Source organism: Melospiza melodia, chromosome 19 (assembly GCF_035770615.1).
Source record: "Melospiza melodia melodia isolate bMelMel2 chromosome 19, bMelMel2.pri, whole genome shotgun sequence".
Lineage (NCBI taxonomy): Eukaryota > Metazoa > Chordata > Aves > Passeriformes > Passerellidae > Melospiza > Melospiza melodia.
In genome coordinates this window covers 6,951,409-7,091,268 of record NC_086212.1, presented here as the reverse complement: position 1 = coordinate 7,091,268, position 139,860 = coordinate 6,951,409, and the positions used below count along the sequence as shown (strand labels likewise).

The following is a 139,860-nucleotide window of genomic DNA, read 5'->3' as shown; positions in this document are numbered from 1 at the left end:
ACTGTGCATTGCAGAGCTGGGGATCTGGCACCCATCTGGCAAACAGCCTCAGGAAGAGTGGGAACATGGTGTGGGTGCAGCTGGGCCACAGGAAGGGACAGCACAGGAAGGGGGAGAGCCATGGAAACCTGTCTGATAACAGAGCAGTAACCACTGATGGCCCAGCTCTGGCAGCAGAGCTGATTCCCTTGAACAAATGTCTGAGCCCCTGAGACCTGTGAGGAGGCAAAAACCTCTTGTAGCACTGTGCCTACCAAAGATTGAGGCTTTTTAGAACTGTGGCACCTTTTAATTGAATCACAGAATCACTCAAGAGACCCATAAAATCATTGAGCCCAGTTTAACCCAGCACTGCCCACACCATCACTAATCCATGTTCCAAGACAAACCATGGAATGATGTTCACAGGGGTGCCAGGATGAGGGAAGAGATGAGAATTTTGACTCCATGTTTCAGAAAGCTGATTTATTATTTTATTTTATATATATTATATTAAAAGAAAATGATATATTAAAACTATACTAAAAGAATAGAAGAAAAGATTTCATCAGAAGGCTAGCAAAGCAAAGAATGGAATAAAAATAAAATCTTGTGACTGCTCACAGCCTCGACACAGGTGGATGTCATTGGTCATCAAGTAAAAACAATTTCACATGCTGGGTAAACAATTCTCCAAATCACATTCCAAAGCAGCAAAATCACATTCCAAAGCAGCTTCTCAGCTTCTCAGGAGAAAAGATCCTAACAAAAGGATTTTTCATAAAATATGTCTGTGACAACACCACATCTACATGTATTTCAAATCCCCTCAGAGCTGGTCACTCAACAAAGCTTTTGTGTTGTTATTTTGAACACAGCCCTCATCTAGACTGGACAGGCAAAGCAAGCAAGAGCAGTAATTGCCTGGACCTGGGAGTTTTTGTTAAGACAGGCAGTGTCAGAAGAATTTAAATGCAGATCCCAGCATCCTGCCGACACAAAAAGAAATCCAGGCTTTGCAAAGTCAAAGAGAAGCAGTTTTGTCCTCCTGGGAGCTACAAAATAGGTTGGGATGCCAAAAATAACCTGTTACTAGTTATAGATGCTCCAGCTCTTTTACCAAGACATGAAAACTTGAGCTGGGTTTAATACAAGACACTTGTTTAGTGTCACTGTGACCTTCTGCAGATTTGCCACCCCAGCTTTAACCAAACTAAAGACTAATCCATCCTGTCACTTCATCACTTTATTCTTGCAAAAAGCTTCCTCAGTGAGATTCAATCCTTTCTGTAATGGCTCCGTTTCCTCTCTGAATTTATTTGCATGAAAACCTGGTTCCTGAGTCAGGAATATAGAGAGGGATTCAGGCTGCAGTTCTCAGGAGCACACAAATGAAGTGGGGGCTCCTACAGGTGGTTTTGGGACTTGGGGTTGCTGCTCCCTTCAGTTTGGGGTCAGAGACCCAGCTGGCTTTGGATGTTTAACAGTTTCACACCTGCACTGACAGAGCAGCAGACCATGCCAGATTCCAGAGAGAAAACACTTGGCCCTTGTCAGAACTCAGCACATCCCTCTGCGTGTCCAGAGTTGTCAAGGACCGCACCGGGGGGCTCGGAGACCCTGGCACAGAGCCCAGAGCACCTGGGGATTTGATTGTGACCCCTGGGGCAAGTTACCAGCTTTGTATGAGGACCTGAAAGTCACAGGTTTGAATGGTGTAATAACAAAATGATCACAGGGTGAAAATGTAGATTTTAGGATTTTTGGTATGGGGGTTATGGAGACAAGATGGAGGAATCTGGGCATGTCCAGCCTTTCTCCTTCTTCTTGGTCTCCATTCTCTACAGTGATGTTGGCACTTTGGGATTGGTTTAGAGTAGAAGTGCACTGTCTAACACAGGTGATGGGTATTGGGAATTAAGTGTAAATATGTTATATGTAGTTTGTAGTATAAAAGGACAACATCACCTCAGGGGCAGTCAGAGTGCCTGTGGCTGCCCTGCTGAGCAGATCTCGGCTGGGCAGGAAGAAAATTTTATAGATAAGAACTAATAAATGACCTCAAGACCAAAAACTGAAGAGTCCAGACTCGTTCTTCAGCTGCGTGGGCCGAAGCAGAGACATCCTGCACATCTTGGGGCAGCAAATATCAACAGCAACCCGGGAGGCCCTTCTGAGAGAGTTATGGCCCAAGGATGTTTCTAAGAGAATTAATCTCAAATGCAAATCATGCTGGCAAATTCCTGCTCTAGAGACCATTCTGTGGCGCAGGGAAAGCAGGAAATCCTCTGAGCTGGGCCACAGAGGTGCCCTTAGTGCTGGCACTGAGGTGCTGGAGTGACACAGGCTGTGCCCACACAGCGCCCTTCTCCTCCCCACCCTTCTCCTCCCAGCTATTCCATATTTCAGGCACTCCTTTCCAGTCTCTGTGTGTTCTGGAGAAATCATGACCTGGACAAGAGGCAGAATTGTGTCTGCAAATGGAGATGGCTCAGAGGAAAGATCAGCAGCCTGGGAATGCTCACATCTCCTGCTCCTCTGCCCTGGCTGCTGCAATGCCCAGGCAGAGGGGAGAGGAGAGGCAGCAAAGGGGGTCACTGGAACAGAGATAAACAAAGGATAATCTTTCAGGCAACAATTCATCACTTAAAGCTGAAGCAGAGAAACAATTTTGCAGCTAGCACAGCATTAAACAGATGGGCTGAACCACTTCAGCAGCAAGCAGGTTTCTCAGGGCTCTGAAAACCCACCCAGCCACGGCCACAGGGTGATTATTCTGAGTGACCCAGGTGTTTCCAAGACAAGAAGGCCAAATCCCTTCCTGCAGCCACTGCTTTTATTGATTTATTTATCTGCACAGTGTGCCAGGGGGTTCTCTGGAGGATGCCTGCAATGGTACAGCCCCTGCCTGAGGAACAGATGCTCCTGGAGAATCATTTCCATTTGCAAGACCTCACATCAAGAGAGCAAACATGAGCCATCCGTGCTGCCTTTGCCCCAGCCTCCCCCTCCATCCCAGCTCTGCCCTGCTCTTGCCATGGCCACAGATACTGTAATTTTTTCAGTGCCAAAGCATGCAGAAACAGGTTTGGTCTCCATCTGGTTTGCCTGGTTTGTTCAGGTAGAGCCCTGGTTTTGTTCAGGTCGTGTGGGAGGTGGCACAGAACCAGGCAAGGAGAGTGGGAAGGCCCTGGGTTACTGTTACACTCTGGCACTTGGCACATTCAGGAATTTTCTGATGCCACAGAAGGGGCTGTGGAGCACTTGGGTGGGCAAAACCCTGGGTGAGGTTTGGAGGAGTGGGAGGGCTGTGGGAAGTGCAAGGCAGGCCCTGTTCTGGCTCGGTGCTGTGTGAGATCCCAGCTCCCCTTCCCTCTCCCTTTGCAGGTGCAGGCTGAGCCCAGCCTGTCCCAGCCCTTGGGGATCAGGGCTCAGGGACAAGGAGGTGGCACTGGGCATTGCCCTGCCTGTGCCAGGATGTCACCCTCTCAAACATCCATGGCCACAGAGCCATGGGGCATCCAGGGAGCATCTCCCCTTCCCTCCTCCACCTGGGAGCTCCTCAGGCAGCAGGTACACATCAGTGCTGGGGCAGCCTGCTTGTCTGCTCCAAAACCGAGCCCAGGAGGAGGAGGAGGAGGAGGAGGAGGAGGAGGAGGGCTCAGAGCTACCCAGAGGAGCTGATGCTGCTGTTGCCGTTGGCAATGGTGCCCTCGGCTCCCTCGGCACCTCGCTGTGCTGCTCTGACGTCAGGGGCCTCTGACAACTTTGCTGTCAGTCAAAAGCCTTTCCACAAACACACACTGACAGTTTGCAGTGCAACCACCAAGCCTGGCTGGCTCCTTTCCTTTCTGTTCTTTTTTTAAGCACACGGATTGACATTTTAAAGTGCTGGTCCATTGGTAGCCTCTTGAGCAAATGAACCTTTCTGTGGTCCTTCGAGCTGTGTCCTCTGCTCTGCCTGCTCCCCACCCACTGCCACAGCCCTCAGACCAGCCCTGTCTCTGGGAGCCTCCCTGCAGCAAGCAAGAGCCTCAAGCCTTGGATTTACCAACACCATGAAGGTCTCAGGGTGATGGTGACTGGAACAAAACCCTGTATCTCCTGGGCTGGTCATGTTTAGCAGGTGGTTGAGACCCTGCAAAGGCTCATTTTCCCCCTTCTCCTTCCATTTATCTTTTCTTTTCTCCTTTTCCTCCTTGCAAAAAGAGCCAGGGCTGGCCCTGCTTTGGAGATCCTGGGTCCTCCAGCCTGAGGCTCTGAGGGAAGGCAGAGATCACTGGGGTTCAGGTGCTTGTGCAGGGAGGCAGCCAGCCAGTCCCTTTTTGTGCTTTATCCTGAGCTGTGCTGGATCCCAGGAAGTGTAATATTTGCTCAAACATCTCACTAAATCCCCCCTGTGCTACAGGAGGTCACCTTCCCTAATCTGTGATGTCCAATTGCGTAACTGAGGTACTGAACAAATAGCTTAAATTTAATCTGTGTTTGCTTCCACCTCAGGCGTGACAAACCAATTCCTGGGCAAGCACAGGGCTGGGAACACACACTGGTCATGGAAACCTTGAAAAAAGCAGAAAAAATTAGGGAAATAAACCAAGGAAGGTTTCTCTGCCTGCTGCAGCACCTTTGCCTGTCAAACATCACTCCAAGGCTGGTATTTCAATACTTTCAGCAGAAATCAAGACTTGCTGTGTCCAGGTGAGGTCCTGGGACAAAGGCAGGAGACATTGCTGTGGATCTCAGCAGGAGGATGCAGTTTTGAGGAGTCAGTGTTGTGAGGCACCAGCTCTCATCTTCCCTGAAACCCTCCCACCCCATCCAGCACCAAGGGGAGGGTGGCAGATTAAAGGCAGCAGAAAAAAAGCAGAGAACAAGGGGCAGCAGGACTGCAGCAGGGCTTGGAAGATGTTCTGTTAACAATGTGGGTGATGGGAGGCAGGGAGGGATTTGGTTCTCTTGTTTTTCTCCACTCTCATTTTTCTTTGGATCATTAATGACCTTTCATTCAACAGCAGAGATATTAATAGGATCCTTCCCTTCCAAATGTCCCCATCTCCCCTCTCTGCTCCCCCTCTCTTCACACTTTCTGGCACTCTAACAGTTTCCTTCTCATTAATTAAAACAAATAACAAGCTTATACATCTCATCAGGGTAATTCAGACACTAAACACATCAGCCATCTCTTGCCCCAGGCGCTGTGGATGGAGCAAAACCAGCTCCTTCTCTCCCTGCTGTGGTTTCTTCTCCCTCTTGGAACAAGGACGTGCTTTAAATGTCCATCCTCAGCCAGACCCCACAGTGGGCAGGAAATGTTGTGTCTCTAAGCACCCACTGGGTCCTGCCTGCTCTGCTGCCCTGCCCTGAGCTGCTCTGGCAGGTGCCAGCCCCATGTCACAAGCTGTCACTCCTCTCTGCATGGCACAGATGTCCCAGGTGCCCTGAACCCTGGTAAGCACTGCCTCACTGCCTGCAGCAGCTCAGGGCTGGGGCTGCCCCAGCTCTGCCGCCACTCACTGCCTCTGGATCCACTTCCCAGGCTGGGGGATGGACAAACAGCCCTTGGCACACTGGGGTTTGGATCTGGCCCTCAAATGCAGCCTCCTGCTGAGCCTCTCCACGCAGGGATACAGCCCAGCCCTTCCCACGGCAAACACAGCACAGGGCTGCTGCTGCTGATCTCAGGCACCAAATTCATGTTTTCTGCTCCCTTAGCTGAAAGTCTTTGAGTGGGATCCTATCAGACAGTGGGAGGGGGCCAACACAGAAATGGCTGGGGGCTCACATCACTCCTGGGGATGGGAAATAATTTTGCCCATGGATCCCAGGCAGCTGGGGCATGTGTGTGGCAGGAAGATGCCCCCATGGCTCTGAGCCTGGCACTGCCAGGAGGCAACAGGCATGGTTTCCAAGGGAAAGGCAGCAGAAATTGAGTTAAAAGGAGCACATGCTCTTTTTATCCAGGGCTGAAAAACAGCACCAAATCTCTGTCCCTGGAGGTAGCCAGGGAGAGGAGACTGTTGCTCACTCCACAGAGCATCTTCTGTACAAGAAAAGCCTTCGCTTCAAATCTCCTAATTTACCCTGAGTTTTTCTGTTTAATAGTATTCATAGTGGGAGCCATCTGGACTTGGTAGTTTATTAGCTTAGAATAATTCAGCTGCTTTGTTAATCTCATCCCATTTCAGAGGGTTCACTCCAGTTTGCTCGTGGTGCACCCCGGGACAGGGCAGTGCTGCTGCCCTCGCTCTCCCTTCACCCACCATGCTGCCAGTGAGGAGCAGCCACCTCAGTGCAGGTCCAAACATGGCCTCACTTTAAAGGTTTCTTTAACATCTCTGACTCTCTCAGCAGGCAGCTGGAGGCTTCTAAATCCACTGGGCTTTCCTACTGGTAACTGTGGGCTGCAGGGAGTCCCTGCAGCTCCTCACAAAGCTTCCCCAGCCCCTGGAGGGGCAGAACTTGGCAGTCCCCAAGGGCCCAGAGTTCCAGTGCCACATCCTACCTTGGGGGCCCTCCCCAGCCCCCCAGGAGCCCAGCAAGACAGGCTGCTCCTCAGCCACAGGAGCCACTTGCTGCCCCAAATGCTGGCCTTGTTACAAAGCCATAAGTGAGCTCCTATCGTGCTAAATGATCAAACTGCTCTCTATTGGGAGAAACCAATTTGCCAGCAAATTTTCTTCCGCTCTGCCTGTAGCACTGTACCACTAAGTGGTCATCAAACTGGAGCTGGGCTTCCTGAGCATGTACAGAGGGACAGCTCCCATGGACATCATGTTCCTCTCCTCTCCTCTCCTCTCCTCTCCTCTCCTCTCCTCTCCTCTCCTCTCCTCTCCTCTCCTCTCCTCTCCTCTCCTCTCCTCTCCTCTCCTCTCCTCTCCTCTCCTCTCCTCTCCTCTCCTCTCCTCTCCTCTCCTCTCCTCTCCTCTCCTCTCCTCTCCTCTCCTCTCCTCTCCTCTCCTCTCCTCTCCTCTCCTCTCCTCTCCTCTCCCCCTTCTCTCCACTCTGCCAGGGAAATAGCAGGAACCACGTGAATGAGATCATCTGCTCCAAAATTACTCACAGTGAATTAATCACCCAGAGCAGCAGCACCGCAGTGGGAGTGAGCCAGGGTCACTGGCAAGGAGCTGGCTTGGGGAGGAGGGAGCAGCCCTGCACCAGGATGGTGCTGCTTGGGCAAAGGGGCTGCAAGGAAGGGCCCTTGTCTTCCTTTCCTGCCAGCTGCCTCCACAGAGCCAGTGCTTCACACCACCAGGGTTAGGGTCAGGCTGATAGAAGAGTGCAGCCAGCAGAAAACATCAAATTACTTCCCTCTGTCATAAATGAGAAGTGCTCATCCTGCTGAGAGAACCAGGTATGAAGCCAGCCCTGAACCTGGTGAATATTTCCCTGCCCTTTGCCTCTCTGCTGCCCAGCACAAAAGCAGGGATGGGCAGGGAGGATGGTGCTGCAGGCCAGGGATTGCAAACAGCATTTGCACAGCTGTTGGACAGAAAGGGGCCTTTGCCTGGATCAGCCTGTGATGGCAGGTGACACAGCCATGGTGACAAGGACAATTTCATGGCAGTGTGTTACCACACTACTCCTCAAATAACAATTAATAATAATAACAATCCATGTACCCAGGATGCTTTCAGAGGTGCAGCTCCCTGGTACCCACCTCAGCCTCCCTGGTGCACAATGCTGCCCCACTTTGCCTCATCCTTTTCAAATGAAAAGTGCAAAGGTGAAAAGGTCCTTGGGACCTGGCACAAGCTGGAATTGGCCAGACTCAGAAAATTAAGGACACCATGAGAATCCCCACAGGAATAAAGCAACTGAGCTGGGCTGGAAGGAGCAAAGGAGCAAACAGAGCTGGGAAGAGGAGCCATTATGGAGCAGTGGGTGAGACAGCAGCATGGCAGCAGGAGGGGACAGGGAGCAGAGCAGGAGGGGATAGGGAGCAGAGCAGAAGGGGACAGGGAGCAGAGCAGAAGGGGACAGAAGCATTCCTCCTCCTGCCATGTCAGCTGTGACAGTGCCTGGCCTGTCAGGGACTCACAGCCTGCACAGGAGCCCTGCCTGTGGGGAGCTGGCACAGATCCACTGCAGAGACACAGCAGAGAAGGGTTTCTGTGCCGGGGATCAGACCTGCAAACACCTCAGTGTGTGTTTGGTGTTTTGCTCCCCATCTCAGACTGCTCCTTCCTTCTCCCAGCCTCTGTGTTTCATTTAATAACATGTGGTCTATACCCATGTTCACCTGGCATGGACCCGCAGTCCCTGTAGACAAAATGATGTTCACACACTCAGGCCTGGCAACAGGAGTGAGTTATTTCCCACAGAGGGCCTTAAAGCACTTTGCATTTGTCACCCCACTTGCAGAGATGCAGAGAGAGGAGTGTGTTTGTTCAGTATCACTGGCAAGAAGAGCACTGGCTGCTGGGTGATGGCACCAAGGATGAGCTGCAGGGAGCTGCTGCACAGGGACCTCCAGGCCAGCACTGCCTGCATCAAACCACAGACACTCATTTTTTTCTTTCCCAGGTATTTTTGCAGGCAGGGATGTTTTGATAACATGACATTACCCTCCATACAGCTGGAGAGGGATGCCACCCTGCAGCTGGGGACAGCCAGCTCCATTCAGCTCTGAGCTCAGCTCCCAGTCCCCGAGTTGGCTGCCAGCTGAATGAAACCCCATTGAATCAGAGGCATCAATGAGGAAAAGCATTTGTCCCAGCTCCTGCCCTCTCTGCTACAGCAATGATGCTCACTCAAAACCAAACATTTGTCTTGCACAGATACATCCACTGCACACCAGGACATGATGTCTGTGTGCTTGGATTAATTTGTCAGGTGGAAGATGGAAATTTGTAGATACAATCACAGGTGTGAGCCCCTGAGCCCCCAGCCTCCCACCACCATAAAACCACATCTGCAACCACAGCTCTCTCCACAGAGAGCAAGCAGGCACAACTTTTCACAAGGATATTTTTTGGGAAAGTCAGCGAGAAGCCTCAGAGAAGAGAAAACAATTCTTATCTGTATTCTCTGCTCCTGTTGTTTTTGCACCTGTGGAACGTGTTAGGAAGATTGTTTACCTGAAGTGATTTGTGAATTGGATTCTGCGGAGGATTGTTTTGTTTCCTTGGCCAGTTGGTCCAAGCTGTGTCCTGGATGTCTGGAGACAGTCATAGGTTTTTATTTAGTATCTTTTGTATAGTATCTCTTTAATATAGTATAGTTACAATATAGTATTAATATAATATAATATAATATAATGTAATGTAATGTAATGTAATGTAATGTAATGTAATATAATATAATATAATATAATATAATATAATATAATATAATATAATATAATATAATATAATATAATATAATATAATATAGCTTAAATAAAGCAATTATTCAGTATTCAATTAATGGAGTCAGATGCCCATCATCCCCAGACACTGGGGTCAGCCTGTATTTGATACATATCCTGTGTCCAGTAGGGTTGTGGCCATCCAGGTGTTGGAACCCAGGAAATTCCTCTGGCTGCCCTGGAGGGCTCCAGCCCCTGCCCAGGGGTCTCAAAGACCTTGGCACAGAGACCAAGACCCCTGTGCCTTTGATCTTGACCCATGGGAAAAATTACCAACCTTATGTGAGGATTTACAAGCCATGAAAATTTAAGTAGATTGGTAGTGAATTTATCACAGGGTGAAAAATAGATTTTGGGGTTTTTAGAATGGGGGCTCAGGGTCCCAAGATTAAGGAATTTGGGCATTCTTGTCCGTTTTCCTTCTTCTTCCTAGCCTCCATCTTCTGGGTGATGTTGGTATTTTTAGATTTGTTTAGGGTAGAAGCTCATTGTCTAACATAGGTGATAGGTGTTGGGAAGTTATGGTAAATAATGTACACGTAGTTTTTATTATAAAAAGATGACACCAGTATGCCTCAACCTGACCTGACAGACAGATCTCAGCAGGTCAGAGAAAGAATATTATGGATAAGAAATAATAAACAACCTTAAGAATGAGAACAGAAGAATTCTGACTCCTTCTTCGACAGCTGGGCTGGGAAAAAGAGACTCGAACATATCTCAGAGTCACTGTGACCAGCAGAGATCCTGAGATCCAGGCACTGACAGAGCCCTGTCTGTGCATCCACCCCACCCAGCATCCCCCCAGAGGAGCTGGGCTGTGTTGCCTGGAGCTCTAAGACAATCAGGAGGTTGCTTCCCCAAGTGAATGTTTCTGTGGGGTGTCACTGGGATCCATTCAAAACAAGGATGCTCAGACATGCACTTCCCAGCAGGAGTGTGCATGCAGAACAGCAAGGGGTGTGTGTATGTGCTCAAGGCTTCTCTGGGGTTTTAAGGAACACTAGGGAAATTAGATATTTTTTTTAGATCTCTTTTTGCTTTCTGGAAAATTGCATGTCTTAATGAAATGCTTGTGGGGGCTCTAAGTCGTCAGCAGCCCAGATAAAGTCCAAATCCATTTTGTTCATGTTTTGCCTGTTTCAGAGAATCCAAACTATTTCAGGGGGATTTATGCCCATCATAAAATCAAGCTCCTGTCCCAAAACAGCTGTAAGAAGGTAGAGCTGAAAATATAAAGGTTTAATAAAAACTTGTGGAGTAATTTGACTCTTAATCCCAAACACAATCTCTCCCCTCAAATAACTGCAGTCCCTGCAAGATTAAATTCTCCCTACGTATTGTTTTTAAGTCTGATACCTTCTATTGAGCTTAGCTGGGTTTTAAGTTCTTAAATCATGGCTCTGTAATTGCACATCTTATTCAGTTTGTCATGCAAAGAGTTCCCAAGGAAGATTTCGTAAAGATTTCTCTATCTGGCAGCAGGGTGTGACACATGTCTGAATTTTGAAGCTGCACTGTGCAGGGAATGCAAGAGGTCAATACTTTTGAAAAGCAAGAGCAGGCTGGGGCTTGTGTTCTCATTTTACCTCTGAGCAGCAGGTTCCAGGAAAATCAGGACAACTGCACACTCTTGTTGAACTGGGTGCTTCACAAGTGATGGGGAGTGTGCTCCTGAGGCAGAATGGGCTTGGGGAAAGGCGGGACTAGTCACCCCCTGTGTCCTGAGCTTCCCTTTCTTCCAGTAATTAGCAAAATCCCAATTCACAATGGATAACTGAATAGAAGTTTTAAGCGTGGGCTACAAGGAGAAACAGGCAGTGATAAAAAGAGGCCTGAAAAACTCAGGAGAACTGGTGCAGCACCAGACCCTCCCAGATGACCTCCAGCAAGTCCTTCGATCCTTGCATCCCCCTGAAAACACTGCTCAGGAGATGTCCCTCTCCTCTGCTCTCATCAGCCTGGACTGCAGCCCTGGGGTGGTGTATGATGGTCCATGGAGGCAAGGACACAGAGCTTGTAGCATGGGGTGCCCACATCTCCTTTCTTTTTCTGGTTTCCTCAGGCCAGGAGTGCAGAGTTCTCCCTTCTCCCTTCACAGGACTTAGAAAATATCCCTCAGCTTTATTGCAGTGTGCCTGGACAAAGACAAGACCCTGCAAAGGACTGGCTGTGTTGGCTCTGTCCATGCACAAGTCACCAAAATAGCTGCTTCATGAGCTCCCCTGGGGCTCACTGGAGAAATGCTCTGGAAATGGTGCCACTGCAACAAGCAGGTCCTGTCTGCATCTCACACACTCAGCAAAACGTCACAACCTGGTTATATTTAAGTGCTCAGCTTGAAAATCATTGTTGTAACCTCCCCTGTGATCTGCCTGGGCAGTGTCATAATTAATGGTGCCCTTGCTCAGAGTACAAGTGGAACATGTGATGGCTCAGTGAGCTATAAATCACGACAGAGTTTCCATCTGGTCCAGCATCTATTTATACCTCACCAGCCCCAATTAACTTTGAAACTTGGGGCTGGTGATTAAGGAGAAAAATGGTTCTTGAAAAGTGTGATGGGATATGTGGAGATGTGGATGGGAAGGAAGAGAGGGAACTGTGGGCTGGTCTCTGCAAGCACCACAGGCCTGGGACAGGGGTTTGCCACAATCAACTGAAGTCTCTGACTCCCTGCTCTGCCCCAAAGGGTTTTGTGATGCATTGCTCCAACCCATCTGCATTCCTCACCAGATTCTGGGATTGCTTTTGCTGAAATGCTTTGTGCCATTCCAGCCGTGTCCAGGTGTGGATGCACCTTGGGCCTGGCACAGGGTGTGACATGCCCAGTGCACAGAGTCCTGTGGAGCTGCTGAGGGCTCTGTGTGAGGGGCTCTGGCTGGGACACAGCAGTGAGGGATGGTACAAGGGGTACCTGGGCCAGAGCATCCCCTGGGCACATCCCCAGCTCTGCAGGGCAATGGAGGGGCTGGGAAGGGTGCACACATCTCTCTCTCCATCCTTGCTGGGTCAAAGCTCCAGCAATGGGCACAGTGCAGAGATGCTGCCTTCCTAAAGAGAGTAAAAATCTGTGCCTGGTTCTCTGGTACCCATCTCCCCCATCCATCACTCCCTCACGTGTTTCATCTTTTGCTCTTGCAGCACTATGGCTCCCGGAATCCTGGCCAGCTCCCAGCTCAGGTAATTACACACTGTCTTCCAGTATTTGAACAGGATATTTGTTCTCCTTGGTTTCCTGTCCTACACACCTGTGCAGGGCTGCAGGCAGCCTGTCACCCTGAGCGAGTGCATTTCCCTGGCACAGGCACTCATCCCAGTGTGTCCAGCTCCAGCACTACATGGGCATTTTGTAAACATGGGATTGTGTGGATGCCCTCCCCAGGGAGTCCAGGTGGGCTCTAGCTCCTCCTGGGCTGGACACAGCGACCTGACCGGGTGTGGAGCTGTGGAACTTCCATATTTCCACCTCAGTAGTACAACACTCTGCCAGGACCTGAAAACTCCCAGACACCCAGCTCCCTCTTTGGAAGGTTGTGGCTCATTCCTTGTCACCTCTTCTTGTTTGATATAAAGTTTCTGTTTACATCAATCCTTTACAGACACAATCTCCAGCATGTGCATCTAATACCTGACAGGAGGGTCAGAGAAATGGAGTTCATGTACATCTGCCCTACTTGAAAATCCCACCAGGTGATTGTGAGCAGAGCAGCAGCATGGAGCCCTTTGCCAGCACTCCAGGAGCTCTGCTGAGCCAGGGATCCACCACCTGCCTCTGGGCTTGTTCCTACCACACTCCCAGGTGCAGGTGGATCACTGTGTTGGAGCTTCCTCTGTGGCAATAGGAACAAGCTCTAGGGGGAAAAAAAGTCCTACTTTCTAGCAAATCAGGTCTATTCTTGTGCTTTATTGGACTCCTTGTAACGGAATCTTGAAGAAAGTTGGCAACAATTTACCTTTTTTTTCAGAGTTTCTGGAGCGGGGAAGTCTCGTTAACTAAAGACTGCAGGGAGAAAAGAAAGTTCTTAGAGGAAAAAGTGGAGCACAGTTCTGTTTCCTGAGGGAGGAGGGAAAATGCCCTAGATGGTGGAGCTCAATCCTACTCTCCAAGAAAGAGCTGACTGTCCAAAACAGCTGACTGTCCACTGCACAGCCTGCTGAACTCACCCGCCTTTGGGCAGGAAGGAATTGATTTTCCTGGCCAGGCTGGACTTGACATTCCACCCTTTTGATGAAGAGTCCTGGGGCTCAGTCCCTCCAGCTCTGTGAGGTGCCCATGAAGCAGTGCAGCAGTTATCAGCCCCATCCCTCACTGTGCAGTAGGTTATCAGCCCCATCCCTCACTGTGCAGCAGGTTATCAGCCCCATCCCTCACTGTGCAGCAGTTATCAGCCCCATCCCTCACTGTGCAGCAGGTTATCAGCCCCATCCCTCACTGTGCAGCAGGTTATCAGCCCCATCCCTCACTGTGCAGCAGGTTATCAGCCCCATCCCTCAGCTCTGTGAGGTGCCCATGAAGCAGAGCAGCAGGTTATCAGCTTCATCCCTCAGCTCTGTGAGGTGGCCATGAAGCAGAGCAGCAGGTTATCAGCCCCATCCCTCAGCTCTGTGAGGTGCCCATGAAGCAGAGCAGCAGGTCCATGTTGACTGAGCAGATCTGGAGCCTGTCCTTATCACCAGTTATCAGCCCCATGAAGCTGCACCAGAGCCCCAGTCTGCAGAAGGACAGGCAAGGGGCAATCCCAAGCTTCCAGCTCTTTCTGTCCAGCCTCTGCTGACTGTGCCACAGATCTGGGCTTTGCTGGAGTCCTCACAGCACTGTCAGGCTGCAGCTGATCACCACAAACCCCTGGAGAACAGGAGCTGCATTGAAAGCCACATTTTCCTTCTTGGGAAGGAACTCACTACTAAGCAGTTCAGAAGATTGGCATTCTTTTGCTTTGCAAAGTTTCTGGATTTGAGCTGGGTGGCAGACAGGTGCCAAGCAGCCTGGGAACCAAGAAAAATGCCTGGCACAGGTTTTCCATGTGCAGCAGTGATTACACAGAGCAGCTTCTCTCTGCCGCCGGTCTCAGCTTCCCAAGTGAGGGGAGAGCTCCAAGATGATGATTAGGCTGGGCCTGCTATTTTCTCACTCTGTTCCCATGAGGCTTCCTCACTCTGGTGCTCACAAAGTCTACTGGCTCATAGCTTTCCTGTACTCAGGACTGCTTGGAGATATTATAATCCCAAGGGCTGAGCCCTGGGGCAGGAAGAGCAGATGGCTGTCTCCAACAGCAAGAAAATTAAGAGAGGAAAGGGAGAGGGTAGAGAACAGTAAAATCTATGACACCCTCATCAATAATCATCAACAAAGTTTTCAATTAAAATGGCAAATTCTTCTAGTTCAGGGGGAGTTCTACCATCAAGAAAGCAAAGGACATGTGGGAGACAGGCCCTATAGAAAGCAAACACCAGTTCCAGCCTACCTTGTGCACCCTTGGCAGGGACCAGAGGGAATGCTGGGCTGTGCATTCCACAGCCATGGTGTGGATGGAAGGCAGACCCATCCCTGCAGCATCTCATGGGGAAATCAGGAGTGCCTGAGCTGCAGAAGAGGAATGAGGCTGGCAGAGGAATCAGCAGTTTGATGCACCCTGCGCTGGGTGGGGAGTTGAGCTCCAAATCTACTCAAACCAACCAAGGTGCAATGGGCTGCACGTGCACGTGTTCCACCACCCCAACACAGCCCAGAGTCAACCTATCACTGTGAGCTCTCTCCTCTCTCTCTCTTTAGGGAAGTTTCTTCAGACTTTCGTGAGGAAGCCACTGATGAGGAAGTAATTTTGCCCCGTGGACATGGTGGTTGTGTGAACTGGGCAGACTGGTGGCCAGGGCACCGTGCAGTGCCCCCACCTCAGTTCAGAGCTCGTGTGGGGTGGCATTTGGTACCAGCCTCCTTCTCCCAGAGCTAATTGCAGCCTTGCTTTGCGAGCAGGCACACGTTGAGGCTGTGCCTGGGGACGGCTGGTGGCAGATGGTGTGTGTGTGGTGGAGAGGCAGTGCCACGTCACAGGCTCTCTGAGACATTTGGCCGGGCTTCCTGACAGCCGTGTCCCACCACCCAGGAGTTCAGCTTCCTGGCAAAGCCACTCCTGCACTTCTGAGGAGTGCTCCTGTCCTTGTCACCGGGCTGAGCTGACACCAAACGCTTTGCCTTTGCTTCCTTGCAGGTGAGAGGCTCCCTGGCTGCCTCCTGCCCAGGGCCAGAGAGATTTGCCACCCAGCCAAGCAGGGAGAGATGGTCCCTGCCAGCCTGAAACACCCCCACCTGTTGCATCACATCCTAAACTGCACTCTGTGTTCCCTCTGGTGAGGAATATCTTATTCCCATGCTTTTGGATAAAACCCAGCACAAACAAACCATAACTGAGGGTAGATATGACAAATAATGATGATCACGGGAATAGTGGCATCACTGCTGCTCCACTGTTTCTTCTGATTTCTTTCTTTATTTAGATATATGTGAAGAGAAGAGCACAGAGGCTTGGCCAGAGAAAGAGAAGTGGGCAGATAAAGAGGCACTGAAGGGAAGGGATGTGTTATGAAGGACCACAACATCAGTCCTCTGACAACCAGAGCATAAGAGCCTCTGTGCTTTGTTTTGCTGCCTGCTGGTCACAAGCTCTGTGCAGCTGCACTGTGGACTTGTCATTGCTGAGATTTTGAGGTGCAGTTCCCACAACATTGTCCTGATCCCTCACAGTTATTGCCTGGGTTAATGCCATTAACCACAGGGCCAGACATGCCACAGAAGGTCCCTAGGCACTGTGACAGGATTGTCACATCATGCATACATCGAGGCTTGGCTGCCATCCTGCCCACCATGGGGCTTCCCCAGGCCCAAAGTGCAAAATGACAGCTTTGTCAGATGAATGTGATGTGATAATGCTGCAACAGGTCTTGATTGTGGCTCCTATGGTCACAGGCAGGCTTCAGAAGAGCAGGGCTGCAGCCTCTCCTGCCTTTAGATGGCATTAACCATCAGCTCTGTCACCAGCACTGCTGCAACCTGGGAAAGCGTTTCATCCCTCCTGCCCGCAGCTTTGGCTGCAGAAATGAACTCTCTGAGCACTCCCATTGGACTGAAGCAGAGGATCACCTGAGACCTGGGCTGGTGTGCAGCACAGGATCAGAACAGCCAGAGCAGTAGATGGCAGGGTTTGATGGAGTCCGGGACGTGGTTGCCTGACAGGAGTGTATATTTGCCTCTATTCTTACTCAAAGGTCATTGAATTAAGATTTCATGAGACCCCACACTGCTATAAATGTTGCTGAGCTCATTTCCCACACTGGGCAGTGATTTATCTCACAGCCTTGATAAAATGACTAAGCTAAAAATGTCACCCAGTGTCACGGAGGTGTAAGGTAGAAGGAACAGGAGACTGACACATTGGATTTTCCTAGCAAGGGAAGCATTAATAAATGGTTTCTTTCTGATGTTCTCATTAGTTCTCTCTCATTCATCCTCAGGACCTGCCAAGAACAAATGGCACCACCATTCTGCACCAGAATGGAGAGCAGATGCCCCCATGCAACCTTTCTGCATCCAAACCCCCATTTCTATCTCACCCTGCTTAGTAGTTGATGTATCAAGGGAAAGCAAGCAAGATACCACAATACCTCAAGAACCTTTTACTGTCACATCCAGCCTTGTCTCCTGAAATTTTTTACACTCTGGAAGGAATGGTTTAGAGGAGGCAAGTGCAGCACCACAGTTCTCTGACACAGTCCTTTCTCCCTCCTCATCCAGCAGTGCAGGGGGTCACTTATAAAAAAAATATGTCCTGGATTCATTTCCCTTCCTTTCTGCCTGTGAAGAGGTTATGGACTCTTCTACTTTCTTAGAATCTAATCAAGAATATATTTTTTTCCTTGACTCTTTACTCTGAGGAATGAATGCCAAAGAATTAGTCCTGTCATGATTAGTCCTGACCATGAATCACATTAAATTGCTTCTGTTCCTTTATTGGACATGCTGGCTGGATCCTGGCATGTGTGATTAAATTACTGCTCTGACAGAGAAGAAATAACAATTGTGTGGCAAGTGAGTGCCATAGGAAAGAGGCAGATTTGGGAGCATTGCAGGATCACAGTCTCTGTTTTCCCTGATAAACAGGAAAAAATCACTTGTAGGAGATGACTTCAAGCAGGAGGCAGAGCAGTGGGCTTTGAGGACTTTTCCCCAGGGTTTCTGAGCACCCCAAAATCCCAGCTATGTGTGAGGGTGTGTTCAGAGCAGTGCCAGGATATGCTGTGCATATCAGGCAAAGTTATTTTGCTTGGGATGGATCAGGTGGATCATGCAGCAGAGCAACAGCGAGAAGAGAAATAGGGGAGCTCTAACACAACACTCCAGTGCTGCAGAAGGCTCCATACAAGCAGAGATATGGCTGATCATCACAAAGATTGCTCAGAGAGAAGAATTAGCCAAGAACTGGAGGTGGAGGGAGGTTAAACATAGGCTGAAGGAGGCCCTGTGGGTATCAGGATGTCAGAAAAGTGAATGTTTCTAAACCACTTCTGTGTGAAAGGAACACAAGCCATGCTTGAGCCATTTTCTGGACTTTTTCTCTGAGTGAGCTGTTCACAACTTTCTCCTGGGTCAAATGCCAAATCACAACACTTCTGAATATTATAGCAAAGCAATAAAATTAAGGAGAAACAGTGGGCACAAAACAGTGCACGTGTGTATAGAAACTTGCATCATTGCAGCTTGCTGAGCAGAGATGCTAAACCACAAATGAGGAACAGCAAAAGAAAAGCAACTTGACATTGCACCTTCATGTGCATGTGCAGATCCACAGTTACACCAGCTTGACAAGACCAGAAATATTTGCCTTCTGCTCTTCCATATTGCAGTTCTGAGGAGTTCATTAACACTGAAGTGTCAGTTTTCCCACCCCTCTTTGCTTTCCTGATGTGGCAGCAGTGTTGCTGTACCCTTGTTTAAAAGAAACAATAAATGAAGCAAGACCAGCTTTGGGATGTGGAAACTCTTCCTCACATCTATGTGTTCAGATCCCTTATTTCTTTGCACCATCAGAGGTACAACACAAGCCCTAAAGAAGGACATATGTGTGCTGATTCCAGACAAATCAGCGAGTCTGTTAAATTATACCTTGTCTCCTGCACTGCCAAGTTTGCCCTCCCTCTGTCTGCAGCTGATGGGTGCAGTTTGAGTGCAGCTCTGGGACATCTAGTGGCTGGTAGCACTTGTAGTTAAGGGCTTACAGCAGTTTTGTGGTGCTTCCTTCAAGAAATCTGTCAGAAAACCGATTTAAAACAAAAAGACACCCTCTGCCTCTATTCCTGGGACTACAAAGACTTCATCCCTTGATATATTCATGTTTGTAAAGTGTTTAGGTGTGCATTTGTGATGATTCCTTTGTGTCTCTGTCTCACCCAGCCTGGGAAGACATCTTCAGCTATCCTGATTTCATTGTTTCTTTACCAGAGTTTTTTCTGTATGAAAGGCTTTCCATGTTCCAAGCAGCTGGCATCAGCATAGATAATTGGAAAATGTTTTGGCAATCCAAGAGTGGATGTGTTAACACACTCCCATGTACTGCCCTGGCCTTTGGCTGATCTGTGAGCATTTGATAAATGAATCAGGCCTGAAATAAAGATGGCTTGCAAAAACCAGACAGATCTTTAATATTAATAGGGAAGTGTCAATTGGGATTTTCAAGAAAGCCTCTGTCTGCTATGGGCCCCAATCCTTATTCCTTCAGGACTGAACTTAGGCTGGAACCCAAAGGACTCAAAGAAGCAGCAAGAGCCTGGTGTGTTTTATGAGCCTGTATAGTCTACAAGGAGCTGCAGTATCCTAACCAGAGCTCTAGTCACAGCTGATGGCTTTCTGGGGATTTGAGAAAAAAATTCAGCTCTGTCTTCTCTTCAGTCTTCAATGCAGCTTGTACCTTTCCATCCCTGATGATAACTATTAGCCCTGGACAAAGCAGAGAGTGTATCTCAGCCCAGGAGATTGCCAGGCTACCAGGAAAAGGGATACAGTGCTGAAAAGAGCTTTGTAACTGTGCAATCTTTTCTGATTCATGTTTGTGTCTGCACTGCCCTGAAAAGGTGACTTGAGGCACAGCTGAAAGTGCAGCAAATGGCCCAGGGCAGACCCCCTGCTCTTTCCCTTGCCAAATCCTTTATCAGCCATTTGGGAATCTCCTGCAGTGAATCCAGGTCTGCAAGATCAAATTAATTTTGTTATAAACTCCTGGGTGTCACGTACCCCAGAGTACATTCTGTCATGGGTTAGATACTGAGTCAGCTGTACAAATGTTAAGAGCAGGATCAATTTTCCATGATTCTCTTCCAGGAATCCTGTTCAGGAAACTCAGGTGGCCCAGCATCAGTCTTCAGACTGTTTTCTTGCTCTGTTCCTGGAAAGCAGGAGAACAATGCTCATGATGTCAAAGGGTTCATTAAAAGGTGGATGTCAAAAGTGACTCATTTGGAGAGTTTCTCCTGGAGTCAAGGACTGTTTGAACAGTTCCTTAAAAACACAAATGAACCTGCAAAATGCTGACTTGCTCAGGAACCCAAATTCTGGCCATCTCAACTGCCCCCCACTGCTCACATTGAGGTCAGCAGGAAGGAACTTTTTGTTTACGCTGTTGTTGACTTCTGCCTGGGATAAAAATATGTTCTGTGCTTGGAAATCATTGTGATTTCCAAAGGCTTGTCGCTGGGTAAGTCTCAAAGCTAAAGTGAATCTTGGTTTTGGATTCTCTTTTTTGTTTTGCCAGATCAGACTGTCTTACAGTTCAGCAGGGAAATGACATTTTGTTTTGTAAATACTCACAGAGAACTTGAGGTTTCCCTTAAAGGCTTTAAGCTTTGTGGAAAAGTAGATCAAATCTAGTAACATATTGAATCTGGTTAGTGAAATTTCAGGAAGAGCAGTGTGATGAAATGTCCTTACTTCGCCCTTGGGAGAAATGGTACCTTCATTATAACCAAACAGCTTTTTCATATGGAAATAGCAGGTGGCAGGAGTAGAAACAGACTTTCATTTTCAGAGAAACAGACGGAACAATTCCAGTAAAAGTGGAATAGCAGAGCTAGGTTGAAATGGTTGGCAGCTTTATTCTGCAAAAATATTCTACTTTTGCCATGAGAAGACGTGTCACTCCTTCCCCTCTCTGTTTTTCAGCCCCCTCAGTACAGCTCAAATACAAGTGTCTGCTGTAAGGACCAGAGTTTATATATAATTTAGGAAGAAATCTAGTTCAGTTTGTTTGGGAAAACTCTCCAAATCTATCCCAGAGCTGCACACAAACTTCCGGGGAGAAAAAGCAATTAAGAGCACTGAATGCACAAAATAATCCGTGGAGCCAGTGTCAGACAAAACTGAACTCACAGCTCTCAGGGCTATGATTTATTAATCCTTTTATCAGGCCTATGCCATTCTCTGAGTTATTTTCCAGCTCTGGCTGCTGGCAAGCATTTCCTTGGAAGCTGTGGACTGTTAAACTATTAACAGTCTAGTGGTAGGTGCTTATTAAGAAAAAGACACCTTGAACCACAAGCCAGAATAAAGAACAGATATCCAGCTGGAGTTGTGCTACTTCAGAACTCTCACCCTGACTCGTCTGAGAAAAATCAACTTTTTGAGAGTCAATTGCACAGGGAGGGGGATGAACAGTCATCTCCTCCTCTGCAATTGATTCATTGCACTCTGGAATCTGAGATTTGGGGCAGAAATGGAAAGAAGGAAATTGCTGTCCTATTTAGGAGCAGATAAAACTCCACCCTGTGCTGTAAATTCTTTTTTAAAAGTCAGGGTTTTCACAGGATGAAGGTTAAATATTTAATGCATTTATACTAATTATAAAGAAACACTTTGGAGCTCCAGGCAGCTTGTATAGTTCTTTAAACTTCAGATTTTTAGCCCTTTGGATAGTTCCTGTTTAAAAGGAGAAAAGCAAACACCAAAAACCCAGGCTGGACTTTGAAGTATGGCCTGAAACAGATCCATATTGCTGGGAGAGAAGCTGCCTTTCCCCAGAGACACCCAGAGAAAACGTCATGCCAGGCTCCCCTATGCATTATACCAAAGAAGGAGCTCCACCACTCTGTGTATTAAGTAGATTTTTCTCCCAATTTTCCATAAGGGGCCTGGACTTGTCCAAGCTGATCTCACCAAATCCCAAAGGGACCCATCCCTCTGCCAAGCGGAGATTTCTCATCTGGCTGCATCTTCCCATAAAGAATTCCAGCTGACCTGCACATGCTGAGGAGTGAAGCATCCAAACCTTAGCAGACCTACCTGTCATTACCACAGGGAGGGTTATTCCTCCCATAGCTGCTTTTCTAGCAGAAATCCCACTTCAAAGGCACCTGGAAGATAGCTGGCTGTGAGGAAGCTGGAGCTCTGTGGGACCCAGGCAGCCAAGGCTTGGAAGAGACAGTGCCTTGGAAGTTCTACACAGCAGACTGGTATTAAATACCAAGAGAGAAAAGAATGAGAAATCAGGAAATGGAATAATATTGGTATTTCCTAAAGATCAGAGTTTCCTATGAAAATGAACACATGCCATGCAATTTCAAAATATCAAGACATTTGCCTTTCTTTAGAGCTTGTCAGAAACAGCTAATAAATAAAGTTCAGGGTTTGGGAAGTCACCTCTTCAAACCTCTCTTCATATGCTGCTTTGGAACTGGATTTCCTTAGGGTCACTGAGTTGGCAGCTTTGAAGAGTTTACTATGTGTTCCTTGGCTTGAATTTTTCTTAGGCATTACCTGGCATCAGAAGTACACACTGACTCTCCAGGTCCCAGCAGCTACAAAATTTACAGCAATATATTCCATTCCATTTCTCCTTGTTTTTATACACTGCCACTTTTTATGAGCAGAACATAAATTACCTGAGTTTAATTCATGACCCAGAGTTCAGTGCATTTCCCCAGAAATAGCATTCTCTGTTTGGGGCACTGCTGCCAAAATTGCATTCCTGGAGCTGAATTCCTATCCCATCCAAGACATTTGTTCCAACCAAATTTCCCATCATACTGTTTTATACTATTTAGGTCATTTATATTTTCATGCTCCCACAGTTACTTCTTGTAAGTTGCTTTGCAATTATGCTCTTAACTGAGTTCTCTAAAGTCACCTTCAGACCTTTAAACACCTTCAAATTAAAACAGCCATTTGACTTTTGTCCAAATCACATTTAATAGAGAAGCTGCACTAAATCACTTGCATTCCTTGGACAGAAGGAAGGACTGAAAGATGCCCAAACAAAGCATTATTTAGTCTAGCATTTAGTTGGCAGGGACCATGAGGAAAACCTGATGCTCTTTGCTTTAAAGGTTGCGTTAATTAAACTTATTAATAGTTCTATCCTATGCAAGATGCTTATGCCTGTGCCCAGTTTAGTTGTAATTTTAGTTCTAACTAACCTAATTCTAGTTTTAACTTCATCACAGTAGTCTGTAATGTCACAAGCACCTTATGCACAGAGAAAATACAAGACTTTTTGCAGAAGTTTTTCCCTTGGAGCTTTTTAAAATTTCCTATTGCAGAAATATTAATTTTAAAATACTGTTTTGCTCTTTCACGTTCCTTGTTGCTTCCTTACAAGTCTCCTTTCTTAGGGCCATCATGTGCAATTCAAAGTACACCACAACCCCCACTGGCAAATTATGGAATTCTCGATATTCTGATGAGACTTCTGGTGGACATCCCAGCTGTCAGCTCCAGCAGGTCAATTGTGTCAGCTGCCATAAATCACTACACCAGTTCCATGTGGGATCCATCACCTAATCCCCTATTTAGAGATCTGGGAGATCCAGCTTAGAATAATTGAAACATCCAGGCTGTACACTCTTATACACAGAACAGAAGATTGGGAAGATGAGTACCAGAACAGTCAAGAAATAAAATATACTCAGTCGGTGGCGATTGCATTTTGTGAATGTCTTTCCTACGGCGTGAAAATGAAACACCCTCGTTTTTCACTCAGGCTGCAGGGGGAGATCGGCTGCAGGGACAGCGATCGTGCAGTGCCATCAACCGTTTGCTTCTGGTACCTACAGCAGCTGAGACCTACTACTTTCAACGCAAATGACCAAAAACAAAAAAATCACAAAAATTGAGCGACGGGTCAGCATGGCATTTCTGAACAAAGCCTTATGCACTTATTTTAGTACAAATCTCAGGTTCATCTTTCCTGTACCAGCAGCCGCACACCTGAGGGCAGGTACGGGCTGCAAGAGCAGAGACTGGAGCAGCCCGAGCTCTTGTGCCATCTGCTGGGAACAGAGATCAGAATGTTCTTCTGACACTGCTGCTCGCACGGGGAGTGGAGCCAGCCCTCCCTGTTTGGCATCTTTGTCAAAGAGCTCGTTCCACTTCTTTTACCTGCTCTTGATGGTAAGCACTAACTCAATGCAAGAGAAGTGGTTTGGAGATGGAAGTTCTCGCTCTCTGGTGGATCAGTTGCAAAAGACAGGAACAGTGTCCCTGCAGCCCCAGCTGCCCGCAGAGCCTCCTTTGAAAGGTGAAGCCTGGGGTGTTTCCAGGGAAGGGCTCAGGTCTCACAGTCCTTGTAAAGAACCGCTCCTGCAGCAAAGGGACCCCACCTCGGCCATGAGCTGTCTCCTCTTTCAGGGCAAATCCCGTGATTTCCTCCCGTCTGGATTTACTCTCTGTGAGGCTGTAGCTCAGGGCAGCTGCAGCCCCACGGCAGTGACAGGGTTAACACTGACCAGCTGCTAAAGCCAAATTCCATTTATATCTCACCCTTCTCTACCTGAAATGTGGCTCTTTGGGAAAAACACACAGCAGGTTTTTTCTGCTGGAGAGCCAGGCAGGCTGGTCTCTCTGTTGTGTTGTTTACCCAAGGATCCAGCCTGCCCCTGAGGAAAAGGCTGCTCCTGCACAGAGTTTGGTGTCTCCTGTCTCAGCTCCTTTGAGCTGATGTGCACTTCCTCCTCTAAAGGTGACACATTGAACCACGTGCTGCTGGTGCAAGCTTTTCCAGAGTTGAAGTTTGGTGTTGGTTCCAACCTTCACCATCCCTGGAGGAACTGCAGGGTGATGCGGTATTCATATTTTTTGAACATGATTTTTTTGTTAGGATTTTTTTTTTTTTCTGGGAAGCTGAAAAGCAGCTAGAGGTTTTAGAGAAAAGAAAAATAATTTTTATTTCATTTGCTTTTCTTGTGTTGATTTATTTATTTATTATTGTGTTTGTTTTCTTGTGTTGTAGAATGTGTTTGGAGATTGTTTACTTACAGGTGATTGCTTAATTGGATTTTGGTGTGAGTTGTTCTAACTCATTGACTAATTAGCACTAAGCTGTGTGGGACTCTGAAAAGAGTCAAGAGCTTTTATCATTACTTTTTTAGTATTTAGTAAGGTGGTTTTGTATTTTTTAGTACAGTATTTTTAATATAATATGGTATAATATCACGACTTTTCATTATTATTTTTTAGTATTAAGTAAGGGGTTTTTTTGTATTTTTTAGTATAGTATAGTATTTTTAATACAGTATAGTATAATATCACAAATTTTCATTTCTTTTTAGTATTTAGCAAGTTTTTTTTGTATTTTTAGTATAGTATAGTATTTTTAATATAATACAGTACAATATCGCAAGTTTTCATTATTATTGTTTTATATTTAGTAAGTTTTTTTGTATTTTTTAGTATAGTATATTTTTAATATAACATAGTATATTATATTAAAAATAATATATATCATTATTATTTTTCTAGTGTTTAGTAAGGCTTTTTTTGTATATTTAGTATAGTATAGTATTTTTAATATAATATAGTGTAATATCACGAGTTGTCATTATTATTTTTTAATATTTAGTAAGTTTTAAAATGTATTTTAGTATAGTATTTTAAATATAATATTATATTGTATTAAATAATATTATATTGTTTAATATAGTATTTTTATTACTATAGTATAATAAAGTAATAAATTAATTTTTTAAGAACATAGAGTCAGATGCATCATTCTCTTCCTCATCAGCAGACCCTATTTACAATAGGGTGCCCTGCTTATCTCTTGCACCAGAGCAGGCACAGGGCTGGGAAGGGCCCAGGGCAGGAAGAGCTCGGGGAGAAATGATCTTTTATCATTAACACAGTTATGTCTCAGTGGCCTCTGGCCCAGCAGGAACCCAGCAGCAGGAGCTCAGTGAAAGCAGAGGGTGATGCTTCACCTCTGTGACTACACAGCATGGAACTGTCCCACCTGGATACCGTGGTGGACGTTCCAAAAGCACCAGTTGAGAAGGACTGCGAGCACCTCAGAGGTGATGAGGAGACTTCTGTGTGGACAACTTGGAGGAGCTGTGTGAGAGAAGCTCAGTGCACCTCACTGCAAGTAAGAGGCATGAGCTGTGATAAGACAGGCAGGAAGGGGAGAAGGGTGAGGGAGGCACAGTGAGAGTCTAAATGAACAGGTGTCGACAGCACCCCTCTGCAAACTGAGTATGGCACACAGATATGCAGGCAAGGAGTGCAAGGAGTGTCAAAACCAAGTGATTCTGCCATGAATCAGCACCCCCAAGGCCTCAGCAAGAACACTGGGAATGGCCCAAATAGAAACTGAGAAGATAAGGACTATGGGGAAGATCAGGGGGAAAAACAAGTTTTGCCTAGAAAAGAAAAAAGAGAGTGATGACAGCAACTAATGGAGCTGAATCAGTGTTTGCAGCTTAAGATAACTTGTGGGTGCCAAGTAATTTTCCTTCTGACTTTCCAAAGTAATTAACCTTTGGACTGAGACTAAGCAGGAAATTAATGAAGTCCCTTCCATCACCAAAAAGGAATCTCACAGTGACTTTGATGGGCCCAGGACTGTATCTGAAAGTAGAAGAGAAAATTGGACTCTGGGATGCTGTAATTGAACTGAGCCCAAATAATAACACTGACGAGTGCTGCTGCCATAAATTTGAGATCTGGGTGCAGAGCAATGGAGTTGTGTGTCCTGTCACTTCTTATCCAAAAGGATTATAAGGATTACAAAACTGAACTCTTTTACTTGGATTCCTTGTTGGAGACAAAGCTAGACTTCTCCTCATGCCCCAAAAATGTTCTCTTTTGCCATTTCCCTGGAAAATGTAGTTTATTAGTTGCATAAAACTTATCTAGCCAGTAAGGATCTTGATTTTTCAGTGAAAACATGCAACTGAAGGGAAGACATTTTTCAGGGAAAATATGCAACTGAAGTTGCAGGGAAGAGCTGCAACTAAACCAGCATTTAAAGGTGATTTTGCAATTCAAAGCATTTGTGAAATTTTATTTTGAGGGTGCACAGAATAACTGCAGTGCCTGTTTTCTGAGGATATGTCCCTTTGGAATGGTGTGCTCGGGGAGGTGGCAGGGTCGCTGTCCCTGCTGGTGTTTCAGGCCGGGTGCAGCACTCCGTGCCACCCTCTAACTGGCATGGAGGAGGTCAGTCACAGGTCGGACTCGATGATTTTAGAGGTCTTTTCCAACCTAATCAATCCTGTGATTCTGTGACTACCGCGAGCTCCAGCCAAAGAAAAGGCAAGAGGTCCAGCAGCGCGAAAAAGCAAGAAAACCACAAATTGTTTCTGTTGTTGGCGGAGAAACTGCCGCCCTTCCAGGCCGCAGCACCCCCTGCCCGGACTGCCACCCCAGCACTTCCTGCGGCACCGGAGAGCTCCGCGGAGACAAAGAGCGGCGGGTGCGGGGGTGTGAGCGCCCCACGGGCCGTGTCTGGGGTTCTCCCCGCTCGGGGTGCGCTCACACGGCGGGCAGGCCCCGCGGAGCCCCGGGGCCGGGCCGGGCCGCGCCGGGCGGGACGAGCCCCGCTGCCATGGTGACCGTCCCGCCGGGGCGGCGCGCGGGGCGGTGGCGCCCCCTGGCGCCGGAAGGGGCGTGTCGCGCGGCGGAAGCGGGGCCGAGCGCCGCAGGGTGTGTGCGCGTGTCCGTGCGAGCGGCCGCCGCTGCCGTCGCCTCCGCCCGTGGGATCCGCGCGCGCCGCCAGGTGAGGGCCCGCGGCCGCCATCGCGGCGGGCATCGCCATCGCGGGGCATCCCCATCGCGACCCGCGGGGCCGGCCCGCCCCGGCCTGCCCCCGCCCTGCCCGCTCCGCTCCGCTCCACCCCGCGCGGGGAGCCGCAGGCCGCGGCGGGCGCGCCGTGCGGGGGTCCCCGCGGGAGGGTCCCCGGTGCTGCCTCCCCGCTCCTCCGTCCCCCGGGCCGGGTAACGGTGCGACCCTCGGCCGGCGGGCCCCGGCGGGCGGCGCCGCCCCTCGGGAGCTGCCGGCGCTGCCCCGCCCCGCCCCGGTGAGTCACTCGGTGCCCGGGGCGCGGCCGCGCTCACCTGGGCCCGCCCGGCAGGAAGGGCTGCGCGCCCGGGGCCCGAGCGGCGCTGCCCGGAGCGAGCCCGCACCGCCGCACGGCTGGGCCGGCCCCGGGCCCGCCTCGGGCTGCCCAACGCCCGGAGCTCCGTGCCCAGCCCCGAGAGCGCAGCTGCCGCGGCCGTGCCCGTGAGCCGGCCCACGTCGGTGGTGATGGCCGTGTATGAGCGCTCTAGACGGGAACAAAATGCGTTTAATATGTTCCGATTTTGATCATTCGTGCCCATTTGGGAATAGGGATGCGTTTAGGGAGGGCTCCACAGGGAAAGAAGGTTGGTTCAAGCCAGTCCCAGCCTGCAGAAAGGTTGGGCAGTAGCTCAGACCTAATGGCTGTGGGTTTTGTTTGAGGTAGGTATAACCAGGGATGTTGAAATATCAGTGGCACACAACCACTGTAGTGGCATAAAGATCACCATATAAATTGATTGCTTTCAGATAGGTTCCTTATTAATAGTTAAAATACATTTTCAGTGATAAAATAACACATCATGCAGCACCATAAAAGCTAAATTCACATGGAAAAATATCAGAGACTCTGGCAATGTTTGTAATGTTTTACCTCTTCAGTGGCTGTAGGAATATTTGTGTTTTCACATGTTCACTAACGCAGGATACCTCAGTCAGAAATTGTAATACTTTTATATTAAAAAAATGAGCTTACTTTTGTTTTAAAGCAATAATGAGATATAATCTGGTCTAGAAAAGAAAACAAGAACACAAGTGCCTTTTTCTCCCTTCATATTAAAGGACTGCAAAAATATCCCCTGTATCATATTTTGTTTATTAAATGGGTACCAATAAAGTGATAGACTCGTTGCACAGATGGGCCTGGTGCAGTTTTCTCAACCTCATTATGTCAGTACCGCATGTTCTGATCTCTGCTATTTTGATGTTGAGTCGTTTTATTTTTTCCTGAGCAGGCCTGTGCCAGTATGCAGCTTTTTGTGATGCATGTGAATAAACTCGGATGAGGAGGAGCTCAGTAAATAATTATTTGTTTAATGAGGTAAAAGCTCCTGCTCTGATCCGTGTGGTATCCTAATACCAGGCATTACACTAGTGTGTCTGTTACATGGCCACATTTCTTGCCCCACCCTGTAATATAAATACTGTCAGTTTATCATTAACAAAATTGATTTACCTGTGATATGGATACATTAGTTTGGCATGAACTTTATGCCTGGGGGAAGATTTTTTGGGGTTACTCACAATTTCCACCTGGATTCTAGCCAAAAACAATTCTTCTGGTTGGAACAAAAAGGTGTTGCCATGTGGGGATGTTGTGCTGTGGAAGTGCCAGCATGTCTCCATGCAGCTGTTCTGAGCTAAGGGCCATAGGCAGGAGCAGAGCTCTGCTTTTCAGCCTGGCATTAGGAAGAAAAGGCTGCTGTCACTAAATTTGAGATGTCCATACAATATCAGTGTCCCCACATGCTGTTGGTAGTGGTCATAGGCATTTTGTAATTCTCTGTGGAGACTGAAAACCATTGAGTGTCATTTTATTCAATTTTACGAAGCAACAAGTAATGATGGCAGCAGATGGCCAGAGCAGGGTGAGGCATGGCTTTATAGAATGTTAATTTTATCTCAACATTTGCATAGAGATTTGAGCCGAAGGCCAGGGTAGATGCAGAGGAGGCTGAAGTTATGTGCTGCACAAGGTCAGCAAGAATATCACAGCTGTGAAGTCATGTTCCTTTTTCCCTCATTATGTTTGCAGGATATTTTACTGAACTTGTTATACCCAGGCTTCTGCCAGGAAGATTTTGCTGTTCAGATCTTACCAGAGCCATTCATTTTCCAATCAGTTATTTAACAACCCGTGGTAGCCTTTGAGGGAACCATCCAGAGAAACACAACCAATAAAATCAAATGCCTCATACTGTAGGAAAGCAAGGAAGGTGCTTGCATTCATCTGTAAGAGTTTCACTCCATTTCCTGTAAAAAATAAATGTTGTGAGCATTGTCCAGTTGACAGGGAATGCCATCCCCATCATGCAGCTACTTGTGTCAGCATGTGTGTACCTGAATGGTGGAGAAGGATTTTCTGTTTATTTTAGAATTAATGTCCCCAGAGCTCTTACTCTCTGTAGTTATAGAACTGTAATTTGAGATAACCACTCACCTCACGTGAATGTTTATTTTCAGAATGAATTGCCTGTCCAGAAATCAAATAAGGTGTGTTCACATATTGTTGGAATACTGAACTGCAAATTCTGTACCAGTCTGCTGCTTCTTCTGTTAGAATTTGAGTGGACTTATGACTGGGAGGTATGATTGCCTCCCATTCCACCAAACCTCGCTTTGTATTCCTTCCTCACAGTGAAATTTGCAGGTCTGGCAACCTGCAGCTCTGCTCACCTCATTAGGGACCAGCATGTCAAACCAATAACTACACTGCTTTCTCACCAGTTCTTTTCTACAAAGTGGAAGTGTTGGTCTGATAGATTCTCATGCTTGCTGTAGAGAGAAAAACAGTGCACAAAAATCAATGAATTAATTAGCATCAGAAGAACAGGTCATCAAGAGCAGCAGACTTCAGACCAATGTAAGCTTATTAGCATTGTCCTGTCAGTTCAATATGTTATATAAGCCAGATTATTTTCAGTGTCAGTTTTTATTTGATTTTTACAGACTTTAAGTACAGTTAGTTCTGATTCATTTTGGCTTTGTCCTAAAGAGCCCATAGGAATGGGAACCAATAAAGGCTACAGAGCAGATGGAATAAGTGCTAAGGAGCAAGCTGTAGTTCTCAAAATCCTGCAGTCTTCTGAAGAGCAGTAGCTGCATGTTTTAGCCCTCAGCTGTTGATGGGATGTGAACCTCCAGTTCTGTGTGTCCATCCACTCTTGAAAGATCCATGGGTGTCCTGACTCCAGGCTGGCCACACCATCCCCTTGTCACTGCATCTTCCACTCACTGAAAGATGCAGCTACAAACTAGTGAGTTTTGCAGGTCCTGACCTTCACCTTTGGTGCTTTGTGATATGTTTCAGTCTTTTCCACACGGGTGTAAAGCTTTTCTGGAGTGTGAGTAAGCACTTACAGTGCCTGCATACATGCTCTTCTGCATTTGTAAGAGACATTGAAAGAGCTCTAGGCTGTATGGGAGATAGATGGAAAAAACAGTAAAAAAATTACATTTTGAGTGTGGGACTTCAGGTGATTGAAATTTCTGACTGCTGGGCAGTGGTTGGCATTCCTTACTGTGAACAATGTCCAGCCACTTCTATTTTGAGGGCTGCTCAGTTGTGTTGTGCAGATTCTTAAGCAGACAGTGTCTTAAGAATTTGAACTGTGTTAATGCATCTAATATGAGAATCTTCTGCTTAGAACAGGCAACTTTCAGGACTCCTCCATGGCTGTGATCTGCACGTCTCTGCTCCTTTTTCCATCTTCCCTCTTCTCCCTTTGCCACCATGGCATGGCTTTATCAGTGCTAGAATAGACCATTCCTGTCAGCCTCCTGTTCATCACCTCTGTGTGTTTTGCTCCTAGCTGCAGGTAACCTTTGGTAGATGGCTTCTGTGTGTGGCCTAGGTGTATTTTTAGCTCTAGGCTTTGCTTGTTTCAGACCGTGGCACACTGGTCCATTGTTAGAGTGTGGCTTTCATCTCCTCTCTGGGAGGGACCAGTTATAACTGATAGTTGCTTCTTTGCCTTTTCAAACATCACTCCTTTCCTTGTATCTTTTTTCCTTCTGGCAAACACTTCCCTCTTTTGGAGCTCAAGCCAGCATAGCTCTGCAAAGCTCTCTCCAAGCTTCTAACAAGGTAAGCAATGGAGAATCAAATGAGGATTTTAAGTGTTCCTTTATGCAGCATCCTGGGAAGGAAGGAATGGTAGGCTTACTGTCACTGGCAGATGTTTTGGTGTGGGCAATGATTTTCTTACTGCATTTGAGTTCTGTTAAATCCATGTTACTGAATAATACTTGTGTTTCATAGCAAGCCTGCTAACAGTACAGATATTAACACAAATTAACTAAACTCAAGCCTCTGTACACTGAATTCTTGTGTCAAAACTAAGCCAGTGAAGTACTCAGGAGTTCCATCTTTAATGATGAGTTTGAGTTTCATATATGCATAAATGACTTTCATGTGCATAAATTAGTTACTTTGCTGAGGAAAGTTGCTTGATGAGAAGCAACATTCTAATCTTTGTGCTGGTATTTTACTTGTATAATTGATATGTTAAACTGGTTTCTGGATCTCTTTTATCCATTAGGTCTTTGTGTTTTCCTTCATGTGTAATTCCCTGTGTGATTTCCTTATGTGTCCTTACATGAACCGATTGACTCCTGTGAACTGTCTTGCATCTAAATATAAATATGTCAGTGAGCTTGATAAAACAAAGTCTGCACCCTTTCAAAACTAAACTATATTGTTTGTAAACGGAATTCTGCGCAGATGACTTGTCTACAGATTAGACCACTATTGGCAAAGTGCAGATCAAAGATAAAACTTAAGTGACTTTTCAATGACAAAATGTAAATTCATTTGGAGCTACTTGCCTCTGCATTTCAACAAGCAGTCTGCTTCCACATAACAATCACATTCCATGAGAAGAAGAGGAAAAGATAAGATGTTTGCAGTAGAAATACTTCTAGAAGCTGTGCAGACAATGAAGAAACTAAAAGTGCTCTGAAGTGGTTTAGTTTCAGTGTCCTGTTGTTTAAAGTTGTCTCTTGCAATGTAAAAAGCATTCTTCAGGTGTACTTTGCTCATGTTGGGATTTTAGTGAGTGACTGGAGAAATAACACTCACAAATTACTTCCTGCCTTGAGCACACAGTCTGCAAATAGTGCTGAGTTAAGGGAATGGTTTACAAGGTTTGAAGGACTCGACAGGGAAAAGTGGGATGGGTTGTCTCAAGGGGAAACGGTCTGATGATTTCCTTGGGCTTGTTCTGCATTGGTGCTGTGATAGCCTTTCAAGTAGGAAGAAACAAAGCAGTCACAAATCCCACTTAACCTTTTCCATCATCAGGAGCTGGCTGTTTGATAAGCCTGTGCAAACCAATGGTAAAATCCCCAGGGTAAAAGCTTACTGGGAAAGAGAGAACCAAATGAATCATGCCTTGCCACAAGTTGTCACATTGCTGCCCACAGTCACCCTGTCATGAAAACAAATTTGAGGGCTTTGATCTGCGGTCTGTGTGGCACCTTTAAATAGGTCCCAGAATCCACTGGTTTAAACATAGCACTTGAAATGCAGCTGAACCACAGCCCATCTTTACTTACCAGTAAAAGATCCCTTTCCAGGAGGCTGGTTGTAATATTCCTTGTCCTTACTTTGAGTGCCTTATGAGGATGGATGTATTAGAATCTACAAAGGATCAAACACAAGCAGGAGTGAGTGTGACTTGCAGATACAGAGCGGGTACATTTGGTTGCTTGGGTTTACTTCAGGAACTCTTAATGTGAAATAACAATTTTTTGACTTGATATCCTGGGTGATTTGGTTTTTTTGCCAAAGTGGAATATCTTCAGCTGGAGGTACAGAATGTGCTCAAAATAATTTTGTAGTTGGGACTCATCCTCAGCAGTGTGAGCAGTGTGTGAATTTGGGAAGGTATCACAATTGGAATTTGGGTCTGTGTCTCATTGTCCTGTTTGAGGATTTGGTACAGGGGACTGGTTTTCCTCTATAATAGTGTGGTGGTGATCCTTGGAATAAAATACACGCTGAGTAGTGTGTGCAAGATGTTCTCCATCAGAAGCCTGTCAGACTGGAATCATCAAAGATGAGAGCCAGCAAAAAGGCTGCAGCAATCTCTTTTAGCATGTTGGTTCTTTCTAATAGGGCTGTAGGTGCTTCTGTAATGAACAGAAGTCTGTGAAATACAAATGTAAACTTACTGTTCTTGTTTGGTTTTTATTTTGTTTTAGAAGTGCTTTTTAGGCTGTAAGCCTCAGCCTGACAACTTACCTAGACAGTGTGAGCCCTGATTAGGATTTAGGAGTGGGAGAGAGTAATTATGCTCGGTACTGATGAGAGTAACAGTTCTGGATGTGTCCAAAAGTGAACCTGCTCACCTAGAGAGTTTTTACAGATTAATTTGAGTTGTCTGTAAGCTTGTGAAGTATTGAGGTCCATTTTGATAAATGCAAAGAAGCTGCTTTATTTTCTCCTGTGAGCCTGGCCCTGGGCGGTTTATTCATTCTCCCTGGCATAAGCTCTTCAGTGACCCTGTGGCCATGTGAAGTGCATTCACAGCTTTGGTTGCTAAACTGCATTATCAAAAATGATAAACAAACTGGTTCCATATAAGCATTTTGTTTTGTAGCGGTGACCATTGTGTGGGCCACATCCCATTCGGATTTTATGAATATCAATGTTATTTAAAAGGTCTTGAAAACCTGAGACTGCAGCCACCCTAGCTGGGTAGAGTCGTCCATTGTGTGAATGTTGATGCATATGCAAAATAACCCACTTTATTTTCTGGCAGAACATTATAAATGCACTTTCCATAGTTGCCAACACTACAGCTTTCCTGAGTATGGTTTATGTAAACCCACAGAAACATCTCTAACTTGCCAAAAATCTTCAGTGTCAGAAGGAGCTGTCCAGTGCTTCAGTGCTCCTAAGTAGTTGCTCTTGTACTGCAGTGGAGGGAAACAAACAACAACAGCAACAATAAACAAACAAACCTGAAAAAGCCCCAGAAACCTGGTGGTTTCTTGGTTAATATCTCCCCAGCTGAGTAAGCTGTGGCTGGTAGAAAGAGGAGAGATTCACATAGGGCTGTGCTTAATACCAAAATGACTTTTGCTGCATTTTGAAGAATGATGCTTTCATATCTTCAGGGTTGTCATTAGTCATTTACACATGGAAACGATACACATTTGGCAAAAGGTCAAATACATTTTTTAAAAGAAACCGTTTGTATTACTATATTACAGTTGATAGATTTCCCTTTTATTAACGACTGTAAGATCTGCTTCAGCACGAACTTCCCCAGTGCAGACCATGGAGACATTTTTCTCTCTTTTTATTCCTCGCTCATTGCAGGACAGCCATGGATAAAAGCGAGTTGGTACAGAAAGCCAAGCTGGCTGAGCAGGCCGAGCGTTACGATGACATGGCTGCTGCTATGAAGGCTGTCACTGAGCAGGGACATGAGCTGTCCAATGAAGAAAGGAATCTCCTCTCCGTGGCCTACAAGAACGTGGTCGGTGCCCGCCGCTCGTCCTGGCGTGTGATTTCCAGCATCGAACAGAAAACAGAGAGAAACGAGAAGAAACAGCAGATGGGAAAAGAATATCGTGAGAAAATTGAGGCTGAATTGCAGGATATCTGCAATGATGTTCTGGTAATAATCCAACAGCAAAAATAACAGTAGTTAGTACTGCAGCATTCTTCAGAGAGGCTTAAGGAATTTTAGTAGTGCTGTAGACACTGCAGCACCTTAGCAGGGGAATAATTTTGCATAGCTACATACTTGGGTCCAATTCTAGCTCCTAGGATGGAGCTAAGTCATTTAGCTTGCTTCTTAGGGAATTTGTTATGAAAGAGTATATTTTTTTTAGCAGCAAAAAGCAAACCAGGCCATGTTGAAGACCCCTGGCTCTGGCTGGAGGGGGTTCACCATGAAAACAAATTTAGATCTGGGGTGCTGACATGAGTCCTGCTAAAAAGCCTGCTGTTTTAAGTTCCTTAATTAATGAATGCTGATGTCCTGAGTCTTGTTTAGTACCTTTTTTTTCATGGAGAAGGTGTGTAGTTCTTCTTCAGGACTGATTTTGCTCTTTCTTTCACTCAGACAGGAGGGATTCCTTTTATTGCTGTTCCATTTGCTTAAGATCAGTCAGGAGCAGATGCTGTCAGTGCAGTCAGATCTTTTCTTCTCTTTCTGAGTGTACATGTGCTCCCTGTGCCACTGTCAAACTTTTCAGCTGAAGCTGGAGATAGAATCAGTTTATTGTGGACAATTTCACAGCTCTGCATAGAATTCAAATGTGTGGCAGCAAAAGTGACCAGATGTGCTAATTTCCAAATTTCCAGCTGCTGCTTTTCATTAGTTTGGTCATGGATGTGGGTTTGCATCAGCAGGCTTAAGCCCTGATAGCCTTCAGATCCTGCAGGAGAGAATTGTGGGTAGGATCAACATAGCACATTTTCAGCTCTCCATAGATTAGGCTACAAGGAGTTTATCTTTTATTTCCCAGACTTTAGACAGCAGTAGGCAAAGAGATTAACACAGGAGTCTGCGTAAGCCATGACAGAAGTCATTGTTACTGTTTGAACAGTTCATGCTCACCATTGTAACAAAGGCTCTGTTTCAGACATTATTTTTATGACTCAGGAAACACTACTTTTTTTTAATCTTTCTCAGGAACTCCTGGATAAATACCTTATTGTCAATGCTACACAGCCAGAAAGCAAGGTCTTCTATTTGAAAATGAAAGGTGATTACTACAGATACCTCTCAGAGGTGGCATCTGGGGACAATAAGCAAAGTAAGTAGAAATGAAATCTCTCTCTCTCTCTGTGGACCAAGCAGAATCAATTATAAAACCCACTTGTATTCTTTTCCCCAACATCCTGTATTTATTTGTTTTTACTGCTGCACTGTAGTTATGAAGATAGGTGCAGTGTGAGTCACTTCTGGAGAAAGATTTCACTGAAATTAATTGGCAGATGTTCATCAATACAGTCAAACTCTGCTTGTAGCCCCTGACCACAGTAGCAAGTTTTCAAGCATATGTGGCCGTGTAAAATCATTTTCCTGCAGAATGTAGGTTACTTTCTCATAGAAAATGCTGAGTTTGTTTGATCTCATGTTTAAACTATGAATTCAGCTCAAGTCTGCACTGTTTGCAAGCTTTCCCCATACAAATATGGGATATTGGGCTTCTGGGTTCTGAAGTCATAAATTCTGAAATGGGAAAGCAGTGCTGAACTGTCTGAATTCCTGTGAGTGTCTGATGTAGTCCATGAATTGCAAACTTAGCTTGATGTCAGTATGGAGCTTATTGTTACTCATTAGCCAGGAAGGGAATGTTGGCTTTGCTCTGAAACCCCAACCTGAAATACAAAGTTCACGACCTAACTGCAGCATTTAGTTACCTCTTCTTCCCCATATGGTTTTGTCTGGATTTATTATTGGTACCTATGACTTTTTCAGCTGGGCTGAAAATGAATGTTTTAAACCAGAACGCTTAAGTAGAGTTTGTGTCCATTCAGATTGGTGGGAATTTTAAGTTTCTACTAAAAAAACTATTTCAGCATTAATTGTTCAGCAAGTGGAAGGCTTTTGCATGTAAAAACATTGAAAGAAGTGTCTGTGCATAGGAAATTGCATGAATTTCTGGTGGCATGGTAGTCTAGGCTAAGAATATAATTGCTTCCCCAGTGAAGTAGAGAGATGTATTGTGTATTTATGTGGTTGTAATTGCTTCTTTGCAGCAACGGTAGCAAACTCCCAGCAAGCCTATCAGGAGGCATTTGAAATTAGCAAGAAAGAGATGCAACCAACACACCCCATTCGACTCGGTTTGGCTCTAAATTTCTCTGTCTTCTACTATGAGATCCTAAATTCTCCTGAAAAAGCCTGTAATCTGGCAAAGACGGTAAGCAGACTCTTCATATCACCAATTTTTGTGGAGGCTGAGGAGGTAATTACATGGTTACAGTAGCACTTTGTAGATGATTATGCTTTCTCATATCAAATTCCTTAAAAATGCTGTCATAAAATGGTTGTCATTGTAGTATATTTTCAGGTAAGTTGGTTTGCTAGACTAACTTAGCTTTGGATAAGGTTAATTTGCTACTGCAGCTGTTCCAGTGACAGGGAAGACAAATTGCCTCTGTTTAATGTCCACCTAATTCTCTTAAAATGTGTTTGTGTCAAAATTGAAAACACTTGAATTAATTTAGCAATTCTAAAGTGAAATATTTATTTAAATTGAAGCACTTAGCCGGTACATGAAGTGTTGTCTGTGTGCCAGTCTTTGTAGCCCTAAATGTCCTTGTTATCCATATGCATGTGTGCCTCTCTCTCCAGAGACCAAAAAGAGCTTTTGTTATGGGTTGTGGCAAACAAATAGCCAGTCATTTTTTCCTTAGCCTTCTTCCTAAAATGGGATTAGTCTTCTAAATAGAGCTTTTTGTGTCTGTGAAAATTGTCTGGTAATAACTTGAATAACATGGCATTAGGTGAATATTTGTGTTCTTAATATGCACTTCAGTAAGACTTTGTAGCAAGAAGTGATGCTGTGCTGTAAAATGCTGCTCCTGTTCTTGCCTTTTTTAGTTAAAATGCTTACATCTGTTTGAAACCTGAATGAAGAAATAGCAGTTACGGCTCTCAGACTCACAGTATTGATTTTCATGTGCAACAGATGGATGGGAAGAATGGCTTTGTTAATCTCTAGTGGAACATACCTGATTTCTTCTGCTGTTTTGAAAAGAAATTGGAAACCTTCCTCCCCACTGTCGAAAAGTCTTGTGTTCCATTTTCTTGTCTACTGACTCGTGTGCAATATGTATAAATATGTACTCATTCAAGTAATGGTACCTTTGTCTTTCACTGCTTATTTAGACCAGGGAGACCTTCCTTTTTAATGAAAATCCCTTTTTTGTAAATGTTGTCTTAAACCTGACTTCAAGCTATGTGAACCATTTTTCAGCATGACACATAGAGTGCTCTTGCCTCTTCAGTATTTGGTATTGGCATTTAGTAACATTTTTCTGGGCTTTTATCTGGACACCCCTGAAGACTTCTGTTTTCCCTGGGCTGTTTAGGATCTGGTGCTCACTTTGTTTTACATTTCTTCTTGTGGTGGGAAAGAAAAATACTGGAAGCTTTTTTATAGAATGTGGATAGTAATGTGGCAGATTTTAAGCTCTGTATAAGCAGAAGTGACTTCAGGAAGCTGAGTGTGAAAGGGCTGTGTTTATGTTTTTAGGCATTTGATGAAGCGATAGCAGAGCTGGACACGCTGAATGAAGAGTCCTACAAAGACAGCACCCTGATCATGCAGCTGCTTAGGGACAACCTCACTGTGAGTACCATGGGGCAAACCACTGCACTCTAGGCTGCTGCACTCTGAAGTGGGACTCAGCATCTGAAAGCTGATGCGGTTCTGTGCCGTTAAAAGCTTTTTCTGAGGCGTTAACTGCATGTGTTAACTGCGATGCTTTTTGTAACCAGACCAGTGAGGCTTGCTTGTTCAAACTACGAATCACTTGTTAACTGCTGTAACAAACTCAGATTCCTTTTGTAACACAGAGTAGAGTTTGTTCTCAACAGTTTTATGTGAAACTTCTGGCTTGTGCTAGCTTCCTGCTTATCTTTTATTCATGTTCTAGTTTATTATTCTTCAGCTTTACTATTAAGTTCAGTTCTGCATTGCTCTTAGCTGAGAAAATTGCACAGCTACTACTAATTACGCTGTATTCCCCTTCCTGACAATTGTAATTAACCGTGCTTCCAGCATAAACTCGTGTTTGTATTTCCTTACAGCTATGGACGTCGGAAAACCAGGGAGATGAAGGGGATGCTGGGGAGGGAGAGAACTAATGGCTGTCACGCTTCACTATATGTTCAATGTCACCCTGTATCCTACACATAATCCCTTTGTGCGACAAGCAAAAAGAATAGTACATTGACTTTCACAACCTCAACGTAGCAAAAACTGTCTGTGGGGTAAAACCGGTTGGTTGGTGTTTTGTGTACCTAGAGCGGAGGTCGGGTATTCCAATGGCATTCCGAACTTTCCTATTCTGAACATTTACAGTTCCGATTACCGTGTTTATATTTTTAACTGAACACTGTGATGATAATAATAATAAAGGGTTTTGTGATTGCAATTGACTTTACAAAACTCTTCTTGGTAGAAAAGTAGACATCAATTATGTAACTCTGGCGAGCTTAATTTGGCACCAAAATAGTTGAAGTACAATTCTGTTGTAAAGTTGTACAGAAAGTTATAGAGATTCTATTGCGACACTGGGGCATGGAAGGAAAACAATCCAATGTATGGCATTCCAGTTAGGGACACTGCTATGAGGTAGTTGAACAGGCACACTCTGTAGACATTTGTAACCGAGTCTGAGGCACCACTTTCAGTCAAAAGCTCACTTTGTCAATCCTGTCTTTCTGGGGATGGGGTTTGTTTTGGGGAGGAGGGAAACAGGGGAGTTAGCAGCTTGATTTCCAAACTCTTTACACTGGCAGATAACTGGGGTTTGACTTCTCAAAGTGCTTTCATGCTCATACCACATGCATGACTAAGCCCCTTCCCACAGCAATAACTTTTACCTAGTTACAACTTAGATATTCTTCAGTAGTAAATATTCTTGGTTCGCTGCCATGGACTTGCAATAGGAGAAGATTCAATTTTTTGAATGGCCTTATTAGTTTGAATGATACCATGAAGTGATCTGCCACTTTTGCATTACTTTACTCTTAGGTAAATCAAAATCCCCATGGTATTCCCATTCTCAATTTATCCTGAAAACTTTTAAAATAATCCACTGAGCCATCTTTTAGTTCACTTTATTATCCCACTGGACTCTGTTCATCCTTGACCCTTTCACCTGTTTAAACTCCATTAAAGCAGTTTTGGACTCCCATATGCATCATCCTCCCGTATACATCTTTGGTTCCTGGTATGTCAGAATGGTGGATGAGGCCTGCACCTCACCAAGGACAGGTTTCTTCCTTGGGTGTTCAAGAGCTGCCAGTGCTGCTGTGTTCTTCAGCTCTTGTCTGCCATTCTTTGGTAGTACCAGGAAACTGGCTCAAGTACTGGCTCAAATATTCAGGATTTCCCATCTCGTACTGGAATGCAGACCCACACATCTGTAATGCTTGTAATATTTGAGCTCCAAATGTCCTCACCTTGTCATGTTTCAAACATGTCCCATTAAACAAAACCTAGTAAGAGTTGCGTGAACAATGCAGTGGAAAAGATTAGGAATAGTCACCTATCAGTCCCGTGGTATCATCCCCTGCCTTCACATTCCACTTAGGTATAGGATCCATCTGTTTGTCCATCTGTCTGCTGAAGAGAATTTCATGCACTGATTTTAAAACTCCCCTCTACTAGCTGAACAAATTGTGCAGTTAATACTTGGCGCTTGATAAATGCAGTAGTGAATGTGGAACCGAGCCTGTCTGTATATCTGGTAGCTCTTTTCGCTTTGTTTTTACTGACCAGTATTCTGCCTAAAGTTTGCTTCTGTGACGGTTATATTGCCTAGCACACGCGTGGTTGTGAGAATAGTATAGCAAAAAGAAATACCTGGTTATTGATGTACTAGATTTGTGTATGTCTTTTAAACAGTTCTAGTTTCACCTTACACAAAATAATCAGGAAAGTGTAAAAGAATTCAAAAGTGAATAATAAAAAAAAATTTTATCATTTGGTTGTCTGTTGTCTTTGCTATAGTAGTGCCGAAACCTGTGGTAGTAAAATCACCACTTATACTCAGTTTTCATTTTGTGGATGGCGTGAGTTGATTCATGGTTTACAAATACTGAGTTACTCATTCCTTTAACGAGAGACTTTCCCACACACCCTCCCAGATTTGGAGGAGAAAACACTGTTTCTCTTCTTTTTCATCAAGGGCATACTTGGAATACATTGCCATTGCAGGGCTTAAATGCAACTCTGAATAACCATTTAACTTGCCCCGAGTCATTGCATATTGTAGGGTCAAACACACTGTAAGTGACAAAAGCCTGTTGGTTACATTCAGAGATTTTTCTTGGGATTCTTTTAAATACCCTCTCTGTACAGAGGGCTGGCCTCACCTCTGCACACCCAGCTCTGCTTGTCTCACACTGGGCTGTGCTAAAGGAGCACCAAGAGTGGAAAATAGCAGAGGTGCACTGGACATAAGAGCACGTGAAGGGATGGATGGCAGTAGCCAGGCAGCAGATGCCAGGCAGTCTGAAAGCTTCAAGGAAGCTTGGTCCTGCTCCCAGAGTGTGACAGTTCCTGCTCAGAAGTGTGCACAGTGGAAAATGTCACTTGGCCGTTCTGGATTGACCAATAAAGGAATTAGGACAGAATCTAACCAGCTGTTGCTTGACTGCTGTTCTGCCCTGTGCCATGGCTGTACATGGTGGTCGCTCCATGTCTGTAATTGTTGGTACTTTGTCATTTTCTCCAGCCTTTATGGACATATCTAAATGTATGCACATACCACATATAAAACACAAATGATTTTATAGTGTGCACCAGCTCCCAGTCTGATTCATGCTGATGGCATTGTCAGCTCTGAGAAGAAAAATCCCTGCATCTGCTAGCTGCTCCTGTTCAGAGACCACCTCCTGTCTTAGTCTTTTCACATAACATCTCTCCTCCTGGCTGTCTCTTTTGGGGAAATCATGAGCTGAGGAGGCTGGTCTGCAGCACTGATGAGTTGAGGGGGTGTTTCCATTTTTTATTTAATTCTGTCTTTCTGGGAAAGGACACTGCAGGTGGCCCAGCCACAGTTAAGAGTCCAGGTGTGCTCAACATGTTTGACTCATCCAACTGTTGCTACTTCAGCTTCTCATTCTTGGTGCTGATGCTGATCTGACCTTCAGGTGAGGCCTCGTGATGTGGGAAACCACTAGAAGGTTTTTGAAGGTGGTGGTTCTGATTGCCTCACGGCTGACCCTTCCGAGGGTGCAGGATGGGTGGAGCCGGATGCCATGGGAGCTGCTTTGGAATTGCACTGCCTGCGGCTGGAGGTTCCTGTGTGCTTTCATCTGGCGTTTCAGCAGCACAATCGCAGAACAGCTGGGGTGTGATCTCAGTGGGTGAAAGGGAGCTTACAGAACTCCTGGGCCATACAGACAAGAGGTGATGGTGGCAGAGGCCATATTCCCTGGCTCTTTGTTGGGTCCTGCTGTGGAATTCAGAAATGCATGAGCTCCCGGTGATGAGGGGTTTGTAACCCAGCTGTGTACGGCTCCTGCCTGAACTCCTTCACCTCAGAGAATTATATGTCAGAAGGTGAATGCAATTTCCTAAAAGCGCGTGGGTGGGACGCGCTGTCAGCGTTCCAGGGTGACACGCAGCTCAATTCCCCTTTGGGAAGGCAGGCGATGCGCAGGAGCTGCGACTCGCAAAGATGAGGAGCTGCATTGCACCTGCCGAACCCCGGAGCCGTCAGCCCCGCGGGAGCCGCCCCTGCCCTGCCCTGCCCTGCCCGCGGGGTGTCCGCTCCGCACCTGGCCGGGGTGGGGCGGTGGGCGGGGGTCCCGTCCCGCCCCCGGGGCCGCCGCGGAAGAAGCGCCCGGTGCCGGCAGCCGCGGTGGAGCGGTGCTGCCTCGGCGGGCGCTCGGTGTGAGTGCGGGGCTGGTACCGGCAGCGGAGCGGTGCTGCCTCGGCGGGCGCTCGCTGTGAGTGCGGGGCTGGTACCGGCGGGTGCTCGCTGTGAGTGCGGGGCTGGTACCGGCAACGGAGCCGTGCTGCCTCGGCGGGCGCTCGCTGTGAGTGCGGGGCTGGTACCGCTGATCGCTCGCTGTGAGTGCGGGGCTGGTACCGCTGATCGCTCGCTGTGAGTGCGGGGCTGGTACCGGCGGGCGCTCGCTGTGAGTGCGGGGCTGGTACCGGCAACGGAGCCGTGCTGCCTTGGCGGGCGCTCGCTGTGAGTGCGGGGCTGGTACCGCTGATCGCTCGCTGTGAGTGCGGGGCTGGTACCGGCGGGCGCTCGCTGTGAGTGCGGGGCTGGTACCGCTGATCGCTCGCTGTGAGTGCGGGGCCGGCTCCCAGCGCCCAGCTCCGCCGCCGGGGCCGTTTCTCCGGGGCGGGGAGCTCGGGCAGGGTGAGCCCCGCTCCTCCCGGCGCTGTGCGCTGCCCGGGGCTCCCGGCGGGGCTGTGCCGCCTCCGCCCGGCCGCTCCCCGCATCGCCGCTCCGGCCGCCTCCTCCCCGTTTGAGCTCCCTTCCCTCCGTGCCCCGCTGGTTCCAGAGGGGCGCTGGGGCTGCTCTGTTACCCTGGGTTTGGTTTTGGGGGGGGTCTCAGGGCGGTGCGAGGAGCGGGGCTGTGTCACGGAGCCGGTGCGCGGCTCCACCGTGGGGATCTGCCTTTGGCTGGGGGATTGCTCGATGCACCTCTCCTATATATGCGTATTAATTTTGGGTATCTATAGGTGTCTAAACAAGTGTCTCAGGAGTTTTGAGCTTTAAGGTAAGAGCCCCAAGGGTGGATGTATACGCTTTTGGGGCAAGACTTCCATTTTTGTGTTCCTAGCCTGGGGGTCTCAAGAACTGACTGTTGTCTTCACACAGAACTTTATACTCAACTGAAACCAGGCAGAGACTGAGCATCAATTTGCCTGCTATGGAAACAGTAGTCAACAGGCTGAGAAACTAGGAAGGGATGGCTAAAACCCTGTGTCTGCCTTGTTAGAGATGGAGGTGTCTGCAGGGAGCAGTGGGCTGCATTTCTGCTCCCTGGCCATCAATACAAACCCCCAGTCCTCGGGTCTGCCCCAGCTGGAGGGAGCCATTAAGGAGTTAAAATGAAAGTCTCTAGTGGAGAAGGGCTGTTTATCTTCTGAGAAATTAAACTCCATTTTGTTCCTCTTGGGGTTTGAGTGTTTTAAGGAGCAAATCTCTGTGTGTGTAGTGTGTCCCTCTGCTTCCTTCCGGGGTGTGCAAGGGCAGTGAGGTGCACACCACTCCAGCTCAATTTTTGCACCAAAATTGTTATGTCCTGGAAAGACATTTGATATTGCAGCTTCCTTGGGGCATTCCTGATCCTAGTGCTGCTGGTGGGAAGGGAAGGGCATTGCTTTGACTTATGTTGCTGCAATCGGGCCAGCCCCAGTGTGGGTCTGTGATTGCACAGGCAATCTGAAACCTGTGCCCTGCAGCCTCGGGTCTGTCTCCTCCTGCAGCTGAGCTCTGTGGGTGACCATGAATGCCAGTGGCCCTGGCTATCCCTTAGCCTCTCTCTACGTGGGAGACCTGCACCCAGATGTGACTGAAGCCATGCTGTATGAGAAGTTCTCCCCTGCTGGGCCCATCATGTCCATCCGGGTGTGCCGGGACGTGGCCACGCGCCGCTCGCTGGGCTACGCCTACATCAACTTCCAGCAGCCTGTGGATGGTAGGTTCTTCATGCAGCTCTGAGGAGCTGCCTCACAGCAGGGACTTGGGTGGGCCTTGGGAGAGGGGGGAGCTGCTGTCTGAGTGGCTGCATTGCTCTTGGGGCTTGGTTCTAACTAACCCCAGCCTTCTCTCTGATGGTGACCCATCCTGCTTCCATCTCTTCTCAGTATCTGGGAAAGGATGCAACTGTTGGGCTGTAGTGAGGGGTTGAAGGTTACTTGCAGGAGTGGCCTCCCTCCTTCTACTCCATCAGAGAAGGGCACCAAAACCCCTTCTGCCCCTCCCCTGGGGTGCCCAGCTGCCCACTGGCTCACAGTGTAAAGTGAGGCCGCTCCCCTGGCAGGCATTGCCATGACACAGTGCTGTAATTGGAAGGTGTTCCACGCTGAAGTGAGGCTGTAATGATGGGAAGGTGTTGATTCAGTTGCCCTAGAGACCAAAATCCTTACTGGGTAAATTAGCTGGGCATCTGCCAGACTGGAGCTTGTTGTGAAATGGCTGATCCTTGGTAGTCAGGCGTGCCTTTGGAGAGAAAAGAAGTAATTAGTCAAGGAGTGGTGTGGCTGGAGGGGTGGGGAGCAGAGCTGCCTGTCCCATTTATGTTAACAAGCCCCTGTCCCCGTTCCTGTGCCCGGCTCAGCTGCTGCAGAGTGTGAGGCAGATCTGTGTGTGTTACTCCCCTCTCCTCCCCCTCCTTTGCCAGCTGAGCGAGCCCTGGACACCATGAACTTCGAGGTGATCAAAGGCCGGCCCATCCGCATCATGTGGTCCCAACGAGACCCCGGGCTCAGGAAATCAGGGGTTGGAAACATCTTCATCAAGAACCTGGATGACTCCATTGATAACAAAGCCCTGTATGACACATTCTCTACCTTTGGAAACATCCTGTCATGCAAGGTAGGTGTGCCCTGCAGGAGAGGACTTGCTGCAGAGCTGCCCCAGCCCTGGAAGCATGCTCCAGCCAGCTGGAATTCCCTTTCTCATTTCACTTCCCACAACATCTCTATTAAATTCCCAGCTGCTTTGAAGCCGAAAGGCTTTGCTATGTTCCCCCTCAGAATGGGGGCTTTTCCCCCAGTCCCTGCACAGGGATGTTATGTGCCATTCTGCTCCAGCTCAGTGCACCAGTGGGTCTTGGGGAGCCACAAGTTCCTGGATACCATATAAAGCAGCATGGATGTGGTCCTGGGATTGCCCACCTCCCTGACCTGCTGCCAACATCCCAAAAGAGCTCAGCTGCAGTGGGAGCAGGATGTCAGGGAGGGAAAATGCCCCTAGAAAATGGAGCTGGGTTTTCCTATGATGTACTCATGTACAAACATGGAGAAACACAGTGTCTGTCTCTTTCCTTTGCCCCTCTGCTGTGTTTGCAGGTGGTTTGTGATGAAAATGGATCCCGTGGCTATGGCTTTGTCCACTTTGAGACGCATGAGGCAGCAACTCGGGCCATTGAGACCATGAATGGGATGTTGCTCAATGACAGGAAGGTGTAAGTGGACCAAGGCAAGGGAGGAGCAGAGCCAAGTGCAGAGCCCAGACTCCTTTCTCTGGCACTATCAGGCATCCCCTTCCTGCTGCTCTGTGTTCTTCCCTTTTCCATCCCTGCTGGGCATGGCAGCTCTCTGGGACAGTAAGTCACTTGTGGTGTGTGCTGGGGGAAGTGTGATAGTGGTTTGGAGCTGCTCCCAGATGGTGGGGAAGGAGTCCAGCCCCAGGCTGGGTTTTATTGCTGAGGAGATGTAATGAGTGCCCACAAAGTGGAGCTGGTCCCTGATCTTGGCTGTTGCCATCAGATAATCTGGACAGGAAGAGGTTTTGTCGTTCCTCTCTCTTTTTGCATTGCATCACCTCACTCTACATCCCACAGAGGCAAGGGCTGCCCAGCGTGTTGGAGATCACTTTGGAGGAACAGAGCTGGCACTTGGTGGTGCCCTTTGGGGTCTTTTGTGGTGGTGGCATCCTTTGAAGCCTTTTGATGTCTCCTGGGGTGACAAATCCCTACTTTTGGCAGTGGCAATGGGGAGTTTGGGTACATGCACACCAGAGTGGGACATGCTGACGGAGCTGTATGTGAAACTCATGGTGAGTCTGTGGTTGAGCAAAGCATGGCCTGAGGTGATTGGATCTCTCTTGTGCTCTGCTGTGACAGATGTGCCTGAGTCCATCTTCCCTCTGCAGGGGACGTGCAGGGTTTGAGGCCCTTCCTTCCTTCCCACAGGTTTGTTGGACATTTCAAATCCCGCAAAGAGCGCGAGGCAGAGGTTGGGGCCAGGGCAATAGAATTCACCAATGTCTACATCAAAAACTTTGGGGATGACATGGATGATGACAGACTGAGGGAAATATTCTCCAAGTTTGGTGAGTGCAGTTGTTGAAATAGCCTCATGTCTGATAAACTGGAGTTGGGGCAGCCTAAAAGGAAGTGCGGGGAGTGCTTGGCTGGAATAGCAGCCCCTTTTCTTGTGAGATGTGACTTGTTTAAACATCCCCCACACAAAAAAACTGCAGTCACTTCACTTGTCAGGATGTTACATGTGCTTCCCTGTTGTGACAGAGGACAACTTGTACTTGGTACTGTCTTGAAAAAAGTATGTTTTTTTTTTCTTGGATGGTTTTTTTTAAGTTGTCTTGTTATTGCATACTGTGAGGTTACAGGAACCCTGGGAATAAGAATTGTGGAGTCTGAATTAAAAAAAAAATCAGTTTTTCAGCTTAGTCCACTGCTAGAGGATGCCTCTTGTGATGGGTTTTGGTGTTGTGCCAATCCACAGGCCATACTTGGTCAGTGTCATCCCAAGTAACTTGTGGTTATCCTTCAAATGAACCCAATCCGTGCTCATATGTAAAGGAGATGAGATTTTCTAGCCAAAGGAACTCCCTGCATTGGCTGAGGGGCCCAGGGCAATGAGAGCAGCAGCCTGGGTTGGAGGTATAACCCTCACCAAACCACACAGCCTGCTGTCCCTGCCTCACGGGGATCCAGCTGTCTGTCCTGCTGGGCTCCTCCAGCTGCCCTGGCTGCCCAGTGTCCTCGCTGGGCTGGTCTCCCATGGGGGTTCCCAGCACAGTTCTGCACACTGGGAGCACCCCCTCACTGGGCACCACTCAGACTGTGCTTTCCTTCCCTGCTGCAGGAAAGACCTTGAGTGTCAAGGTCATGATGGACAGCAGCGGCCGCTCAAAGGGCTTTGGGTTCGTCAACTTTGAGAAGCACGAGGAAGCCCAGAAGGCAAGAGGCTCCTCACTGCCCTTCTCTCTCCTGGGACTGTCACCTGGTGATGTCCTCACCTCACCAGCTTTGTGCCTGTCTGGGAGCTGGCACTGGGTACCTGGATGGGCAGGATCTGGCAGGGGGATCAGCTCTGTGCTCGTGCTGGGGCTGCCCTGGGGTGGTGGGTGAGAGCAGAGCTGTGGCCAGGGGCTCCCCACTGTCTGAGACCCTTCCCTCCCCGGCAGGCCGTGGCTGACATGAACGGGCAGGAGCTCAACGGGCGCGTGCTGTACGTGGGCCGCGCCCAGAAGCGGCTGGAGCGCCAGAGCGAGCTCAAGAGGAAATTCGAGCAGATGAAGCAAGAGAGGGTGAACAGGTACCAGGTAAGGGAGAGCAGGGGGCTCCATCCTGCAGGCCTGCAGCAGGGGCACTCTCAGCTTGGGACTGCACAGAGCTCTCCAGAGCACATCAGCATGGTGGGCACCTCCTGCAATGAGGGGTCAGTCACTGCCTGGGAATGGCCTGGGAAGCAACATCAGGAAAGAGGAGAGATTTAAACCCAGGATGATGTTGAGAGGTGAACATATGGGTCTGCCAATTTCCAGAAATATTAGTCTGGAAATGAGACAGCTTCGTGAGGTTCAGCAGGTTCCCAGTGATGGTGTGGGTGCCCTCTTCACTTGGGGTGTTTGTATTTTGAGTAGAGTTTATCCACAATTCTGGCCCCTCTCCATGTCTCTGTGAGATGTCCCACCCTTCAGCTGAGCTGCTGCTGAAATGAGCATCCAGTGTGACAAACTGCTGTAAATTTTGGTATGCCGAGCTGCTTTATTTTCACCTCTGTGCAGGGGGTCAACCTGTATGTGAAGAACTTGGATGATGGGATAGATGACGAGAGGCTGAGGAAGGAGTTCTCCCCCTATGGCACCATCACCAGTGCCAAGGTGAGGGACTGGAGCTCCTGGGGTCAGTAAACCAGTGCACTCAGCCCCTGGGGATGGGTGGGGGTTATTATCCTGTTGAATTTTGCTTCCCTGCTAATGGCTTGGATCTCAAGCCAGATGTAAGGGGCATACTGCTTCACTTCACACTGTCCTGAGGGGCAAATATTTGGTAGCTTTGTTGAATTACCCCAGCCCTGGTGAGGTGCCAGGTATGGGACCTTACAGCTGCAACATTCTGAATATTGCCCAACTGCTCTGTGACACTGGTACAATGAAAATGACCCACAGGCCACCTCTCTCAGGACAGGGGGTGACATGCTGATGTCTGGCGTTTTGGAACACCATGGACGTGTCACTCTTTTCACTGGCACTGGTGTCAGGATTCTCTGGAAGGCAACATGTAAGGGATGGTCTGACTTTAAAGTCAGCTACCTTTAACCTGCCAGGGACAGATGCTGCCTGGCCCTTGTCAGAGCACAGACTCCCACTGATCCCCATCCCTTGCTGGCTGCAGCATTCAGTACCAGAGCGTTTCTGGCCCATGAGCCCTGTGAGGCTGAGGCACAGATTACCCCCAGATGATCACAGGCTCCCGATCCCAGGCTGGTCCAGACTCTGCCACCTTCATTTCCCAAACCTACTGCTTGAGCAAATCCTGCCCTTCCCCAGAGAAACCTGTTTGTGGGAGAGGTGCAGTCCCATCCATCCTACCCTGGGTGTGGGGGCTGAAATGGGGTGCCTGTGGCTGGATCTCACACACACACACACACACAAACACCCCACGCTGTTCTGTGGATGCTGCAGCGATCTGTGGACTGAGCTGTCTCGTTCTGCTCCTGTTTTAGGTGATGACAGAGGGCGGCCGCAGCAAAGGCTTTGGGTTTGTATGTTTTTCGTCCCCAGAGGAGGCCACCAAGGCGGTGACGGAGATGAACGGGCGCATTGTCAGCACCAAGCCTCTCTACGTGGCGCTGGCGCAGCGGAAGGAGGAGCGCAAAGCCATCCTCACCAACCAGTACATGCAGAGGCTGGCCACCATGAGGGCCCTGCCTGGCCCTCTCCTGGGCTCTTTCCAGACCCCCCAGGGGTACTTCCTGCCCCCCATGCCTCAGGTGAGTCATGCTCCCCAGTGCCAGCTTTGCACGGGGACCCAAATGTGTCCTGGAGGGGACTGAGGAGCAGAGCTTGGCTTGTGCTGATCTGGGCACACTGTGACAGTGTTCACAGGGGTCTGAGGAAGAGGGAACAGATGAGGATCTGACTCCATGTTTCAGAAGGCTTGATTTATTATTTTATTATATATATTATATTAAAACAATACTAAGATAATAGAAGAAAAGGTTTCATCAGAAGGCTGGCTAAGAATAGAAGAAAGAATGATAACAAAAGCTTGTGGCTCAGACAGAGAGTCTGAGCTAGCTCACTGTGATTGGCCATGAATTAGAAACAACCACATGAGACCAATCACAGATGCACCTGTTGCATTCCACAGCAGCAGATAACCATTGCTTACATTTTGTTCCTGAGGTGTCTCAGCTTCTCAGGAGGAAAAATCCTAAGGAAAGGATTTTCCATAAAAGATGTCTGTGACAGGCACACCCTGTGGAGCCAGTGGGATCTGCCTGGGTGGGGGTGCTGGTGCTGCAGAAATGGGCTGGGGATTTCACAGTTACTGCTAGGGAAGGAAAGCAGGAGGAGTTTGGTGGGAGGGAAGCATGGAGAGCAAGGGAGAAGGGTTACAGAGGGGCAGAAGCTTCTGAGGAGGCATAAAACAGAGCTGCTGGAGGGCATGCTGACAGCAGGGCTGGAGGTCGGTCTTTAAAGTGCTCTGGCAGCCTGCAGAGCATGGTTTTGGCTTGTCTGTCTGTGTGCAGCAGCCACCAAGAGGCTCTGGGTTAGTTCTGGCTCAGCTCAGCTCCCCAGTCACGTTGGATGTGTTCTTCTTCTCCAGCCACAAACCAGAGCTGCCTTCTATGGCCCCAGCCCTGTTGTCCCAGTCCGCCCTGCCACTCGCTGGAGTGCACAGCCCTCCCGGCCTCCCTGTGAGTCTGCCTGCCTCTCCCTGGGGGCTCTTGGCACCAGCTGGGCTCAGACAGGGACTGAGGGGCTTTAAAAGCAGCAGGGAGTGTGTAACCATGAGGGTTTATCTTGGGAAAGCGTGCAGGATTCGGTGCAGGGTCACGGTGATGGGCACCGGGAGGTGAGATGTTGGTAGGGACACCAGAGGTGAGGTGCTCCTGAGCTGTCCCCAGCCACAGCCACTCTCCCCATGTCTCCTTCCATGCCTCTGCTACCCAGCAGCTTCACTGTGTGTTTCTCTGTCTCTGCAGCAGTGTACCCTGAAGCCACCCCCATCCTGAGGGCTGCGGTGCCGCCCCGGCGCCTGCTGTCCAACATCAGCACCACCAGACAGGCCTCCACCCAGGTGCCCCGAGTGCCCCCCCAGGCCCAGAGAGTGGGTGAGTGGGGGAAGGACCCCTGTGGTATCACCAGGGTGGCAGGGGTGCTTACTGTGAGCTCAGGTCCCCAATAGGATGGATTGGTTTGTGGGGTTGCTCGTGGTGGGATGGAGTTGGAGCAGTGTCTGTAGGAGCTAAGTATGTAACTTTTGGGGAAGGTTGGGATCTTTGAGGTAATGGGGCAGGTTTCTGATGTGCGGATTGGTCTTGTTGGTGGCTATACCTTGAATACGATCCTTAAAGCAGATGGTGATGCAGCCACAGCCCCTGGGCTTAGTGCCTGGACAAAAGCAGAGGGTGGGAAAGGATCTTTGGGGTGCAGGAAGGGATCTCACAGGCTGAACTGCTGTCAGTGCCAAGCCTGATGTTAGAGGGGTTTGGAGCTGAGAACCAGGCCTTGCTGGCACCCCCAGTGCCTGGCTGTGCTGAGGCTGGCCCTGGGTCTTGGAGTGTCCCCTCCACACACACCATCTGGGGCAGTGACTGCCTACAGCCTTCCCATCTTCATGGGATTTTAGACACTGAGTGTCTAATTGCTGAAGTGAGCACTGGGACTAGGAGGGCTGTCTGTGTCTTGTCCCTTCTCCTTTTGTCATTGTCCTCTCATTTCTCTGCCTTCACCTCCCTTCAAGATGGGCAGGCAGACAAGGGTCTCACAGCCCACCCTGCCCAGTGCTGTCCCCCTTCTCTGGCTGCTGATGGGTTTCTGCTGGAGGGCTGACGAGCTGTGGGTGCCTTTGCCAGCTCTCCTGCCCCCTGCACAACACCAGAGCACCCCACCCCAAGGGCAGCAGTGCCTGCCTGTCCTGGGGAAGCTGCCTTTCACCTGGGGGCTGCTTTGAGCCCACGTAGGACTTTTCAGGCCCTCCAAACAAGCACACTGTCCTTGTGGCTTCAGCCTCCTTGGCACAGGCACGCACTTAAGGACCCCTCCTCACAAATGTTCTTGTCCCCACTGCAGCCAACATCGGGACACAGACAGTGAGCACCCGGGTGCCCTCCTCGTCTGCCCTGCCACGGGGAGCCCAGCAGTACAAGTACTCCTCCTCTGCCAGGAACATGCAGCCCATGGGGCGCATGCCACCCATGGTGGCCCCACAGGTAAGTGTCACCAAAATGTGACATTACTGCTCTGGGATAATGTGACTGCTGAGCCCAGGGATCTCCATGCTCTGTGAGTGGGGCTGTGGATCCAGCAGCCACACAGCTCCAATGCTTGATTCCAGCTTTTCTGCAAGCTGCTGTTTGAATGCAAACTGACAATGCATCTTGGAAGGCTGCAATGCCCGTTGTGGCTGGTATTGAGCACCATTCCTGCAATTCAAGTAACTCACATCCCTTCCAGCCTTTGATTGCTGTTCTTCCCTGTTTTTCCCCCCAGCTGGGAGAACCTGCTGTGCATGTCCAGGGGCAGGAGCCACTGACAGCATCCTTGCTTGCAGCAGCCCCCCCTCAGGAGCAGAAGCAAATGATAGGTGGGTGCCAGGCTGTTCTGCTGGAGCATGTCCAGCTGCAGGGCCCTGGGGGCACATGGGCTTGCATGCACCAGGGCAGAATTAACTGCTGGGAGAAGCTGTAAGGCTGTGTGGGATTGCTCTGATATTATGCTGCTTAAAGAAAAATAATAATAAATTCAGTCTGTGTTGGAAGTGGATGGGAACAATAAAGCCACTCCCTGTCTACGTGAGCTGCCTGACAGTGAGAAGTGTCTGGTGAAGCTTTGCAGAGAGGCAGAGCTCCATCCAGCCTGCCTGTGCTGCCAGGCCATGCCAGGGCATTTCCAGTTACCCTGAGCTCTGAGCCATCCTGCACTGATGAACGGCCTGGTGGCCATGGGTTTAAGATCAGCTGTGCCACACAGGCCTTGGGTTTCAGGTGTTGTGTGGTGCCCACAGGCAGTGCCCTGGTGTGGGACAGCATCACTTGGCCTGGCCAAAGCACAGCAGGTCACAGACTGTGGTGTTCTCAGGGGTCTTAGGATGAGAGAAGAGATGAGAATCTGTCTCCATGTTTCAGAAGGCAGATTTATTATTTTATTATATATATTATATTAAAACTATACTAAAAGAATAGAAAGGATTTCATCAGAAGGCTGGCCAAGAATAGAAAAGGAGTGATTACAAAAGCTTGTGACTGACCAGACTGGACTGTGATTTGCCATTAATTAGAAACAACCACATGAGACCAATCACAGATGCCCCTGTTGCATTCCACAGCAGCAGATAACCATTGTTTACATTTTGTTCCTGAGGCCTCTCAGCTTCTCAGGAGGAAAAATCCTAAAGAAAAGATTTTGTCAGAAAATATCACGACTACAACAGACCAGCTCTTTGTTCCCAGGAGGAAACTGCTCCTGCAGAAACTGTGCAGGGGTGGGCAGGAGTGCCCAGCTCCACTGCCCCGTGCCCACTGTAGGTGCCTGCTGCTGACTTCACCCAGCAGCTTCCCGTGGCTGAGACATGGTGGAGCAGCTCTGCCTGTGAGCAGTGGTTTTCCCACCACCATCACCACCCTTGTGTCCCAGTTAGGCTGAGGAGGGCTTGCAGTGGGTTAAAATGCTGGGGACCTGCATGTTTCTCATGCCCTGGCTGCTGTTTGGAGCAGGCGAGCGCCTCTACCCTCTGATCCATGTGATGCACCCCTCTCTGGCTGGCAAGATCACTGGGATGCTGCTGGAGATTGACAACTCCGAGCTGCTGCTGCTCCTGGAGTCCCCAGACTCCCTGCACTCCAAGGTAGGCCAGACCCCGTGCCCAGACAAATCCCTCTCCAAAGGGCTGGTTTCCTGCTGCTGCAAGGGAGGGGAGCACAGCCCAGCACATTGATCCCTGTGGGAGGAGCAAGCAGCTGCTGGTTTTGTTTCCAAGTGAAAAAGGAGCCCCAGGTTGATGTCACCACACCCAGTGCCTGGATGTCTGCCTGCCCTCAGCAAAAGGACAAGCTGGAAGCAGCTCCCTGAAACACAGACCAAGCTTGAGGGTGGTTTGGAGGTGGCTAGGAAGCAAGAGGGGAGAAGCAGGGTGGTATCTCTACATGGAAGCAGCTCTTTCCTCAGAATAGAAACCAGGCAAACTGCTGCCTCTCTGCAGTATTTCTTGAGTGTCCCTCTTAATTCTGGTCAATATTTAGGTTTGGTTCCCATCAAAGTAGTTGGAGCAAGTTGACTGCATCTTTTTGTTGCTCCTTGGAGACAGGAGCTGCTTTCACTCCTCCACTGCTGTATTTTCGAGGCGCCTGGGCTCTGCTGGGTGGTGTCAGGTGTAGCTTTACCTGTGAAATCTGACTTGCGTCTAGCAAGTTCTGACTTGATAATAAAGGAGAGATGCCTCAGAATTTCCTTTGGTAAGAGACAGAAAAGTTCTTTGTGCTGATCAGTCTCCTGCAGAAGGAGCGGGATTTTGTAGTTATTTGAGTGCTTTTCCTTTTGAGAGCGGGTCTGTGGGGACCTGCAGTGTTGAGCTCCGGATGCAGTTTTGCACTGGAGCAGCTCCACTCCTCCCCCTTGTGCTCTGTTGGCAGATCGAGGAAGCCGTGACGGTTCTCCAGGCACACCAGAGCACTGAGACAGCCCACAAGGGCCCTGCTGGGGCCTTCCTGCCCTGATCCAGGTGGGTGCTGGGCCCTGCTGTGCTCAGAGCCTCTGGTTTATCACTCTGGGATTGGGGATTGGGCTTCTCATCCAGCCCAAGCAAGGTTTAATGAGCAGTGTCAGTGTGTTTGACTGTAATATTCCATTTCTTAAATTGCGTCCTCTATTTTCTGGATTTAGCTGTACCACAGAGACCTGTGCTGGTTGTTTCTATGTTGATGGGGACAATGACTCTGCTACCAGAAAGGAATATAAGGAAGGTCCTTGCTTTTCTGTAGGTCTAGTGGAGGCTAGTACAATCTTTCCTGGGGGTTCCCAGTGTTGTGTTTTTTTTTTTTTTTTTCTTTTTTTTGTAGATACCCTATAAAACATTCTTTGTGTACTTCATCAGGGAACAGGCCCTGCTGCTGAGGCTGGGATAGACACGCTAACAAAGCAATTCAGACTGTATGTACCCCTTTGAAGATATCTGGAATATCTTCTGGATTTAGGATATCAAAGTAACAGTGTTAATCCAAGTTCAGGTGAATTTCATGTTTTCTGAATGAAACTCTTCCTTTAGCGGTTGAAAATTACATGTGTGGGTTGTCTGTTTCTTGCAGGCTATGGGACTGAGAGCAAGCCCTGAGAATGTGGCTGTTGAAGAACAGGAGCAGGAACCCCACCATGCTGTTGGAATCATGCCCATACAGTGACCCTGGCTTGTCCTCACAGGCCCCATCCTATTGTTTGTGTGTATTGTAACCCCTGTAGAATTGCCTCCTCCTGCACCTGTAAAAATCCTCACATTAAATGTCTTCTCACCACTGAAAACACCTTGTGAAATGTGGTGTGGAACCCAGCCTGGGGCAGCTGCCCAGAAAATGATGAGTGCTGATGAATCATCATTTTAGTGAATTTATTGGGTTCTGTAGTTTTATTTGTCCATGTAGCTGACACCAATAAAAGCTGATACTTCCACCCCCATCCATAAATGGGTTAGTTCCCTTGGCAGGGAGACAGCCAAGGCTTTGCTTCTCCCAGGTGGAAGGATGGACTCAGGCTGCAGCAATGAGGGATTGAAGTTGGTGGTGCTGGTGTGGTGTCAGTCTGGAGAGCTGGCAGAAGGGACATAGAGCATTACATTATCAAATTGCCAACCAATAGGCTCCTCTAATCCTTTCTGATTCCCTAGGAGGATGGATTTAAGCAAAACAGGATGGATTGCTGCTGTTCTCCTCCAGTAATGAACCTTGTAGACCTGCAGCAATGGCCTCCAGTGTCTCCTGCTGCTCACCCCAGGGTCTGTGTGTCTGTGCTGCACAAGATCAGCTTTTTGAGGTGTTGTAGCAGCTGTAAATCAAAAGCTGCATTTCCAATGTGTGTCTCTGAGCAGAGGTTCCCAGGAGTCGCTGCAGAGCCTGCAAGCATTCATGACTGCATTGTGTCCAACAAGGACACCTCCTGCTTGCAGGGGCAGCTGGGACCTGTTACTGCTGTCTTTACCCTGGCCTTAATGCTCTGCTCTCCCTAGTCAGGAAAGGAATCTCAGTCCCTGGAGACTGCTCAGCACTTGAGGCTGGTGATGCACTGACCTCACTTGACTGCAGGAGCACACCTCCACCAGCACCACCCACCTGCTTTCTGTGCAGCTTCTGCTGCTTTTGCTGTCTCAATCTCCCTTCTGTGCTGTATCATACTCTCCCTTCAGCTCCCTGCTGAGTCACCCCTCCTACCTCTTGTTTTCCTTCCAGCATTTTAATAGAGCCACTTACACATTTGCTTCTGCATGGTGTCTGCTCTGCTCTGCTCCACTGGGATTCTTCACTGGGGCTTTTCATCATTCCTTTTTCTCACCTTCATTTCACCAGTTCTTCCTCTGATGTCCTTAAATATTTATTTTCCTCTTAGTGGATGCCTCAGCCTGAACTGTTCACTGTTTAGATATCATCTCCTCAGTGAGATGTTTATAAAGGACTTTAATTCATTTAATATACAGGACCCTGATTTGTTATTTCTCTAAGTGTCGGGGGCTGGAAGCTTTTCTGCTTGGTGTCTAGAGGAAAAGCATGTATTTGCAGGAGTGTAATGCACAAAAGGAGAGCTGGAATGGAGCTGTACAGGTAAACTTCATTCTGCTGTTGTTTAGCTTGGCTGCAGCCTTTTTCAGGTGTACCAGGGCACTCCAGGTGTGCCTGTGACACCACCCACAGTGCCAGATGGCTGTGCTGGGTGAGCCTTCCTTAAAACCAGAGGTGGGGCCCAGGAACATGAGGATATCAGAATAGCCTCTGAAAGGATGTGAACAAGGACAAGAGGTTTTTAAAATGATGATCAGAAAAGATGAAGCTGGCACTTAGATCTAGATGATACAGAAATGATTCAGAGTAGCTCCTTGGCTGCAGTCTGAGGCTTTAGGGAGTTGAGGCAGCAATGCAAATGAGTCTGGAGCAGCTGCTGTGTCTGGGAGGGGCAGGTGAAGGTGAGTCCCTGTCACAAACCCTCTCTGTGTCCCTGTGGCCAGCATTACCTTTGCCTACCTGGGCAGTGTTGGCACAGACAGCAGCCCCTCAGCAGGAGCAGAAATGACCCTGAGCTTGCAGTGGTGTCTCACTGCTGCTGTTGCTGGGGAAATCTTTGGTATCAAGCATAGGAAACCTGCAGTTTTGAGGGGAAAGGGATGGTGACTGCTGCTGCTTAAGGGTGCTGCAGTGAGCTGCTGTTGAGCAGTGCAGGTGTCTGCCAGCCAGGGACCAGCAGGGCTGCCAAAAGGAGAGCTCTCAGTTGGTGAAGCCAGTCCTACTCCTGGACTCCCACTCCTAGTGCTTCTCTGCTGTGTGCTTTCCCACCCTGGAATCCATCACAGCTGCCCCAACAGCCTGGGCAAGGGCTGGCTGTGGGATCAATGGAGCTGCCATGCTTAGAAGCAGGAATGGAGTGAATGGAGCAATCTGTGCCCCTCAGGGAGGACTTGTTCCAAGCACTGGCACATCACAGCTGATGGAGTACAGCCCTGGGAACAGTAAAAAGCTGTTTAATGTCAGGCTAAGGTAAGAGGTCTTTGTCTTCAATGGCATTAGAGGGATTGCTCTCTATTCAATTGCTCTCAAAATTCAATTCAGTGGGGTACCTGCCTGAAACACTGCTGGCAGAGGCAAGGTGGGAAACAAATATTTTTGAACCCTGACCAAGGGCTAGCTTATTATCTAATCTTATTATTCTGTATTATGAGTTGGATCAGGTCAGCATTGGCCAGCATCTTACTAGCTGAGGCAGAGTGCAAGGCTGAGCAATGGTTGGAAACCCTGATGCAGTGCTGTGCTCTCCTTGGCGTGCCTTTCCCAGCCCCAGTGTCCCTGGGGCTTTCTGGCTCTCTGAACTCTTAACTTTAATAGCAACTATGAGCTGAGGTCACTGTCTGAAAGAGCAAAGCCCCGTACAGTGCCTGAAGTCCTCTGCCAAACAGAGGGGACAGGATGAAATGGTTAAACAAGTGTTTCCCTTCCCCTATTCCATCCATCACAAAAAACACAGTCCTAGAGTGAAAATAAACATGGCTTTAATGAGAACAGGTTTTAACAGTTCACAAAGTAACTCCAAGTATCTCTTTATCTACCATTTAAAATCAGTGCCATCAATATCAGATGAGGAGAAATTTAAACATGCATTGAAGTAGTAAGCCAAACCTCAGCTAGGGTGTTACTGTGTATTTTCCTCCCTGTAACACCCCATAGCAACTGCTCCAAAAGGCACAGAGGAGCTAAAGTGTTTTTTTTTTGTTTTGTTTTTTCTTTACAAAAAACACAAGACAAAAAAAACCATTGCAAAATCCCCAAGCACCCAGAATCTGAAAGAATAGTGCACAGTGTAACAAGGCAGGCTGAACTTGCTGCTGTTCTCTTAAATGTGCAGAATAATTCAAGAAAGCTGCTACTGTAAACATCTGCCCAGCCACACAAAGCAGCAGAACCCAGCTGAGGGCCAGCAGGCATCAAGGGGGGAGAGGCAACAAGCTTGGCCCTGTGCAGCAACTGTGCCCCTGCCACAAGAAGGGTATGTGGTGCTCTGGCAACTACAGCAGTTCTTGCAGCCACTTTCTTTCAGTAATAGCAGCACAAATGCAGCAAAACTGTCACCTGAATAAGGACTAAAACCCCTCTGCTTGTAGCTCTTCAGACAGGAACAGCCACTCCTGTGCATCTTAGCCAACATGTAAAGAGTCCCTGAGGCCAATATAGTTAGAGGCAAGTTGACTTCAACCAGGAAAATGAACCTAAATGCCTCTTGGGGAGGGGCACTAAAGCTATGCATGATCACAGAGCCAGCTGAATAGAGTTTGATACAGATTATGTCTTAGCAATCGTTGTGCTGGTACAGAACCTCTCAGATCTCAGCAGCACTGGAAGATAGATAGATTTAACACCAATCCTGCATTGACTGGTCCCTGTATCAACAGCAGAAGGGAGAAAGCTTTTCTCTGCAGTGGAAAAGCAAGCTTTCCTGGTTGCTTGGTTACCCTAGGCTCTGTTCAGTTCTTGCAGTAATCTCAATGCAGCTGTGTTCTTTGGTTCAGTTTTCAACAAGCTCTTGATGTCAGCAATACTTGATTTGTAATCCTAGAAAGAGAATATTTTATATTTTTATTTCATTAATAATTTATTTCATATATATTTTATTTCATTAATATGAAATCCTAGAAAGTGAAGGGGTGTTGAATTTGCAGGCAACTCTGACATGGGAAGAGATGAGAATCTTGACTCCATGTTTCAGAAGGCTGATTTATTATTTTATTATATATATTAAAAGAAAATTATATATTAAAACTATACTAAAAGAATAGAAGAAAGGATTTCATCAGAAGGCTAGCAAGGAATAGAAAGGAATGATAATAAAATCTTGTGACTGACCAAAGAGTCCAAGATAGCTGGACTGTGATTGACCATTAATTAGAAACAACCACATGAGACCAATCAAAGATGCACCTGTTGCATTCCACAGCAGATAATTCTTGTTGATATTTCATTTCTGAGGCCTCTCAGCTTCTCTCAGGAGAAAAATCCTATTGAAAGGATTTTTCACAAAATACATCCGTGACAGAAGGGGTAGTGCATTAAAAAAGTCTAAGGCAGAACTACTGCCCAGCAACAGAGGCAAAGACAGCACAGTCAAGCCTGTGACTCCCTCTCTGTGACTGCTCAAGCACTGGCATTGATGTAGCTATTCTAAAACATGTTCAAACGAGGGCTGAAATGATAATTTCATCACTCAAGTGCATTCTGAGTCCAACACCAAGGCAATGTGTACTCCAGTACAGACTCCTGCATTCCTCGTGAGACAAAAAGATGAAGCTCAACACAACCCTGGTGTCTGTGGGGACCAGGGACAGGATCTGTGGGAATGGCCTGAAGTTGTGTCAGGGGAGCTCTGGGTTGTGTATTAGGAAAAGGTTTTCAGCCAGAGGGTGGGTGGGCAATGGACCAGGCTCCCCAGGGATGTGGTCACAGCACCAAGCCTGACAGAGCCCAAGAAGTGTTTGCACAACACTCAGGGTATCATTGCTGGGGGTGGTGTTGTGCAGGGTGAGGAGCTGGACTCAAAAGTCCCAGTGGGCCCTTTCTAACTCAGCACAATCTGTGATTCTGTGAAAAGCAGTCGCCTTCAGTATCTCAAGAAATAGGACCTAATGCTGACAAACTCATGAGATTCAAACAGCAAAGTGTGATGCCTGACTCTTAGTCCTTAAAGGTCTGATGGCAGAGGTTCTCTAGCACAGGAACAAGCCCTAAAGGGTATCTCTGGCTCTGATCATGCACCAACAGCCATCAAGTCCTAGCCTAAAGCCCTGCAGAAACAACTGACTTACCTTCAGCTCTTTAAGTGCTTGAGCACGCCTGTAGAGTGCCTTGACATTCTTAGGATCCAACTTGAGAGCTTCAGTGCAGTCCTGTGCTGCTTCCTTGTATTGCTTCAGGCTCAGGTAACAGAGAGCTCTACAACACACACACACACCTGCTCAGAGACCTCTGCAACACACACACACCTGCTCAGAGACCTCTGGCAGCATCCAGAGCCACGACAGAGCTGCTGCCAGGGCACCACAGAGCTGGCCTCCAAAACCATCCTCGTGTGTTGTGCCATCTTATTCTGGAGCTCAAGTTTGTTTCATTTACAGGGAGGGAAAAAAGGAATTGGTTTTCAAAGAAACAAAAAGGAAGATGTTTAGAGCAACCTGCCATAAAGACAAAGTGTGCTTGCACTTGGAGGATGCAGGTTCCTGCCTCTGCCAGTGCAGCACCTGCTCTGCCTGCTGCAACTGCCTTACAAGTACTTTGAGTGTTTAAGAACAGCAGTTTGAGGTTTTTAGGAGAGGAGAGACCACTCAACATACCCTAGTCCTGTCAGACAAAGCAGTCAAGGCAGAAATGCCCTGGCAGCCCAGAGGGGAGTGTCTCCAGGGGGTTCTGTACTACCTGATCAAAGAATGTTACACTGCAGGGGAGGCTGCACTTGGGGTGAACCTGAGGGGGTGGTTTTGTTTTATTCATTAGTTTGGGAGCAAATATTAAATAGATCTGCCAGGAAGTGTCATGGTGGTTTTTATACAGGTCCAAGAAATAGTTGGGCAAAGAGCTGAACAGTACCTGTTGGTGTAAGTTGCACATTCCTTGTTGAGCTTTAAACTCTCAGTGTACTTCTCTACTGCTTTTTTATGGTTTCCTTTCTTCACTAATTCATTTCCTTCTTCCTTAAGCACTCTAGCTCTTTCCATGCCAGCAGCAGTCTTGTCTGGAAATGGTGTGAAAGGATACAGAACTCTATAAAACCAACAGGAATACCACAGCCTCACAGAAAACAAATATCCCCATACCAGAGGCAAGACACACAGACAGCAAAGAAACCAGAATCAACTGAAAAGGCTGCGGCAGAACCAGGCCTGGGCTTCTCCAGGCCTCAGCCCTGGCTGCAGACACACCAAGCAGGTGTGGCAGCTGTCTTGTTCATCACCCTTGGGACTCCAGGGCTCTCTGCCCAGCCCAAGGGCACATTCCCACCTCCTTCTCCCTGTGGTGCAGCTGCAGGAGGAGTGTTTGCCCCAGGGGCCTGGGCAGAAGGAGCGCTCCACCTCGTCTGGGCAGAAACAGGCACTGTGGGGATTGGTGGCAGCTTCTGACGCCAGTTCACACCATCCTTCTCCAGCAGGGCTTTAGTCATCCTGGAAGAGACAGCTCCCAGTCACCCTGGCTGGGCCATGCAGTACCAGCCAGGTCACTTTTAACCTGGCTTGTGCATTAAGAACAGCATCTCTCTGATTTCTTTACATGCATCTCTAGGTTTGTTCTATAGACAGGACATTTGCAAAAAGATTCTCTTCACACCAGCAGGGCTAAAAACACAACAGGACATGGGCTGGGGCTGTGACTGGTCAGGTGAGCAAGAGCCATGCATTTCACTCCTTGGTCTGGCAAGCAGAGGGCACCAGAAAGAGAGCAGGACTATAGCAGCCTGTAAACACAGAGAGGCTTAAAGGATAGGGCACTGAACTTTAGTTCATTATTTCCTTTAAACCAGGCACCGAGCAGAGCAAAAACAGTCCCACAGCAATGATTCCCAGACCTCGACCAGCACCCCGAAAGGCACCAGCAGGCAGAGGGAGCACAGCCAGGGACCCATGTGCCTGGGACCCAGCTTGGTCCTGCCAGGGCAGCAGGAATGAGCACGGCTGGAACAGCAGCACCAGCTGCGGGCACCGGGCACCGTTCCTCACCTGTTGACTCCATCGTGCGCCGCCTGCACGGAGCAGTCCACCTGCAGCGCCGTCTTGTAGTCCACATAGGCCAGCGAGTACCTCTCCAGCGCCTCGTACGCCGCTGCCCGCCGCAGGAGGGGCTTGATCCCGAACGGGACCAGCTCCAGGGCGCTGCGGCGGAGCGGAGAGCGCCGTGAGCCAGGCGCCCGGGGCCGCGCCGCTCTCCGCCCGCCCCGAGAGCACCGGCTCAGCGCTCCCCGCGGCCCCGCCGCTCACTCACCTGGTACAGTCGGCCACGCAGAGGCTGCAGGCACCGTCCTTGAGGTGGCAGGCGGCGCGGTTGGCCAGCAGCACGCTGCGCTCCTCGGCGCTGGCATCCCCTGCGCGGGGCACACGCCATTCAGAAGGGTGCCCCCGCTCGCCCGCCCGCTCGCCCGCCCCGGGCCGTGCCCTACCCTACCTGCGGCTTCCAGCTGCGCTAGCGCCCGCGAGTAGAGCTCGGCGGCCGGGCCGTACTGCCCGCGGCGGAACTCCTCGTTGCCGGCCCGGCGCAGCGCACCGGGGGAGCCGGGGGACGCGGCCATCGCGCCGCCGCCGCCGCGCCCGGGAAGCCGCGCCCCTGCCGCCGGAGCCGGGGAGGGCGCTCCCCGCTGGCATCCGGCAGCGGGCGGAAGCGGCGGCCGAGCCGTGCCATGGAGCAGTGAGGGACGGAGCGGCTCGCCGACAGACCGCCATGGAGACGGTGCAGCTGCGGAACCCGCGCCGGTAAGCGCGGGGTGTGTCCCTGCCGGGAGCGGGGATGCTCCGGCCCGTGTCACCCCCTCGCTGGCGGTGCGGGGCCGGGAGCGGGGCTGCGGGCGCGCCGAGCTCCGGCCCCCTCGGTTCTCCGGAGCCGCGGGGCCGTGGGCAGCAGCCCCTGGCACCGGGCAGGTCCCTGCTGGGACAGCCCCGCACTCAGGTGCGGGAAAACGGCTGAAACCGGAACGCTGGGGAGAAGGCGCTGCCCGCGCTGCTGCGGGAGCTCCCGCCGGCTGCCGCGGCTGTACGAGCTGTGCTGGCCCGTACCCGTGGGGTGACACTGCCCCGGTCACTTGTTCTCCTGTCGCGTCTCTCCTTGGGTGAGTTTTGTGCGGGTCTGTGCCCCCGGTGCCGTGTCCGGGAGCGGTGCCCAGCCCTGGCACTACCGCCTTCCCTTCGTGCCCGGGCACAGCGAGCACACCGGGCTCACCGGGTACACACAGGACACCGGGCGTGCCGGGCAAACTGGGCAAACCAGGCACAGCGAGCACACCGGGGACACCAAGCACACCGGGCATACCAAGCACACCGGGTACACCGGTGCCTGGCTGGCACACTGAGCCCACCGGGCGCACCGGGCACAGCAATCACGCCAGGCACACCGGGCACAGCGAGCACACCGGGCACAGCGAGCACACCGAGCACACCGAGCCCGGACCCTCGGGGGTTTCGGGGCGACCCCCACACGAAGCCGTGAGTCCGTATCTCGGGCTGGCAGACCGGGCCGGGCTGCGGGGCAGAGCTGGGATGAAGTGTCAGTGTCCGAATCCTATCAGTGCCTCGCAGCTGGGACCCGGGGACGCTCCGGCAGCGAACAAAGGAAGCGGCTGGCGCTGCTCCCCAGTGGCATTGGCCCCTTTGGTTAAACAGTGATGTATGTTCTGTTAAAAAACAAAACAAGCTTGGTTTTATTCTATAATTGCTTATGGGGCAGGTGATTAAGATTAGATCTGAATAACAACAGAGGTGAGGTTGGGTTTGTGTTGCTGTTCCGTCTGTGTGGTATAAACATCCAGGAGAAAGGCAGTGTGTGTCAGACAGCAGTGAGTGCACTCGGTGGAGCAGGACAATGCAAAGTAATTGGGCTCCTGGACTGTAGTAGAAATTACGCTGTTTCCTGCAAGCACAGTAGTTGTCTGATTGTTGTGTTTGGGTATATGAAGTCTTTTTTTTTTTTCCTTTTATGCTAGTAGAATTTAGGCCTCAACTTAAACAAGAAGGGTCTGCCTCTTGCATCACCACATTTTGGGCTCCTTGGAAATGGTGTCTTATGTGTTTTCTGGTGCATGTGTTACTTGCTTTTCCCCTTTTCCCACAGCTTCTTCCCTCTCCATTTTCACAGGGACAAGTAAATTCTGTTTAATGCTTATCTGAGCAGGGAAGCCAGCAGCTACTTTCAGTATTTCACCACTTCCTGAGTCTGCTTCTATATAATGTTTCCTCTGCTTCAGGAAGCCATTGTATGTGCTCCATGCGTGAGCTGCTCCTCCCTTGTGGCTTTTGTACATAAACATAATAGCCAGGGGTCAATGAATGGTTTTTCATTCTATTTCTGAAGAAATTGGGTTAAAAAGTTACATATTTAGTATAAAAATTAATATCCCTGCGACTGGAGTCCTGATCTTTAGCAGCAGCTGTAAGAGCTTCCAGGAGCAATTCGCGGTTGCAGGCAACCACACGTGTTTTACTTTAAACACCAGTCAGTGCTAAAAACTCTGACTCTTTTAAGTTTCTGTGTTTGAAAAACTCAAATGAGCTGATTTAGGGAGTTTGTAGGGGGTTTTGTTGGCTGGTTTTTGTTTGTTGTTGTTTCAGATTTTTTTAGTTCATGTGAAAATGAAAGAGCACTTGTTTGTGGGCTGTTGGATACTCTTACCACTGACAATAAAATACTGTTTTCAGACCTTTTTGTTATGTAGTCCTTAGCTGTTTCAGGAGGTTTGGTGAACAGCTCTCCAGTGCAGACTCAAACAAATGTGATTGAGCTTCGTGTTGCTTTGTGTACGGCATCTCCCTAAAAGCTGTTCTGGGAGAAAGGGGGGCCACGAGAAGAACCACAGCACATGGCAGGTTTTTATTCCTAGAAATTATTTCAGCTGACACTTATTAGCATTACTTTAAGAGGGATGGCATCAAGATCCTGAGAGTCAGATGCAGTTTCCTTTTTCCTGATAGAATCTTCCTAGTAAATGTTCAGGCCCATGAAGTTAAGATCTGAAGTTCTGATGTTAAAAATGTGCAGGTGAGAGCAGTATTGCCTCCTGCCTGCCAGCAAATGTATTCCACACATACTCTAAACATCAGGAGAGATGATGTTCCCTTTTTTTGGTAGGTATCCTTCGATTCCAGATATTGAAATTCAGCAAGTATGTTCAATGGCTTCAAGACTGTGCCATGCTGAGATGTGACCACCAGCATATAGATCCTGAAACTGATTTCTGCCAAGAGGAGTTGTGGATTTGTGTGCCTGCTCACATTCTATTCTTTGTAATTCCCAGTCCTTTTTTGCTATTGGATACTAATAATATTGGGTCTTCTCATCAGGTGAAATAAACTTACTTCATAGTCAATTTACTTCATGCCAAACCTTTTGTATGTTTAAGTGGTGGTATTTATTCTTCTGTTTCAGCAGAGCCCAAACTGTCTTAAAATTAAATGTAATAATTTCTCTCTCTTTACCCATACAGGCAGCTGAAGAAGTTAGATGAAGACAGTTTAACCAAACAGCCTGAAGAAGTATTTGATGTCCTGGAGAAGCTTGGAGAAGGGTATGTGTTGTGTTCCAGTGGGCCCAATGTATATTTCCCTAGGAAAACACATCTGTGTAACAGAGGAGTGTTCTGATGTTTCACTTTTGTCATAGTCCTGTTTCTGAAAGGTAACTACTGACATAGTGACATTGTTTGGTTAATAACAGAATAAAGAATTTGATTCCCAGGAGCTTAATCTAAATAGCAGGTTATGGGTCAGCAGTAGGGAGTTTAAAAGGTTGTGAAAAATCCCAGCCTGGAGTTGGTGGAGCACTATGGGAACTCAAAGATTTTGTAGCTCATCCCTGGTACATCTTGAGGAAAATCTGCCTGGTGGAAGTGAACTTTTGATGCTGTGCCCTTTGGTGAGGCTGAGCAGCATGGGAACACTCCAGGAGTGACATGTTCACTGCCCGGAGCAGTTTGAAATGACTGAGTTGTAAATCTGCCTGGCTGCTGTAAGTAAAGAAGCTGGAAATAAGAGTGATAATATCTGACAGGAACAAGCAAGCCTCTCTGACCAGAGCTGTAGTTCTTGCTGATGCTCAGCTTGTACTCTATGCTGGAAAAAGAGACTTTTTAGGTGTTGAATTTGTGTGAAAGGCCATTCCAAAGCTATGCTCAGTTTAATGATGGTGTGCTCTTTCCTCACTGTCTGTTTGCTGATTTATTTCTATTACAGTGTTTAAAAGCTAGTGGGCTGATTATTTACATTAAAATACAAAATATTTTTAATAAAAGGATAGTTAATGTTTTACCTGATGGTTACACTCACAAAAAGCAAAACAATAACATTTATATTTTTAAAACATTACTATATTCAGTATTTGTTTTCACGTTCTGTTTTCCAGTTCTTATGGCAGTGTATTCAAAGCCATCCATAAAGAAACGGGTCAAGTTGTTGCAATTAAACAAGTTCCTGTGGAATCTGACCTGCAAGAAATCATCAAGGAAATCTCCATAATGCAACAATGTGACAGGTAAGTGTGTGTTCCAAAACCTTTTACTGGGACTCAAGGAAAAGCATCACCTGTGACCTGGCATTTAATCAAATTAGAGCCATGATCTTGTGTAGGAGCATTGCGGGTTAGGACAGTGGGAATGGAGAGCAGAGATCTCTGCAGCCAGGGCTGGAAGTTGGGGTTTATTGCAAAGGGCCTGGGGACAGGGCCCTGCTGGGAGCTGCCAGACACAGCTCAGAGCAGGCTGAGAGAGGAGAGGGGGAGAGAGGGTGAGAGGATGAGAGAGTAAAAGCATAAGAGAGCGAGGTTCCCGTTACAATACAATAAATCTTCTTCTGTGCTGAATATTCTGATTCTCACTAACCAATCTAGTACAATATACAAATCCTACAGCATTTACATACAGCCTATAAGAATCACTACATTAGCATACTGTGTTACATTTTAAACCCTAAAAATTCCTCTTTGGGCCCCTTCTGCCAAGCTGTGGGGTCTGCTCTGAGCCTTGGGCCTGTCTGCAGGCAGAGGGTGTTGTTCCATCAAAAGGGGATCACCTTCAGCTGGCCACACCATTGTTTTCCAATTGTTCAGTAACTGAGGTATCTCAAAGCTTGCTTTCATTTCAATCTCGCTTATAGTTTCTATATTCTCAAAACCTTTTGCCAGACAGTCATATTTATAAGGTTTTCCCGTTTCATCTTCCCCAACAATCTTGCCTTGGTGCTGCCTTCCCAGCAAGGCATAGAAAACTGTCAGAGGGAGGTTTTTTGTTTCTGTTTTAAAGGGCATGTGGATGAGAGCCGCTGATGCATGGCTGCTCTTGCGTGTGCACAGCTCCGTGCTGTCACCTGCTCTGGTGGCAGGACTGTCCTTCCTGCTCCTGTCCTGCCTCTGCAGGCTCTGCTGCAGTGCAAGCTGATCTGAGCATCCCCTGAATAACCTGCTGGCAGCTCTGTGATGGTTGTTGTTCCCCTTTGTGCATGTTTTTATAGGAAGAAGTGCTGCAGTGATTTAGCTAATGAAGAGCTTGTGGGTAGGGAAGACCCTCTCAAAGTGCAAAGCTGAAGGTTTTAAATACACTCATTTCTTCTGGTATTGTGAATATGGCCTTAGGAAACACTACTTTGAAGGACTTCCTGTGTGGAAAGCCATTTAAAATAAATTACATGAGCAGTATAAAACTGTGGTCCCAGTCACTTACTCTACTGCATTCCACTCTCACTGTAGTTAAATGAAGATGACTTAGGGGCAGGCAGCAGAGTGTATCTTGAAAAGAAATTGTTCCTGAAAAATCTTACTGTGTAACTTGAAATGCATTACTACTTTCTCTTAAATTAAATATTAGTGTTGTAAGGCCTAAAGTGAGACCTCAGAGTTGTGAACAGCAGAGGGAGTGAATCACTGGAGCATCACATTTTCTGTGCGAGCATTAAGGGACACTGCAGTGTGACTGACCTGCTAGTTTTAAAGCTTTTTCATTAGAAAATGTTCAGCAGAAAATAAATTAAACACGCTTTTGTTCCTTAGCTCCCTTCCCATCAAATCAGGGACAGTCTTTCTGTTAGTTTCTGCTTTACCTTTTCCAGAGGACACATGGTTTTTCTGAGCAGTGTACTTTACTAGGTTTTTTGCTTCTTGGGCAGCCAGAAAGCTGACTGAGGCAGTCTTAGGTTGTGCTGAGATCCTAAAATATACCCTGGACTAAATCAAAGAGACAAGTAGGTTCACGTGGTAGTGGGGGAACATTTGTCTTTATGAGCATGATAGTTATTTTCCAGCAAATTGTGGGCTTTATTTATTGTTTCTGTTTGTCTGCAAATGTTCTGCAGAAAAACCCCCTTTTCCAGGGGCTGCTGTGGCCTGTTTCCCATTCCCTGTCCTGCCCCAGCACTGACCCTGCTGTAGCCTGGTTCAGACTGAAGGCTAATCACCCCTTGTTTCCGTGGGATTTGTGGGACAGTTTAGCTCCCTGGAGTGACTTACTGGCAGGTCATGTGAGCCCTGCTGTGGGAGCAGGCTTGGCAGGACTGGGGAGCCCTGTGCAGAATTCAGGGTGTTCTGGAATGCTTCTGCCCTGGGTTGGCACTTCAGCACTGAGTTTCCAAAACGTACTCAGGGTCTCTGCAGTGTATTGTGCTTATTCAGTGATGCTGGTTCCTGGTGTCTGACCCTTTGTTTTGTCCTTCTTTTTTCCTAGTCCTCATGTGGTGAAATACTACGGCAGCTATTTCAAGAACACAGACCTGTGGATAGTCATGGAGTACTGTGGTGCTGGATCTGTGTCTGACATTATTCGGTTACGAAATAAAACTGTACGTGTGTCCTTTCTCTTTTGAGGGCAGGGGTGGGACTGTGGGTGCAGTATGAGTAGTTAGGGCTGAATTCTCAGAGTTCAGTGCCTGACACAACCATTGGCCATAACTTGAGAGATGCAGGTCCTTTGTTACTCTGAAAATGACAAAATTGATTGCACTGAGTTTTGGTTCTCTGGACAATTTAATTGGTGTGTTTGTTTTCTTGAAAACCCAGATTGATTCCAAGTAAGACCCTACTTTGCCTTACTTTGGTTATTTCAGGATAAGAATTACAAGCTGAGAAAAGGTTGTGGCATATGAAATGAAGTAGTGTGTTTATGTATGCTGGTTGTGATCTAATTCTGCTACATAAGTCACTAACTAATTCCCCATTGGTATGGCAACCTTTAGTGAAGGCAATTAAGTGGCAATTAGTGAATCTCAGTAAAATACAGACCAAAGCACAATAGTGCTGTGTCTCGTCCACTGGCATGCTGGCAGTAACTCTTCCCTTCTTCAGCTCACAGAGGAGGAAATTGCCACAATAGTGCAATCAACACTGAAAGGACTCGAGTACCTGCATTTTATGAGGAAAATACACAGGGACATCAAAGCTGGAAATATATTGCTAAATACAGAGGGACATGCTAAACTTGCTGATTTTGGAGTGGCAGGACAACTTACAGTAAGTAAAACCAGGGTGGCTGTGTACATTTCAGTTTGTATTTTTAACCTGTGTGTGTGATGGGAATGTGGAGCTGGACAAATTGTTCATAGATGGTTTTTAGCACTTTGCACCATGAGATGCTAAACCAGCAGCAGATTAGAGCAGATCTTCCTCTGTGGAAGCTGTTACAACTAAGTAAGGGTTTGCAATAGCATTTGCTGCTTTTTTTAGTACACTTTTTAAGTTCTGTGAGCACATTTTAATTGATCTTTGCAGACTTCTCTATTCTAGTCTTGCTGAGCCTAATAATCTGCATGCGTGCAAGATAATTGGGGTGATAATTAATGATGATTAATCTTTAATGACTGTTTATGGCTAATACAGTTGCTGTTGTCTGGATCTTTATCCTTTTCTCCTCAGGACACCATGGCAAAGCGGAACACAGTCATAGGGACCCCATTTTGGATGGCTCCAGAAGTGATTCAGGAAATTGGATATAATTGTGTGGCAGATATCTGGTCCCTGGGAATCACTGCAATAGAAATGGCTGAAGGAAAGCCACCATATGCAGATATTCATCCCATGAGGGTAAGGACCGTGGCCTTAAATGTGTTGCTGTATGGAAAAGGTTTGATATCATAGCTGGCTGAATCATATATCAGCATGCAATCTTGTTTTTAATATATAGAACAAGTTGTTGTCTGTCAGCTCTTTGTACTGTTGATTAAATTAAAACAGGTCTTTGTCAAGAAGAATCTGCATGGGAATAAAAAAATCACAGTTCTCTTCTGTTAAGACATAGCTGGTGCTTTGTGTTGGATGTAAAGGGTATTTCCAGCTGGGTTATGCAAAGTGGATTTTTAATTTTTTTTTTTTTAATGCAAGCACAAATTTTAGGGACTGAAAAATGTCAGATTCACACTTTTGGGGCCCATAATGGCTCTGCCAGATATGAGCACCTAGTGAGAAAAGTCTGTTTTCCTGCTGCTTGATCCCTGTGACCAGATTTGTGTGAAATATTGGCACAAACTCCTCAGGGGCAGCACCTGGAAAAGTCACTGTTCTTTAGTACCAGCGTGTGTTTGGGTGTATTTCTGTTGAATCGTTGGTTCTACGCTTTGCTGTGGAAATCTGAAATACTCTCCTGCTTTCAGGCCATTTTCATGATTCCTACCAATCCTCCTCCAACGTTCCGGAAGCCGGAGCTGTGGTCGGACAATTTCACAGACTTTGTGAAGCAGTGTCTTGTGAAGAGCCCGGAGCAGAGAGCCACTGCCACACAGCTGCTGCAGGTCTGCTTTTCCCAGGAGAGCACAAACTCTGGGGGAGGCTTGCCCAGGGTGGCTCTTGAGATGCTGGTTTTGTTTCTTGCTGCTCCTGCTCACTGCAGATTGTACTTTTTAGTAACTTGTTATAAAAATTTCACACTCAGCTTCAACTTCTCAGTTCTTTAAGAACCAGTCTGACTTCAACTTCCTCTGTCTTCTCTGGGGTGTTTTTGTTGTTTTGGCTTTCAGAGTTTGTTGTTGGTTTGCTGGTTTTGTTTGGTTTGGATTTGTTGTTTTACTTTCAAATTCCCACCAGCACTGCCAAGAAAGTGTCTCTTAAAACACAAAACAGGGCAGGCTGAGTGTAAGTGGTTGCTCAGAATGTTCCAGGCATGGTAATGGTCTGTGTAATTGATTCTTGACAGCTAAGCTAAGGAAAGAAGTAAGTGGAGCTGTGGGTGGTGAATGAGCCCAAGGTCTCTCATCAGTTGTGCCCTTGGAGCTTGATCTTGTTTGGGGGGTGGAAGTTCTCCCTCCTGTGCCAAACAGAAGGACTGGGTAATTATTTTAGTAATGTTTCGAGTTAAACCTTAATTTGATTTGAAGTAGGCCATAGTAACCGTGTTTTACTGTTCTGTCCTGCTTTGGATGCAATGCTTATTTGTTTTTAAAATGTTTCTCAGCATCCATTTGTTAAAAGTGCCAAAGGAGTATCAATTCTGAGGGACCTGATTAATGAAGCAATGGACATCAAGCTGAAACGCCAAGAGGCACAGCAACGTGAGCTGGATCAGGAGGATGAAGAAAATTCAGTGAGTATTTAATAGCAGCAGTGTGCAAAGTCCAAACTCTCACTCCTTTCAAAAGGCTTAACTGCTTCAGGTTTTGTTTTTGCAGTATTTTGTCCAATTGCCAGTGGATTTGACTTAGTTCTGGAGTTTTCTACTTTATGAGTGTAACGTGATGGTTGGTCCCTGCTCAAGCTGTATTTGAGTGGGACAGGCAGCATGAGTGGGGTCCTGTTCACCTTACAGTGTAGCTTGAGGCTGGGCTACAAAGTGCTGTATGCAGAAGACTTGATTAATTTTCCCAGTTGGATTCTATTATTTATGCAGTAGTGAGAATGTTTTCATTGTAGGTTCAGGTCTTAGACTGCTCTCCTTGTACAGAGTAATAACATCATCTCTGATGCACTGTGATATAAGTCTGTTGTGTTGTTTTACTGTTGTGCTTTAGAACATCCCTTATAGAAACTTTCTTCTGCACAAGAGCAACCGACAGAAGCCTGAGGTGAGGGCATGGGAAGTGTTCAGGGCTTGCTGTGGATTTCAGTTTGGCTCTCTGTTTCAGTGGTTACAGCATGTGGATTTGGGAAGCATGTTGAAAACTGGTTTTTGAGCCTCTGCCTGCTTCAGCCTGAGTAAAAGAAATGGGCAGCACAAAGCACTGTGTGCCAGCCCTGCTCAGGGGTGACACGTGAGCAGCATGGTCCCTGGTGTCTGTGCTGAACACATTGTGCATCTGGTTTTGCACCCAGGACTGGGTATTTATTCAGTGTGGAAGTAACTTTATTGGTCACATTGCCATGATGTCAATTCTATGAGTACTGTCCCCACCCTGAGTTTTGTCTTTGCCATCCCTTCTTCCTTTCTGACTGATCTGGGGTCACAGAGGTGGTGTCTGTGTGGTGGAGTTGAGTCCTCTCTGTTGGTGTGTGTGTTCTCCTGAAGCTTCTCTACTCCGTGTCTGCCAGCAGAAAAGCTTCTCAAACACTTCCCAAGTGACGTGAGAACTTCTGATGCAGTCCTTTGCTAAATGATGTGTAGCTAACAAATTTATTACTTCCTCTCACCCACTCAACTCCACACAAAATTAATTCTCCTCTATTAGCATCTTGTGTAGTTTTCTCCTCTCTTGCTGTTGGTTTTGAGGTTGGAAAGTAAATTTTATAGACACTCTTGACACAACAGGTAAAATGCTGGGAACACCAGAACATGGAGAGGTGACTTCTCTCTTTCCATGACACTGAGATGGAATATTAGAGCTTGATGTGCAACACCTGTGTGCTTTCCTTCTAACATTAACACAGATCAGTAAGGCCATGGTCACATAAAGAATGTGAACTTCATCCTGAGAACAAAACAGGAGCATCTCAGCTAAGGTGAGATGCCTAGAAACTCTACTGTAAACCTGGAAAGGGACTTCTGTTCCTGCTGTTGGATAGCTGGTCCACAATTTCAAGAAACCAAATGGATTGTGGAAATCTTGACCCAGTTCTTCATGAAGTCCTAGTCACAATCCACACTTAGTGAAGCACACACCTGATGGAACTGCCACCTTTGGCTAACATAACCCTGCCAGGAAGTTGTTCTGCCGGAATTGGTTTGAAGAGGTTGTGTTTTCCTACAGAATCAGTCTCCTAAGCCTTGGCAGCAGTAATTCCAACTTTTTTTATTAGTCCCTTTAAGCAAGTGGAAAGATAAAAAGTAATTTTCACTGAAAAAAAGTTACCCAACTTTGATCATTTGTTTGAATCCTTTTAAAGATTTGTAAATGTATTTAATTTTTTTTCAGTGCCCTTGAAGTTTATAATGAGTAAAACTGCCTAAATGTTAGAAATAGAAAGAAAAACAGGATGAGGGGCTTTTATTTCCATGTGCTACATACTCTCCAGACTTAGACCTCAGTGAGCTGTACCACTGGAGACTGAGGGTTAGGGTCAGCTCTCAGAACTGCCTGCATGTATAGAAACACTAATGACTGATTGAGTGCTCAAATCTACCCTTTCAAACACTTCAGCAGCTTAGAAATGAGATAAACTTCTCAGTGCAAGTTGTATTTATCTGTTCTCTTACTTATCATGCTGGCAGAAAAGTATTCATTAGTTTTCATTACCTGTTTGGAGATGACAGGGAGAGAACAAAGTGCATAAACCAAACGTTGCTTCTGTGTGTGTCTGTAAAATAACCCCTCTGAATTAGTGTGACTTAAACACAGCCATTCCTCATGGCACTTCATCAGTAAAATCTGTGTTTGTGGCATGTTTGAACAGGAGGAGGATGAGACAGATTCAGGCACCATGGTGAGGGCGAGTGGAGATGAAACTGGCACAATCAGAGCTGTGAACACCATGAGTGATGGAGCCAACACCATGATAGAGCACGATGGCACCCTGGAGTCCCAGCTGGGCACAATGGTCATCAACACCGAGGACGAGGAGGAGGAGGGCACCATGAAAAGTAAGGAAACATCTCTGACTTCTAGAGAGTATTTCTTAAAGCTTCATGCGGGCTATGATATGTATTCCCAACCTGCTTTGATAGTTTTGGTTGATTATTGTGTCTTTTGGATGTAGGGAGCCAAACTTTTAGGTCAGTGCTCTCTGAGAAACCTTCCTAGGCCCAAGCCTTCCTAGGCTTTCAAGCCACGGCATAGCTGAAGTGCAATTTCCACAATTTCCACAAGCTTTTGTGTTAATCAAATAAGATCTGATGCTTGCTAGTAATTTGGGGTGGTTTTTTGTCACTTCTCTTTTGCTGGTCTTGTATTTTTCACAGGATGTAGAGGGAGACTCTAACAAGAGGTTAATCACAAGATGTGTGTTGCTTTAGATGATGATCTGGCTGTAACCTGACCTCTGAAAGCTGAGGTCTGTTTTAGGAGTGGTGCATTCAATGAAGAGACAGATTTATGAAATGACAGATACATTGAAGGCTTCATCACATCAGGACATGCAGTGGGAGGGGTTGGCCTCTCTGGAGTGGTGCTCTTCCTTTGTGTCACTGCAGGCACTGAGGACAGCCCACTGAGCTGTGTTTCAGACAACCAAGGTGAAATCCATACTGCCCTAAAAAACCAGGAAAGCTTACTAAAGCCACAAGCCTTGTCAGAGGATGTGAGATTTAAAATTATGTGACTGACAGTCTTACAGCTTGAGCTGGAAAAGGGTTGAAAATGTTTCTTTGATAAAAGAAATGGCAGGGAGAGCCTTCCTAGAAAAGTATGACTACAAGAAAAGGAATCTTTTCTGAATTATGGGTTCTCATAGAAATCCTTTTCCACTGGTTTGTTAAGCTCCCAGTCCTGAGGCAGAGGCAGTCAGGGATGACTCAATGGCCAGCCTGGACGTTTGTTTGCTCAAGGATTGGAGAAGGTGCTGACTGAGGGCTCAGCAGTGCTCAAGTATGATCACCACATGCAAGGCTTGTTCTTTTGGCTCTGGCACTGCTTCCAAAGGCTTCCTTGGCCAGCTGGTATTGAGCCTTTGGCTGTTCTTCACAGGAGTTTGGAAGAAGCCTTTCCTCAGGAATATCTGTGCTGAAAGCTTCTTCCCTGTCAGGGCCCTTTGAAGCTTGTGAAACAATGCTGGGTTTGAGAGGGAGATTTCAGCAGAATCCCTTTGAAGATTTTTCCAAACTTTGATAAACATCATTCAGCTCATTAAAACCCAGAGATGTCAGTCCATGTTGCAGCTTGGGGCAGCAAAGACATTGGTGTGGTGGGACAAGGTTGGTCTAGCAAGGAGATGGATGCAGCAAAAATGTTCTCCAAAGAAAGGGACATTTCAGTGGCATTAAATAAACCTGGTGAAGCTGCAGTTTCTTTACAAACAGCCAGCACTGATAGTCTCTCATCCTCAGTGTGTATTGTTCCATTTCATGGCTCGCAATATCAGAGGTTTTGCTGCCTGGTGCTCCTGCACTGCCAGCACTGTGAAAAGTGAAGCACCTCTTGGATTTATGTTCCATTTTTGACATGTGCTTATCTTCTCTCTGTCTGTGAAAGGCTGCAGTGCTTGTGTCTCAAAAGCACCTGGCGCCGTGTGTGCAGTGGTGTTCAGAGGCTCGAGGAGATAGTTTTATAGGATGGATGGATGGATGGATGGATAGATAGATAGATAGATAGATAGATAGATAGATAGATAGATAGATAGATAGATAGATAGATAGATAGATAGATAGATAGATAGATAGATAGATAGCCAGCCTTTGATAGTCTCTCTTTATCAAGGTCACCCAGGTTTTGAGCAGAGTTTCAGGGCTGCAGCGATGCCTTCGGCACAGGGCAGCCTCTCCCCTCAAGAGGGAGCTCCACAACAAGCTCTGGCGCCTCCAGAGCTCCGGGACTGCAAAGTGCAGATTTATTTCAAACCCTCCTTAGACTTCAGGTTCCTTAAGAGCTCGCTGCTCCTCAGCTGCTGCTGTGCAGGGTGTTCACAGCCAGGTGTGGCAGAGATGCTGCAGCAGCCCTGGAGGTGGTGCCTGGCACTGGGACCCTTCCATGCCATGGGCTTCACACAGCAATGCCCACTCAGCCCATTTATTCTGCATTTTGCCTGCTTGTACCTTCATTCCAGCAAATCTGATGTTAATGAAAATGATAACCTTATCTTAACACCCTTTTCTCCTCCTTTTTGGTGTAACTCTGAAATACTGAGAGCACTTCTCAGTTTGTTTTGGGGATGCAAGGCAGTGTCTCTGAGCAGCTTGCCCTATGTGAGGATTCCCTGCAGCTCCATTTTTCAGCTTGCCACTTACATATTCATAACATTCAGTTAAATGCATTGGGCCCTAAAGCTCATCAGCCTGCTGCAGAACCCTCTGGAGAAAATGTTTTTTTGAAATCTTAAATATAAATGTAATAATGCTGTTTGAGAACAACTGAATTTTAAGGAGCTTCATTGAATCATATTTTTAAAGGCACCTATAATTTTTTTTGGCAGTTTGTCTTATGACTCACAATAGAACCTATTTTAAGTCAATAAAAAACTTCTGGTTTGTTTCTTTACATGGTATTATAGCTTCCCTAGGTGTCCTGGGCTTTTTAACTGTAGGTTTCTGAAGTTGTGTTCTAGCCCTTCCTTCTAATTAAAAAGTATAAATCTGTATCTTAACGAGATTTTTGTTTGGTTGTATTTCTTTTTAATGTAAAAAGTGTATAAAGTGTTGTATTTCCGTGTTTTATAGATAGGATTGTCTTAGAAATCTCTAGCAAACAACTTCCAATTGCCTTGAAAGTGCAAACAACTTCCAGTAGGCTTGAAAGTGATTCTTACATAAATCAGTCTGTGACTTCTTAGCTCAGACGAATCTTAAATTCCAGTATTTTACAATAGAGGGGAAGTTTTGTTTTGCAGTCAATTGAGCTGTAATTGTGTTTGCCTAAATTCTTTCATTTGCTTGGCTTTATTCTGGGCACTCAATATAAATAGTCAGGCATCATTAAAAATGTCACTGTGACATTCTGTTACACATTGTGAAAGCACTCAAGTGATTGCCTGAGACTGCAGGTACTAAATTGTGCTGCGACACATTTTACTTCGAAATCGATTGCTGAAAGATTACTTATGGATTGCAGTTAAACTATTCCAGGAAAACTTTAAATGCAGCTGGAGAACTATAGATGAGCAATGATTTGTAATAACAGGCATTTCCATTGTGCTTGAGAGCTGGAATAACTTTGGGGCTGTTAATATGTCTGCAAATGTCATTTTTAAATTTTTTCTATGGGAGAATATATAGTGCTAGTAAACAGTGAAGCATTTTTTATTCTTTATACTTTTACTCTTCCTTTTTCTGCTTTACTTGCTGTACTTGTTTAGATAGTGGAATCTTGGCATGGATTTGTCTCTTTAAATCAAAGAGTGGAACATAATTTTATAATAATGTTGCCTTCCTTGAACACTGCAATACAATCAGATCCAAGTGAAATTGGATCTAGTTTGTCTAGTACTGTAGTCTGCCCTATTTTCTCTGTTAAAGTACATCTTGCTTGTTTAAGCATCAAATAATTGGTGAATTACACTGGAGGAAGCAGAACTGCCAGCAGCAGTGTGAGTTGGGCTGTCTGGTGTTTGGGTTGAGATGAATGAGGGATCTGGAGACAGGGGAAGGATTGTGGATTTGGGGTTTTTGTTCATGTGGCACACATTCAGTACAGGGTCTGGTGCAGAAATACACCAGAAGCTTTAATATCACTGTTGTCTGTACCTTGATAATGCAATGTGCTGGTAAAAATTATTTAGAGTCTGTAAATGTTAAAATAAAAAAAAAAAAAATCCAGGCTTCATTCTTACACAGTTTGAGGTGGCTTGGGTTTTGTTGTGCTTTTACCATGCCCACACTGCTAAGCATGGTTGTGTCATTTTAAAAAAGTATTTCCCCTTTTGAGGGGGAATTGGGCTTCATTAGCAAATTAAATGAGCTAAGATGCAAACTTGGCAATTTCCTATTTGAAAAATGATTCAGAGTAAGCTTGTCATCTTGGTGGCTGTGTGAGACATCCAGTGGGTGACACTTAAACCTGAGCCAGAGAAATGTTTCTGCCAAGACTCAGGAAACATTTTTTCCCCGTGAATTAACCTGAGATTTTTCACATAAAGCATTGACTGTAAAACCTGCAGTGTGAGCAGCAGAACGAGAATGGGTGGCCGAAGGATTATGTGATTGCATTAATATTGTAATTGACTAAAGTATTACTGATGTATAGCTGAGGTAGCTATAATATATATCATTAGTTGTCCAGAAAAGTGCACTGGCACTTCATCCAAATTGCTCATGCAGCTACTGTGGAGAATAACTCTACATCTTGTCAGGATTTCCATCGTGTCTGTGTCAAAGATACTGACCAAAGGTTCTTGTTTTGCCTCTGCTTTTCTCCATGGACAACAACAGCTCTTTGCAGCAGCTTCCCACTACTTAGTGTTATTGATGTCCAGTGGTGCAGTTCTGTGTTTAAAGCAAATTGGTCCCTTTAGTCATAACTGAACCATAAAACACTCCCAGCATTATAATGCATTTAAATAACGTGCTGCTTATACCAACTCCTACATTGATTAAATTGTTCTCGAGCTGTAAGAATCATCCTACTGCCACTCTTGGGGTGTGGAGAATACAAATCTGAACAGAGAAATGTTCCTGTTGCTTTCTGACTTTTAATAGCAGCCTTGCTGGCAAGTTTGACATAAGCAGTGGCCAGCAAAATTTGCTTAAAGAGTATTAAGCTTTGTGAACATGCAGACAGCATTTCTGAGGGATGGGAGGTGTTGTGTGTGCTGTCATTTTGTTGTGGGGATTTTGTTGTGTGTTTTGTTTTTCTTTTGGAACACTGGCCCTCGTAATTGAAATATTGGCTCTGTGCAGGCTGGAGAATGAGGGGAAGTTAATCCAGGATCTGAGGGGGATGCTTATCTCCCTTTGGTTGTCCTGCACATCTGACAAAGCTTCATTGCTAAGACAAAGTTAATTACCTGTTTATCTTGTCAGAGATACTGAAATTGGGGAAAGGGTGTATGTGTTTAACAGAGCTATTTTTGCTGGTTTTAACAGTTTATTATTGAGCACTCCTGTATTTAGTTAGAAAGTAGGAGATTTTTAATTTTTTTCTGGACAGAAGCATTTTTCTTGGAGAAAATGGGGGATGTGGTTAACAGGGTCCTGAGCACTGTGCAGGAGGCAGAGTGCTTCAGGAGACTCAACCAAGAGACAGAATAGTAGTAAATCACTCAGTAAGTACATCTCTGTCCCATGCACATTCATGCATTTGCACATACAGGCAAACTGCAGCCTACCTGTCTCTTCTAAGAATAAGCTCCCTCCCTACTGGATCAAAATAAATCCTGGAGAAAGCCTTACTCCTAAGCAGGAAGAAGAAAAACTGTAAACTCTTAAATTCCTTCATTGCAGAAGTTCAAAACCAAATTTGTTTCTACCAGCAGATTTTTCAAGCTTCGGCAGAAAAAAATGTTCATTGCAATGTTGTTTTCTGCTCTCTCTAGATAAGCAAATGAGTTTCTGGCTTATGAATAGGAGGGAGTCAGGAAGTGCTTACTTGGTTCTGTGCCATCTGGGGAGCCTGAGCTCTTACCCACAGGTGCTGGATGTGAAGCCTACATCCCTGCTGATGAGGGTGTTCCTCATTAACATTGATGAGGAGCTGAGCCAGAGGATGCAGAGTGGGAAATGTTCACATTTTGTGGATGCACCTTCACATCTCACTGTCTGTCACGTGCAGTGGCTGCTGGACTCAATTAGCAATTCAGGATAATGAAGTGAAAGACATGAGGTGGCCACTGAAAATCTGTGGTGGAGGAAGGAAGCTGCTCTGTATTTATAATCATGTCTGAGATTTGAAGCAGAGGAGATATAAAAGGAGGTAACCTGACCTTAAGCACCTTCAATTACTGTGAGGATTTCCTCCCCTATTTTTGGAAGGGTTCTCACTATAGATGTTGCAGCTTTGGGTAAGTGTTGGGGCTCTTCTCCTTAGATGTCTTTCACACCTTATTCATTCATAGGTTGATTTTTGTGTTCATTTAGGAGTTTCTTATTAATAGCAGAAGCTGTTGGGAGTGTTTTGGTTTGATTTAATTTGAGACAGGCCATAATTATGAGGAGACTTGTCCTCATAAAGAGATAAAAAATGTTGCGTGTTCTGCTTTTAATGTGAGGAAATTTCAGGTGCTCTTGCCATGGGATGAACTTATTAACGATGGAGCAATTTTTGCTCTGGTTGAATAATTTGACATCTCTCTGCTCTGCTGCTTAAAATGACTCAGTCCTCTTCAGACTGTACAAATTATGCTGTCCAGCTGCTAAAGTTCATCTGTGATCTCTAAAAAATAGCCCAAAGCAAAGAAAACTGCAGTTCCATTTGGAATTTAATATTAATGAAGAGTTGCTTACACATGACCATCAGGCACTCTTTTTGTGCATCCTAAGTATGTATTTCCCGTCTCAAAGTTACATAATTGAATATAAAGCAGCAGCTTACTGAGACTAGTGTGGACTAAGGCTTAGTAGAGGTTGCAGCCTCTGAATTTTTGACAAATGCACATACATATACCAAGGATCATGTCTTAGTTGGAAATCACTAATCACTTAGCTGATCGCTTCATTGTTTCTGATTTATGTCAGCTTCATTGTAAATCAGTTTGTAGCATTATCTCCTGACTGTGCCCAGCCGTAACTCCAGCTCCAATTTTTGTGGTATAGGGAGGAAATCCAATCATTGTGACTTCAAGAACAGGTATTTGAGTGTTAACTGTATAAACTGCACACAAAATGTGTTCCTGAGGTTATCTTACTCTCCCTCTCATGACAAGCTTTGTAACTCCAGAATATTCACCCCAGGTAGACCTTAGCAATCCCTTTCAAGAGGAAAGAATAATAAAACAAGGATTTTTCTGATGTCAAGTTTGAGTAGAGAAGAATAATTTTGGAGAAAAGCAGAAATTTTAGTTTCATTGCTCAGCAAGCTTGTTCAGATAGATAGAAGGCCTTTGTAAATCTCACTTTCTTTTTGAAAGCATCCTTTGAAGCTTGTAAGCTTCTGAAAATTTTCAATTGTGAGAGCTAATTTGGCAAAATCAACGAAATGAGTCTTTTGATTTCTGGGGCTAGATGATAACAAGTGATCTGGTTCCATGGATATTCTTTACTGCTGAGTATGAAAAGTAAATCTCTTGCTGGTTTGATTGACTGGGCTGTTTCTTCTTTATCATTCTGCTTTCTCTGCAGCATCATATGGAAATGCAAATGGCTTGGAGGCTCTCTACACCTTCTTTGTCATCTTTTGCTTCATGTGAGGTGGTTTGTATGCTGCAGCCAGCCCCTAAGACTGACCTATTCCGTCCCCTCAATTATTCAGACTTTTTTGGAAAGGAGTGGACTGTTGTTCAGTTTTTTCCTTACAAGTTGCCCCTGCTGTAGCCTGGCAGAGGAGGGGATCCAAGTGCTGGTTTCTTGCAGAGCCCTGCCTGTACCTGTCAGTTGTCTTTGGGCTGTTTGTGCTTGCAGAGGGACCTTGCCACGTGCAGTTGGACGTTGCTTTCCAGTGCTGAAGGACAGCACAGAAATGAAAATTTACAGGGATATTTGTTGTGCTCAACTCAGAGCATTCTCTACCTTTGGACCCACTAGTTTCACACTTTTTTCTGTTCTCAGACACAATAGTACTGGTGTTTTTATACTTTTTAAGCATGACTTTAAAACCGTGTGAGTTTTCCATGGAGGGCTTCTGCTCTTCACAGAATGCAGGCTGAGCTCTGAGCAGCCCTCCCTGCTCTGCACAGCCACTCTGAACCTGCAATTCTGCAGTCAGTTGGACCAGCCCCAGCAGAGCTGTGGTGTTCCATTTGTGTAATTAATATAGCTCCTAAAAGATGACTGCATATCTAAATGATAGACCTTTAATGGCTCCAGGGAGCTCTCATGGCTCATCCTTAGAAGCAACTCTTTAGATTCCAAAATAGATGCAACAGTGAAGCCTTTCTTGTCACCACAGGGTGACCTTCTCATAAAAGGCTCTTCTCCACCACAGTTGTGATCTCACTTGCTGTCAAATGTTCATATTTTAGCCTAACCCTATAAAATTAGGAAGTTAAATGCTTTTTGGCACGGCTGCATTTGGTGCGGTGTCATCTTTCAGCAGCATCTGCTTCTGCAAATAGCAGGGATCGATTTTGGTCTTTGGCTGCCTGTTATCAAAATTTTAAAGATATGGTGGTGTGACTCTTGTGTTGAATTAATAGCAGGTCATCTTTGGAAAGATGACACTGCTGCTAAGTGCTAAGATTGACGAAAAGAAGTTCAGTTGTGCTGGGATGATAATTGATTTGGTGTAATGTCTTTCTGTCTCCAGGAGCGTTTCTGTCCATCTTGCTGCATCCACACCCCTACAGAGATCATAGCAGCAACTAAAATTTCAGATATCTTAGATCTGCATCACAGCTATTTCTCCTTTTATATTGCCATCTCTTTTTTCCCCCCATTTTTTTTTGTCAGTTAGCAATCTCTGCTTCATATCAGTTAAAAAACAAAGCAGCACTGAGACGCAGTGTAATGCGTTGATGTGTGGAAATGTACTACAATTGATGACTAAATGTACTTAAATTGGTGACTAAATGTATTTAAATTGGTGACTAAATGTTGCTTGTGTTTGCAAGGCCTAAGGTGCTGCAGGGTGAGAGGTGTCTGATGGTGGGTATGAAGAGCATGTGCCACAGAAGCACTTGGGTGGGCAGGGAGCTCTGGTGTTCATCATGCTGATTCCCTGTGTGCAATTGTCCCTGGAATGGGACAAGTGCAAAGTCAGATCTGGTTGCTCCAGGCCTTGCAAAGTCACCCCAGTCCCATTCTGTTGCACAACCATCCTTGCTGTGAAACTTCCTTCCTTTTGTTCAGCCGAGTTACCCTTTGCGGCACTTCATTTCCCCTTGTCCTCTCACTGGGAGATCTCACAGAAAGTTCACTGCCCTGCACTTCAGGAGAGCAGATTTTGGCCTCTTCAGGAATAAGTTTGGTAGAGTATCATGGAATAAAGTCATGGAGGGAAAAGGGGCCCAAAAAGCTGGTTCAAAAATCCAAGGGTATCTTCCTCCAAGCTCAGTAGCAATGCATCCTGACAGTGGGAAAGTCAGGCAAAAATGCCATGAGGACTGCATGGATGAACAAGGATCTCCTGGACAAACTCAGCCATAAAAAGGAAGCCTGTAGGGTAAAAGCAAGGACAGGTAGCATGGGAGAAATTCACAGAGATTGTCCGAGCAGCCAGGGATCAGGTTAGGAGAGCTGAAACCCTGATAGAATTAAGTATGGCCAGGGGCATCAGGGGCAGCAAGAAAATCTTCTACAGGTCCATAATTTTCCCTGTTCTTCCTTTTGTCACTGACAGCCCTGAGCTGTGTGGTGCAGGTGGCATGCTGGATTAAGGGGTGCCCTCAGTGGGACCTGGGCACACGGGAGAGGTGGGACTCTGCAAATCTCTTCTGCCCAGTGCAAGTGCTGCAGTTCTGGTAAAACACAAGATGTGAGGAAATGAGCATGGTTATTTTAACTGACACCCTGAATTAAGTTCTGTTTTGAGTGAACAGTTTTTTAGGAAGTAAATAGACAAGAACTGAATAAGCCAATGTCACTGGAGTGAAACATTTGCTTTCACAGTCTCTTCTGCTGCAAACAGTGATCTTCGAAACAGAATACAAACATGATTTAGATTTTCTCTTTTTCTCCCCCTAGGAAGTCTTAATTGTTGAGACCCAGGCTGGCTGTCAGTGAGCTGTGTATAGATTAGCCTGACTAGTTATGAATTCCTCTCTTTCTACAAAATTAGTTGGTGTTAAACATTGCCATGACTGTCCATAATAACTTACCTCCTGCTTCAAGCAGGCTGAGCTGCAGCAGGGTACAAGGGGTGTGTTTACTTCATTCTAAATAAATGTTTTATCACTCAGCAGTAATTGGATTGTGATTGTATTTCAGTAATTATTCCCAACAGCAAAGCTGTTCTCCACTTTGCAGACGTGTTCTCTGCCTGACCTTCACGCTGCTGGTCTGAAGGTGTCTTTCTTGATCTAATTATGTATGATGAGTTCTTTAGTTTTGTTTTTTAAAATAAGGGGAACTACTGCCAGGGGTATAATAATTTGTCTTTGCTCCAGTTGTCATGGTGCAAAAGTATCAGCACTTCAGTTCATGCTTGAGCTTTTAGCTGGCCCTGGAGAGGCAGAATGATGCATGGCTTTTTCAAAATGCATCCTGACATTTAGGGCTGTGCAGAACCACACTTCTCTCAGTATCACAACCCAAATATCCTGCCAAGATTTCTCATACTTTGTAGAAATTTGTTCTATAGACAAATAATTTCCTAGTGTATCTTGTAGCTGACCAAGGACTTCATCCATTTCTCTGAGGTTCAGACAGAGTCTGCCAGGGAAGTTCTGGATCACTAGGTGGCAATTTTGTATGCAAGAATAATATTCTGTGATTAAATCTTAATGAGTTTCCAGAGCAGCTAATATTTTTTCAAGAGGAAAGCGCTGCTGGATGTCCTCAGAGAGGACTGGTTTGTGACAGCCTGCCTTCTGTACAGACTCTTGTGGGAGAGTCTCTGCATTACACAGACCTTGCCAACCCATCACAGGACATCCCCTGTGTGCCTGTTGGAAGCTCTAAACTCTTGGTTGGTTGCCTGCCTGACAGATTATATTTATTTCAAACGTATGGCATTCAGCACTGAACTTATTTCTGCACTCCAGACTTTAGGCTGTTCTGATGCCATTTTCTGCTAACTCCAGCCCTGATCCTGCTTTCTGAAAATTGTGGTTTCTGCATCACCTAAAACATATGTTTCAAGTATGAGTAGCTTATTCTGGAGAACCTTGTGTTGCAGAACAGAAGCATTCAGTGGGTTACAGTGCTTGCTTCCGTGCTGCTCACAGCTTTTGGGGATTTCAGGAGCAGGGCAGTGGCACTGAGCTGTGAGCAGCCTGCAGCTGTGCCTGCAGCTCTCGTGGTCCTGTGCTGCAGCCCTGTTAAAGCACATTTGCTGCCTCTTACTTTGGACTGAGACTCTTCAGGAATTAGCTGTGCTGAAGCTCAGGACAGCCCAGTTTAGGTGTGCACAGCTGGGCAGCACCTGGTGCTGGACTGGTTGCACTGATGAAGAAATCTTCCCTTGGAGATGCTGGAAGCCTTGTAACCTTGACTTGCTGTGAGGTTAAATTTCATGTTTTCTTCCTGTTTTGGCTTTTTTTTTTTTGTTGTTGCTGTCTGTGTTGGGAATTAGCATTTCCATCCCCACACATTTCATCACTTCCTTCCTTACTGTGCTGTCATCACCCTACAAATGAAGCCGCCCTCCCATTTCTTATTACCCCAAGTTTCTTAATTAGAGCCTAGTAATGAATGGTTCATCTGTATAGCTGGCTTGTTGAGTCTAAGTCTAAGCATTTCTTCCACTAAGAAAGTTGGTTCTAAGTCTAAGCATTTCTTCCACTAAGAAAGTTGGTTCACAAGAGCTAATTTACAAAAATAAAACTAGGGCAGTAAACTTGATCACCTACTGACTATTTATAAAAAGAAAAAAAACCCAAATTTTGAAAGCTAAATAAGCCTTTCCACCCAAACAATATAGTAAAGTTGACTGCTTCTACCCAAGGCAAATTTTGTGGTATTTATAAGGTGTTTGTGGTCTTTGAAAGCCTCATTTTTGTCCTGTTCACAAATGTGAAGGTGAGTTTCTTGTAAAGCAGCAGTGTTAATTTTGAAGTTTGCTTCTTTAGCAGTGCATCCTGGCTGGGATGGAGGAGCCCAGCCTGTCTGGCCAGCAGCTGCTCCGTTCTGGCATTCAGGGCATGGGCTTGGTTACCTGGAGTGCTCTGGCAGGGATGGATTGCAGGTCGAGAGGCCAAGGCCTCCAGCACTGTAATCACTTCTGTGCTGGGCTTTCAGCTCTCCTTCTGCACTTTTCTCTCTCTCTGCCGTCAGTTTTATGATGGAAAAGCTGCTGAAAAATAGTATTTTAGCAAGTAGTTTAGCAGTACTGTGTGATTTAGTGTGTGCTAAAAAAAATAAAATCACTTCTGGGTATGATATAGGGCTGTATAACCAAAATTGTATTTTTCAAAACAACAATTTTTTTTCTTATTTTTAATACTTCCAGGGAGGGATGAAACAATGCAGCCAGCCAGACCATCATTCCTTGAATACTTTGAACAGAAGGAGAAGGAGAATCAAATCAATAGCTTTGGGAAGAATGTTTCTGGCCAGACAAAAAATTCATCTGATTGGAAAGTACCACAGGATGGAGACTACGAATTTGTAAGTCTATACTTTGAAATTCAATCAGTGTGACAATCTTTAAGAATTTTAGTCAGCTGCCATGAGATTATTTCTTGTTCTTAGTCTGACAGACTAATGGAAACTTGAGGAGGTTCTAATTGCTAATGCATTTGGATGGGGCATTTTGAAAAACTGGTTTTCTTTATGTATTTCTCAGTAATCACAGCCAGTCATTATCTGTAAACGTTCCTTGTTTAAAAGCAAACAAAGGAACAAAAAAGCCTGAGGACATGAAGGTATAAGCTGTCTTGCTTTACTTGCCCATTATGCATTTACAATTAAAAAAAAATAATTCCAGATGGCAGTTGGAAAATGCAAATCCTCAGTGTCTAGTGTTTGACAAAGAATAGCGTTAGAACTATTAAATTTCCTTGTTTTTCTCAAGCTTTGGCACTGGATTTTGTTTTATTATACAAACATCAAGCTTGTCTTCATTTCTCGTTTCAAATCCTTATTTTCATTCTTTCTTCCTAAGGCTGACGTGCTCAGAAGTTTCAGGAACTTCTCAGAAGTTCAAAGAAAGACCCGTTATTCATAAATTTGATTTCAGTTTTTGTGTGTGTGTGTGTGTGTGAGGATGTAAAATTTCATGTTTGATTTCGGAAAGCCAGAAGATACTGGGCATTGTTCCCTCCTCATTTTTCTGCAGTGATCTTTCACTGTGGGCACTTTTTGCCCTTTCAGTGCCTGCCTGTGGTTCAGGCTGTCACTCTGGCAGCAGCTGGTGATATTCACCCCCCAAACTGTGCAAAGCAAATTCCCTCTGCTGTTCACAACTTGGGGAGATGCCTCCCTTCAAGGCTGGAATAACAGCTGGAGCTTTTCTTTCTCTTGCTGTAGATTGTATAGATTTACTGCTGTTATTTTGTTGTCTTTGCTCCTGCTTTTCTTATTTTCTTGCTCAGGCTGCAAAGAATAGCTGAGGGGACCTCCTGCATTCCCTCCCTCGTAGCCCTCTGCACTCTTATCTTTGTTATCTTTGGTCACTGCATAAATGAGTTTTGTGCAAAAATAACCCTCAAGCTGCCTGTGTCTCACAGGGCCCGGGCCCAACACACCATTCCAGTCGAGTCAGATACTTCATTTATCTCATTCACCTCGTGCTGTACCTTAATTGAATGATAAACAATTGGTTTTTAATGAGTGGCATTTCCCAGGAGACAAGGGCTGCTTCAGAGGATCTTCAGAGTTTTTTGTAGTCTGCAGGGGATGGCCCAGGGGGAAATTTGCTGTAATTATTTTCCTTTCTCATTGGGTTGATAACAAGTTTAGCAGTGTATTTCCTCTGAGTGGGAGCTGTAGGTGCAGGGAACACCCAGCCAGCACAGGCAGCACAAGCAAAGCTCTCTGCCTTTCCAGCAAGCAGGACCCACAAATATTTTCAGAACATGAAAAGCAACTCTTGTGACGTGTGTGACCCTGTTTACTGAATTCCATTAGGACTGCAGCATTGCCACGTGCACAGATTCCCACTGTGCTGGAAGCAATAAAAGTGAGCAATAAATTGGCCTTTGGGTCACCTTTGTGAAGGAATTTGTAGAAATTTCACTTCCCAGCTCTGTGTGTTTCTCTAGTTCAGTTGTGTATGAATGTACCAGCCTGCCTTGCATATAAATTTTGGAACAAAGCTGCTTTTCTTCCTGTAGGATGAGAAAATTGCTTGAAAGCAGCTTTAATAAATAACGTGGGTGTTTTTATTGCCCTTATCTGAGGGTTTGTACAAGCTCACGTTGTATAATGTAGTCAAAGACTTAAAATCATGGATTATTCCCATTTGGATAAAAATTGATTGATTTGATGACTATCTATGGGTAAAAGTCATGCTTATTAATGATTTATTAATTGAAAGCATCAGTGTAATAAGCACTGTGGAATAAGAAAAAAAGGCATTAATCAGTTGTATCCAGTTCCTCTGTCCTAGACCTGCCTGCAGCTATAATTTCTGCATTGCCAAAGTAGGCAGGTTTGAGCAGCCTTTTTCTCCAGTTTGCAGCATTCCAAGTAGAGATGAGATCAGTGAGATGCCAGGTAAATCTTTGTTCCTCTGGGCATTAAGAAATGATTGAAATATTATTGCTTTCTGCTACTGCAGACTAGATAAATTTGCCTTCTCTCCTTTTCTGTATTCCTCTCCCTCCTGTGTGACTAGCACCTGGAGTCTCCTGTCTTCCAAAACAAACCAAAAAAAAGCAATATTAAATTACAAAAGATTTTTACTCTTTTTTTGCCTGTGGCAAAACCATTTGACCTTTTCTTGACTAACATTGTTGTTCTGAAGCAGGCAAATAAGACACTATTTATATCACAACGGCAATGTCACATTAGATGAGGGTTAGATTGAGTCAACCCCATCCTCTGCAGAGCTGAAAACCCAGAGATCCTCTTCTGAAAGGTGATGAACTCCTAAATTCCTCCTAACTGTGATGCTTGGCAGTGTTCTGGTTGTGGTCAGAGATGGCATTAATCCAAAGTATTTCCAGAAAAGTATTTGCAGCCTTGGATTTCTGAGGTGGAAGTTGTTATTAAATGATTAGTCAGCGCCTGATGCTGTTCATGTTTATCCCCTCTCATGTTTGAGCAAGGATCTTTAAGCCCTGTTTGACTGTGAACAATATTTTCAACAACGTTATGATTTATTTAACGTGGGGAGAAAAATACTAATTATGGGCAAAAATTCTTGCTTTTAGGAAGAACATAACAAACTCTAGCAGAGATTGCTGCAGGGGTAGGCTGATAATAGGCAGGCTGCATTGTATGGATAATTCCTAATTGCCATAATCAGATCTCAGAATTTTTGTTGTTGCATTTGATTTTGCCAGTGAACATTAGTCACATGCTGTTGCACAGACTTAATAATGCTAGAAGATTTGTTTAGACAATGTCCTACATTTTTTCCCTTTAATCTTTCAGTAGTACTGTAACATATAGGGAAATTAGCTGTGTAGTGTTTCCTGCCCTTAGACACAACAAATCCTTTACTTACTCCTATTTTAAAAGCCTTTTAACTGCTCTGAGCACGTCAGTATTCTAATATCACTTGTGGTTAAAGCACAATCACTTGTTTTTATTCTGGCCCTGCTTGAAAGGCCCTCCGTGTTGCCAAACCCATTGTAGCACATATTTGTGGATCAGCCAGTCATGAATGTTAGGTATTACATCAGTAATCCTTTTATTGAAAGCCTGTTTTGTTAGCAAATTAGCAGGTGCCAGCCTCTCCTGGCTTGTGGCAGCTTTGACAACACTGAAACCTTTTCAATTTTATTCCATGAGTGTGGTTCCACAGGCAAAAATCAGTGGCACTTGGGCCCCAGTGTGTCTCCAATTTTGCCATCATGATGTGGCTGTGGGTTTTTTAAAATACCTGTAGTGTTGAGCTTAGGTTTTGCTGTAATTCTAAGTCATATTTTTTTCATTTATCAGTGAATTTTTGCCATCCTGGGGGCTTGTTTTGGATGTCAAGTGAAGTCGGACATGAACTTCTAACAGAGATTAGGGCAGGAGTGCTGCAGGACATCAAGTCCTGATGGAGTTGGAGCTGTTTGCTCCAAGGCTTTCTTTGATTCCAGCACCTGTGGATGTGCCAAGCATTCCTTGCCTTGTGAGGTGCCTGTTGAGAGCTGGATTGGTGCAGGCAGTGTCCTGCTCTGCAGCTCTCCCTGTGCTGCCCTGCAGAGCTGCAGGAGGGAGCTGGGCTGTTGAAGGAGGCAGTGCCATTCCCCTGCAGGAACTCCTGCTTTTCTGCACTGGCAATCTCCATCCTGCTGGGAAGGAAGATAACAACCAGAATCAAGGTTTATGTCTTTTTCCTAAGAAGTGTGCTGCTTCTTTTGGGAAAACCTTGATTTGCTTGCATCTGCAAGGTCTTGGTGAGTCAGACCTGTTCCCATTCCTGCAATTATCAACAGCCCTGATGTGGGCCCATCCTTCTCTCCTTGGCTTAATGGAGAGGATCTGCATTCACAGGTCCTCTCATTGAAGCAGAGACACTCTGGAGCAGAGCTTCTGTCCTTAGGAAAATAACACATACTGTCACTGTCATATTGTCTGAAAATTCCCTTTGCCAGGATTTCTTCTCCTGGGAAGCTGAGAATCCTCAAAGAAAAATGAGAACAATAATTATCTGATCTGCTTCTCCTGTGTTTTGCTGCTTTGGAATGTGGAAATTGTTTATCCAACATGTGAATTGTTTTTACCTAATGGCCAATCATGGTCCAGCTTTGTCAGGACTCTGGAAGGAGTCAGGAGCTTTCATTATCATTCTTGTTAAGCCTTCTGTCTGTATCCTTTCTTTATTCTTTAGTATAGTTATAATATAGTATAGAATAGTATAGTGTAGTTATAGTATAGTATAGTGTAGCTATAGTATAGTTATAATGTAGTATAGTTATAATATAGTATGGTTATAATATAGTATGGTTATAATATAGGATAGATATAATATAGGATAGATATAGTATGATATGATACTATATGATATGATTGATATAATATAATATAATATAATATAATATAATATAATATAATATAATATAATATAATATAATATAATATAATATAATTAATATAATATAATTAATATAATATAATATAATGCCTTCTAAGAACATGGAGTCAGATTCTCAATTCCTCCTTCATCCAGGGGACCCAGAATATACCCTGGAGGATGTCGGGCTTTGCAGAAGTGGAAGCAGTAGACGTGGCCAGTTGGTCACATTTCTGTGGAAGGTGACAATTGCCGTGGCCTTTGGTCACAGTGCCGCCACCCTGCTGGGAGTGAGCCTGTGTTTGTTCCAGCCCTGTGTCCATGCTGGGATTGCCATTCTCTGGGCTGGCTCATCCCTCTAGCTCCCTCTGAGCTGTGTCTCCCTGGCTGCTGATGGGAATTCCTTTGGGCAGGAAAGATTGCTGTGATTTCCCTGCACTCCAAAGCAGCCTGCATCACTTCTCAGTGCACAGTGTCAGCTGTTTCTCTGCTGCTGCTGCTGGGCAGGGCTGTCCTGCAAGCAGCAGAGCTGTGGCTTAGGAAATTTTTCCAGGGGGAAATAAAGGATGAGCAGGAGGTGTTAATTAGCTCTAATTGGGAGGAAGAATTCAAGAGCTCATCAGCTGCCACTTCTGCCAGGGCTGCACAGGCAGAGCCCCCAAGTACAATCAACAGTCTGGTCTGTCTGTCCTGTTCCTGCCTGTCAGAGAGGGAGCTTCAGTGATTGCAGGAGCTGTGGGGTCACACCCAGCTCTTGCCCACCTGTTGATCCCTTCCCAGTTGTTTCAGCTGCTACTTCCAAAGTCTCAGGCCACAATTTGCTGTCCATGTGTGATTTCTGTGCGGAACATGCTCCTTAAAACAGACCGGTGTTGAAATGAGACATCTTCATTTCAGAAGTGTCTGTGCACCACTTACTCTGGCCTGTCACAGACAAATTTTATGAAAAACCCTTTCCTTAGGATTTTTTCTCCTGAGAAGCTGAGGGGCCCCAAGAACAAAATGTAAACAATGGTTATCTGCTGCTGTGGAATGCAACAGGTGCATCTGTGATTGGTCTCATGTGCTTGTTTCTAATTAATGGCCAATCACAGTCAGCTGGCTTGGACTGTCTGGTCAGTCACAAGATTTCATTATCATTCTTTCCTATTCCTTTCTTTCCTTCCTAGCCTTCTGATGAAATCCTTTCTTCTATTCTTTTAGTATAGTTTTAATATAATATATATAATAAAATAATAAATCAGCCTTCTGAAGCATGGAGTCAGATCCTCATCTGTTCCCTCATCCTCAGGCCCCTGTGAACACTGACACACGGGCCTCTGGTTCTGTTTGTTCACCCTGAGTGCTGCCCAGGGCTCCTTGGAGCTGGAGGCTGTAGGAGTTGGATGCTGCCTCACCAAGCCAGTGGTCTGACAAGTGCTTGAAGCAAAACATCAAGGAAACTCTTAAAATTTAATTAAGTCCAATTTCTAAAAATATATTTGCCTCCTTTGGAGATCTTAAATTGCAGGAGTTGGTATTACAACTGCAGTTTCCTTCAAATAGCTGAATAACTGTATGTCCCTTTATAATTATTTGATAGGAAACTGATATTTTCTCTGTCTATAAGCAGCTTCTGGCTAGGGCTTTTAACAGCTACTGCTTAGATTTTTCTTTTTTTACAAGTATAATGTAGATAAAAGCAAACCTTCCTCTTCCCTGAGTGAAAATATAATTATTTTTCTTGAAGTAGTAAAGAAAAATAAAATTTTCTGTTTACTGGAGACAGTGATTGATTGTGGTGATCTCACCTGGGATACTCTGTTGTTATTCACATCCTCATTTCTGTGATTTTACTAAGTAGTTCAAAATGTTACATTGGAACCAGATTTTTAAAATAAATAAATAAGGAAACCCAATTCTGATATCTTTACCAGTAGAAAAGGGAAGTGTGTTGGTAATGGTGTCTTCAGCTTGTTTAGCCTGAACAAGAGGCTGTTTGTTTGCAGTGAAAATGGGAATGTGAATCTGGTTAGACAAGTTAGGTGTTGGTGTGACAGCAAGAAATTGAAGCGTATAGAAAACTGAATTCTTTCAGAGCAAGGCTGCCAGAGCACTAGGACCATGGTATATTTTTTATATGTATTTTATTCTGTATTTTGGGGTAGACAGCAGCCTGCAGATCAGAGTCTCTGTGTGTCAGGTGTGGTCCAGGCAGGCAAGACCCAGCCACGGGGGATGGCAGTGGGCTGGAACCCAGGCCAGGGAGTCCTGGGGCTTCTGCTGCTCACAGTGACCCCAGGATGTGTTAGAAAGTCTCTTTTCCCAGCCTGCCCGTTGAAGGAGGAGAGCTGAAGAGCCTCTTCAGTTCTCATTCTCAAGATTGTGTATTGTTCCTTATCTGTAAAATTCTTTCTCCTGTCTAGCTGAGGTCCATCCAGCAGGACAGACAGAGGCACTCTGCCTGCCCCCGGGCTGATGTTATCTTTTTATACCAAAAACTTTGTGTACATTATTTACCATAACTTCCCAATACCTATCACCTATGTTAGACAGTGAGCTTCTACTCTAAACCAACCCAAAAGTGCCAACATCACAGCAGAAGATGGAGGCCAAGAAGAAGAAGAAGGAGAAAGGCTGGACATGCCCAGATTCCTTCATCTTGTCCCTTGAACTCCCATTCTAAAAACCCCAAAAAATCTATTTTTCACCCTGTGATAAATTCAACATCATTCTGCTTCAAGTGTCATGGCTTGCAGATCTTCATATAAGGTTGGTAGCTTGCTCCATGGGTCATAATCATAACCACAGGCATCTTAGGCTCTGTGCCAGGGTCTCTGAGCCCCCTGGCAGGGGTTTGAGCAATCCAGGACAGCCAGGGGGATGTCCTGAATTCCAGCAAGGGAGGTGCAGTGAGGATGCCCTCTGGAGCAGCAGGTGCTGCTCAGCCTGGCACCACCCAGGCACGGTCCCAGTGCAACCCCAGGTGCAGGAACTGCAGCCCCTGCCCCTGTGCAATACCTGCAGTGAGCGTGGCCGTGGCTCAGCACAGCCCAGCCCCTCTCCCAGCCCTGCTCAGGAATGGCTGCACACTGGAACCATCTGTTTCTTTCACTGCAAGTGATTTATGGGGAGGAACTGTTGGAGGGCAGGTGATTTATTGCTTATCAATAACAGTAAACACACGCTGCTTTACAATGACCAGAGTCTCTAATTTATTGCATTCTGTCTGTGAAGGTGTCATTTGTCTTGTGAACAGCTCGTTGTCTGCCAGTACCTGGAACATCCAACGGCTTTGGTTTCTCTGAACATCCATTTGGATAGCATTTGTTAGCAATCTAATATTGATGCTTTATAGCTTTACTACCTTTTGTCCTTTTAAAAGTTCAATCGATTAAAAACTTGAGAGTATTTTCTGTGCAGTTGCCAGCTTTGAAAATGATGGCAGACTGAATAATTGGCTCTTATTTTGTTGGAATTGGCCTTTGGGTCTTTGCTAGCAGTAGGAAGAAGGCATGCTGAGGAGGCAGGGTCAAGGCAGATGCTAGGAATACTTGCATTATATAGGAAAGCTGGTGGTGTGTGACTTTTTATAATTTGTCTTTTTACAGTGTTTCCTGACTTTGCTGTGATCCTCTTAGGTTTATCTTCTTTTTACTCCTGCCTTTTAAGCAGCTTGGTAAAGGTGTCAGATGCAGGCCTCTGCACTAATCTTTCTGTTTCTCCTTTCTCCCAGACAAATTACTCAAGTGAGTAATTTGAGTTGGTTACTGAGACACCAGAAAGTCTGTCTGCTTGGACAGCAGCAAAAAAAAGCTGTGTTAGAGTGTGCACATTTGTAGGTCATTTAAACAGCATCACTGAAAATCAAATAATCTTCTGACTTCTATTGAATTATTATGAAACTTAGATTATATTCTTTATTGTCTAAGACAGCAAGTTTCTCTGACCCTTGTGTGATGAATGAAGATTGATTGTTCAAAAAATTCGTCTGAATACATATAGTTTTGTGTAGAAGAATAAAAAAGTTTGGTTAAAGTAGAGCATTTTGCAATAATATTTTTTGAAGACTGAACCAAACACTTTGAGTGAATCTTCAGGGATTTCTCTGTCCAAGTGTTTCTTCCCTTCATCTATCATGAACTCTCCTTTTTCCCAGTGGTGACTGGAATAAAAATTACTTCTCAGACACTGACTTCTTCCAATAGTCTTACTTTGAACATAAAGTGAACTTATTTGCTGGGGCATTCATCAGTTTGAGAGATAAAGCCAGATCTGGGATGGCTGATGGATATCTCTGTCCAGGCTCTGTGGAACTAGGGCAGGTTCCTGCTTGGGAAGCAAGAAAACTTGAGCTGCTTGTTTCTGCTGTGCTGGATCTAAAATAAAGATTTCTTTCTGTGGGAGAGCATTAAGGCTACTATTTTTTTTCCTTTTTGTGGGAGGGAGGGAAACAAACTGGAATAAAAGGACTGTTTTTCTGACAAGAGGAGGCAGTCCAGGATAGACAATTATTAACTTTCAAACCTGAATTGTACCCCCATGGTATCTCCTGCTTATTGAGGAGGATCCTGAAGTGTTATTGCTTAGATGTAGTTCCACTGTGAAGTATGATTTATAAAAAGAGACAGGTTTTCCTGATGTTTTATTCATTGGTTTTAAATGTCACCTGTCTTGATTCATAACACTGACATTCCTTGAATGGATTTCCTTTTTTTTTTTCTCTTCAGCCATCTGCCAAGAATTTTTAAAGCTCTGTTAATTGTTTATTTCTCTTTTAAGCATTACCTTTCCAGCATATTTAGTATGTTCTTCCCAGCAAATACTTTTAACTTGTGACATCTTTATTAAGTACAAATGGTTCATTCTGTCACCTTGTAGTCAAACAATGTTTTTAAAAATAAGCCCAGGAGCAGCTTGCTTCTCTCTTTTATTGTTTAAGTAGTCTTGAATGTTCTGTAACATTTGCATGAGGAAGACACTCTGAACCTCACTGCAAACCTCATTGGATTTGTGGCCAGTGTGATTCACAGCGAGTTCTGTGTACGTAGGTTTGATAAACCTTCCCAAATTCCCTTTATATCAACACCACCAACAAAAGAAGAATATACCACATTTGTTTTAAAAATCTGTTAGCAATATTTAAAATTGAAAAAGGCGCTTCAGAGACATGACTCTTGTCTCTGCTGGGGAAGAGCATAGATTCCTGCTCTCTCCCATTTGGTAACAGGGTCATTGCTCACCACCTGCTATCACTTTGGTGCAAACTGACATTGATTGCAAAGCACTTACTGCCACAACTTGCTGTCAAATTTTCATTTTTTGCTATATTTTTGTATATAGCAGGCCTTCTGTGACATGAGGCTTTTAGATGAAACCTGCAGTGAGTGGGAAGTAAAATGAGTTGCTGTAGTTTGTTGCTTAGGTCATAGCCCTTAATGGAGACTGAAATAATGTAACCTGAAATCGACTTCGTATCAGAGTACTCAGACTTGTAAATTCAATGTCCTGGACTATCTTGGAGGCCCCTTGCCTACTGTAGATTTAATCTGCTAAGACATTGACTGAAAGTTTTGCAGATGAGCTAAGTAACTAAAAGAATTTCATCCTGGGCCTCTGATTATTGGGTTTGTTCCACTGCTGCTGCATGGTTAAGGTCAGGCTGCAAAATGCATTTCTGCTTTGGGAGAAAGGGGAGAGGAATTGGTGGCTGGAGGTGTGATGCTGGAAAAATGCTCTGACCACACTGAATTCTTTAGAAAACCTGTTTGAGCCTTGTTGTGCCTTGAGATCTGTTTTCAGGGCTGGATGCGTTCTTGGCACAGCATCTCCCTCAGAGAAAGAACACTGCTGCTGAAACAAGATCTATTTGAAATGCTTCTAAAATCTTCTTCCAGCTCATCTGTCAGTGCAAATGTTTGCAAAGGGTAATGTAGCTTAAAAAGACAGGCTTGTCCAGGTTTTTCTCATCTGTACCAAAAAGGGGCTCCTTTTGGAGACTCTTTGCACGGAGAGTTTATTATAGCTGCTCTGGGTTGCCTTTGGGGGATGGAGTCTGGACCATCTGCAAAAGTCAGGGGATGAAGCTTCCATCAGGCCTCTGTGAGCACTTCCAGTGGGCAGGGTCTCATCTGGAAAAGTGCCTGAAGTGATGAACTGTGAGAGGAGCAAATTTCCCTCAGTTCTGACTGCTGGACCTGGTGCATTTGACCTTGTGCAGCCTCTCTTGTGTCACTTTAAAACCTGCAGGAGCATCGAGGCATTGCTTATTGCAATGTGCGTGTGTAACCTTGGGGTGTCTTAGATCAGATATTGGGGTGAAATTCTTCCCTGGGAGGGTGGCAGGCCCTGGCACAGGGTGCCCAGAGCAGCTGTGGCTGCCCCTGGATCCCTGGCAGTGCCCAAGGCCAGGCTGGACAGGGCTGTGACACCTGGGACAGTGGGAGGTGTCCCTGCCATGGCAGGGGTGGCACTGGATGGGCTTTCAGGTCCCTTCCCAACCAAACCATTTTATGATTCATAATCAAAGCTTTCACCTTCAGGAAGAGGGAGAAAGAGCAGCTTAATACACATAGACTGATACAGTCTGAAAGGAATATTATTCAGGAATATTTAATTCCTTCTTGTTTTGTGTCCTGCCATCATGCAGGATTGTTATAAATGGACAACGAGTAAAAGTGAACAACTGGGGAAACGTTTCACAGTGAATTGTGCAGGTTAATTCAAGACAGATTTTGTGGAGATGGTTCACTTGGGGACTGTCCCCAAAAATATTTGCCTCTTAAACACATGCCCCTGGTTTTAAAGAAAACTGCATGGACATGTAGCCATTTATTTTTCCAGAATGCCCTGGGAATCTCTGTAATTCAGTTTTTTCTCAGAAAGCTTTTAATTCTCCTTCCTGTCTTCTTTGCCTTCGAGTTGCAGCTGTTTCCTCCTTTCCCTGAGTGAAACGGGAGAGGCAGAGCAGCATTGGACCAGGGCTTTGTAAATAAGCCTCACTTTTGGGTAGACAATGTGGAGTCTTCCTGAAAGCAAACCCCTTTCAGCAGCTCTCCTGGAGCTGCAACTAAAATGGGAGACTAAGACTTAGAAATGTTTGTTGAATAAAGTTTAATACTCTTAAGATAAGTAGGCCCAAGTTATTTAAAGCTGCAATGGCTGCTTGCCATGGATGATGTAGTCTGAAGCCATTGAAATTGGAACTGTGTGTTTTAAGCCTTCACTTAAAAGTGAAAAGGTTTAAAAATCTGCCTTGCAGATTTGAGTGTGTGAAGTCTTCAGATATGTTAATGATGCTTCTTACTCCACACCATTAATAAAGGCTGTATTCAGGTACTGATTTGGTCTTAATTAATTGGTTACCACTTCAGTTACATTTGTATTTCATACTGAGAAATATTGTATGAATTAATCACTCTGAGTTCAGGTATTCTTACTTCTTCAGTTCTTCCGCTTTATTCAGGATAGGTGATCCTGAATGAAGAATTTAATTATTAATCCTTCAGGACAAGAGAGAGTGGGATTAAGGGTACCTGGAATTGGAAGGGAGCTCCTTTATGGACATATGTACCCTTCCTAGAAGAACTTTGTTAAAGTGAAGCACCTTATTGTTATGAATGCCAATAAGGATTCTGGTTTTTCTGAATTTATAAAAAAAAATTGATTTGTAAAAAATTTTTGTTTGATTTAAAGGAATCAGCATTTTCTGACCGATTGCTCTTCTTCAAAGAAAGAAAAAAAAAGGAGAAAAAGCTAACGTTGGTCAGCCCTGTAATTTATAGCTGAGTTGTGCAGCTAGCCAGATCCTCATGGCCTAATGACATGATTTATTTTAGCATGTTCAGAGGTATTTTTGTACTCTTACTTAAGAAAATTAAATCATAATCACTTAGAGAAGGAAAAAAACCCTGCTGTTTCTATTTAATCAAACCTCTGGCAAGCAAGTGCTTTTTAAAAGCAAACGGTGCTCGTTTTTTACTTCTTTTTTTTTCTTTTTTTCCCTTGCTTGCTTGTCCAGACAGGCTGACCTTTTAGCTTGGTTTGTAATTCAGTTACTGAAAAAAGAATAGCAGTGAGATAACTTGTCTTTGTGGTTATAGGATTAGTCAGCCACTTTCTAAACTGCTAAAGAGTTTCAAGGTTTGGACTCCTTGAAGTTCAATACTGCAGAATAACACTGCCATGACCATTTGTCATTCCCTTTGTTTACACTACATGTGCACAGGACTTGGGATGATTTTGGAAGTGAATGGAGCTATTCACACTCATAATTGACACTAAGGCTAAAAAAGGAAATTTAATGTTGCAATTTAGAAGATTAAAATTAATTGCTCTTTTTAAAAAAAGCTTTATTTTTTTAATGATCACTCAGCACTCATATCTGCAAGTAGACCTTTGGATGGGTTTTCTTAATACTTGAGGACAATGCTGAGGGTAGTAACAGCTTGCAGAATTCTATGGTTGGGCTTCCAAAACTTCCCTGAGCCTTGTAAGGATGACAGCAGGGATGAGTGAAGTGCAGTTCTTGGCTGGGAGCAGCCCAGGGATGCCCGTGCTGCTGATCCAGGCTGTGGTGTTCCCACAATTCTGTCAGGGTGGCCAGGGGGAACGGGATGTTTGCTGTGATCCTCTGAAATTGGGAATTCCCTCATACCTTGCTGTCTTGGTTTGGAAAGACAGGTGTGTGCTGAGGAAGGCAGGAGCGTCCCCTGAAATGGAGAATGTAAAACCCCTCCCTCTGAATTATTAAAAATTTGAAATTAAGGGGCTCTCAGGCAAAAACATGGGAGCAGGAATAACAGTTCTTTATTAGGGAAGAAAATAAAAAAATAAAATAAACAATGCAGTAAATCAAAACAACACTGCCAGAGTCAGAACCCAACCTGACACCCTGTGGGTCAGGGTGTTGGCAGCAGTGCCATTGGAATTGTGGCTCAGCCCTCCTGCAGTGTCAGGGCTGGTTCTGCTGGAGCAGGGATCCTGGAGAAAGGTGCAGTCTCTTCCTCTGAAGATCCAGTGGAAGGAAAGGCAGCTGCTGTTCCTCTGGGGAATCCAGTGGAGGAGCTGTGCTGGCATCCCAAAACCTCAGATTTTATCCAGGTAGGAACGCTTGGCTCCTCCCCTGGGCACAGCATCTCCCAATGGGATGATGGAATTTGATCTGCCATGCAGTGACATGACCCACGAACAGAAGAGATCTCGTAGAGGGAGGATTGGTTTATGGAAGAGATAAGGAAAACTGACCAATGAACAGAATTGCCACACCTCTAACAGATGGCAAATAAAATACACATTGCCCAGCAACAGGGGACACTTGCCAACAGCAAAGCTGCTCTCTGGTTCCTAAAGGCTTTTGAGGAATAGGGGAAAATGTCCAAAGTGTGGGGAGGGTGGGAAGGCAGAGGTGTCTCTGAGCTGGTGAGGAGCAGTTGTGTGTCCAGGGTGTGTGAGTCCCTTCCCGGGCAGCCCCAGGAATGGGCTGCTCAAGGTGGGATTGAGAAATTGCTGAACCAGCAGGATCAAACATTATGGGTGTAAATGTAGCCTGAAATAAGGTATAGTGCAGTAGCAAAGCTGTGGCAGTTCTTGCTAGAGAAGAGCAAGAAGGATGGCACACATTGCCCTCCAGGAATTCTGCAGGGGTAGTACAGATACCATGGTCTGGTGTCATGAGCCGTTATGTTAATCAAGTAAGCAGAGCTACGTGGAAAATTACCTGGGATCCTTACTGGTATCATAACAAGAAGGTGCTTCACTTTCAGTAGCCCCACATCTGTGTCAGTGAGGTAGAGCCATCCCAAACACATCACTTGAGAGCCCCTGGCTCTCTGTTGAGAGATGCACTTTCCCAGTTCAGCTGGGGATCAAAAGCTGAGTGTGTGGTAGTGTCCATCTTTTCTTCCACAAAAGTGATGCTGTGATTGCAGTTAAATATTTAACTGGCTGAAGCTTCCTTGACCTCTGGGTCACCTCTGATCTCATTGGAAGTGGTGTTTCTTTGTGGAAAGCCACCTGCTGCTCAGATGAGGGGGCCTGAGAAGAGTCTGCAGGTGTGCACTGATCACAGCTCCTGCTGTGATCTCTCCATCTTTGGGCACTGTAGCTGCAGTGCTCTTTTGGCTGGTGCTGGATGCTGCAGCCCATTATGTGTTTTGCCAGTATATTGCCTAAATAATTAAGGTGCTTTAAAAGCAGAAGCTTGTGCTGCTGAGACTTATTTTTCAAATCTTTTGAAAGATTAATATCTGTATTTTTAATCTTGCATGAAATCCCGCAATGAGTGCATTTCATCCACTGCTTTCATAACAGTGAGAAACTTCACTGACATGCTGATGCTAAAAAGGAGGAAAAGCAAGATAATTAGTGCTTGTGTAGGCACAAGGGCTCGTTCTGATTTACTGCAGCCCCTCTGTAGCATGGCTCCTTGACAGATCTGTGAAGTTGTAAGGACCTGATGGATGAGGAAAAATGGTCAGAAAGTGCCACTAGGTCCTTGTGTCCTTTGCTTTTGACAGCTTAAAGTGAATAAATAGTTAATGCCTGCTCATACATTACATCAAAGCTTTCTTGTGCTGGAAACGTAAACGAGAACGAGGCACTTAATTTTTAGAGCAGTGATTGAAAGTATGCCAAGTGATATTGAGGCAGCATTTCAGGAAAAATGCTATGGGAGAAAAATGGCATGCTATTCCAACACCAATTTATATCACCATCTTCAAGATCTAAAGTCTGGAGCACTGCTGAGCCTGAGAAATTACCTTACTACAATTTAATTTTGGCTGGAGAAATTGAGGACTTTTTTTTTTTTTTCTGGTTTAAAAAAAGTGCATAGTACTTTTGAGTAATCTGTGTCCTCAGAGTATATTTGATGCGAGCATTTAATGGATACCTTGTTTAACCAGTCTTTCAAGTTACTGGAAGCTAATTCCTGGATAATCTCAGCTCTTGCACTTGTCAGAGCTCCCACTGAATCCCTGGGTTCTCTCTGTAGCACCACTGCAGTCCTGCAGCTGCAGCCTGAGCTCTGCCCCAAGGTGGCTGCTGCAAACCTCCTCCCAAAAGTAAAACTCTGCTCAAGGAGGTGATAGCAGAGAAGTTCAGGAGTTGAGGTGAATTCACATCAGACTGATCTGCAGGGTTTGGAGAAGGAATGTCAGTGTGCCCTTGGTGTTATCAGCAGAGAAGCATCTTGATAGCCTTGGTGATGGCCAAGGTCAAGTGGAGCAAGAGTTTAATTGTTCTCTTCTGTGAAGAGCCTCCCTTCCTAAAGGACACCTGAACATATAATTGAACTTGTAGGAATTGTTTTATGCTTGTCTCACATGTAGCCACTTCTGCTGTCGAGTGTGATCATCAACAGCCTCCCCTGAGGGGTTTCCACACCATTGCAGTCCCAGTTGGTTGTTCTGGTTTTGTTTTTCCAAAGCAGACTGTTGCTGCTGTATTACTGTGGAAATGCTTTGCATTATCTCTAACAGCAAATTCCTGTTTGGCATTTAATGTTTAGCATAGCTTAGGTAACTTGATTTGGGTAAAACCCCTTCTCAAGCCACACTTAGAATTTGCCTGTCTAAATACACACAAAAAATTGATGGGTTGTGCTCCCTGCTGATGGGATTGATGAGTTTTATGGGGGGCTTTGATCACTGGATGTGCAGTCAAGAACTGTTAGATTGCAGCATAAAACCAGGCTTAAAAGGAAACTATAACAATAAAAGCTGTGCTAAATAGACAATTAATTTGTTTTTCCTTGGCTCCCATCTAGCTTGTATCTTTTCTACTAAGAATTTATTTCCCTGTGTAGCGTGGGAAGCTGCAATTTTATTACTTCTGTATTTTAGTCTTCAAACTCCCACTGCCCCTTATGAAGTGATAATTGCCAAAGCCAGTTTTTCTAAAGGCTATATAAAACTTAAAAGTTTGACATCAAGTTATGTTGAGCAGTAAATGCCACCTGGAATCTCTGGGTGAAAGGCAGGCAGAGCAATTGCTACAGCTGGGTGTTTTCTTTCTAAAAAGCGTCTGGGTAACAGTGGGAGGAAACTTGGAAAACACCCTGGGCATGTGGAAGACAAGTGTTCAAACTCACAGGAATGATGGTAGAGGAATATGTCTAGAGGGCTAAGGAAGAACAACTTCCCAGTTTTATTTGTAGGATTGGTTGTAGTACCAAGGCTTGAAAATATTCTCTTTTTGAAGAACTGTTCAAATGCTTTCAGCAGGAGGAAAGTAACTTCATCTCACCAGTGTCATACTTACTCCAATTTTAGCTCCAGAAGTCAGGGTCCATCTGCACATTTGAAAATGGTAGAAAAGCTGCATCCACCCAGGGGATGGAGGGTTCCTGTTTGGCACAAGCCTCAGGATTTCAAAGACAGTATTTAAAAGCAAAGCCCAGATAGCCTGAAACCTTGCAGACATGCAAAGAAAAGGCTTTGTGCTAAATGCAGGGGTCAAATTCAGTGTCAGTGAGTAAAAAGACAGTTTCAGGAGGAACATGTTTTCCACTTGCCCCAAGATAATATTGTTTGATTCCTGTGCAGTCAGTGAGTTAGAGCTTGGCCAAAACACTTTGTTGGGAGAGAAATGTGTGAAAGCTGCTGGGAAGCAGCTCATTTCTGCTTGGTGCTCGTAATTCATGCAGCAAGGAGATTTGGCTGGCAGTGGTTTTGCCAGAGGAGCAGACCAGAATGATGGCTGGGGTGGCTCAGGGGTCACTGGACAGCTGTATTTGTGTCAGTGGTGCAGGCTGGTCCAGGCAGTGCTGACCTTGTGCTGCTCAAGGACTCCTTGAGGATGTGCCAAGCCCCACACTGGGCAAGCTGCAGACAAACCAGCTGTAGCAAACCAGCACGGCTGCTCCTTGCTCTGAGGGCTGTGGGTACTAAAAGGACTGGGATAAATTATTTGCATCAGCTTCTAATTCAAAAAGTTTTCACCATTTTTGGGGTTTTTGTTTAGTTTTCATGGGGACAGGGCAGAGACTGAGTTAATTCTCTAAGCTTTGTGTTTCACAACAGATTTTTTTGTTTTGTTTTATGTGAAACAAAAATCTGGCATGGTGGTAGGGTTTTGGGCTGTGTCCTGCTTGGGACAGAACAGCAGAGGTATAAAGTTCAGACCATGGTGCCCTTGAATGCCAAACCTGTGGCTGTGTCTGCAGAGAGCTTAGATTATTCTCCTTTTGCTGCTTAGGCTCATTTACATTCAGTGCAATATCATGTTGCTGTGACACTTTACCGGACTGTGGGAAATGCAAGTGGGGTTTTTTCCCCCCCTGTTTTTAAAATGCTGGTTTGAAAGAACTGCAACTCAGAAGCAGTTTGCTGAGTTGAACATTATTCAGTGGGGTAGTTGTCTGCAAATCTGTCAGAAATGCTGACAAAGGAATGTCATGAATAGCTTACAAACCTTCTCCTTGAGGAAGAAATTGTATTTCAAATGATCTGTTCCTGATTTGTCCATTACCACTGCGTAGGCATGGAAAGGCTGGAGGTTATGTCCTTCCAAAGGATATAATTATGTATGTCCTTCTGAATTATACAGTAGAAATCATCAGCATGTTAAAACAAGATGTTGCTGTCAGTGGTGTCTGAAGAAAACAAACAGCATCCAACAGCTGTGGGTGAGAGGCTTTCAGATGAGCACTTCCACCTCTGGCATTTGTCTTCAGTTGGGCATTTTTACAGAGTTAAGATCATTCTCAAAATCTCAAGTAAAAATTCAACTGTTAATCAAACAGTTAAAAATTAGCTTTCTCAACATACAGGCTTGCTGGAAGAGTTTCATGTGCTGCCTCCTCACCATTTTGATAGATTTGTTTGGCCAACCTTAGAACAAGTATTTTTTATCCAGCTTTACATTTGAAATGAGATTCCTTTCTTTAGAAGTTTCGCTTAGGTATTTGATCAGCATGGACAAAAATAGATAGCTTTACAGAGACAGTTAGGCTTCTTAGAGCAGAGGAAATGCTGAGAAGTGAGGAGAGGAATGGGACTGAGCCCGTGGCTAAAAGCAGCTCTAATTGCAGCTGCTCAGTGCTGAGACTTTACCCTGAGTAACTGTCTGTCATGAGATGCTGTCCTTGTCCTTCTTGTCTTATTTTGCTCCTGGCATTTCTCTAAGAGAAAAATGTCATTGTCCCAGGAGTGCAGAAACAGATACACTGGAGTCTAAAACTTCATTTCTGTGCCATTGCCTTACAGTGCAATGCCAGGCAGCAAAGTGAAATGGAGGCCATCACATTTTGAACAGTTTGTTGGGGTTTTTTCCCTTCTGAAGATGTGTGTGTGAGTGGAAGGACAGGCTGAGTGGTTGCCCAGGCCAGGTCCCCGGGCTGTTGCTGTCACAGCAGGAGCAGAGAGCTGGGTGTCCCCTGCTCTGGGTGGCTCTGGTGGCTCTCACTGGGGACCTGCCAGTCTCCCATCAGTTCATCTGGGCTGAGCAGTCACCTCCTGCACCAGTGCTGCCCTTTGGCTTCTCCACCCCTTCCAGGAGCAGTGTGGCATTGTTCCAGATGAAAACTGTGAGTTGTTCATGTTCACTGACAGGGTGTCCCTGTGCTCCCAGGTTCCTGAGCACATGGACTTGCCTCCCTGTTGGGGAAGATGAAACAGGAAAGCCTTATAAATATGATTGTCTGGCAAAAGGTTTTGAGAATATGGAAACTATGAGATTGAAATGAAAGCAAGCTTTGAGATCCCTCAGTTACTGAACAACGGGAAAACAATGGCATGGCCAGCTGAAGGTGATCCCCTTTTGATGGAACAACACCCTCTGCTTGCAGACAGGCCCAAGGGACACAGCAGACCCTACAGCTTGGCAGAAGGGGCCCAAAGAGGAGTTTTTAGGGTTTAAAATGTAACACAGTGTGGTAATGTAGTGATTCTTATAGGCTGTATGTAAATGCTATAGGATTTGTATCTTGTACTAGATTGGCTAGTGAGAATTAGAATATTCAACACAGAAGATTTATTGTATTGTAACAGGAACCTCGCTCCTTCTGCTCTCTTACCCTTTTACTCTCTCACCCTCTCATCCTCTCTCCCCCTCTCCTCTCTCAGCCTGCTCTGAGCTGTGTCTGGCAGCTCCCAGCAGGGCCCTGCCCCCAGGCCCTTTGCAATAAACCCCAAGTTCCAGCCCTGGCTGCAGAGATCTCTGCTCTCCATCCATCCCCACTGTCCTACCCCCAACACTCCTACACCTCCCTTCCTTCCCCAGCCTCCCTGTCGTGTTTAAGCCATGATCAGCTCTGTGAGCTCCTCTGTGCTCTGCATCATGCAGGTAACCCACTTCCAGTTGGCTCATACTCACATAAATCTGTGGGCTTTGCCCACTCCAGACTTAGCTGTGCTCCAGCATCTTCCACACTGTTCAGCCATCTGTCCTGGCAAGCACAGTCCCTGAATTGTCAAAGCTGTGGTGTCCCTTGGCAAGCAGCTCTTACACTTTGCAGGAAGGCTTGGTGTGTCACTGGAGGATGTCCCTGATGCTCCTCCTGCTCAAGGACAGCTGTAGGGCAGTGTTTTCTTACAGCCACGTGTTCTGGAGAGCCCACTGCTGTACATCTGCCCTGCCAGCTCAGGCGCTTTGTTTCTGGCTCTGAGCAGCACCCAGGCACTTCAGGAGGATGGCAGAGAAGGCTCAGAGGGCATCTCTGGAAGATTGCAGCCCTAGGGCAATTTCTCACATCTAACAGTTGGCTTACACCTTGAGCAAGGTGGTTTAGATTTGTTCCAATACTCTCTTTAAGCAGTCCAGCACTGGGAGAGGTGTAGCTGCTTAGTATATGTATTCAGTACTTGTATTAATATTTTCTTCTGGTTTGCATTTTTATTTGACTTTTCAATTCCCTGGACTGTGAGGAAGTGGAATGTTGAATAATTACCTGCTCCTTAATAAATTAGTGTGAAAAGGCAACTGGTGCCATGCATCAACTTAAACTGCTGCCTGTTAAAGTTGCATTAATGTGTATAAATAATATATATCTTTGTGGAGGAAGTGCTTTGTCTTTCTAATGAACAGTTGCCTGATTGGAAAGGCTGAAATACTGTATACCCTGGGCAGAAAGGTTGTTTCATGTGTGCTTGGATTATTAAAATGGATTTGTGATCTTGAAACAGCAGAATATGAAGTTCTTTAGCAGAATATGCTAAAGAACTTCAAAAGACATTGTGAGAAATTAAGTAGCAGGTGACTTTGTGATTTAGGGACTGGTATCTCTTTCACCTCAGGAAAAGGCATCAGGAGTTCCATATCTCAGTTTTAAGCAGTGGTGCAAACTGCCATTAAACATTCATTTGTTGCCTTATTGTAGGCAGCAAACATTTCACTTCATGTTTTGGTTCAGAAATGGCTTGAAGAAAAATCATGACAGCTGATTAATTAACAGCTAAACTAGGACAGCCCCACTTGCAGGAAAATAAAGATAAGTCACTTAATTATGACATTTGTCGAAAACAACCAAAAAAAATTGACAGTTTTTTGTTCACAAGAAAGAACCCACATTATTTTGCGTATTCTTAGCATCCACAGCAGGTGCTTAGTGATAGCAGGTGCTGCACAGTAATTTCTGTCCTGCTGGAGTGCCTGTAAAACAGTTTCTCCTGTGATCATTTGGTCTTGGATGGGGAAAGGACTGGTGCTCAGGTAAACATCTGAAACATTTCCAGTGTCCATATTTTTAACATTATACTAAAAACCTGTCTGTTGCACCAGTTATAATATTATAACATTACATAAAGGCTGTAGCTGTGGACAGTTTAGACTGTCCCAGGCCACACTTGGCATCTGTAATCACAGAGCAAAACTTCTGCTTGGCAAATTGCCACAAAGCAAAAGACAGCCAATTAAACAAGGGTCAGGCAGAGAGAGAAAATTCAGGGAGAGGGAGTTTGTCCAGATGAGCCTGACTTCTTCTTCACATGTACAGGAAAATACAAATTGTACTTGCATATTTTATCAGTACAAGGCTGACCCAAAGTGACCTGGTGTGTGTTTGTGCTCTGGGATTTCTGGTGTAGCAGAGTCTGAATTTTTCACCATAACTGACTGAGATTCAGCCTCATTGTACATAATTGCCTTTTTTTTTCACATGTATCTTTTGTCAATGATATTATTTTCTTCCTGTTCCCTATGTCTCCATTAGTCATTTAGAATAAGGAGGTTTAGTTGCAAAGAAAGGAGAGGAGAAGAGAACTTTGCTTTCCTTCCTTCTCAGTGCAGCATTTCTGTCCTAAGCCTGCAAAACAAAGCATTAAAAAAGCAACTCCATGGGGGAAACATTTCACTGGTTGGTTGTGTGCTCACAACCAGCAACCAGAGCATGTAATGTACCTGTGGAATGAGCAGCAGCAGTATCCTGGGGCTCACACCTCTCTCACTGAGGGCAGCAGCCTGGAGCAGAGCTCTGGGTGCCTTTCCCTGCTGGAAGATGCTCTGTGGCCGTCAGAGGAGCAGCAGGATCCCTGCAAGCATGCAGGTGATGGTTGCACTGATTTATGTGTCTGTTCCTCTTGTGTCTCCCTGCTAGCTGAAGACTTGGAGCGTGGATGAGCTGCAGAAGAGGCTCTCTGCCCTGGACCCCATGATGGAGCAGGAGATCGAGGAGATTCGCCAGAAGTACCAGTCCAAGCGCCAGCCCATCCTCGACGCCATCGAGGCCAAGAAGCGGCGGCAGCAGAACTTCTGAGCCACGGGGGGAACCTTCCCCCACCCTCCAACAATCAGCCCCTTGCTTTTATGACTACTGAACAGATTGATTTCTATTGAAATATGCTAGCAAAATAGAGGGCAATACTTCTGCTCGTTTATTTTTCCATAGCACCTTTTGTGAACTCAGGAATGCCGTCACGTGGAAAATCCTGATTGTGTGTTTTAGTGTTAGACTTGTATTTAAAACGTAATTCCAAAAGAGTTCTGTTACTGTTTTTAGGAGGGTTGTTTATAAACCAGAGGAACCAGATAGAAATTGGATAATGAAAGTTGGCTCACTCTCTTTTCAACTGAACTTTCAGGAGTCTATTTTGGTTTAAGTTAATACAGATGGCTGTCTGTAACAGCTGATTCTTTTGTGGGTTTTTTGTTTTTGTTTTCCTTTGTGAATGCACAGACTCAATTTCAAGCTGTTAACTGTTTCTACTGTTAAGGTACTGATAAGTTTTAGGTCACTGAAGAGAGCAGGTGAGAACATGTACAAACTGTTCCAGCCTTTTGAAAGAAACTTAAATCTCAGTTTTTAAAAAGCCTGTAATAAGCCCCATGCCTTACACTGTGTGCTTTAAGCAAGTGTTATTTCTTCAAGACCTCAGTTTTGTCCTTGTTCTGTGTACTTCATGAATTTACACGAGTAGATAAAGCATGTTGTGCCTCCATAAGAAATTACATTCTGTAATTTAAAATCCACACCCACTTAAAACCAAAAGCCAGTCAGTGATCTGATACCCCTTTGTCTGTCTGTTTGGAAATGTCCTTCAGGGAGACCCTGCTGAGAATGGAGTGCTGGGAAAAAGAAACAACCTTTGAATGGGTGGAAGTTGTGTGAACCTCTCTCAGGAATTAGGTACTTCAGCTGTGTCTAAGAGGACTTAAAAATCTCCACAGCTTGTGAAATATTTTATAGGCTTCATTTCAAATTTACATCTTTGGATGCTTGAACAAAAACTTGATTTCACAATCCTTCACATTTCTGCAAGGTTTAGCACATCAGGAGAGTCAAACTGAAAGTGAAGACTGTTAAATTAACAAAGATGTGCATTCATGGTGGTGGAGCAAAGGTGGAGCTGATCTGGATGAGAAGACAATTACCAGTGTCCTGCTGGAAGAGGTTCAGTCTCTTCCAGCTCCTCTGGATGCTCTTGTGTTTTTGTTTTTTGGTTTTTTTTTAATATCCCTGCCCAGCATAGCTCAATCAGCCAGGATGCCCCAAGCACGTACAATCGCTGTGAGGACGGTGCAATCAGCTCACATCAGAGTGGAGAATAAAACAAAGCCTGTTTGAGGGCAGAGACTGAGCAATGCCTCTGCCCCCTGGGCTCTGACAGCACAGCTGTGCAGCTCTAGGTGTGCCTAGCACATGATGGAATGTTTGGGCAAAGCAAGTGTTTCTACCACTGTTATTTTTATTTTGTTCTGATAGAGGGAATGGTTTCCACATCGTGCTTCTGAACTAGGCCTTGGTGCATCACCCAGATGATTAAACAGCAGTGTCTCCTGAATCTAATGCTGCTACAGAGGTGATGTGTTTGTTTCATGTTTCTGTAGGGTCTTGTTTCCCCACTGGAGCAGGCTCTTGGCTGCTGCTCACAGCTGTGAAAGGAACCAAGCCATCCTTACCCTCCTTGCATGGGTTTGTCTCAGTTTGCTGATGCAGTGGGATCACAGCTGTCCCCAAGGAAAAGGGAGACAGTCAGCAGTGTATGTAGGGTGCTGCAGGAGGAGCACATCCTGGGATAGCCAGCAGTCTGACAGCCCCAGGTGCTGGGGAACATCAGGGCTCCTGCCATGCTCATCTGCAATCTGTGCAATGGGCTTTGCCCTAACCATGTCTTCATGATGAGCAATTTTCATGAGCATCCTTAGCCTCAAAGAAACTCCTCCAGCTTAGCAGGGAGTTCTCTGGTCAGTGTTGGATCCTGTATAAGTCATTTGGGTGGATCAGGCCCAGCACCTCTGGTGTGACAGACACAGAGGTCTGTGACATGGTAATTTGGGCACTGCCTGTGTGGTGTGGCTCAAGCCTGTTCTGCTGGAAGGATTTTTTCCTCTGCACTGTATAGATAACTCCGTGGAGATCAGAGGGCATTAGAAACCCCAACTTTAGGGTGAAACACCACGAGGTGGTGTCTATTTACAGAATATGCAACCTGTGACTGCTGTAACTGAATGTAAGCACTCTTGAAATACTCTGCTTTGCTGACGTGATTGTCTTAAAATATAGCAAATGAACCAAAATAACTAAAACTGGTCCAATGGCTTAACTGTCTTTGAACCTTTCTAAAATGCTTGCAGTGGGTGAGACTTAATGATGTTTCTTGCATTTGGAGCTGTAGTGCAGAGGAATTATTTTCTCCTTCACTGATTTTCAGTTTGTTGGAGAAAATATTTCCCTTTTTGGTCCCTTTGTAGAATGTCTGGGAGCACAGTACCTGTTCATTCCTCAGAGTCCTCCAAGCTGTGATCAAGGCTGGTACCATAAGAGAAGGATGTTTTGACAAAGTTTTAAGCAAAAAACTTGCATAATTGAGAAGCTGCATTCATGTGCTCCTTGGGCCCATCTGCATTTGGAAAGGGTTCTGGACAAACCATTCTCTTTGCTTCTAAAACCCAGAGATACTGATGGTGTCAGTCATGTGAGACTTACAAATGTGAAGTTTGTAGCTTTAACTGTTTTTGTAACAAAGACATTAGCAACACTGGCATAAACTGCTGACTTGAAATGCTGTTTTGTAAGATCTGGCTGTTTGTATATAATAGTGTTGGGTCTTTAGTTTGTATATGTATGGAACAATAACTTTTATTGCATTCCTCTCAGTTTGATACAGGAGATTTTGTTTGATCTTTCTCAAATATCTTGCCTTATTTGTTCAAAGGGGCAAATAAACTGTCCCTACCTGAAAGCATCAGTGTTGTGTCTCATATTTATGCCCTGCAGTGCTTGGGGGTGTTGCTGTTTACCAGGACAAGTTTTAACAGGATGAACTTCTACTCAGCCAGTGTTATGCAACATTCTGGAGGAGGGCACAAGCTTTCAGGAACATGGGCAGTGAACATGTCAGACACATGTTTTAAAACATTACCAATTCTTGCAGCTTGAGCAGAGGGGCAGCTCCATGTGCTGGCAGCTCTGTGGGGTTCAGGAGGCGATGCTCAGGCAGTTCCAGCAGGGAGGAGCACAGGCAGCCCTGCCTGGAGCTCCAGCCATGCAGGAGGGATGATTTCCCCACGGGATGCTTTGGCAGATGGGGATGCTGAGCCCTGCTGTAGGTCCTTGCTGTCTGCAGCAGCTTCCCTGAGCCTGCAGGCACATTTGGGGCTAGGTACATACCAATCTATCCACCTTCCTACACAACAGGTGAGGCTGGAGGCTCGCTCCTAATTCTGGCTCACTTGCTGCTCTTTGAGCTTTCTAGCTCAGGGAAAGATGAAGCTGACAGTGAGTGGGTGCTGCCTTCCCATGGTGAACTGTTGGCTTCAATGTGGTTTCCCTGAGCAGTTACTAAATCTGTCCTGGAGGGATGACTAACTGGAGCAGAGACAGAATTCATTCAGGAGTCAGCTTTGGTTAGCAATTCCGGAAGAAACAAAATAGATCTGAGCTTTTAAGTGTTGGGAAGGAGCTTGGGAATCAAAGGGAGGGAGGCTGCGGGCTTTTCTAGTAACTGGGGAAGCCTGGAGCCCTCACATCCTCTCAGCAGCATTACCAGGCTATTGTGGAGCCCCAGAGCAAGGGGAGGGAGGGTTGTGCAGCCACGCCAGGGGAGGGTTTGTGTGCGCTCCCTCTGTGCTGGCAGCACTGCACCTGCTGCACCAACTTCTGCCTGTGGCTAACAAACCCAGCAACACCAGCTACCCTGACGGTTAGCCTTGGTTTTCTCCCCTGTAAGGTAGAAAGTCAGCTCTCCACAAAGCCCATAGCACCAGCACTTTTTAATAATTATAAGCATTAAGGTACAGGAGCTGCTGTGCCAGTGTCCTTTTTGCTCAGCTACTCATTTCCTACACCTTCATTTTGTACCATTTCCTGCTGTCCACAGGCCAAAAGAGTCTGAGCCTGGATAAATGCTGAGTGTTGGCTGACAGCCCTGCCTCGAGAGTTGACAATTTTTCATTTCACTAATCATTTTGGCGAAATTTTGACGAGTCAAACCAGGAAATACCCATCAGCTCTTTCTAGACTGAAAGTTAATTGCTCTTTAATTTAAGAGCCCAGGAAGAAAGCCAATGAGTTAAAAAACTTTAAAACAATTCAATTCCATCTATGAAGGACTGCCCTGCTCCCCTCTAGGGTGTTGCTGTCCAAACTGATACAGTGCTGGACGTGGAGAGAACCCAGAGTCCCTGAGTCCCATCCTGAGTGGTGACAGCAGCCTCCTGCAGTCCTGTCTGTGCACAGCCAGCACACAACTGAGCTGTAAGGTGCATTTTCCTCAGCCCAAGGGGCTCACAAGCTCTGGACCAATATTCCTTCACTACAGAGAGCAGGATCTTGGAAGAAATGTGGGGCAGTTTTTCTCTCAGCAGACTCGAGGTCTGGATGTGAAGATGCTGTGAACATTGCTGGTGCTGTGCCTCCCTGCAGGCCTGACCTCTGGGTTTTATTCCCTGAAATGGTGTGGCCTGTCTAGGCACATTTGGTTAATTTAATTCCATGCCTTCAAGGCTGCTCATTTGGCTCTCTCAGATGGTCAGAATGGAAGTTTTGATTTTGTGTTTCTCCTACAACTAAGTTAGCAGCTTGGGTTCAGGGAAAGGCTAAAGTGAACCCGTAAGTATATGCAGACCTTGGGGCTGTCTCACTACGAGGCAAAAGTGGTTTAGCATTATTTTGTAAAAAAAACCCCATGGAATTACTGCACTGTTTGTTTTTACTGATCTCCTTCCATAGTTCAGCAAACAGAAGTAACACTGATTCAACGTGTCAAGCACTGTGCTCAAGCAGTGAGAACTGATCTTTGCTGAGGTCAGCAGGGTTGTAAGAATCTGTGAGCAGGAGAGATCCCAGAAACACTATCAGTGAGGAGTCTTTCCTTCCTGTAGATGAAGCCCTTTAAAATCTCCTGGTTTTCTAATTACCAGCCAAGTGCACACTCCATGCTCAGGGTTGTCATGGATCTGAAAGTTGGCAAAGGAAAAGAAGTTTTAAACAAAGGTAATGAAGTTTACTTTGTCTCTTTGAGCAGAGTTGTCTAATTCTCAGCTGCATTAAACAGCTTAATAAGGTCACTCCTTAATCACCATTCCCTGGAGGCAAGAGAGTCATGCTTTAGTCAATCATTTGGTGAATGTGGAAAGCAGCTTTGTAGGAATAACCTGATAAAGTGTGTAATTGATTTACCCACTGTATCAAATGAAAATGCAGCCACTCAGGAAAACTGATTAGGGATTAGCAAAAGAACAAGAGTTTCCTACTTGCCTTAGCACCAGGAAGAGAAGCCTGTCCTTGCAGCCCAGTGCTGCACAGCCTGGCTGGGAGCGTGGGCTGTGCTCACCCACTCTGCTGCTGGGCACCTTCCTGCTCTGCACAGCTCCAGCTCTGCCAGATCTGCCTGCACAGCAGTGGGAGGATTTTCCTGGTGCACTTACTCAGAGCCATACAAATCCTAATGTCTTCACAGGGAGCAGGAGGCTAAAAAAAGAAAACATCTTGCGTGGCTTTCCCAAACCCGAGCTCGGAGCTCTCGTGCCCCAGCCCCCTCTGATGTGCCAGAGGGGCTCACAGATCCTGCCTTGCTTGTAGCCCCCAAGGTAGGGCAGCTTTTGCCTTGGAATGATTAGCAGAATGGGGGTTTTTAATTTTTTGTTAGTTTTAAATTTTTTTTTTTGTCTTTTTTGAGAGACAAAAGCTCTCAAAAGAATAAAGATTGAACTGGTTTTACCCCATCATGCCCAGCAGACAGGGAGAGCAGTGATGCCCTCCCCAGCCAGCCCCTGCAGAGCAACAGCCTAGAGAACCTCCCTCATTTCAGAGCATCAGAGAGCCACAGACAGCACCAGGATGTCCAGGCATGAGGACAGCTGTCAGCTAGAGAGCATCCAGCATCCCACAGCATCCCACAGCATCCCACAGCATCCCATCATCCAGAGCAGCATCCCACCACGCATGAGCACATCCAGCTGCCACAAAACAGAAACCAGCATCCACAGCAGGTCATTGAAGTCTTTAATAAAATATACAGTATGCATCCCATGCATAGATAGAAAATTAATTTACATGCTCCTAATTATTTGCATAATGCTTTTTCATTAATAGATATAATTTACTCTTCACATTTGAATACATTTTGCTACTGGAATATTGATGTTGAGGAGGGGAAACTCCTTCCTGTATTCAAGTAACAGTGCAGCAGGAGCAGGTTGGAGCAGAGGGTGCTGCTCCCCAGTCCCAGCTCCCAGCAGGAATAAGCACAGAGAGGACCATGGAGTTGGTACTGGAAGACTTGATGATGCCAGAAGCGTGAGCACCCTCCCATCCCACCCCACCATTCCTTGGGGACCCTCCCTGGGTCCCACTGGGCTTGGAAAGGCTGGACCTGCACCAGTGTTGGCTTTCCTTGCCCGTGACCAGCAGATGGCTACAGGCAGAGCCAGCACCAGCAAATAGAGCTGTGCTGAAAACCAGCCAGGAAAGCAGCAGCAAAGCCATGATCCAGGTACCTGGGGTCATCCTGCAGCCTTTAAAGTGTGTTTGAGGTGCTTTGGGATTGTGGGATGCACGTTTCTCCTGTGAAACAGGCATTGCTGGGTGTACTTCTCTGTGTGCAACGGATCTGCACAATTTCCAGAGACCAGGGGTGGGAGGGAGAGGAAAAGCTCTGTAGGGAGTTAATGCTGTGCCCTGAAGGTGCTCAGGTGGGCTGGGGTCCAGGCAGGAAGGGTTTGTGTTCCAGGCTGGCCTCCCTGCCTGGCTGTGAGGGGCTCAGAGGCCGTGGTGACAAAAGCAGCGCAAGGTCCCCTCTGCCCCAGCTCTCTCCCTGCAGGGGGAAGGTGAGTGCAGCAGCACTCGGGGGGCTCAGCTCCCTGTGAGGACACCTGGGCAGTGTGACCCCCTCCTTACAGCCCTGAGACAGGGAAGGAAGAGGCAGGACACAGCCAGGCTAGGGGCTGTGGTGAGGGAGAGCAGGGTTTGGGGGACAGCCCCGCTGGGATTGGCTCCTCAGCTCCCCCAGCCTGACCCCTTTGACTGTGCTGCCTCAGAGTTCAGTGTTCCCTCTGCCCTCCTGGCCACCCCCAGGTGTGTGGGCAGTGTCCCTGCCCCATGTGGGCAGTGCTCCCAGCTGTGCCCCGCTCCCAGCACAGCCCCACATCCCTGCAGGTCCCACCAGTGGCAGTGCAGGAGAGCAGATAAATCCCAACAATGGAAAGGTGGGGTTCAGTCCATCCCACCCCATGGGGGGCTCACCCTGAGCTGGACACTGCCTCTCCTCCCATACAGGCTCATTCCCATTTCCTTTATGGCTGCAGGGGCATTTGAGCCTTTTGAGCCTTTTGAGCCTGTTTCCTGCTGGGGGTAGGACAAGGCTGGGGCTGGAATTGTCAACACAGCACAGATCTGTAAGGGCTGCCAGCCTGTTGAGGGCTGCCTCATCCTTGAGCTATTTAACCTCACCCTGGACAACACAAAACACTAGGGCAGAGGAAAATTCCTCTCCATACACCTGGGGCAGCACCTGATCAGGGGTCCCTTGTATCTCTTATTTTCTACCTCCTTTTCTGGCAGGGGTATATCCAGCATCACAACCTCCCTTTGCAGCCATGGGTGAGCAAGGTGAAGGCTGAGACACATCCAGGCACGTCTGGAAGCAGCCAGCACCCACTGGGCATCTCCTCCAACCCCTCCTGTCCTTCACAGGGTGATGCCAGCCATGGCTCCTGCACCGTGGTGTGCTCACCATGAGCAGGTCCCATGGGCCCCAGGTGGGTCCCACATGTCCCACAGGCCCCAGGTGGGTCCCAGCAGGTCCCAGAAGGTCCCAAGGACCCCAGGTGGGTCCTAGCAGGTTCTATGTGCCCCAGGTGGGTCCCAGCAGGTCCTACAAGCCCCAGGTGGGTCCCACATGTCCCAGGTGGGTCCTAGCAGGTTCTATGTGCCCCAGGTGGGTCCCAGCAGGTCCCTCATGCCCCAGGTGGGTCCCAGCAGGTCCCACATGCCCCAGGTGGGTCCCAGCAGTTCCCATGGACCCCAGGTGGCTCCCAGCAGGTTCTATGTGCCCCAGGTGGGTCCCAGCAGGTCCCACATGCCCCAGGTGGGCCCCAGCAGGTCCTGAGTGCCCCAGGTGGGTACCACATGTCCCATGGGCCCCAGGTGGGTCCCCAGCAGGTCCCACATGTCCCAGGTGGGTCCCACATGTCCCAAGTGCCCCAGGTGGCTCCCAGCAGGTTCTGTGTGCCCCAGGTGGGTTCCAGCAGGTCCCTCCTGCCCCAGGTGGGTTCCAGCAGGTCCCATAGGCCCCAGGTGGGTCCTAGCAGGTTCTATGTGCCCCAGGTGGGTCCCAGAAGGTCCCTCATGCCCCAGATGGGTCCCAAAAGGTCCTATAGGCCCCAGGTGGGTCCCAGCAGGTCCTGAGTGCCCCAGGTGGGTCCCAGTGCCCCAGGTGGGTCCCAGCAGGTCCCATATGCCCCAGGTGGGTCCCAGCAGGTCCCATAGGCCCCAGGTGGGTCCCACATGTCCCTCATGCCCCAGGTGCGTCCCAGCAGGTCCCATAGGCCCCAGGTGGGTCCCACATGTCCCTCATGCCCCAGGGACACAGGGGGCAGAGCAGGGGCTCAGGGGCTGGGCTGGGCCCCGGGGGTGAGGCCCCGGCGCTCGGGGCTGGGCCTGTCCAGGGAGGTCTCGCTCAGGGCCTCGGAGTCGCTGCCGCCCTCCTCTGGCTCCTTCTTGCCGCTGTTCCTCACGGCCGCCTCCAGCGCCTTCTGCTTGCGGTAGAAGTGGGAGAACTTGTTGAAGATGATGGTGATGGGCAGCGCCACGACCAGGATGCCCCCCAGGATGCAGCCCGAGGCCGCCAGCTTGCCCGCCACGGTGACGGGCACCACGTCCCCGTAGCCCACGGTGGTCATGCTGACCGTGCCCCACCACCAGCACGCCGGGATGGTGTCGAAGCCGACGTCCTCCTCCTTCTCAGCAGTGTAGGCCACGCCAGAGAACACAGAGACCCCCACAGCCAGGTAGAGCAGCAGGATCCCCACCTCCCTGTAGCTGTGCTGGAAGGCAAAGCAGAGCCTGGGTCAGAGAGGGACACAGGGATCCCACAGTGATCAGGACACGGGGATCCCACAGTGATCAGGACACAGGGATCCCACAGTGATCAAGACACAGGGATCCCACAGTGATCAGGACACAGGGATCCCACAGTGATCAGGACACGGGGATCCCGCAGTGATCAGGACACAGGGATCCCAAAGTGATCAGGACACAGGGATCCCACAGTGATCAGGACACAGGGATCCCACAGTGATCAGGATACAGGGATCCCAAAGTGATCAGGACACAGGGATCCCACAGGGATCAGGACACAGGGATCCCACAGTGCTAGCACAGCCCTGCACAGACTCCCTGCACTCCTCCACAGGGATCCCAGTGCCTCCATCCACCCCTGCTGTGGGATGTCTTGCTCCCGGGGTGGGCTGGGATGGGCAGGAGTGACTCTCACCTGGAGCAAGTGGTGCAGCCAGGAATCATTCCTGGCACCCACAGCTGCCTCTCTGCACTCCACCAGGCTGTGAGAAGACAGATCTGGGCTCCCCAGCCAGGGATCCCCGTCAGAAGCTGCTCCCCTGCCTCCAGCACTCACTCTGGCCTGATCTCAGCTAACAATATTTAGCACATTTTCCTTTTATCTTGGCAGGTCCCCAGAAACCACCTAATAGCAGCCACTAAAAGAAGCAATTTGTACCTTCCTGAGTCGCTGGCACTGCTCGCAGGGAGGACGAGGTCTCTGCTGCAGGCTCAGCTCAGCTCTTACCCAGCTCTCAGCCCAGGCTCCCTGGGGACCCCTGAGCCCTAGGGTCCCTCCGGTACCCCACACCACTGAGCCTCAGCATTTGTGAAACCCTTTGTTACAAACATCACATCAGAGCTGACACAAAACCAAACATCCCTGGTCATCAGGGACCCATCCAGTGTCAGCATGAGCTGGTCTTAGCAGCCATCCTGCAGGGTGCTGCAAGCCCCACCTCGATGAGATACAGCCCAAGGGATCTGGGAGCCTTGGTGGGAGTAGAACCATGGGACACCAGCTCTGATGGCAGTGGTATGCAACACTCCTTGAAGAAGACATCGTTTCTCTGGTTTCAACCTAAAACCTTTGTGCTGTGATCTTTCTTTTTATATTCCTAATATTTGAACAAAGTATAAACCTGTGCCAGAAGCCCAGGGGGAGCAGGCAGTGAGCAGTTGAGCAAGTGATGCCAGGAAGGGACTGCCAGGGGACAACACCATCCTCCCAGCATGGCTTTGTGCAATCACTTCTTGACTGCCATAGGTGAATGTTTTGGATATTTCTGCCCACTGACCTGCCAGCTTGCTCTTCATCTTTTGGGGAAAGGAAAGCAGAGCTCTGTTTGTGGGGTTTTTTTCCCAGTCTCCTAACAAGCAGAGAATGCTTTATTTGAGACCACATAACAGCTAAAGGAAACAACATTTGAGCAAAGCAAACAGCAGCAGATGTGGGAAAAGGCTTCTGTGGTCAGGATGAGACTTAAAAGGAGGTGGATTCATGGCAGGGAATGAGGAGACTTTGCTTAGACAGCTGGCAAAATCTGCTCAGATAATGCCAGTAATACCAAATAACCTCCTCTTCCTCCCCTTCCTCCTCCTTCTCCTCCCTCACCTATAGCAGTGCCAGGGGAGCTCCTTGAGAAGGACAAACAGCTCAGAGGCAAGGGTGTATCACTTGGCTAAGAATGACCTGGCTGGAAGTTAACAGCAGGTCTGTACATCCCAGCTGGGGACCAGCAGCACCAAATAACCTCATGCATTTTTAAAGAGTATCACTTCTGGCCCTGGGATGTGTTGGAGAGGGAAGGTAAAGGGGAAGTCAGGCAGCTCCATAGCTCCTGCTGCTTCAATTTACATGCAGGGTCAGAGTTTGCAGCACAGGGAAGGCTCCAGAAACCTCCCAGCTGATCCTCAGGGACTGGCTGCCATCTATTTGCAGCCCTTTATCTGCAAAACTTCTGTTTTGCTCATTGATTGAGGGGGAAGGCAGGTGGAGTTTGGCTGGGATGCAGTTTTAGCCATGGTTTGAGTGGGATGCAGGCTCAGCCAGGGTTCAGATGGAATGCAGGTTTAGCCAAGGGTCGGGTGGGATGCAGGCTTGGATAGGGTTTGGGTGGGATGCAGTTTTAACCAGGGTTTGGGTGGGCTGCAGGCTTAGCAAGCAGCCAGCCTTGGGGGAGGCAGTGCTAGGTAATAAAAGACTCCAGCACAAAGCCCTCCTAGCAGCTTCCTGCCAAATGCACATCTTTCCTCCAGCACAGCAGAAGAGCTGGAATGGAAGAGCCCACTTTGAGTCATGCTAGAAACAGCAGTGTGGAGACCGAGCAAAGATGGCCCATGGTGGTGAGAGCAGGGTGACAGGGAATGTGCAGAGTTCCAACCTCTTTATGTATTTAGGTCCCTGAGGGGACAGAAGCAACTCCTGAAGATCCCTGTATGTGCTGTAATTACCCAGGCACCAACATCTATCAACAACCAGTGGGAAAGGGGATCCAAACTCACACCACAGAGCTGCAATAGCATTAAAGGATGTCAGGCATGGTGGGGAGGAAGAGCAGAGACATGTAGGAAGCCTCTCCTCAAATTAAACACGCTGTGGATCAAGCCCCAAGCAGTCTGAGGGCTGTTCAGGGTTTGCAATGCACAAATGGCAGAATTCCCTCTGCTAGCACTCTGGTGGCAGGGGAGCAATCACTCAGCTTGCCAGAGCCATCGCTCCCCCTTCCTGGCTGTGAACAGCCTCCACTGCTCTGCTCCCGCTCTCTGCTCTCGCAATAGGAAGTAAATTATGATTAACAAGACGTTGTAATTTATGTGCCCACTAAATCACAACGCCAAGCTGCTGCATCAGATTTGTGTCTTTGCTCATCTCCATTTAGAGCTGGCTGTGGAGTCCCCGGGAAGGGGCACTTTCCAGCACGTCACTGGGTGAATCAGCCGCTCGTCAGAAGCCGGAGCCGCGATGCTGCCGGCTCCCCAGACCTCCTTTGCTGCTTAGTAATGTGCACATGAGTCCATCAGTGCCCGAAAGGTGGTGTTCATGCTTGGATGGAGCACCAGCAGGACTTAGGGAATCCTTTCCACCTGTGCAAGTTTACTTAAATTTCACCAGGGGTTTTACCTGAGTCTGTCACTTGTCAGTGCCCTTTCAAGGTGAGCGTTCAGAAGCAAGTGTGGTGCAGGTAGGACTTCAGGCATCTTCATTTCAAGCAACCCACCCTGGACCCTGTTCTCAGCAGGTTTTGAGGATGCCAGGAATATTTTGATGCTCTGTGGGCTCTGCAAGATTAGTTCTGGGCAGGGCTGATCCTGCGTCAGAGCAGAAGCTGGCAGACCTTTCCTGCTGCCCATCCTCACCCCCATTCACACTCAGTGGTTGCTTTCCTCCGTGACTCAGCCATGGGAACGGCTCCAACCCCAGCAGCCAAGGCCAGCACACCCCATGCCAGCCCTGCCACTGCTGCAGCAGCAAAAACAGGGTGTCCCCAGCTACTCATCCCTGACATGGCCCTTCAGAGGGAGCAGCACCAGGAGCTGCAGCTCCCTCCCATGCCAGGCACTGAGTGGGAGGAGAGTGGCCCTTTGGTTGAATTTCAGGCTCTGTTACAAAGATTGGCTATTCATGTGGTACACCAGCTGTTTGAAGGGGGTAAAGCACAGGGATATTTGTGCAATTGGCCCAAGAAGAGGCAATGTTTGCCCTGGTGATCATCCCCCCATGCCCAGCATCAGCTCCATGTGTGGTGGGGCATTGGGAGCATGTGTCACTCTGAGCAGGCTCAAGGATCAGCTTTAGGATTCCTGTTGATGCAATCACCAAGAACCAGGGACAATTAAAGGCTGAGTTTAACTGGCCTCTGCACCAGGCTGGATTTTCTGTGTAAGCACGGGAAGTGAGTTTCCTTCTCCCCAGATTCTGGACATGGCCGTTAGCAGGAGGAGGATGGAGGGGAGAGGTGGTGGGGATGAGCAGAACCACACTGGGTCTGGAAGCTCTCCTGCTTCACCACTGACCTGCAGTGATGGAGGTCTGACTGCAGCACCAGGATAGTGAGGATTGCAGGACAGATTTCAAGTTGTCCTTGGTCTGTCTGAAGAGGCCAGGGGTGCTGTGGGTGGAGGTCTGGAGAAATACAGCCTTGAGGTGTGTTATGGGGGATGTGGACCCTCTCACCAGACCTGCAGGGATGCCACTTGTAGGTATACCTGAATCCTGGTCCTCCACTTGCTCAGCATTTCCTCCAGACCTTCCTCCTGAGGACCACATGGTCCTGGGACCAGCTTCCCCCAGCCCTGCATGCCAGGTTTTCCATCACACTGAGGGGCAGCTGCTGGAAACCCAGGCTCTGAGGACACAGACCCTGCCACAGACCCTCCCACACCATGAGACTCACCCATTGCTTTTCTATTGCTGCTTTGTGCCAGTCCTAACCTCACTGTACCCTGAAGCATTCAAGTATCAACTCAGCTGGACCAGGATTTCTGTTTCCCTAAATGAGCAGACACCAGGGGTTGGACACTGGCCTCTGGTCAGCTGGCAGCATGCCCTTAGGAGGGTTTTCCCTTTTTCCCAGAATGGGGTCAGGAGCAGCCCCGAGCCACACACACTGGTGCTGGCAGACCCAGCAGCATCTGGCTGGCCTGCTGTCTGCTCAGCAGGTCACCCTCAGCCCTACCAGGCACTAGACTAAAGGAGTAGGCAAGGAGATAGAGAGCCAGTTTACCTTCAAGGTGGCCCCCAGTGACCTGAGTCCGGTGGAGTGCCGAGCCAGCTTCAGCACCCGGAATATCCTCATGAGCCGGAACACCTGCACCACCTTGCCCAGGTTGCCCAGCTCCGAGTCACTGCCCATGGTCACGTCCACCAGGAGGGTGAAGTAGAAGGGCAACACTGACACAATGTCAATCAGGTTCAGTGGGTGCTTGAAGAACTTCCTGGGGTTGGGTGAGAGCAGGAGGCGGGAGGACACTTCGAAGGTGAACCAGGAGATGCAGAAATACTCCAGCTTGTGCAGGATGGGTTCATCGAGCACATTGCCATTCTCATCCACCTCCTGGTACTCGGGCATGCTGTGGATGCACATGGTGGCTATGGACACCAGCACCACGCTGATGGACACGAAGCTGAAGAGCTTGCTGGGGATGGAGTAGCCGGGGTTCTCCATGGTGAGCCAGAGGCGCTTGCGCAGGTTGCCGCAGCGCAGCGTGCTGTAGCGCAGCAGGTCGTGGTTGATGTCAGAGATCTCATCAGGGGACGTGTCCACGCTGCTCACCTCGCTCTCCTCATCCCAGTTGTGATGCCGGCTCTCCAGCTTGCGCTCGTGGTAGCGGTAGCTGCAGCAGGAGTCCAGGAAGAACTCATTAATGCCCCAGTACTCGATCTCCTGGCAGAAGGAGAAGACGCACAGCTCCTCCATGACGTGCAGCTTGCCCGTCTGGTAGAAGTGGAGGACGTAGAGGAAGAAGCCAGGGTTTCTGTCGAAGTAGAACTCCCTGGCGCTCACGTCGTAGTCATCGCAGAGCTGCAGGATGGACTCCTCCGAGTCGCAGGAGAGCAGCCGGCCCAGGCGCGTGTCGGGGAACTTGGAGAGCGCGCTGGAGCTCAGCCGCCGCCGCAGGCCGCCCACGTTGATGTTGATAACGTCCTCCTCAAAACTGGGACCCCAGTAGTTTAAGGTCTTGTTGACCATGATCAGCAGAGCAGGAGCGGGTTCCACCTGTGGATGAGACAGCAGGGCTGGAGGGGTGCTCCTTGCAGAAGCACCCTGGGGAATGAGGAGGGATGTTTGCATTTTGAGAAGTGAGGACCAAGGAGAGAGAAGGGGAAAAAATCAGCTTTAGACTGCTGTTCTCCTGTGGTATGGAAGCTAAAAAAAAGAAAAGCCAATGATTTTCCATGTGAAACTTTTCCTTGCTTTTTTACCTGCTAAAGTTTCTCCCTCTGCAGGTTGTTAATGGCCTAAGGAAGGCAGTTTAATTTACCTCCAGCACATCACCCATGGGGCTCTCCTTCTTCAAACAGGTAATTAGTCACTGAAGAGAAGATTTATTCCCCAGAGGGCCTCCCGGAGGAAGAATTAGATCTTGTCAAATCACCACTGCTGTGATTCTGCCAAAGTGCTTTGTAGCCCCACTACCCTCACCACTAATTAGACCTGGTCAAAAAGTCCTTAGATGGTGCAATCTTTCCAGCAGCACAGACAGTTTTGCCAAAATCAAAGTATTGTCACAGAAGGTGTTGATTTTAAGGAGAATTTGAGAGGAAGAAGTGTCAAAACAATTCATCTGCCTGTTTTGTTTCGTCTTGTGTGTTCTGCCATGTAGAATATTAAGATTATTTTGATTATGTTGAAACATAACAAAAACATGATTCAGAATCATTGATGACTGAATAAAATCTGTATGTCAATGGGGAAATAAAAACCCAGAGTTTTGATTTCTATTGCATTTTAGGGATTTATAAGTTTTAGGGAGCTGGGCTTTTTTGTGCAGCAGAAATTTTATTTTCTAATGAGAAACACTTAAAGCATCAAAGAAAAAGAAGCATTCCCAGATGCAGATGAATTTACCTGTCTTGACCAGAAATTTAGAGCAAAAAGGCAAATAAAAAGCATTTTGATCTTTATGCACCACCTTGAAATCAGATTTTTCTACCTGCCTTATTTATCAAAACAACCAGAGGACATAGAGCAGCCCTGTACTCATGGGATCTCCCTGCTCCTGGCACAGAGTAGGGGGGTTTGAGGGACACTGCTTTGCCCTTTTGGTGGAGAAATTACATTTTTTCCTGTCTTCTGTCACCTACAGAATTTTTCCAAGCTTTTAGGGGCTGCAGGGACAGAGGGCACAAACAGGCAGGAGGAGCTGAGGGGAGAAAGGCTGCGGCCCCTGCAGTGATGCTGAGGTGCCAGCAGACCCCACACAGAACAGCCTGGTGTCACACCAAGGGCCAAGGCCAGGTCAGGGACACGAGGTGGGTCACAACACCCAGGGGAGTCCTGTGAGCTCTTCCTCAGCAGTGCCATCTCACAGGATTTATGGGGCAAACACCAGGGCTCTGCCTGCTTTCCAGTCTGAGAAACTCGGTGTAAAAGATCTGTCAGACTGGGAGGGACCTGGAGGACACAGTCACCTCTAAACCTGTAGGGCAGGGCAGAGCTGCAGAGGAACAGGTAATGGAGCCACGGTTAAGCCCTGGAGGTGTTTTTAAGCTGAGCATGGCTGTGGGTGCAGGAAATGCCAGATTTGTGTGAAACAGCCTGGCAAAGGCATCTGTGAACTCCACTGCATCTCCCAGCCCGGGGCTCCTTAAAGACACAGCTTTGCACCACAAGCAGCACTTCCATCACACCACGTCTGGAGGAGGCAACCAGCTGGTCATAAACCTCAGAGCTTAATGGACTCCATGTCTTGCCTTTGAAATGGGGGGGAAGAAGGAGAAGGATCCATTTTTAATGCTTAAGCCAAAAGCAAGGGAGAAGAAGGGGTGTAAACCCTTCTTTCCGGGATAAATTGGAATTTCAGTGTCAGATTAGCTTTTGCAGAGAAGACATCACACAGCCCATCTGTGGGGTAGGGATGACTAATCCAGGTTCCTTCCAGAAGGATGCTCATGCATTCAGGCTATAAGCACACACACACAGATGGGGGGCCCTGGAGGTGCATCTGTGGGATCCAGCTGATCCCAAAACCAGCCTCAGACTCTCTCTGCACCCTCCCTATAGAGCAGCCTCTCTGAAAGGTCAGGCCACCAGAATCAAAGGCAAGGTGGTTTGGGGGATGAGCTGGGGCACAGGACAGCCCAGGATGGCAGGACCAGCCTGAAGCACTGCTCCAGCTCAGCAGGACCATCCCCAGAGCACAGCTGTGGCTCTGGGTGAGATGTGCCAAACCCTGACAGCCAGAAGGGGATGGCTCCTACCTCTCTCCCAGCTCAAAATTTAAAGGTGGGTGTCGGGACCCTGCAAGTTTTGTACCCAGGGAAATCCCTCCATCCCTCCTGCACTGGAAGCAGCCTCAGGAGAAGGGTCACGAGCTGCCAGAGATGTTCCTTTATGATGTTCGCTTATGAATAGACCAAATTATTTCTGCCCACATACAGCTTTCATCTAGGAATCTAAAGCAGCAATTAATAGTTTTATAACTCTCTTGCCTATTTGTTCCACAAGCAGCTAAGCTCAGCTTTAGAAGAGAACTGGGCTTTGAACTGGGACCCAGTGTGATCTCCCCTGTTGGACCATCAAAGCGTGCACCCCATTCACATTTGCAGGGGAACCAGCTGGGAAACAGAAGCTCACTTTGGAAGCTCGGGTGATTTTTATTTAAAAGCACAACGGACAGAGAATACAAATGTGCCTGTCTGGGAGAAAGTGAATTTGCAAAATTTTCCTTTAGTTGACCCAAAATTTCCATGAATGATTGGAAAAAGGGAACAGATCAAGCCAGTCTCTTTCTGATAGATGTTGAAATATATTGTAAGCTATTTTGAGACAACCGTCAGAATTACACAAGCCCAGTGTGAGCTGGGTGTTGGGCGTTCAAATTAATATCTATCTTGTGGAGAAAAAAAATCCCTGGTATATGCATTTATGACAGTAAAAATAAAATATAAAACACATCAAGCATGTCTATAAGAAATGCTAGAAGAGTTTCCCTTGACAACATATTTTTTTTCTCAAAGGCTTTCAAATGGAAGTTATGTATATTTATTCTACCTGGCAGAGGGAACTCAGGGGAGTGGGAAGGAAGGTGCTAATAGACATTCAAGTGAGGATGCAGCAAGGGCAGGGAGCATTGCACACAGGGTCTTTTCCAGCCAGGTACAATGGATTTAGATTAACAGCCCAAATAAAAAACCCTGTACTTACAGCTCAGCGAGGCTTCCCAGCAGGGAGTCGTGTGGCTTGTCTCAAAGGAGCCATTAGAAATGCGTAGAGGAGGAGGAGGAACCTCTTATCCTTTGCCTGTAGCCTACCCTAAATGCCCTGTCACCCGGGGCTTGTGGCCGTGCATGTCCCAGGTGTGCAGGGCTGGTGGCTGCAGATCACTGAGGAGATCCTGTGCAAGATATCCATGAGACCAGGGTAGGACTGGGAGTCTCCTACTGAGTACCTGAGGGGGCCATGGGGCTGGGGGGCGTCCCAGCTCCTGCAGGGTGCTGTCCCCACATGCTGGGACAGGACTGGGGAGACATCTGCCTTCTGGTCATCCAAAATTGTCCCTGCAGAGCCCCATCCCCATTGCTGAGCGTCTCTGTGCTCATCGGCTTGAAGATGCTCAGGTCCAAGCCCTGCCTTGGGCGGTGCGGGGGTTTGCCAGGCAGGCAGAGGGGAGAATGGACGGGGGATTCCCACTGCTGGCGGCTCCCTGCAGGCAGAGCACAAGCTGCTGCTCTATGCTGAGAGGCCACCAGGATGCTCAGGGCTGGAGATGGAGCTGACGGGGGACTCCCTGCTCGCCTCGGGTGCGGGAGAGGGTGATTACCAACAGCCCAGCGCTGTGCCAGCCTCCACTCCCGGGTCTCACGCTGAGCGTGCACGGCTCTCCCGAGGCACCTCCGTGCTCCGTTCCCCGGGAAGGGGGAATGCAGCCCCCGGGGAAGGCAGGCTCCGGGGCCAGGGACTCCCCTACACCCGCCCGCAGAGGCACGGGGAGGAGTGTCCCTGCACCCCGGCACCCAGCAGCATCCCGGGGCGTGGATGCTGGCACGGCGGCTCCCCGCTTACCCCGGGATGTCGGTGCCTCGCTTCCCCGCTCATCCCTGCATGCCGCTGCTCCGGCTGCCCTCTCACCCCGGGTTCCCAATGCCCCGAGTCCCCGACGCACCCCAGGCTGCTGACCCCTGCAATGCCCGGGGGTTCTGGCACCCCGGGTACCCGGCTTGCCGGTGCCCCGGTCCCTGTGTTACCGATCTTAAGGTCCTCGCCGCGCCCCGGGATGCCAGCGCCGCGGGTCCCCGGGCTGTCGGTGCCTGCCGCTCCCCGGGATGCCGATGCCGCGGGTCCCCACCCCGCCCCGGGATGCCGCTGCCCTCGTCCCCGCCCGCCCCGGGTGCCGGTGCCGCGGTCCCCGCGCTGGCGGAGCCCGCAGCATCCCGCTGCCGAGCCCGGCCCCGCGCCGCCGCTCACCTGCCTCGGCGCCGCCCCCGCCGCAGCGAGCGCCCCCGGCGCGGAGCCCGAGCCCTGCGGGGCCGGCGGCGGCGGCAGCAGCTCCGCGGGGCCGGGGTCCCGCCCGCCGCCCTTCCCGGTGCCGCCCTCCGCCCGCCCGCCGGCGCCGCGGCGCGGGAGCAGGCGGGGAGAGCGCGGTTCCCGATTCCCGGTTCCCAGTCCCCGGTTCCAGACCGCCGGTGCCCGGTTCGTGGCTGCCTCTGCCTCCCGCCAGCTCCTGTCGAGCTCTGTATAGGGGACGGGGTGAGGATGCCCGGGGAGAACGCACCGGACGAGACCAGCGAGCTGAATTTGGCGAAACCGGCTGGCAGGTCCGCACAGCTCCGTGCGAGGCTGGCGGTGTCCCCTGCCACGGAACCGAGCCGGGAATCTGGAGCAGGCGAGGGTACCCCTGGCATTCCTGAAGTCTTACCTGCTGGAAGAGCCTTGGAAGGCGGGAGAGCTCGCAGGATGGCTGTGCCAGCCGCGCTGGGGGTGCCCGTCTCACCCGGCCCTGGGCTACCCCAGGTCTTTGCGAGTGCTGCCCTTGGGGCTGAACCCCGGGAGCCAGCAGGGCCGGGCTGTGCCGTGCCGTGCCCGTTCAGGCCGAGCCGGGCCCGGGCAGCGCCGCCGCCCCGCGCCGGGCACGCGATGCCCCCCTGCCCTGGCAGTCGCCCTCCGTGCGATCCATCTCCATCGTGCTCCTTGGAGCTGGCAGTGTGCGGGGCACCGGGGCAGCCCCGCGGGGAAGCGCTGCCCTGGCTTGCCGAGCGCCTCGGTGTCTCTCCAAAGGCTCACTGGGAGGTGGGAGAAGGCAGCGAGCCCCGGGCATGGCACACGCTGCTTTCAGGTCAGCGAGCCGCCCGGGGCCATCCCCACACAGCGCACCAAGCGCCCCCGAAATCAGCCGCTGGAGCAGAGGGATGGGAAGGACAGCAGGGGAAAGGGACCTTCCCAGGGTGACGGCCGGGGCTGCGTGTCCCCGCAGCGATGGCTCATTGCTCCTGCAGCCAGCACAGAGCGGCTGTGTCACACGGGCGGCTCGCACGGGGCGACACTTCGCAGCACCTTCTGCATCCCTTCCATCGGCTCGATGATTATAGCCCGAGGGGCTGGAGCCTGAGGGCTCTCAGCCTCCTCCAGGCTTGCACGAAGCGGACTGAGAGTTCTTTTTGGTGGCGAGCATCCTTCCCCCTGCCCGCACGCCCGCCTCCCGCGTGTGCTGCCAGTCCTGTCCCTGTGCCAGGCAGAGCTGGCCGCTGCAGGGCCATCAGCGTGTCTCCATGTGTGTGATGTGTCAGACTGTGTGTGCCTGTGCTTGTTTACATGGCAAGGAGGCAGCGGAGGGAGGGGGAAGGGATGACTTTGAGGGAGGCCTCAGAAAAGAGGAAAAAAAGAAAAAAGAAAAAAAAAAAGACGGAGGGAAATTCCTCTGTTCTGTGATATGAAGCAAAAAGCATTTATTTTTATGGCAATTAGAGATGGCTGAGCATCCCTGGAAGCTGCAAGATAAACATGCCCATCTTTGTCTGCTCCAGGCAGCTGCGAGCCTGGCTGACAGTGGGTGCTGAGCCCACTGGGGTGCAGCCCACAGGGTAGGAGGAGGGCTGGCTCCCACGTGGGGTTTTCTCTGCCTGTCACTGACATATGGTGATCAGGGTGAATTTTCTTTTCCCTTCTGAAAATAGTTCTCATCCAGCCATTTTTCAGGGAAGGAGCTGTGCCTGGCGCTGCAAGGGCGCCCACTCCATCTGGCACTTTGTGTCTGCACCAGAGCCCTGTTTATGCTCTACTACAGAGCAGACCTCAGCCCTGTCCCCCCAAAATCAGCTCTCCCAGTTCAAGGAGGTCTGCTGAGTGTCCCTGGGCCGTGTGGAGGAGCTGAATCATGAGTAGGAAAGGAGTTGAACGGGCTCTGTCCTTATTGCCCCCAGACTGGAGGGATCACCCTGGGAAGGAGCTGGAGAGACACGGAGAGGAGACACCTCCACATCTCCTGCTGCAGCTCAAGGCTCTGGCTGGAAACAACTGCAGAGAAGGGAAGTTCATGTCCCAGGCTGCAGAAGCCCCGTGCAGGTTTGTGCTGGCATCACAGCATCCTTCAGAGGGGACTTGGCTGCTGTATCAATGGCACCTGAGGTGACTTTTCTCTTTTCCCCACAAATTCAGAGGCAAAAGGTCTGACTCTGCCACGAGCCAGCCAGAGCCTGCTGGCCTGCCTTCACACTGACACTGGCAAGCTGTGGCAGGAAAGGGAGACTCCCACTTTAAGGCTGTTTTCCAGCGAATTGAGGTGTAAGGGCTGTTCCTTGCACAGCTGTGTTTGCGATGGCCCTGGTAAAGCACAGCTCTCCATGGCACAAGCCAGCCCCGTGCCCCTGCTGCCAGTCCTGAGCTAACCAGCACTGATGTGGAGATGGGAATGAGCAGAAAATCAGGTCAGCTGGAAATGCCTCGCCATCTCTTCCTTTCATGTCTCCCCCCATCTTCCTCTCTTGAGGAAGGCGAATCTCCACCCGCTGAAGGCCAGGGTGGATTATATCAATAACCCCACAGCAAATCCTCCACCTGGGCACAGGGGCAAAACCTCTTGCCGTGGTCTCTTCTGCAGTCTGGAAGCAAATCACAGAGGCAGGGTGAGTCTGAAGCCAGCAGCCATTTCAGTGATGCAGTGACTCATCCCAAAAGGCGCTCAGCTTGTGGCAGCTCCCTTCCTTTCTTCTTTTTGCCTTTTTTTTTTTTTTATAGCTGATGTAGCAATAAATTTAAAAAAAAATAGCCGGAAATACATATGAATGTAGCATGTCTCCAGAGCTCCTCTAATTAAAAGAAAAATCTTCAGGCACTTTTGAGCCCCTTGGATATCTGTTGTGAAAGGCTGGAGCCGCTGGGTACCTGCCACGTGGGAGGGTGGGATAGAGCAGTGCACCTGCGAGTGCAGGGGGATCCGTGGAGCTGGAGGCTGACAGGGGCTGATTAATGCCGGGGACATGAGCACAAAGCATTTCACAAATAGTCCTTTCCAGAGGGAAAGAGCTAAATTAGGGCAGACGCTAAAGCCTGGTCTTGTGTTTCTCAGTGGCAAAGATTTAATACTAAATACACGGGTTTTCCTTAATGCTGTTATTTCCTGGTGGTTTCTGTGCTCGCTGGTGCGTTTGTTCCCCGAGCTATGGGAGGGGGTTGCTCCAGCTGGAAGGGCTTGGGCTTTTCCTTCCCATGCCATTGGCTGCTCCCATTCTTGTGCTGTCAACTGTCCCAGTTTCCATGCCTCTCCCTGGAGCCAGTTCATGGGGGGGCAGGAGGGAAAGCGAGCTGTGATGGCAGCATCCTCTGAGCAGGAGGAGGAAAGAGGGGACACAAACTCCAGGGGATTCCATCCCTACAACCCTCATCTTCCTCCCAGAGCCACTGGGTGTCTGTAGATGCTGCTGACAGGGGGATATCAGCCTGCTCCATGCTGGAAATTAATTAACCAGCTTCATTCAGTCTCTGGAGACCTTGGATACACCTGCATATCCAGCTCCCTGCAGAAAGGTGATTTGTTGGAATCCATCTGCAGCAGGCTTGGGACAGACATGGCCTGCAACAGCCCATCCCTCTGACAGCCTGGAACTCTTCTGGACTGGGGTTTACTGAGCTGACAGGGTGCCTGAGCCAAGAAAGATTAATGGACATTCACTGAACTTGCTGGAGACCTTGACTTGTGTTTGGACTCTGAAAGTCTAACAGGAAACGTGAGAGAATCTGGAGAGTTGTACCAATGCAGTGGCTATTTTTTATAGAGATGGAGAGCCCCTGGTGAGGGAGCAGGGAGATGCTGCAGTGTAAGGTCAGGCATTTCAAGCACTGATTTACTGTCTGGTGAGCTCCCACATGCCTTGAGCATATGGATTGCCTCCATCTTACAGCAGCCTGCAATCTCCATGTACTGCATCCCCTCTGTCTCTGCTCCAGGTTGTCTCACCATCCTCCAACACCCAGGACACATTAAAAACTGTATTCATCAAAAATAAAGGCTCTCCCCAGGCTCATCGTTAACCTGGAACATCTCAGGCCAAGGCTTCCCATGGGCCAAGACCATTCCCAGCAGGGCTAAAGCTGCCAGAGGTAGGGATGCTGGCACAAGGGCAGCATGGTGTCAGAGGAGAGGTTGAGGGCAGGACCTGCTTTGTTCCTGTCACCCATCTTTGGTGTCAGGGTCAGTCTGGTCACACTTAATTCACCAGTACAGAGAAAGCCACAAAACCCAGTGATCACAGCTATGCTTGCACAGGCAGCACGGGCTCACTTCCTGGATTCTCTGCCAGGAGAGAGACAGGTGAAGATGGAAGCACAACTTTAACTGCAATTAAATCTTAAAATAGTGCAGGTTAAATGGTGCAAGTAACCAAGAGTGCAGCCAAGCTCTGACTCTCTGCAGGCTCGTGCAGTGAGGACACTTGCCCTGTGTTTTCCTTTTGATAGCTGAGCACAGCCAAGGCCATGGCCATGGAGGGAACCAGAGGTGGCCTCTGATTGCTGCCAGCAGGGCCAGGCTGGGTGGGGCAGGGAGGCCCCACCTGCCCCTGTGCTGCACTGCACATGGAAATGCCTTATAATTTAGGCAAATTGGAAATCAGTCTTTTCATGAAATAAGGGGGTCAATTAAAGGGTGATTTCCCTGAGATTTATGGGATCCTGTGGATAATTTCATCCCACAGCAAACTCAGGTGAGGGCCTTGCGCTGGTGGAAGCAGGGGCAGCAAAGCTGAGGCTCTGCCTGTCCACCAGAGCTGCAGACAGAGAGTGGCCACTGGCTTTGGGGCTCTTCAGTCTCTGCTCAGCTGTGGTGACACAGATGACACTCAAAATCATAAATTGCTGGGGAATTATCACTGTGGTAGTTTTGCAGGTGGAAGTGCCCTGGTGGTTTGAGTGCCCTGCTGCCATTCCAGCTCTGCCTCCAGCTGCCTCTGTGCTGACAGGGATGAGCACACAGGGACAAGCACAGCTGGGGATGCTCAGGTGCAGGGAAGGGTGTGCTCTCCTGTCTCTGCAGCGATGTTGTCTCTGGGCTCTCTGCAGAAGGTTCAGGCAGTGCTGGGGGTGATGAGAGAGCTCTGCTGCCACAGTGTCTTCAGGTCTTGAGGCTCTGAAGGTTGCCAGGGACTTGCTGGCTCCCTCCATCCCATCTCTGCCTCTCCCTCCTTCAGACATCACCCCAGCATGGGCAGGACCCTCAGTCCAAGGAGGAGGATGTGGGGATGGAGATGCTGGAGCACTGGGGAGTGGGGTGCTGTGACACCCAGGGCTGCAGGGTGCCTCTGGGGGGCCAGACTGGCAGGGGACCCCCCCCAGCCCCCCAGGTGCTTTGGCAGTGGATCAGCCATGCCATGGTTCTGTGGTTCTGTGGCTCAGGGCTGGTGACTCACTGCCAGCCCTGGAAGGCTGCAGAGGGGGAGCAGGGTGTCTGACAGCTCCTGAGTCTCCTGATAGATATTCCTCTGATGCTGCATGGAGAATCACGGCTGTCTCCAGGTCTGAGCCCAGGTTTGCTATGCTGGCTGTGGGTTTCTCCCTGCTGTACAGCCATCCTGGCTGCTTGGCATTGGATTTTTGTAGTTTTGAGGGATTTTTACCAGGAATATATGAGCAAGAAGCAGAGGAGAAATCAAGGATGCAGGATGCAGGTGGATGAGAGCTTGCTGGCTGGGGGAGACACAGGCACTTGCTCCTGCAATATGCACACAGATTCCACCTTTCGTTACCTCCTTCCACCAGCTGCAATGTTGAGGGCACCCCTCATTCTTTCATTGATACTGACAGAGTTCAGGGCTTGCCTCTCTAGGCAGATTCAGGTACCAAGAGAGAACACATCTACCTTCTTTCCAAACTCTTGGAGCAGTGGAAGTAGCACTTGTGTCCCAACAAGAAGAAGCCTGTTGGTTTGCTGGGATGCACCATGGCATCCAGGTAGAAGCCCCGTTTGCCTGAGCCCTGGAAAGAGCCTCCTGATGACATTTCAGGGAAGCATTTTCTATTTTTAGAGGCCATCGTGCACAGAGCCAGGGAGTCAGTGCAGGATTCCCCAGCTCCTGCAGAAAGCAGTGGAGCATCTCAGGATGCTCGGAGCAGCAGCCCGGGGCTCATTAACACGATGCAGTCACAGCAGTCCCTGAAGCAGAAAGGTATTTGGGCACTTGGGCAGCAGTCTGCTGCCTCTTCCAGCCTGTGCTGGGTCAGGCTCTGATCATGCTGGGACCAGGCTGCTCCTCTGATTGGCACCACATCTCTCATCCGTGCCTTGGAGGTCCAAAGCCTCCCATTCCCCTGGCTGTGCAGGGCGGGCTGCGAGGCTCTGCTGCTCTGCCCATCTCTCGCTGATTAATGTGAAATCCAGCCTCATGAATCATTCATGAAGCTTTATTTAGTATAATGGTTTCTGACATCCACTGCCTGGGAACAGCATTTTGGGACAGACCGCTTGCGACCGTTTCTTTTTGCCAGAAATAGGGAGCTGACGCTGATCCCATCCGAACGGGAAAGGCTCAGAAAGGGAGGGAGGGAGGGAGGGAGGGGCTGAAGCAGCCCTGCCTCCTTCTCAGGGAATCACAGGTTGCTTCCTAATTAGCCAAATGTGTAAAAGCTAAATATTGACATTGCATTGCAGTTCCCTGCGTCTTGCCATCACATTGCATGTTATTAACCTACATAGTGTCAGGGAAAGGAGCATCTGTGTGTGCCTTGGCACAGGCAGGCCTGAAGAGACAGGAATTCCCCCTTGCAACGCTGCTGGTGGGACCTGAAGGAGCTGGGGAATGGATTCCCCTCTGTGGCTGGAGCTGGGGAGAGAGAGAAGCTTGTTGGGCTACCCTAGAGCATAAACACCCACCCTCCTCTTCCTGAGCACTTGGCTATGGGGAGGAAGGGTGATTTATGACTGGTTCCAGCTGGGAGGGGCTCTCCCCCCTGTCTGGGAGGGGTGTGCAGGTACCTTTGCTCCTGTGCTGCTGGATTTGGGAGTCGTGGTGAGTTTCTGGCCGTGTGTGGGCCACAAGGTGGGATCTGTGCCGCAGTTTGATGCGTGATGAGCAGGGGCTGGTGCAGGGCTGGCATCTGTGGGATGCAAACTGCTTTCTTCCCTGCAAACTGCTTCATGTGAGTCTCAGAGTGCCTCAGCAGCCTCTGCCAGAGCTGTTATTTGTGGAACATCCCAGCTGCTTGGCTGAACACAGCCATCAGCCTCTCTGAGGGGCTGTGGAGGGAGTGCCCTGCAGGGAGATGGGGCTGCAGAGAGGGCAGGGATGGTGGAGCCCAGCTGCCAAGGGACACCAGGAGGCCCAGCTGCCCTGCCTGTGCCACCGCCAGCCTCCTGCTGAGCTCTCACGTGTGTCTTCATGCAGTGTGGCTTGCTGCAGAGTCTCCTTTCCCCTCTTTCAGCATGGGGAAAAGGATTGCTGGCATGTAGGGATCTCCCTCAGCTCCAGGGTGCTGTCAGTGCCTCACCTTTTCTTGCCTTCCTTTTGGCTGCCTGGCTCAGGGAAGCCCTGCCAGCATCTGAAAGGCTTCCTGGGTGTGCACAGCCTCGTGCAGCTGCAGCAAAGAGCCGCCTGCTGAGGATTCCTGGTGGGATGGAGAGGATGGAGCCAAGCAGCTCAGCACAGCTCTGCTGCCTCTTGGCTGGGGCAGGCAGAGCTGTTCCCTGCCAGACTGGAGGCCTTTGTCACAAGCAGCTTGTGAGAGCTTTGGCAGCACTTTAGGCAGGAGAGAAATCACAACAGAGGGCTGCTCTGGCATCGCTCAGCCCTGGCTCCATTCCCTGTGGGGCTCCCCACCCTGCAGGGCTGGGCAGGGCACAGCTGGGCTGATGTGCCACAGCCAGGCAGAGGGGACAGCTTGTGACGGTGTTCACAGGGGGCCCAGAATGAGGGGAGGGATGAGGATTTCACTCCATGTTTCAGAAGGCTTGATTTATTGTTTTTATGGTATGTATTACATTAAAACTATACTAAAAGAATAGAAGAAAAGGTTCTCAGAAGGCCAGCTAAGCTAAGAATAGAAAGAAATTAATAAAAAGGGTTTGTGGCTCGGACAGAGAGTCTGAGCCAGCTGACTGTGATTGGCCATTAATTACAAACATCCAACATGGGTCAATCCCAGATGCACCTGTTGCATTCCACAGCAGCAGATAACCATTATTTACATTTAGTTCCTGAGGCCTCTCAGCTTCTCAGGAGGAAAAATCCTAAGGAAAGGATTTTCATGAAGATGTCTGTGACAGACAGCTGCCAGCCCTGCTCCCAAACCTGCCCTGCTGGCAGACACTGCCTCCCTCCACCATGCAATTCCAGGGTTCCCTCTGCCCTCCTGGCACGGTGGGAGCTGCTGTGCTGTGCTGCTGCTCACTGGAGAGGGTGGGAGGGCACTGGGAAAGGTTACTGCTCTGTGCTGGCAAAGCAGCCCTGTGCCTTCAGAAAGAGAATGCTGGAGGGCATCAGCTGGAGTGAGACAGCTCTGGCCCAGACCCCTCTCCCTGCCTCTGGAGAGGGCCTAGGTCCAGGTGAGGAGCTGAGTTTGTATAAACCATCCCACAGAAAAGCACAGAGTGAATTTGTGCATTTGTTGACCTTTAACTGTGAGGATGGTTTGTTTTTCTGCAGAGGTGTGTGTCTATCTATTTTATGGTGGGGAGCAGGGTGCTATTGACTCCTTTTCCCTCCTGGAACACTGCTGCTCCTCAGCAGGAATGATGAGGGCTGTGCACAGCTCCTGACCATGGGCAGAGCTGCTGCTGAGTGGATCTGCTCTGCCCAGGGTATTTTCTCCTCTGGAACTAATGTGATTGCTGAGATCCTGCTGGGACTACAGATTCCCACTCCTAGGCCAGGCTGGCTAAATAACCCTCCCATTTCAAAGGCTGTCAAAGCTGTAGTAATTCTTATTAGGCTGGTTTGAATCATGTCTTGAAAAGGTCTCACATCACCATTGAGCACCAAACTGTTCTGTATTCAGACCCCAACCACCCAGTCTTCTGAGCCAGACCATAACACACGCAGGGGGAGGCTCCAAGGAAATATTAAAGATGTTCTGCAGGGCTGTGGGTGAAACTTGACTTCTCCACTCTCTGTCCTGTGCACATTTCAGAGTGGAACAAAGGGCTTTGCATGGAGCAAGGATGCTCTGTGGTGCTGATGGATCCCTGGGGAGAGCCCTGGGATGCTGGGGAGTGTTGGGTGTTTCCTTTGGGAATTGGGCAAAAGAGACTGGCCTGAGAACCTTTGCTTTGAGGGAGTTTGGAGTAAGCCAGCCCTGCAGCCTGCCCTGCAGTGCTGCTGCTGCTCTGATGTGCCATGGTGGATGTTTCTGACCCAAAGCTGGGCCCTTGAGTGCAGCCTTTGTCCACATTCCCAGCACCAGACCTGGCGACCCTGTCCCAGGAGAAACAGTGAGTCCTGAGCCCCCAGGCAGAGAAAATGAACACCTTTCATCCTCTCCAGGCTGCTCTGGCCCTGGCTAACAGCTGATGTGAGAGGAATTTCTCTGGTACAGCACTCATTGCTTTTCCCATTGTCCTGCTGGCACCTGCCTAGGGCAAAAAGGGAAATTTCCTTCCTCCCCAGAGAGCTGAATCCAAGGATTTCAGCCAATGCACACTGCCAGGAGCCTGTCACAATCAGTGATCCTGACCTGTGTGTGTTCTGGTGCACTGCCCCGCCCCTCCCAGGTGGGTGCTGCTCCATGGAGGGGGGAGAGGGGAGCCTGATGCCGTGCTGGAAGCTCCCCAGGCTCCCCAGCAGAGCTGGTGAAAGCTGGAAACGCTGTGCCCAGGAGGCAGGGACCTGTGCCTGGGAGGAGAAAGGCAGAGGATTTGTTGACACAGCTACAGGTGGAGGCACAGTTGGCGCATTGCCCCTGGGATTTCTGACTTGCAGGGCTCCAAAACAGAAAGCAGCAGGACTGAGACAGACTTGACATACCCAGAGCGCCTCCTCCTGCCTTTCTGGGCCAGCAGCTGGGTGACAGTGGTGACACGAGCTGTCTCAGAGCAGGTAGAGGCTCCTGTCACAGGACATCTGGAGGCCTCAGGCAGCAGGTTTGGGCAGGATGAACCCTCCCTGCCATCTCCTCGTGTCTGCAGAGGAGCTGCTGCCCTGGGCACGGCATCCATGAGGTTATGCAGGGCCAGCCGCGAGGCACCCCACGCCTGCAGCTCTGTGCTTAATCAAACCAATTAGCAATTTAATCTTGTTAACAAACCAAGATAATTGCGGCATTATCAAATTAGCCAGCTGTATGGAAATGCCTGCTTAATAGCTGATAATAGCTGGTGCTGATGGAGGAGGAGGAGGGCTGTGATCTGTGACGAATGGCCGCGGGAGGTGCAGTCTGGCTGCTCTGCCCCGGCTGCCCCAGCCCCGTGCGGGACGCGGGGATGGCTGCGGGATGCAGGGGATGCTGCGGGATGTGAGGGGATGGATGCGGGATGTGAGGGGATGGATGCGGGATGTGGGGGATGGATGCGGGATGTGAGGGGATGGATGCGGGATACAGGGATGGGTGCGGGATGTGAGGGGATGGATGCGGGATGTGCGGGGATGGATGCGGGATGTGAGGGGATGGCTGCGGGATGTGAGGGGATGCTGCGGGATGCAGGATATGGCTGTGGGATAGCTGCGGGATGGCTGCGGGATGTGCGGGGATGGCTGCGGGATGTGCGGGGATGGCTGCGGGATGGCTGCGGGATACAGGGATGGCTGTGGGATGTGGGATGCGGGATACAGGGATGGCTGCGGGATGCAGGGATGGCTGTGGGATGTGGGATGCGGGATGCAGGATGGCTGCGGGATGCAGGGGATGGCTCTGGGAGCGCTGGGGCTCATCAGCCTCTCCCAGCCCATGGTTTGTGTGGCACAGCTCTCCCTTTCCAGAGGGCTGGGCTGCCGTCAGGGAGAGTTTTCCCCTGCAAGGACCCTACCCTGGGCAGAAGCAATGTCTGATTTTACACCGAGTTTGGCTGATGAGCTCCCGGTTCTTGTTTTGCCCGTCCCTGCCGATCCCCGGGCGCTCTCAGCCTCCCCAGCGCCGCCTGAGCTCTCGGTTCTCTCTGCCCTCCCGTGGCCAGGCGAAGCAAAGAGTTGGGTTTTTTCAACATAGCACTTCTTCCTTCTCTGATTAATCTTTGACTCCTGCCTTCCTCTAGCTGCTCCACAGAGGTCACCTACACAGATGTGACCATATAAGGACTCCAGCAGAT

General features: G+C 47.7%; 5 protein-coding genes across 9 annotated transcripts; 3 read left to right on the top strand and 2 right to left on the bottom strand.

Moving 5' to 3' along the window:
- Window positions 1–27,260: 27,260 nt before the first annotated feature.
- YWHAB (tyrosine 3-monooxygenase/tryptophan 5-monooxygenase activation protein beta) lies at window positions 27,261–41,103 on the top strand. The gene is made up of 6 exons (XM_063172230.1): window positions 27,261–27,357; window positions 34,745–35,045; window positions 36,069–36,192; window positions 37,142–37,305; window positions 38,644–38,739; window positions 39,201–41,103. Exons 2-6 carry the CDS (start codon window positions 34,752–34,754, stop codon window positions 39,255–39,257), a joined length of 735 nt encoding a protein of 244 aa, XP_063028300.1. The 5' UTR covers window positions 27,261–27,357; window positions 34,745–34,751; the 3' UTR covers window positions 39,258–41,103.
- A 1,972-nt stretch (window positions 41,104–43,075) lies between these two features.
- On the top strand, window positions 43,076–55,947 carry PABPC1L (poly(A) binding protein cytoplasmic 1 like). Its single transcript, XM_063171985.1, has 16 exons — window positions 43,076–43,110; window positions 44,578–44,789; window positions 45,495–45,688; window positions 46,165–46,280; window positions 47,010–47,149; window positions 47,926–48,020; window positions 48,248–48,385; window positions 48,851–48,946; window positions 49,792–50,058; window positions 50,898–50,988; window positions 51,277–51,405; window positions 52,367–52,506; window positions 52,787–52,880; window positions 54,010–54,140; window positions 54,925–55,013; window positions 55,597–55,947. The coding sequence occupies exons 2-15, from the start codon at window positions 44,597–44,599 to the stop codon at window positions 55,006–55,008; spliced, it is 1,908 nt and encodes a 635-aa protein (XP_063028055.1). The 5' UTR covers window positions 43,076–43,110; window positions 44,578–44,596; the 3' UTR covers window positions 55,009–55,013; window positions 55,597–55,947.
- Window positions 55,948–58,510: 2,563 nt separating this feature from the next.
- On the bottom strand, window positions 58,511–63,304 carry TOMM34 (translocase of outer mitochondrial membrane 34). The gene is made up of 7 exons (XM_063172229.1): window positions 63,181–63,304; window positions 63,001–63,100; window positions 62,739–62,891; window positions 62,026–62,186; window positions 61,615–61,759; window positions 60,837–60,963; window positions 58,511–59,589 (listed from the first exon to the last, which is right to left on the bottom strand). The coding sequence occupies exons 1-7, from the start codon at window positions 63,302–63,304 to the stop codon at window positions 59,491–59,493; spliced, it is 909 nt and encodes a 302-aa protein (XP_063028299.1). The 3' UTR covers window positions 58,511–59,490.
- Window positions 63,305–63,396: 92 nt separating this feature from the next.
- Window positions 63,397–112,159, top strand: STK4 (serine/threonine kinase 4). Of its 2 annotated transcripts, XM_063172227.1 has the most exons (12): window positions 63,397–63,485; window positions 66,206–66,286; window positions 67,120–67,248; window positions 69,428–69,542; window positions 70,045–70,209; window positions 70,612–70,779; window positions 71,346–71,483; window positions 72,143–72,271; window positions 72,696–72,749; window positions 74,512–74,698; window positions 86,901–87,058; window positions 109,075–112,159. In XM_063172227.1, the coding sequence occupies exons 1-12, from the start codon at window positions 63,454–63,456 to the stop codon at window positions 109,231–109,233; spliced, it is 1,515 nt and encodes a 504-aa protein (XP_063028297.1). In that variant the 5' UTR covers window positions 63,397–63,453; the 3' UTR covers window positions 109,234–112,159. The 2 variants fall into 2 exon arrangements, with proteins under 2 accessions (XP_063028297.1, XP_063028298.1); XM_063172228.1 differs by lacking the exon at window positions 72,696–72,749.
- Window positions 112,160–115,405: 3,246 nt separating this feature from the next.
- KCNS1 (potassium voltage-gated channel modifier subfamily S member 1) lies at window positions 115,406–129,818 on the bottom strand. 4 transcript variants are annotated; one of them, XM_063172225.1, is made up of 3 exons: window positions 129,058–129,818; window positions 123,204–124,196; window positions 115,406–118,463 (listed from the first exon to the last, which is right to left on the bottom strand). In XM_063172225.1, the coding sequence occupies exons 2-3, from the start codon at window positions 124,167–124,169 to the stop codon at window positions 118,026–118,028; spliced, it is 1,404 nt and encodes a 467-aa protein (XP_063028295.1). In that variant the 5' UTR covers window positions 124,170–124,196; window positions 129,058–129,818; the 3' UTR covers window positions 115,406–118,025. The 4 variants fall into 4 exon arrangements, with proteins under 4 accessions (XP_063028295.1, XP_063028296.1, XP_063028294.1 ...); XM_063172226.1 differs by lacking the exon at window positions 129,058–129,818 and adding an exon at window positions 128,607–128,633; XM_063172224.1 differs by lacking the exon at window positions 129,058–129,818 and adding an exon at window positions 127,347–128,456.
- Window positions 129,819–139,860: the final 10,042 nt, after the last annotated feature.

Bases quoted from the DNA above. Each gene is read 5' to 3' on its own strand.
- TOMM34 (XM_063172229.1), bottom strand. From the start codon at position 63,304: ATGGCCGCGTCCCCCGGCTCCCCCGGTGCGCTGCGCCGGGCCGGCAAC. The intron at 63,101-63,180 runs GTAGGGTAGGGC...TGCCCCGCGCAG, and splicing joins AGCGCAGCTGGAAGCCGCAG to GGGATGCCAGCGCCGAGGAG. The intron at 62,892-63,000 runs GTGAGTGAGCGG...GCTCCGCCGCAG, and splicing joins TGCGTGGCCGACTGTACCAG to CGCCCTGGAGCTGGTCCCGT.
- KCNS1 (XM_063172222.1), bottom strand. From the start codon at position 124,271: ATGCAAACATCCCTCCTCATTCCCCAGGGTGCTTCTGCAAGGAGCACC. The intron at 118,464-123,203 runs GTAAACTGGCTC...TTTGCCTTCCAG, and splicing joins CACTGGGGGCCACCTTGAAG to CACAGCTACAGGGAGGTGGG.
- STK4 (XM_063172227.1), top strand. From the start codon at position 63,454: ATGGAGACGGTGCAGCTGCGGAACCCGCGCCG. The intron at 72,750-74,511 runs GTGAGGGCATGG...ATGTTTGAACAG, and splicing joins GCAACCGACAGAAGCCTGAG to GAGGAGGATGAGACAGATTC. The intron at 74,699-86,900 runs GTAAGGAAACAT...TAATACTTCCAG, and splicing joins GGAGGAGGGCACCATGAAAA to GGAGGGATGAAACAATGCAG.
- YWHAB (XM_063172230.1), top strand. From the start codon at position 34,752: ATGGATAAAAGCGAGTTGGTACAGAAAGCCAAGCTGGCTGAGCAGGCC. The intron at 36,193-37,141 runs GTAAGTAGAAAT...GCTTCTTTGCAG, and splicing joins ATCTGGGGACAATAAGCAAA to CAACGGTAGCAAACTCCCAG. The intron at 38,740-39,200 runs GTGAGTACCATG...ATTTCCTTACAG, and splicing joins TGCTTAGGGACAACCTCACT to CTATGGACGTCGGAAAACCA.
- PABPC1L (XM_063171985.1), top strand. From the start codon at position 44,597: ATGAATGCCAGTGGCCCTGGCTATCCCTTAGCCTCTCTCTACGTGGGA. The intron at 44,790-45,494 runs GTAGGTTCTTCA...CTCCTTTGCCAG, and splicing joins CTTCCAGCAGCCTGTGGATG to CTGAGCGAGCCCTGGACACC. The intron at 48,021-48,247 runs GCAAGAGGCTCC...CCTCCCCGGCAG, and splicing joins AGCACGAGGAAGCCCAGAAG to GCCGTGGCTGACATGAACGG.